The 122744-nt window shown below is 36.4% G+C and overlaps 7 protein-coding genes, 1 long non-coding RNA gene, 1 other non-coding gene and 1 pseudogene across 9 annotated transcripts; 5 read left to right on the forward strand and 5 right to left on the reverse strand.

The window, feature by feature from the left end:
• Positions 1–11979: 11979 nt before the first annotated feature.
• On the reverse strand, positions 11980–24246 carry LOC123667276 (probable C-mannosyltransferase DPY19L1). Its single transcript, XM_045601233.1, has 10 exons — positions 24150–24246; positions 23629–23879; positions 22327–22535; positions 20528–20711; positions 18574–19430; positions 17455–17561; positions 16002–16158; positions 15010–15135; positions 13881–14042; positions 11980–12406 (listed from the first exon to the last, which is right to left on the reverse strand). The coding sequence occupies exons 1-10, from the start codon at positions 24244–24246 to the stop codon at positions 12379–12381; spliced, it is 2178 nt and encodes a 725-aa protein (XP_045457189.1). The 3' UTR covers positions 11980–12378.
• A 5344-nt stretch (positions 24247–29590) lies between these two features.
• Positions 29591–45469, forward strand: LOC123667277 (modular serine protease-like). The gene is made up of 17 exons (XM_045601234.1): positions 29591–29648; positions 30091–30321; positions 32054–32263; positions 33055–33219; positions 33882–34003; positions 35279–35455; positions 36615–36774; positions 37457–37648; positions 38173–38299; positions 39090–39206; positions 39372–39388; positions 39685–39879; positions 40739–40900; positions 41609–41727; positions 42913–43089; positions 43773–43932; positions 45017–45469. The coding sequence occupies exons 1-17, from the start codon at positions 29591–29593 to the stop codon at positions 45208–45210; spliced, it is 2583 nt and encodes an 860-aa protein (XP_045457190.1). The 3' UTR covers positions 45211–45469.
• A 3360-nt stretch (positions 45470–48829) lies between these two features.
• LOC123667155 (BRCA1-associated RING domain protein 1-like) lies at positions 48830–50930 on the forward strand. The gene has a single exon (XM_045601125.1). The coding sequence runs from the start codon at positions 48830–48832 to the stop codon at positions 50435–50437; it is 1608 nt and encodes a 535-aa protein (XP_045457081.1). The 3' UTR covers positions 50438–50930.
• A 3323-nt stretch (positions 50931–54253) lies between these two features.
• On the reverse strand, positions 54254–59233 carry LOC123666851 (adrenodoxin). The gene is made up of 3 exons (XM_045600875.1): positions 58894–59233; positions 55038–55217; positions 54254–54771 (listed from the first exon to the last, which is right to left on the reverse strand). Exons 1-3 carry the CDS (start codon positions 59031–59033, stop codon positions 54615–54617), a joined length of 477 nt encoding a protein of 158 aa, XP_045456831.1. The 5' UTR covers positions 59034–59233; the 3' UTR covers positions 54254–54614.
• A 448-nt stretch (positions 59234–59681) lies between these two features.
• On the forward strand, positions 59682–65356 carry LOC123666750 (tetratricopeptide repeat protein 1). Its single transcript, XM_045600805.1, has 4 exons — positions 59682–59995; positions 62092–62319; positions 64625–64781; positions 64990–65356. Exons 1-4 carry the CDS (start codon positions 59827–59829, stop codon positions 65267–65269), a joined length of 834 nt encoding a protein of 277 aa, XP_045456761.1. The 5' UTR covers positions 59682–59826; the 3' UTR covers positions 65270–65356.
• Positions 62569–63296, reverse strand: LOC123667080 (annotated as a pseudogene).
• Positions 65357–67000: 1644 nt separating the features above from the next.
• LOC123667290 lies at positions 67001–70686 on the forward strand. Its single transcript, XR_006745418.1, has 5 exons — positions 67001–67089; positions 67167–67178; positions 68321–68437; positions 69553–69657; positions 70598–70686. It is a non-coding gene; the product is annotated as an uncharacterized LOC123667290 (long non-coding RNA).
• Positions 70687–80693: 10007 nt separating this feature from the next.
• LOC123666760 (dioxygenase tasH-like) lies at positions 80694–81674 on the reverse strand. Its single transcript, XM_045600814.1, has one exon. It carries the CDS (start codon positions 81645–81647, stop codon positions 80724–80726), a length of 924 nt encoding a protein of 307 aa, XP_045456770.1. The 5' UTR covers positions 81648–81674; the 3' UTR covers positions 80694–80723.
• Positions 81675–81936: 262 nt separating this feature from the next.
• LOC123666759 lies at positions 81937–112440 on the forward strand. Its single transcript, XM_045600813.1, has 17 exons — positions 81937–82774; positions 85241–85359; positions 85762–85764; positions 89860–89975; positions 92462–92578; positions 93330–93449; positions 93848–93963; positions 94116–94190; positions 94230–94331; positions 100696–100830; positions 101256–101393; positions 106264–106376; positions 108774–108894; positions 109582–109682; positions 110697–110772; positions 111433–111501; positions 111952–112440. Exons 1-17 carry the CDS (start codon positions 82343–82345, stop codon positions 112072–112074), a joined length of 2076 nt encoding a protein of 691 aa, XP_045456769.1. The 5' UTR covers positions 81937–82342; the 3' UTR covers positions 112075–112440.
• Positions 112441–118869: 6429 nt separating this feature from the next.
• Positions 118870–118941, reverse strand: Trnae-cuc. The gene has a single exon. It is a non-coding gene; the product is annotated as a tRNA-Glu (tRNA).
• Positions 118942–122744: the final 3803 nt, after the last annotated feature.

Genomic DNA, 122744 nt, shown 5'->3' on the forward strand with positions numbered 1-122744 from the left:
GACACGTGTACACACTTTATTAAAATTCAGAATGTAACGATTACGCTTTGTCGATAACAAATCTTTGATGCCCCTCACTGATAGTTATAAATTTGTCTCCTTAGCGACAGGGGCGGACTTGTGATACTCGAAATTGATATTTAATGAGTAACATATAAACTATTTAATGTACAAGAGGTGGGGTGTAAGGAAGTGAATACGTGACGAGCGAGATATGAAATACATATTATTATACATCTGTTTATGTACAATATATATATTAATATAAACAATACACCCAGCCTCAGAGGGGGAAACAAACTCACAAACATCGAAAAGAGAGGTAATTTTAGTTTCATACAGGAGTAATTGACCTAAGTAAAAAAACGAGTGTGCTTTAGACCACACGACTGAAGTAAAATTTACGAAACGTAACTCTGTCTCTTTCTATCTTCATTACCTTATATCTCCCTCTCAACTTCTGTTCGCCTCGTCCGATCGCACTTTTTTTAACGCTAGTCACGCATTCATCCGCTTAGTTCCCAAATAACGGGTGCAAAAAGGAGTTTTACTTTAAAAATTAATTAATTAAAAAAAATAAAAATTAATTAATAAACTTTAAAAATTAATTAATTTAAAAATTAATTAATAAACTTTAAAAATTAATTAATTTTATAATTAATTAATTTATATTATGCTCTATTTCTCTGACCCCCAGAGTCAAGCCCTGTCTATAAAGAATGTAAAGCATTCAAATTAAAGGGAAAGGGACAGGCAATGGCTTTTGTGTTCGACTTTGTCTCGGAAGTTTGTCGTATCGGGCACACGGCCGTTATTTAATATTGTACCATTAATCTAATGATGCTTGAAGCTAATAAAATTTTGATTTTTTTATGGTGTTTTTCTATATAGAATTAGGAGATTAATATAAACTTTCTGTATGATGTTTTTGGCGTAATTAAAATCTCTATTTTATTCAATTTTTATTAATTTATATTGACAGCTGACTCCACAAACGTTGTTTTGCTATATATGTTATTACCCCTAATCCCCCTATAACTTACGGGTATGAAAATAGATGGTGGCCGATTCTCAGACCTACCCGTTATGCAAGCAAAATTTCATAAAAATCGGTTCAGCCGTTTCGGAGGAGTAGATATTATAATTAACACTATGACAAGAGAGTTTTATATATAAGATTTTTCACTAAATTTTTTGTTCAATCACAATAAAATATAGCCTATATCACTCCTGAATAGTGTAGCTTTCTGTTAGTGAAAGAATTTTCATGATCGGATCATTTTTTTTTTGTGAAGATTACCCCCTACAAACAAACAAAGCTAGAAACTTTACCTCTTTATAATATTAGTATAGATAACAATAAATTTACATTTTGTTAAATAACCTTTCGAATAAAGAAGAATAGAGAAGAATAGTCCGAACTTAGCCCCACGTAGAACGTAGGAACGTTAGTAACCGACAAGGATCTAACGCTTGGTTACATAGCTAGTTAGTTACCTTAGATTAAAACAAAAAAATAGTCCCTTTTTGTTTTAATCTATGCTAGTTACATAACTTTCTTTGATTTTGTATTTAAGACTTTTAGACAAGGTCGGTTTAATGGGCGAAGCTCGGAGTTCGACATACTATTATTTTTATTATTATTTAATATTTATTTATTTATACATGCCCCGCCAGCCAGTACCGCCGCAACCGCTATGTCCCTGAATTTAAATCTGTAATATCTTCGAAAATATTCATTTAAATTGCATGCTGTTAGTGGCAATATTGATCTATATTAAATGCACAATGTGTTACTAATTGGATAAGAACTAATACTATATTGCTTAAAATCTCTTCGTTAATAAGCCATTATTTCTCGTAAAAAGTAAAGAATAAAAAATTGTTATTTCGGGTTATTCCTAAGAGATACACAATTACAAATATTATACTATCGCGGACTTTTTTGTAGAACTTTTTAAGGTGTTCAATAGTGTAGTTCATTATTTTTATCTATCTTCAGCAAGCGTTTGCAGTGTAAACATCAGAAATTAAAATAATCAGTTTTTCTCTACTATATTACGCATATATTATATATAAACCTTCCTCTTAAATCACTCTATCTATTTAAAAAAAACCGCATCAAAATCCGTAAGCATACTTAGGGACAGACAGACAGAGGGAAGCGACTTTGTTTTATACTATGTAGTGATAATACTCTTTATTGTACACCATAAAAAAAAATAAAAAAAAAAATAAAAACGAAGTTCCTTCGGATATTACCTAGATAGAAGCAACAAAATTTGAAAAAAAAAATGTTGAAATTTATATAATATATTTTCTAGTTCTTGATTTTTTTTTAAATTTTGTTGATTGGTTTTTAATTAAGTACATGAAAGTATTTAGGAAATTTAGTATTTTAGAAAATAACAAATACCGTAAAATAAAATCAATCAAAAAAAAAATAATAATAATAATAATAATTCAAACTATCAAGTGAAATAAAAAATATTTCTTTATTTATTTTTGTCGACAGTATAAAATTACATAAAAAATTTAAAAAAAGTTTACTAGTAATATTTTAGTTCTACAAACGTCATATATTATTCAGTCGTGTGACTGATATTACGTCACTTCCGTTATATATTTTTCTTACGGTTTTAGTATTACATTTTTTTCAGTTCGGTCGCCTAGCCAAATGTCAAGCCTGCCGTAAGGAACTTCGTTCCAAAAATCTTTTATTGTCAAGCAACATAGGCTCATAGTTGGTTAGTAGAATATAATTACTTAAGAACTATGTTAGTAAAACAAAATACAAACAAAAAGAAACAACAAAATAATAACATAAAATGAAAGATGTACAAAGGCGGTCTTATCGCTGAAAGAGCGATCTCTTCCAGACAACCTTTGGGTATAGGACACGAAACGGAAACTGCAGTTAGGCAGTGAACAAATAATTAGTGTGCGAATTAGAATATATTGCAATAAACTACATATATACTATTAAACATACTATATACATAATACTTACATATATAAAATACATATATCATACAAAGATAAGTAGATTTGTTTATATTTTTATAATATTTTTTCCACAGTATGTTACTGTAAATCAATAAAATAATAGTAGATAATATATATATCCGAGGCACGGTGGGGAGACCCACAGGGACTAACAATCAGACCGGAAATAAATATTTGTATAAACTCAAATATCCACTCCGAGTGGGAATCGAACCCGCAACCGTCGGTGTTTATGCCGACACAGCACACGCACCGTTACACCAGAGCGGTCGTCAGTCGTGATGTCAGGGACAATATTGTTTAATAATAAATACTTGTGACGAATAATTTATTTACTACTTATTTGAATAAGAGCTTATATCACGTATCAAACCACCTTCGCAAATAGTGCATAACTTTAGAACAAACTTGCTAAGCATAAAAAAGTTTATAATAATGAGTTAACCTTAGAGAAACTTTTTTAGGCGCATAATATGGGGTAATTTTTTACGGATCAAACGAGTCACATACCACGTTGAGTCATCACCGAATCACCGAATAAAGCAACGTCGGGCGCGGTCAGTACTTGGATGGGTGACCGCCTGGGAATACCTCGTGGTGTTGGCTTTTTGTTTTTTTTTTTCAATTGGTTTTTATAATTTTGCTAAACATAAAAAATTATAGATTACATTATGAAACTCAATTTTTATTAGATTAGATAGGTACTTAGAGTACCTAAAGCGTATTAAAGAAATTCAAGATACGAAATGTAGTCAGTCTATAATCTAACATAATTTAACAAAATACATCATGTTCTTGTGGATAATTTATTTTAACATGACATACAAAAGAATGAAACATTAAACGACTTTTTTACAGCTTACAGAAAACGACGTATAAAATTATAATTATAAATTGGTATATATCTAACATACAATGTTTACAGTTTGACAAAACAGAGCCACCTAGCGCGAAGTATAGAAACTACAAAGGTAAAAAACTAGATTAATATCGATAGTATTTCATTGCAAACTAATAACTAGATGGCACTGGAATGGAAATCTAAATCTTTAGATTTTTTCATTTTTTTAATTAGTTTTTTTTTTCAATTACTTTTGTTTTCAATTAGTTTACAAAAGAAGTTTCACTTCTGACATGTGTACTTTGTACGCACGCAATTTTTTTTAGAACTGACAACTTTGATCCTTTTTTGAAACTATGTACCTATGATGGAATTGATGAGCATCACCATCAATTTCGTCATACATAGTTTTGGGTAGGTTTTACCGTTTACGCAGCGTACCCAGCGAAAACTCTCATAAAATAATATTTTCCCCTGTTTTCGTAACATTTCTTATTAATGCTCTGCTCCTAGTGGTCATATTGTGATGTTACATAGCCTATATATTTCTGCGATAAATGGACTATCCTACATAAAAAGATTTTTCCAACCAGTAGTTCCTGACATTAGCGCATTTAAACAAATTAACAGAGTTGAGATTTATATATGAGCTTTATAATATTCGTATAGATTAATTATATTCTCATCATTTACTTTCAAATCTCTAGTTTTAATACGAACTTCCTCTCAGATAATGTAAGTTAACTCTCCCAGACAACCTTTTCAACATATTTCGGTAAAAAGAGTTGAAACAAAACCATCAGTTGTCTTCGAATTGACTTTTTATGAATTAAAGGGAATAATGACAGTTTTAGTCGTAACTATTACTAACCTAACCTAACTAAGTTAGTTAAGTCATTTGGTATAATTATTACGTTTCATGCTATAGTTTATTTAAAATCTTAAGAGTCAAAAAATATATTTTTATTTTTTTCTTTACGCACGCTTGACTTGGGGAGTGAGCTGGTAAATGCGTGACGAGAGCGTTACAAAAAGTGTGATCGCGCGAGCGAACGCAAGTTGAACGTGAGATATAAATTAGTGAAAATAGAAAGAGAGGGTGTTTCTTTTCGTATATTACTGTGAGATTAAAAGAAGTTTTACTTCAGTCGTGTGGTCTAAAGCACTCGTTTTTTATTTTAAATTTTTAGTATTGTAAAGTATTTTTAAATTAATTAAATAATAATAAACTCCACGTAACTGGCATGATTTATTTATTTATTTGCAGAAGAAAAAAATATACAATTTATGTGATACCTAAACAGTGCAGCAAAAACAATGAACAGTTTAACAGTGCACTGTGTTTCTAAAGTAATAATACTAAAGTACATACGATTCTTAAGTCGTATTGGAGAATTCCTCACAACGTATCTGGCGATACTGTTTGTATGTGGATTGTGAACGTATGAGTTCTAATAGAATCGATTATTTTCATTCATCACCCCTAGCCTCTAGTCTCTAACATCTGTATAAAAAATATAGCATATAACAAAGTTAAGTATCAAATGTAATGTATGGTATGGTATGGAGAAAAATTTAACATAGGACATGTTGATTTTTTTTTGTTTTTAAGTTTTGAAAATTAATTTTTAGCCTAATTTCAAAATTAGTATAATTTTCAACATTACTCGACTATTTCCATTAATTAATATACTATTTTTAAGTTACTTATTTATCAGAAGACTCAAATTAATAATAGTTCCAGGGTTTTTACGTCTGGATACTTGCAAAAATTTAACGGATCTAGTAGGATCCGTGCTGCCTAACGATTTCTGAAGATGTATGAGATGTTGTAGTTACGTAAAATTCACAACGTTAGCGCGATTTAACTCCGTACAGCGCCATCTAGTATGCACTCATGAAACACAAGACGCACCATTTTATCAGTAATGCTTTTAAATGAAGTCAGCGCTTGAAGCGCTTTAGGCTTTACTATTGATAAAACGCGCAGTGTTTTTAACCGACTTCAAAGAAAGTAGGAGGCTCTCAATTAGATTGAATTTTTTTATGAGTGTTAACCTCATAACTTTTTACTGGGTAGACCGATTTCGATGATTTTTTTTTAATCGAAAGGTCGAAAAATCGATAATTGTATTTGTATCTATAAGTGTCATATTTCTTTTTCCTGCCGAGCTTAATGTTAATCAAATTGTTGCGCGCCTCCGTTTGAATTACTTGTAACCTGTATTTAAGTTCTAGGGGTTAATTATCATGATTATATAAGGGTTCAATAGTTTTTGTAAGATTACTTGGCAAGCTGCATTTTTTTTCCCAAAAACTAGTTCATACAGCGTAAACTGGGTAGACCAATAACTCCATGTTTCTGGTCTTTGTTCTGTATTGATTCTTAAAAATGAATTTAGACTTTTGTGATTATTGTTCCAATGCGCCAATACTTTTTTGATCATATGCTGTTGGAATTCAATTTAAAAATTGACATACCTCTTTAAAAGTATCCGCCATAAATTCTGTACCTCTGTATTTTGCTATCCCTTTTGGTATATCTAAGAAAATAATATATCTAATAAAATCTGTCACAAATGCTCGGGCGATCTCGTTTGATGATTTTGTCGTGAGAGGCATTGCGCATACATATTTTGACAACTCGCATTGTAATGTGAGAATATACATGTAATTATTGCTATCTCTATCAAGTGGTCCTACTAAATCTAAAAATACTTTTTCGAATGTAGTATTTACAGTAGAAGTAATTGACATTGGTTGTTTTACCGAAATCCCTACTATTTCCTACTAATATTATAAATTTGTATGTAAGTTTGTTTGTTATGCTTTAAAAAAACGAACGACGAAGTTACTTAAAAAACAAACTAGTATGTTGTTATAGCCTATAGCCTTCCATCAGTATATGGAAGAAATTTACACAATAAAAATCTGAACTTTGAATTGAATTTTTAGTTTAAAATATTTATTATTTATTTGTTTATTAGTTGTTTTGTTACTTTATTAAATAATTTTACTTGTTTCATTTGTATATCCAATTATGTATCTACCTAGTTTTTTAAATAAATAAGTAGGTAGGTATATGATTTTCCTAGTATAATACTGGTCGCTCGGTGGTCGAAATTTAACCATAAATCAAAATTTAAATTAAAAAAAATATAATGAAAATAAAGAACCTTTTTTTTTCATTATTTTGAACACATACACACACACACACACACTTCAGCCTATCACAGTCCACTGCTGGACATAGGTCTCCACAAGTTCACGCCAAAAATGGCGTGAACTCTTGTTTTTGCCCATAGTCACCACGCTGGGCAGGCGGGTTGGTGACCGCAGGGCTGGCTTTGTCGCACCGAATACTGCGCCTAAACATCGATGCGGCTGCGGGTTGTATAGATTAATTAATGGTGTACAACTTTCTTCAATATTTGTACGTATTTTAGATGCCTGATGATGGTCCAATAAAGGATCGAAACGTCGCATGAATTTGCAATTAGTGGTTTGATTGGCACCTTATGTCCACTTTCCTGCGAACCGTCAAAGAATACTTATAACAAATGGACACAACGATAAATAATAACTAACTAAATTTCAAATATACAAAGTTTTTATAATAAAAATTTTGTACGCAAAGTTTCATTTGTACACACACGACACACGGCACAGACGGATTCTGGCACGGTCGCCATATCAAGATTGTAATGGGAGATGTAAATAAAACCATGTCGAATGCTCTATTTATTTATTTATTTATTTATTCATAAGTCAACACCAACAAGTAGTACAACAACAAATATAAAATTAATAAAGTAAACATCGGTATCTAGATAATTGCCTACTTTTTTACAGGTGTTCCTAAATTACTAAGAATATCGTCAAAATCGAAATAAGTCATATTAAAAATTGTCCATTTAGTATACAGTAATAAAGAGATTCGAGATTAAATTCAATATAAATATACAAAATAAAATCAACATTAATGTCAGAGAGCAATATTAAAACAAAAAGTCAAAAACATCCAAAGTTTAACATTTAGTGTGAGTGCATATATATAAATTACGTCCTTACAAAATAAATTAATTCAAATTAAGCTAGTAAGCTATAAAATTGTCAAGTTATACTATTGAAAATATTCAGATTTTCTAGTGAGACTACTTTATTAAACTCAATTTATACTTACATATACGCTTATATAATATAATACGCTACGATACATTAAAAGAAAGTAACCATTTAGAAAAAAAGAACCAATAAAGACCGTCACCTATTAGAATACAAGTATTTGTTACAAATACAATTATTTCTTTGTATGAGTTCTAAATATTATTTGTTAATAGAATCGATTATTTCCATCCATCATCCCTAGCCTATAGTGTCTAGTTTCTCATCATCATCATCATCATTACAACCTATACAGTCCACTGCTGGACATAGGCCTCCACAAGCTTACGCCAAAAATAACGTGAACTCATGTGTTTTGCCCATAGTCACTACGCTGGGCAGGCGGGTTGGTGACTCAGGGCTGGCTTTGTCGCACCGAAGACGCTGCTGCCCGTCTTCGGCCTGTGTATTTCAAAGCCAGCAGTTTGATGGTTATCCCGCCATCGGTCGGCTTTTTAAGTTCCAAGGTGGTAGTGGAACTGTGTTCCCTTAGTCGCCTCTTACGACACCCACTCTAGTTTCTAATCTATATAAATAATAAATTATAATTTAAAAAACAAAAAAAAAACGAAAAAAACCACGCTTTTATAGCTAATCGAACTAAAAAGTAGAAAATAATTTTTAATTACAAAGAGTTTATATTACAGTAGTAGAAGATCGAACAATCAATCATAATTAATTACTTCAAAATAAAATTATAATAAAATTAAAGTTATTAAGAGAATAATTCAATTCAGAGTAAAAAACGTGAGGTGCATTTTACTATATTTTCATAACTTTTTACTGTTTTTATAACTCTTAGCACTTAGATAGTTGCAAGTAGAATAATTGTTACATTTAATATATCAAGCACCCCACGCTTTTTACTCTGAATCGAATTATTCTTTTAATACTTTATTTAAATTTTATTATATGTGATAGTTTTTAATTATTTTTACATAAACAATAAAATAACTATTCAACGCGGAGCGAAGCCACGAACTTACGCTACGCGAAGCTGGTGGGAAGCAGCTAGTAAGGAATAAGCAAGGTAAAAATGTAACTAGCCTGAAAAAGTATCTGCCTCCGTAGTGCTCGAGTGTCCGAGCGAAAGAGTAAGTCCGAAACTGCAGGCATGCGCAGATCGCGCGCTAGCTTTGTCTCTCTTACTTCCTTACAGAGGATCCACGAAAGAATTTATTAATCCTGCTACAGCCTGTAATATCCCATTACTGGGCATAGGCCTCTTTCCCCATGTAGGAGAAGGATCAGAGCTTAATCCACCACGCTGCTCTAATGCGGGTTGGCGGATATATTCGCTACTTATGAGTAACGATCGCTATAGGTGTACATGATAACAACCGGGACTGACAGCTTAACGTGCTCTCCGAGGCATGGTGGGGAGACAAAGGACTGCACAAACACCCAGACCATGGCAAACACCTGTATGGCCAATACAAATGTTTGCCCGCACCGCTAGCGCAACAGGTACAATGCTGGCTACAGTTAAATATTACACCCAAACTCAGGCGGGAATCGAGCCCGCAACCCGCTGAACAGAAAGCGGAGCCACTACAAACTGCGCCAACGGGCTAGTCATTTTAGGACTATTTTACTCATTCAGAAAATCTTATTTTATTAATAGTTCCAGGGTTGTTACGTCTGGAGACTTCCAAAAAGTAAACGGAACCCTTATAGGATCCGTCCGTCTGTCAAATTATTTGGATATGTATGAGCAATAGTAGTTACGTAAAACACACATCGTTAGCGCGATTTAATTTCGTACAGCGTCATCTAGTATACACTCGCGAAACATGAGACGCACCATTTTATCAGTAATGATTTTAAACGATGTTAGCGCTTAAAGCGCTTTAGGCTTAATAAAACGCGCAGTACTTTTAACCGATTTCAAAAAAAGGAGATTCTCAATTAGATTGAATTTTTTATGAGTGTTAACCTCATAACTTCTTACTGGGTGAACCGATTTCGATGATTTTTTTGAAATCGAAAGGTGGTGCTTGTAATATGGTGCCATTTAAGTTTAATTGAGATCTGATAAGTATTTTTTGAGCTATCTCTAATAATGTATATTTACCTGACAATTTTTTTATCGATCTACGTTGCATTATACTCCATAAATCGTACGGGGTGCACCGATTTTGATGATTCTTATTTTAATCGAAAAGTGGCGCTTGTCATGTGGTTCAATTTGGGAGAGATCGGATTAGAGATTTTTGATTTACTTGACATTTTTTTTGTCTATTTACGTTATATTACTTGTCGATGTAATTGACGTCGGTCTTTTTATTTTGCGGGCAAGTCGAATCTTGACGATTTTGAATCACTTTAAAAATAGGGGGAGCTTCTCAATTCGACTATTTTATATATCACCACGTAATTTTTGCTGTGTGAACTGAATTTGATGATGCTTTTCAATCGACTACAAATAATAGAGGTTCTAAATTTGACTGTATTTTTTTATTTAAGTGTTACCTCATAGCTAAGCGGACCGATTTCGTTTGTTCTTTTTTTAAATCCAAAGGTGTGTTATCGTAATATGGTCCCATTTCAATTTGATTGAGAACTGACGAGCTTGAGAGACTTGACTATTTTTTCGTGTGTTACTGGTCGATATAATTGAAGTTGGTTTTTTTGTTTGCGAGCAAACACAATTATTTCTTCGAAATTGATACTATATAAATTTAATTGAGATTTGACGCAGATTTTTAATTCTAACGTATTTTTTTATAATTTTGTTTTTAATTACTAGTACTTTTTTTTTTTAAATTTTGATGTACAATAATACTTGCTTCAGTGACAATACTGTTAATACTAATATTGAGTACTTCGTAATGACATACAACATATTAGATAATAACTTAGTAATGAGTAGATAATTATTATGTGTTACGTATATTCTGTATGTACTTAATATAAATACCTAGTTTACCACCTAGTTTTAGTACCATTCCTTGAGGAAATTAATTAAAAAACATTCATAAAAGAATAATATTTATTTAATATATCCTTATATCGATAAAAATACACAAATCACAACATTTTAATACTCAATTCACGACACAGAGGGCGCCACTGCGCATTTTATTTAAGTTTACCTTTTACCAGCTGACCCGACGTACTTCTTACCGTCATAATATATTTTCTGAATGTAAAAGAAGTCGCTTCCCGTTGTCTGTATGCTTAGATCTTTAACGCAACGGATTTCGATGCGGTTTTCTTTAGTAAATAGAGTGATTCCAGAGGGAGGTTTATATGTATAATATATGCATAATATAGTAGAGGAACACTGATAGTTTTTGCGACCGTGCGAAGCCGGGGCGGGTCGCTAGTTATTTAGAAAATTAATTAAAGGGCTGTACGTAAATAAGGATTAATTTATTTCACCGCAAGGAAAATACTTAACTGTGTCAACACTTTCCCTTGCTCTATTTCAATTTTAAGTATTAAGTAAAATAAAAAAAGAAACAATTTTTTTTACAAACTTTAATCATTCACTGCTTTAGATCTGTTTAAACTTTACAATAACGAAATAAGACAACAATATTTTATTTATCTATTAGTATCAGTTAAAAGGGGTGTTTGAGTCCCCAGGCCTCTGAAAGAAAGGGGCCTCGTATTAAAAATGGCGAGCAAAACGGGTTAATTTACCTACAATTAAAATATAGCAATTTCGATAAAAAAGTTTAAAAATTTAATTGTTATGACATAAAAATGTATCTATTTTTTTTTAAATACACCTACAGTTGTATTACACCGGCAAACAAGCGTACGGCTCACCCGATGGTAAGAGATTACCGTAGCTTATAGACGCCTGCAACACCAGAAGTATCGCAAGCCGTTGCCGACCCTACCCCGACCCTGTCCAAGAGCTCTGGTCACCTCACCCACCACAGGAACACAGCACTGCTTGAAAGCAGTATTTAGCTGTGATCTTCTGTAAGGTCGAGGTACTACCCCAGTCAGGCCGCTCCATATTTTGAGCAGGATATATCCCGCTGTATATTAAAAATCACACACGCACCCCCCCCCCCCCCCTCGCTTTGCTCGCCTCAATTATATAATCCTACCTAATATATATATGTACACAATATACCCTTTTTATTCTATTTAGTTGAACCTTTATATATTTAAGGTATTATACGTTCCACATAATCAAGTATTTATAGTGTACCTTGAAACTTATATATATATATTATAAAATAAAACAATTAATTTCTAGAATGCAAGACCTTAGGCCCCAGGCCCCCTTGACAAGGGGGCCTTTGATATTTCATACAAATTTAATAGTGATTTTAATTAATTTTTTTTTTCTAAATATTTTAATCGTTTTCAGTCTCTGCGTTGTTAAGTTAAACTTCATCGAAATGTCAGGTGTCAAAAGTTCGCGGCATGTATCTGAAATAAAATAAAATATATATAATTTAGTCGGTTATTAATATCCTATGCTGCTGTGTGGCTACGGCACTAAAGAATTTAGACACCCCTCTCTTCCCGTGGGTGTCGTAAGAGGCGACTAAGGGATAACAAGGTTCCACTACCACCTTGGAACTTAAGAAGCGAGATAACCATCCAACTGCTGGCTTTGAAATACACAGGCCGAAGACGGGCAGCAGCGTCTTCCAACCCTGCGGTCACCAACCCGCCAGCCCAGTATGGTTACTATGGGCAACACACATGGGTTCACGTTATTTTTGGCGTAAACTTGTGGAGGCCTATGTCCAGCTGTGGACTGTATAGGCTGTAATGATAATATCCTATATACTTATTTCTTGACAACTTTTTTTTTAAAAAAAGTTATACATCTTTTTGCGCGTTATGGGAAAGTGATTGGAGTAAATTTTTAAGATGCGCGCTCACACCGTTATAAAAAAAAAAAACGAACACCCTAAAGTTAGCTAGCCAACGAAGAAGAAGTTAGCAACGTGAAGTTAGCTAGCCAATGAAGTATAACTTCTTACGTGCGTACATAAGTACACACACTTTTTTTTCAAATATGTCGATTTTAAAGTTATATAGTAATGAGCTGTAAATGCAAAATTGTTGAACTAAAACTTTTTTACACGCTTGAATTGGGTACTAAGCTGGTGAATGCGTGACGAGAGCGTTACGAAAAGTGTGATCGGGCTAGGCGAACGAAAGTTGAGAGGGAGATATTAGTGAAGATAGAAAGAGAGAAAGTTACGTTTCGTAAGTTTTACTTCAGTCGTGTGGTCTAAGGCTAATTTTATAGCATTTTTGGTTCCAATGGAATCGTGTCAACATACAATAAATATACTTATATTTAAAAATATATATTTTAAAAAAATAATTTTTATCCCTTACTGTATTCTGAAATTGGGCAGCCGAGTAGTGCAAGAGCTATTATATGAAAAGTTAACCGGCTTTAAAACAGGTAGACATTCTCAATTCGACCGTTTCTTGTAATGTGTGTTTACCTCATAACTTTTTACAGTGTTAAGATTTTGATGAATTTTCTAAACTGTGTAATTAAAAACTTACCTTTTAAGCCTGTAATATCCCACTACTGGGCATAGACCTCTTTCCCCGTGTAGGGGAAGGATCAGAGCTTAGTCCACCACGCTGCTCCAATGCGGGTTGGCGGATACATTCCCTACTATGAGTAACGATCGCTATCAGGTGTACATGATAACAACCGGGACCGACAGCTTAACGTGCTTTCCGAGGCACGGTGGGGAGACCCACAAGAAGTGCACAAACACCCAGACCACGGCAAACACCTGTATGGCCAGTACAAATGTTTGTCATGTGCGGGGATCGAACCCGCAATCGCCAGCGCAACAGGTACAATCCATGGCTGTAACCGCTGCGCCAACGCGGCGTCTTAAAAACGAGTGAATTAAAAACTTACTGGATACTAAAGTCGTGCAAACGGAAGACTGCATAGTGATCGTTTCGAAAAACTGGATAAAAATGATCCACTGGCTCAGTGAGGAGTGTGTGACACAGTTTTGGGTTCGATTTCAGCGCTGGCTCTTCTATGTCCCATATGCTTTCGAAGGAACAACCTTTTCTGTAAAAATAAAAACAAAATTAGTGAGTAAGTCAGTAAGTAAGAGTCCGCCCGTGACCACTAAAGTATCCGAAACGTCGGGCATCTAAAAAATTTAATACACCGCGATAAAATACGAAAAAATTGTTTCATTATAATGATTGAAATTCGCGTAAACATTAGTAAGTAATAACTAATAAGTAATAGTTATTAAATATATATAACACAAAACACTTGTAAAAGAAAATCAAATTCAAAAAAAGTAATGTGTCAACTTCGACACGTGACAACAGTGAACAACGTAAGGCCCTTATTATTGAATATGGGGTGTGAAATCGTGTGAAACAGTAACGCTGACCTAATCTGAATGACGTTTTACCGTATAACGTCTCTTGCAAAAAAAAAATAATAATAATAATACAAATCCAGCCTGTAATATCTCACTGCTGGGCATATGCCTCTTTCTTTATATAGTTCGGTATTATCGGTGGTAGTTTTACTTTTAATGATAATTAATGTTTTAATTTGTAAAACGACGATTCGAATGTGCCTTATCGCTCCGAAATTCGTTCATCTATCGCATGTCGCATGTCGCGAGTGTAACGCGGTATTTGTTTGTTTTGATCTGTGTATAATGTATTATAAATGTTTTTATTCACTAAAGTTTCGCTTGCATCTTCCAAAAAAGGAGGAGGTTCTCAATTCGACTGTATTTTTTTTTATGTATGTTACTTCAGAACTTTTGACTGGGTGGAGCGATTTCGACAAATTTTCTTTTAATCGAAAGGTGGTGTGTGTCAATTGGTCCCATTTAAATTTATTTGAGATCTAACAACTACTTTTCGAGTTATATCTAATAATGCGTTTTTACTTGATGCTTTTTTCGACTTACGTTGTATTACTTGTCGATGTAATTGAAGTCGATTTTTTTTTCGTTTGCGAGCAAACACAATTATTATTACACACTGTTTTAATATAAATCACTCACTTGCTTTTCCCGTAGCAATATTTCGTCTCAACTATGAGATACGTCGCTCTCAATTGATTTATTTCTTCATAGAAATCGTTCAACGAGAACTTTCCATACATTTTGTACACTGAATAGGCGCGTTTTCTGAAAAATAAAATATACTTATGATTAATTCAGTCTGTGGTAAAGCATTAGATTAGTGAAAACCGAATTTCGGGACCGTGGGGGGAAGGGAGGGAGGAGGGTGGGGAACGCTACCCCTGGTACCACTGTCACACATCAGAACCCCATGGTTATGGAGATATCCATGGTTAAAGTTTTGAGGTCACACCTCAAAACCCCATGGGTTTTGAGGTGTGACAGTGTTACCTTGTATAGATTCCCCTACACCCTCCGCTCTCCACACCCAAAAACCCCATAATTCGGTTTTTCCTAGTCTAGATCTTAGCCCAGTCTGTATTATCTCACAGCTGGGCATAGGCCTGTTTCCCCGTGTAGAAGTTTTGTAGTTTAATCCACCACGCTGCTCCATGCGGGTTGGCGGATATATTCCCTACTATGAGTAACGATCGCTATCAGGTGTACATGATAACAACCGGGACCGACGGCTTGACGTGCTCTCCGAGGTACAGTGGGGAGACCCATTCAGACCGGTATCAAATATTTTTACATAATATACAAATATTTGTAATAGACAGAAATGGAACCCATCACTGCCGTTAAGGCAAAAAAGTCGAGTACGATAAACAACATCAGGAACTTATCAGCAAACGCAGTAATTCGTCCGTATATATCCTCTGCACTTTTATAGCCGTAGGCGTTATTTAGTCTTAAGCTTAATGTAGCCTTACCCACTTATGTAGCCATAGGCTTTACATAGTTTTAGCTCTTGGTAATATTAACAATCTCTCTGATCTTAAATCGATTACTCGATGACACATCAGTTTTAGAATGAAGTGGCTAACTTTGCCCAACAGTGGGAACATAGTTAAATCAGAAGAGATACATACCTAGCTTCTAAATGCTCATAGTGGGGATGAGCTACAATAGGCCTCCTCGTAGATAACATGATAGTGGCCGAGATGGGCATCGAACCCGCGAACGCTCCGTTCGCCTCCTTGGATATCCATAACAACAACTGCTCCTGGGGGTAGTCGTTGAATTCACCTGAAAATAGATTTGCTTATTACTATCTGACTTACTCTTTTATGGAGGTAGGGTACAGCAAGACATATCCTGCTCAAAATCTGCAGCAGCGCGACCGGGGAAGTACCTCGATCTTACAGAAGATCACAGCTAAATAATACTGCTTTCAAGCCGTGTTGTGTTCCTGTGGTGAGTGAGGTGACCAGAGCTCCTGGAGGAATCGGAGATTGTGTTACAGGCGTCTATAAGTCACGGTAGCCGCTTACCATAAGGTGAGCCGTACGCTTGTTTGTCAGCTTAGTTGTATGAAAAATACCGACTTCAATTTAACATAAAAGAAAAGTAATAAAATGAGCACATCACCAATGTCAAAAAAATGTTAATTAAATAGATATTTTTAGGAATAACTCAAAAAATATTTATTTATTTTATACTTTATTGTACACCACAAATATATTACAAACAAAGTATAAAGATAGTTACAGAACAGTGAAGTACAATGAGCGGACTTATGGCAAAATTAGCCATAGCTACTAGCAGCCAAAAACCACTGGTTATAACTCATTTAAAATTAAACGGAACCGCACGACAATCACTCATCACATCATCATCATCATCACAGCAGCCTTTCGCAGTTCTGCTGGACACAGGCCTCCACAAGTTCACGCCAAAAACGGCGTGAACTCATGTGTGTTGCCCATAGTCACCACGCTGGGCAGGCGGGTTGGTGACCGCAGGGCTGGCTTTGTCGCACCGAAGACGCTGCTGTCAGTCTTCAGCCTGTGTATTTCAAAGCCAGCGGTTAGATGGCTATCCCGCCATCGGTCGGCTTTATAAGTTCCAAGGTGGTAGTGGAACTGTGTTATCCCTTAGTCGCCTCTTACGACACCCACGAAGAGAGGGGGTGGCTATATTCTTTGATGACGTAACTACACAGCACTCGCTATCGAATAAAAAAAAGTGTATGTGTAAAAGTGTGTATGTACATGCATAAGAAGTTACACTTCAAAGGCTAGCTAACTTCTTCGTTGAATAGCTAACTTCAGGGTGTCTGTTATTTTATGTGACTTCTTTCGTACTCTCATCATTTTTATGTAACCCGCCAAAAGAAGTATTACTTCAAAAATCTTCAAAATCGTCACACCCAGGCAAAAGTTATGAATTAACAAACAGAAAAAAATAGTCAACTTGAGAAACAGAAGTTTTTCCTACTTTTTAAGTTTTTTATAATGAATCATAACTGATATAGGCTATAGAACATCACATTAGGACGCAGAATAATAATAACAATAATAATAATAACAGGAATATTCATACCTATATGAGACATTTCCTTGTTGATATTTTTAGAGAGTTCGCTAAGTACCGGCACGATGGCGATCGCCCAGAGAATTGGTACGTACTTATTAAAGGATTTTGGTAACCTGAAATAAAATAATACGTTTAAATAAGTTGAGACCTACGTATATTTGCCTCAGGATTGTGGAGTCCATTCCCGACCCACCTTAATCTATACTAATATTATAAAGAGGTAAAGTTTCTAACTTTGTTTGTATGTAGGGCGTAATCTTCGCAAATACTGATCCGATCATGAAAATTCTTTCACTAACAGAAAGCTACACTATTCAGGAGTGACATAGACTATATTTTGTTGTAATTGAACAAAAAATTCAGTAAATAAGAAAAAGATTAAAATATAATATCAAAATGGTAAATAAACTAGCGCCATCTATCGCTATTAGAAAACAATTCATTAGTCTTTGGACGTTATTAATTTAGTCTTATTTTAGTCTATCGACGACGTTTTCTCGATTTTTGATAGATTACGTTGGAGCAACATATTATTTATTTAAGTGCTATAAAATTTGTTCTTTAAACTATGTTATTTGGTTAATATAATAATAATTAACGCCCAACGAAGTGGGACGGGTCGGCTAGTTTTTTTAATATATTTTTGAAGTGAAATTTCTTTAGAACCGTTGCGATTTGAAATTCGATGAAAAATTGGGTAGAGATAAAAAGGCAAACACAAATTTATATGAGATATTTAGAATACATTACTGCTCAAAACGCGTAATATAAAAGACTAGCTTCTGCCTGCGACTTCGTCCGCGTGGAATAGGAACAATTATGTCATACATGATTTTTTGCAAAACTTTTACTGTTTACACAGCGCACGCCGTGGAACTCTCAAAAACAAAACAAAAAAACCGGATTTTAAAACATTCTTCATTGGTGCTCCGCTCCTATTGGTCTTAGCGTTATGATATATAGCCTATAGCCTTCTTCGATAAATGGGCTATCTAACACTGAAAGAATTGTTCAAATCGGACCAGTAGTTGCTGAGATTAGCGCGTTTAAACAAACAAACTCCTCATCTTTATAATATTAGTATAGATTAGGTTCATTACAAACTCATGCAAATTTAATACTTACAAATAATATTTCTTGTTAACAATCAAAGACGACACAAGACACATCTGAGTCGAGAACAGAAGTTTCAACCTCATAACGAGCGCCGCCATAACTCCATACACGACCATTTGCGATATACTATAGAAAACGGCCGATTCAATTCTCAAATTCTTCAAATACAGAAGAATCGTATCACGTTTCTTCTCTTCTGGAACGGTCACGGAGTTGTCCGTACCATTCTCATCATTCTCTTTCTCCGTACTCCTTGAAACTCTAACTTTACATCTATTCAAGCTATCTCTATGCCAGTGGCAGACCACATTAACACAACTTATCAGAACGAACGGTATCAAGAGGCTCCTCGTCATATTTATGACCGACGATATCTTCAAAAAGTCAAACACCTCCGAGCAAGTGTATATCAATGTATGGAATGTCTTATAATTTGTGAACTTTGAGTACAATATGTCCCAGACGTGGCTATCCTCTTCGATTTCAAGATATTCACTCAATAATTTCTTGAGATACCACGATAGAGATACGGCTAGCAATATACGGAGGATAATAAGCCAAGATTCAACGAAGAGATCGAATTTATTTCGAATTTTTATCCTCAGATAACTTAAAAACAAGCAATAAATCGATACTGTTATCAGAAACGTCGTATACAGGGAGCATTTTAGCATATCGTTCCCTTGTAAAAATAGAACAGCTGTGTGTAAGCTGCAGAAGTGCGAATAGAGGAACACTGAAAATGTTTTGATGTCTATAATTTTCAATTGTTCCATTATAAAAAATATGGCTAGCTGCGTCAGGAATATAAACTGAGTGAACTGCCAGAACAGTAGGCACAGTATGTTGACGAAGAACGATACTACCTGTAACAAAAATATAATTCATTAGGTTCGATACCCAAAGGAGTAGAAACTACCCTACAATTAGGGGCAGTTTCAACGGTTGTGGATATAGTTTATCCAGCACATAGGCTTAAGCAGCAGGAGGTAGAATAGGCCATTAGGGTCTGTTTTACGTCAGTTAAGAAACTACAAATTTTAGATTCACAATTGCGTATAGTTGCGAAATATGCCATAAATATAGTAGTAGTCTGGTGTGTGGTTACGGCAATAAGGGATATACGAGTAGCCATCCCCTCTTTTCCCGTTGGTATCGTAAGAAGCGACTAAGGGATAAGAGTTCCACTACCACCTTGGCACTTATAAAGCCGACCGATGGCGGGATAACCATCCAACTGCTGGCTTTGAAATACACATGCCGAAGACGGGCAGCAGCGTCTTCGGTGCGACAAAGCCAGCCCTGCGGTCACCAACACGCCTGCCCAGCGTGGTTACTATGGGCAACACACATGAGTTCACGCCATTTTTTGGCGCAAACTTGTGGAGGTCTATGTCCAGCAGTGGACTACGATAGGCTAAAGTGATGTGTGTTTAGCTATATAATATATCAGTCGGCTGCTACCTATAACACAAGCATTAATTTGCTTAAAAAATTAAATTTTCTAATAACCCTCCAGTACAGTATTGATTTGCCCGTTGACGCAGTGATCCTGGTCTCAACTCTGGGAGTTGAGGGTTTGATGCCCGACTACGGATGCTCGATACGATCTATACAGATGTTTTTAAAACCTACTCGAATTAAGTAAGTTTTGATTGCGCTTATCTATACGAACGGCTCACCTGATGGTAAGCGATCACCGTAACTTATAGACGTCTGCTACACCAGAAGCATCGCAATTACATCGCCTACCTTACCCCCAAACCTCACCAGGACCTCTCTACCTTACTCAGCACAGGAACACAACACTGCTTGAAAGCAGTATTATTTAGCTGTGATCTTCTGTAAGGTCGAGGTACTTCCCCAGTCGGGCTGCTCCAGATTTCGAGCAGGATATCCTGCTGTGCCCTAATTCAACAAATGTAAATAGATTAACACGCTCAAATTAAAATGTATTACTTACTTCGATTTTCAGGAGCTTGTTCTTGCTGGTCTCCGTTAGCCTCAGGGTTATGAGCCAAGACTGTAGCAGTAGCAGAGGCATGGCCAAATTCTCCCTCTCATTTGGCGCCCACTGTACCCTTGTACACTCGGCGTGATTCGCAAAATACTGTATAACCGCTAGAATACCGCCTAAAATACTCTGACTGGAATGGAAGAGAGAAAATGATTGTGGTTATTCTCGCATTCAGCCTGTAACGTGCCACTGCTGGGCATAGGGCTCTTTCTCCGTGTAGGAGAAGGATGGGGTTTAATCCACCACGCTGTTCCATTGCGGGTTGGCGGTAGGTATTTATGATAACAAACGGGACGGACGGTTTGACGTGCTCTCCGAAGCACGGTGGGAAGACCAACAAGGACAGACATCCAAGCCGGAAGTAAATATATGTAGTCGTAAATTAAGGTCGGGTTTTTTTTTTGTTGGATGATAAAATACCCACTACTAAGCTCAATGCATTGAATGCAAGAGTTGTTCCTGATTGATACAAAGTCCAACTATGCTCCGCTTACAACCAGTACAGGTTCCAATAGTATAAAATAAGGCCAAAGCTAAACTGATGTATGAATTTAATTTAAGTTTTTAGTAATTATTAATTTTGTATTAGCTTAGCTTTAATTTTGTATTGCTTTTAAATATTTATTGGAATAAATGTTTTTTTTTTCGTATTTAACATGTGCAGTTTCTTTTTAACCGACTTAAATGAGGAGGTTCTCAATTCGACTGTATTTTTTTTTAAGTATGTTACATCAGAACTTTTGACTGGGTGGACCGATTTCGACAAATTTTTTTTTAATCGAAAGGTGGTGGGGTGTCAATTGGTCCCATTTAAATTTATTTGAGATCTAACAACTAGTTTTCGAGTTATGTCTAATAATGCGTTTTTACTTGACGCTTTTTTCGTCGACCTACGTTATTTTATACCGCATAACTTTCTACTGGATCTACCGATTTTGATAATTCTTTTTTTGTTGGAAAGGGGATATCCCTAGTTTGATACCATAATAAGAAAACCAGGACCTGATGATGGGATCCCAGAGAAATCGAGGGAAACTCTCGAAAATCCGCAATAACCTTTTTACTGGGTGTACCGATTTTGGTAATTTTTAATTTAATCGAAAGCTGTTGTTTATCATGTGGTCACATTTAAATTTTATCGAGATCTGATAACTCCTTTTTGAGTAATCTTTGATAACGCGTAGTTACTTGACTATTTTTTCGTCGATCTACGTTGTATTACTCGTCAATGTAATTGAAGTCGGTTATTTTTTGTTTGCGAGCTAACACAATTATTATAGTCTGTTCTGGGATATGGGAGACAAAGATCGTTTTTAAATATTACAATAGTTGTTATTAAGAACTGAACTGCAGCCGCGTTGCCGAGCTGTCAAAGATAATTTTTTTCTATTTTGAATTTGGAACTTTTTACAGATATGCTGAAAATGTCAGTCCCAAAAGGGACTAGCCGTTGGCGCAGTTTGTAGTGACCCTGCTTTCTGCTCCAAGGGTTGTGGGTTCGATTCCCACCCCGAGTCTGGGTGTAATGTATATATTTATATATGTAACATTTATAAGTATGTCTATAAAAAAATAAAAAAAATTATATGTAGCTATATCAGTCGGCTGTTACCTATAACAAAAGCATTAAGTTGCTTACTATAGGAACAGACGACCGTGTGTGTATTGTGTAGATATTTATTATTCTTATTATTATTATAATACCCTATATCAAGCACACTTTTATATACATTTTTTTTTCTTACCTAAGTACTGTTGCGTGTAGGAACAAAGCTGCCACTGTGAGACCTGAAAGCCACCATATCGCTTCCAAGTAGAAGAACACCGGCTTTCCTATACCTATACAACTCTCCACAGGACTGTGTCCCGGTCCCCGCTCGACCATATGACACTCCTTGTATTGAGTATTGTTCAACCACGGCTCCAAATATCTGTACACCGAACCTATAATTATCTGAAACACATTAATTTCTTGTTTATTTATTTATTTATTTATTCATTATCATCATTACAGCCTATACAGTCCACTGCTGGACATAGGCCTCCACAAGTTTACGCCAAAAATAACGTGAACTCATGTGTTTTGCCCGTAGTCACCACGCTGGGCAGGCGGGTTGGTGACCGCAGGGCTGGCTTTATCGCACTGAAGACGCTGCTGCCCGTCTTCGGCCTGTGTATTTCAAAGCCAGCAGTTGGATGGTTATCCCGCCACCGGTCGGCTTTTAAGTTCCAAGGTGGTAGCAAAACTGTTATCCCTTAGTCGCCTCTTACGACACCCACGGGAAGAGAAGGGGTGGCTATATTGTTTAGTACCGTAGCCACACAGTACTACCGTAGTCACACAGTACTACCGTAGCCACACAGTTATTATTTGTTTATTTATTTATAATAATGCGTCAAGAAGGTAGACACTAACAAAGTCACTCTAATCATCAGCACAGGGTACAAACAATTGAGTCTTACCTCAATTATAGGCACATACAGCTTACATGAGAGTATCTCATTACAATAACATAGAGAATTAAATCAATAAAAATTAAATTATAACAATAAATTTAAGAATAAAATAAGTCCAATTTAAATTAATTAACAAAATTAATAATAATACGATATAAGATTGTTTTATATATATTTATTATCGTCTAATATCTATTGTTGCTTAGACCGAATATAAAATCATCATATCAAAAATTTCGATTTAGCGGGTACATCAAAATTTTTTAGAATTCCTTATGTGTGGGTAGCACAAAAATAAAATCGTACAAATTAAAAATAGCATGGTGTCATCTCCTGTTAAAGATTTTCATTGTAATATGAAACTTTGAATAGTTACGGGTTTCTGTAAATAACTGACTATAGACGGGACCACGGTTCGCTTAAACCAAATATAAAATCATCATATCAAAAATTTAGATCTAGCGGGTACATCGTTCCATAGCTTAATTGGCTAGAGCACCGACACGGTCAGCCAGAGATGCAAGTTCGATCCCCGCCGGAAAGGTGGATTTTTGAAATGATGTTCAAAAATGTTTAGAAGTCACACTTACCTCAGGAATAATATTAAACCTATTAAAAGCATTTACATCTTTAGGATATTCGACTAATCTATCAAATATAATCTTATATATTCCCGCAAGGAATGGTCTCTCTTCAACAACCACTTTGTAGTATGAATAATAGAAACCCATTTCTGTACGAAATGACATCTCTCGCTCCAAATCTGATAGAAACAGGAAGTTCCTGTCGTTTTCGAAGAGATGAGAGACATATTTGTAGTGAATATAGCCTAATAAGTATGCTGAAATAGAAAAGTTCAAAGTTTTAGTTCAAAATTTACAAAAATAAAACTATAAATATTAATAATAATATTGTTTTGTAACGTTTTTATTTAAGTTTCGTGAGTGAAACTTTTATTAAAACTTTTTTAATTATATAATTATCGAAATTAAAATCATTTTTATAGTACTTTTCGTTTTTTTAACATTAAGAAAATTTGTTAAATTCTTCATTTTCATTACGAATACAGGATCGCTAGTTTTAATGTTACTTTTATTAAATTACAGCTCACCGAGGCCAAATATGATCATAAAAATTAAAACTTTTTTTCCGAAAGATTTTTGAACTTGCACATTGCCGTCTGGTTCATTCTCCGGACTCTTCTCCATTTTGAATGCTTACATTATTTCTTTATTAAGTTTTTAAACAGTGGAAATGCTTTTAATTATTATTTTTATCAATTTATTACTGGATTACTAATTAACATAAACAGTCCCTTAATAAGTCAACTTTGACAGTTAACATCAGTCATGAGATTTTTTTTAACTACGGTTCATTTTACGTAATAAATGAGTTTTGCTATTTAATTCTAAATATGTGTGTACTATCAATTATAAATCTTAATTTTTTTAAACTTAAGATTGGTCGATAAAATCAAAAACTGGACTTTGGAATTAATAATAATAAATATATTATTTCTAGTTTAATAATAAAGGTGAGGATAAAAGTAAGATTATAGGAAATACTATTCATTAAATGTAATGAATAAAATGTAAAGCTTCTATTCAAAATCCTAAATTAAAATTTTTGATACTGCAAACTAAATGACACTTCTTGAGATCATTTCTTGTAGTCGGTAGATGGCGCAGGTAACAAATTAATTTTTTCATTTTACTATTATTGTCGTAAATCGTAATTTTGCACATTACAGAGATAAAGAATAAAAACTAAGTGGCAAACTTAAAAACAAGCTATATTTTACTATTATAATAATAAATACTAACTGAAGTAGGGTACAGCAGGAAATTTCATGCTAAAAATAATTATGGAGCAACCCGACTGGGGTAGACTCGACCTCGTCATTACAGAAGATCTATATATCCTCTATTCATAGCTTAATAATACTGCTTTCAAGAAGTTTTGTGTACCTGTTGGTGAGAAAGGAGACCAGAGCTCCTGGGGGAAAATGGGGATATGGTCGGCAACGCGCTTGCGGATGTGGCGACATCTATCACGTGAAATACGAACGACTACGAAACTACGTAATTAGAGAAAAACTGACGTATGCTACAGCGCGATCAGAGTTTTCAAAGTAATTAAGTATATAGACAAGAAAATTTAATATGTATAACCGACTTCAAAAAAGGAGGGAGTTCTCCATTCGACTATATTTTTTAATTACTTTATTCATTTTAAAATCGATAGCTTGCGTTTGTCATAGAATCCCATTTAAATTTGAACGACAAGTACTTTTTGAGTACTATTAATAATGCGTATTATTACGTTTTATTACTTGTTGATGTAAATTGAAGCCGATTTTTATTTATTCCAAGCAAGCAATTATTATAATTAAATTGTAGTTATGTCCACGATAGGCAAATTATTGCGTCAATATAATGTCAGGCGTTGTCACGGACTCTTATTAAAAACTGTAATGCCAAATTTTTTTAAATTGTGCAACAAAAATATCACGTTGATTAGTGGAAATAAACTGTAGCCTATTTTTTAAATTGGACAGATTTACATAACTCCGCAAAATTTCATTGAATTCGGTTCAGTCGTTTCGGAAATTAGCCCGGACACATGACCGGAAAACAAAACCGCAACCATAGCAGTCCGAGTACACGACGGAAGCACTAAACCTGGCTGAAACCTGACGGAAACATTGAAAGGGATGTTATATCCCCGAAACTGTTTACCACTGCACTGAAAGACATGTTTAAGCTGATGGAATAGGAAGAGCTAAGTATAAACATCCATGGCAAACACCTCACACACCTTCGATTTGCCGATGATATAGTGGTCTTGACGGAGTGCAATAGAGTGACACCAGTGGAGCGTGTGATGTACATAAAAAAGTGCACTAACATGTAGGTAAGTTAACATTGAGATGATTTTCATCATCATTACAGCCTACTCAGTCCACTGCTGGACATAGGCCTCCACAAGTTTACACCAAAAATAACGTGAACTCATGTGTGCGTACTGTGTGGCTACGGTACTAAAGAATATAGCCACCCCCTCTCTTCTCGTGGGTGTCGTAAGAAGCGACTAAGGGATAACACAGTTCCGCTACCACCTTAGAACTTAAAAAGCGGACCGGTGGCGTGATAACCATCCAACTGCTGGCTTTGAAATACACAGGCCGAAGACGGGCAGCAGCGTCTTCGGTGTGACAAAGCCAGTATAGCTTTGCTAAGCAGTCACAGGACTGTTAATTTGTAGTTCGAATTCGTTATGTAGTTCGATTTATTAATCGCTAGTGCTAGTTATAATGCATGATGTTCAACAAAAGGCATGGAAATTTTAGAGCCCGTGGATATTAATTAAAAAAAAAAACAAATAGAAGACGAGCTGTCTGACCACAAAATTCTCACTATGAACCTATTTAACCAGTTGTGAAATAAAGCAAATTGACAGATGACGAATCAAATAGACTTTAACGGCAGAATGTGAAATAGGCCACTAGGACCTGTTTCTCCTCAATCATTAAACTGTAAATTTAAGTTTGCAAGTTGCTGTTTTACTGGCTGTTGCGGGTTTGTTCTCAGCACATTGCATAGATACATTAGTATTGGTCATACAGATGTTTGCAGTGGTTTAGGCGATTGTGATTGTATTTGTGTGTTTCTGAACCCTCGACACATGAATAAATCCCAGTGGGGGGCCCTTGAGTGTGAGCGCTTCAGCCTGTAATATCCCACTACTGGGCATAGGCCTTTTTCCCCGTGTAGGAGAAGGATCAGAGCTTAATCCACCACGCTGCTCCAGTGCGGGTTGGCGGATATATTCCCTACTATGAGTAACGTTCGCTATCAGGTGTACCTGATAACAACCGGGACCGACGGCTTAACGTGCTCTCCGAGGCACGGTGGGGAGACCCACAAGGACTGCACAAACACCCAGACCACGGCAAACACCTGCATGGCCAATACAAATGTTTGTCATGTGCGGAGATCGAACCCGCAACCGCCAGTGCAACAGGTACAATCCATGGCTGTAACCGCTGCGCCAACGCGGCGTCGTTGAGTGTGAGGCGTTTATTTATTTATTTAGTATTCTTACATCCATATCTTGCGGAATTCCTAAGTCGTATTGGGGAATTCCAAACGACGTATCTGGCAATACCGTTTACGTTTGGTCGTATTATATCTTAATATAACAATACCTATTATTAAGAACACAGAGTATAGTAATACTTTGATTAAGAACAAAATGTTGTGATTGATGCACGCATGTTTATAACACTTGTCAAATTTAGTGTTAATAAATTAGAACAATTTTTGGTAATAAAGTGATTTATATTTTGTTGGTATGTTTTATTTTTGGTTATTTCTTGTAATAACAGGTATGTACATATGTTTATTCTTTATTTATAATTGTAAGTAATTGTTATTTTCTTTATATCGCAAATAAACGTAGATTAAAAAAAATGTCTACTTTAACCACTAAAACAGTTTTTTTTTTTTTTAATTTATAATCACGAATTATTTATTACGAAGTGATTTTAAAAAAATGCTAGGTTCTATTTATAAACACGAAAGAGTAAATATTGTTAACGATAATAATCAATATGTGTAAAGCTTAAACTAAAGAAAATTTATTCTGGACATTATTTTTAAAACACAAATTCACCTTTGACTTAACTGAATCCACGAGTGCTGATTACAGGCAAGATGTTTTATTTGACGCGTAACAGGAAAAACGAAATATTGTAATAACAAGGAAAAATATTTGAATAAGACCAAAACGAACTGATAACGGTAAACTTTAAAACCGGACTTGAAATTAACAAGACATAACTCGTTATTCTTTATTTATTGAAACAAAGCTCCTTGCTTAAATGGGGTGTTGCGGAGGGATACCCTAGTCGGCAAAAACAACAATGAATGAACAATGCGTACAAAGTGTAAGATGCGTTGTACAGCATTTGTTTCTATCAGCAATATATCACGATATGGCACCCCTTAAAATTGCTACCGGTGGCAGATACCCGGTTGCTCCCTTGTAACCGGGGCTACCTTGTTACGCTTCTGACTCATTATATTTTTCTAGTTTCATCACTGGTGTCGTCTTCCAATGTTAGCAGCGACGAAGTATACCCGTAAGTACATATAAATAAAGCCTTAAATGATCTTTAAACACACTGTAAACACATGTATCTACACTAGCGACTCTGATAGAATCATGTTACAATTGTAAATCAGTGATCGACCACATACTTTGCAACTAGATTCAAAGACAAAATACTTTGATTCGTAAATTGTAATGATGTCTTAATAGCGTTATAACCGTTTCCATAGAAATACCAATTGACTTAAGAATTATCGTGAAAAGTTTGTAAAACAAACGATTACTAGTCGACCATTGAAACGCAATTGAATAAGTAGAATTATGCATTTGCTGTGTGGCTACGGCAATAAAGTATATAGCCTTCCCTTATCGTCCCGTGGGTGTCGTAAGAGGCGACTAGGGGATAACAAATTTCCACTAACATCTTCAAACTTAAAAAGCCTACCGATGGCGGGATAGCCATCTAACTGCTGGCTTTGAAATACACAGCCCGAATACGGGCAGCAGCGTTTCCGGTGCGACAAAGCCAGCCCTGCGGTCACCAAACCGCCTGCACAGCGTGCTGACTATGGGCAAAACACATGAGTTCAGGCCATTTTTCGAACTTGTGGAGGCCTATGTCCATTAGTGATTTGCGATAGGCTGAAATGATGAAATGATGATGCAAGAATGGCAATTATATTTACGCCACTGATAACGTGGGAAAAATAATATAAGTAATCGTTAAATAATTTGCTCAAAAAAAAAAAAAAAAAATTGTACTATTCTCAAAGTTATTGATCGGAGGCTTGTGGTAGGACAAAATTTAAACGGCCGATAGTCGGGGGACTTCGGCCGGCCGGACGACACGACCCCATACGTCTGGGAGTAGCCTTGTTGTGAGCGAGGCCACCCAACCATCATGCCGGAGCCCGGAAGCTTTGTCCGGGCCTACCGCTGAGGCGAGGTGGCGAATGCTAGCGCGACCCCTCTCGCCCCACCCAGGCGGATGACTGCGTGGAACACGTGGTGGTTTTTAGTCAGTAGGAGTCTGACATAACGCTCTGGCGCTCCCGCGCTGGAGGGTATCCATGATGGATTTTCCCCACGTAAAAAAAAAAAAAAAAAAAAAGGACAAAATGTAAAAGGAGACAGGCGTTTCTGAAAACCGTGAGGTTTGAACTTTCTTATAGCCTTACTGTGAGTTCGGGGGAACAGTATTTCGTAACGAGATATTTACTATTGCCACGCAAAATATGAGACTAAGAACCAAGAACTATCGCCAACTATTTAATCATAGGTCTCTAAGGTCTCAAATATCAAGAACATTTCCCGAACTATACAATAATTAAATGATACACAATATTCAAGTGTGGCTGACCTTCGTACGCTACTGCACGAGTTTATTGCTAAATAAATAAATTTGGTATTTTTGCAATAATGTAGTGTTTATTTACAGAAATGAAGTACGTTTCCTTGATTCCACTATCAGGTCTAAACGCCAGGTTACGTTCACTGGGTAAGTCTATATTATTTCTTGTTAACTAATCTATGTAATAAAAAAAAAAATATGTCGAATATTTAAAAAATGATAATGGGTGAGCTTCACAGCTTAACTTTAGCTTGGTGACTTTATTCAATTTGAACCGAACTGGATTATAACATCCTGTAAATGTCTCACTGCTGGACAAAAGCCATCTCCCCGTATATGAGGAAGCTTGAAGCGTCATTACCGAGCTGTACCTCTGCTAGTTAGCCGATACCTTCCCTAATAAGAGTACTGATCGGTATCAAGTATTCACGACAGCAACCAGGACCAACAGCTATATACGTGTTGTCCGAGTCACATTGGGGAGTCATATAAAGATTAGAATTCAGACTAGAATAAGATTCGACATTAATAGAGCTTTCACACTGTCATACGAAATGGACTAATCGATAATGTTGTATTATTGTGATAGACATTTTACTTAATTTACCTTTTAGTGTGATATTACATGGAGGTAAATGTGTGTTACCACCTCATCCCGATAATGGTGCTTACACAGTCAGTGGTAACGGCAGCGCTGTGCCAGGAGAGGTGTACCTCTATGTGTATCTATACGTTACTTGCGATCCCGGCTTCATCCCCGAGAAGGAGTCTGTCTACTGCTTCGAAGGTTTTTGGTCAGATCCGATGCCTCAGTGCGTGCGTAAGTGGTAATTTTTATAATATCTCAAAATAGATAATATATCTATATTGAGGTAGTGCACAGCAGAAAGTATCCTGCTTAAAATTCAGGGCAGTCCAACTGGATAAGTACCTCAACTTTACAGAATATCACATCTAAATAACACTATTCTCAAGTAGTGTTCAGTTACTGTGGTGAGTGAGATGGCCAAAGCTCCTGGGGAGGGTCAGGGATACGGTCAGAAACGTGTTTGTAAGACTCCTGGTGTTGCAAGCGTCCACAGACTATGGTATCTGCATACCATCAGGCGATCGTACGCCTGTTTGTCATCTTTCTAGTTTTTATTTAATAAAAAACCTTCTTCTTCTGATTAAAATGGCTTTCAAATGAGCACATGATTTCGCCAATGTTACGTTGAAAAAAAACCTCCACATCAAGAAAGTAAAGTCATCTTAATATATTAAAAACGTGGTTTCGGTCTAACCTACTATTATTATACAGCAAAAAAAAAATACCTAATTTCGCACTTTTGAAAATTGACGATTTTGAAATAAACAGAGTTACTAGTGAAATATATCTAGGGCTAATTTTGGGTAATCAACCGACTTGGAAATTACAATTGAAATAATTGTGATCTCAAATAAATTTAAATGGGACCAATTGGCACACACCACCTTTCGATTAAAACAAAATTTGTCGAAATCGGTCTACCCGGTCAAAAGTTCTGATGTAACATACATTAAAAAAAAATAAAATAAAAAATACAGTCGAATTGAGAACCTCCTCCTTTTTTGGAAGTCGGTTAAAAAGAACATTACAATTATCAAAATAAAATTCATACTCTGCAAAGAAAAATGAAAAAAAACCGTCAATTTAATATCATTTATATACATATATTTAAAAGATTCTCACTTAAAATAATAAATCAAAGTAATAACGTTAAAATAACTAGGAAATGGGTTTCAAAATCTCAATAATAATTAAAGTAATAATAAATAATAACCTTAATTATATAATTTTAGGATTACATACATAAATATTGATTCTTATTTAGAATTTCGTCTGGTAACATCTAGTTAAACATTTTAAGGTCTATGTATTTGTGTTTCGTCGCTTTTCGTTTAGTTACTTTTTTTGCATAGTGACCGGTCTTACATGGGTCTTACCATCGATGTAGTGCGTTTCTACCCTCATTTTTTTGCTTTTTGTGATGATATCGTATAATGAACTATTGTATATTACGGACACGCTCGGAGGGCATTATTGTAAACTTATAGCTATATAAAAATGTATTATTTCTAATGTATTTATCATATAAGTGAATTGTTAATTCTTATGAGAATAAATATCTTTGACCTAACGTTGAAGTAGTACCCTAATTTAAATTCAGACATCTATAAAGATAGATGTCTGTGTATGTCATAGTTAATTGTTTGAAATAGCTTAGAAAATAGCCTTTCGATTGGAAGCGTCATATTAAACAGCACTATTCAACCAAACGGTTGAATATAAGCGTGGTTCGACTAAACTAAACAAGTCTGTCAATATTCTATAGTTTTGTAAATAAATTAATAAGCCTGTAAATATTCTATAGTTTGGGTGTTTAACTTCAAGTATTAGCGGGTGATTTTAGAGGTCTATATTGCAACCATTTTTCTAATGTGAAAAATAAGTTTTTACCATGCAGTATATTCAAATCCTTATAATATTAATTATCTCGCGTCGAGGTAAAATTTAAAAAAAAACGTTCCAGGTTTCTGCCACCTAAAGAAACACCCCAGCATTCAATACCAATGCCTGACGCCTGGTACCGGGCAGGGTTCGAGAGTTTGTGGCTCTATAGAACCCAATGGAACGATAGTGAAACCAGTATGTAGGTCCCCCGACTATTACTACCCGGGGATTCTTGACTATATGACATGCGATGGTATCAAATGGAATTACGTCGCTAAGTGTACACTAGGTAAGAATGGAGTACAATTAACGGTATAGACTTACGAAGTTAAATTAATTTTACTGGAAATCTGTAACAATCTTTGGAGGTAAGTAGAAAAAATCTTAACATTTGGAGCAGCTTGACTGGTAAGTAGTGACAAGTAGTGCTCCTGTGGTATGTACGAGTAAGGTAGCCAGTCGTGGAGTTAACGAGGCAGGACTTAACGCGTCTGCATTGCTCCACGTGTTGTAGACATCTCTACGCTACGATGACCGTTGTTAATCAGGTGGAATGTACGCTTGTACTCTTACTGGTATAAAATTGGTGTTCCATGCTTTACTTAGGCATTGTATAGAACAACTGAAATCAGTAGGTAGCCTGTAAAATAATAAGTTTTATCGATGAATGTTCTCGAATGGTGTGTAATCAAAAGGAGCAATATTTGTAGCACTAATTTTTAACTTATTACTGTCATACCAAAGAAAATAGTAGTCATTTGCTTTAAGCACAAATGACATATTTTTATTTATACGAAAGAGATGATATAGGGAAATATCATACATACTTGATTTAATACTTGCCATAAGTTCCAGCAAAGAATCATGAATGTCACCAGAGTACCAAGACATGTATTTAGCTATTTAATTAGTAGAATACGATGTCTGTCCAAGCAAATACTGTGAGGCAGCAGTCTACTTTTGTTTGGGGAGTGTAGTTGTAGCAAATGTGAAATGGTAACCACGATTCATGAATTGTAAAAAGCAGATAATAATCGATTGAAATTCTGTAGCTGTATTATATATCATTGGGTGTCACAGTTACAGAATGCGGCAAAATCACCCCTCCCGATTTACTACTCGTCGTCGGTGGGGACACAGCATATAAAGGGGAGCTGCCGTGGCACGTGGGGATCTACAAGAAGACAAACAGTTACGAACAGATCTGTGGAGGATCGTTGGTCAGCACAACGACTGTCATATCTGGTACCCACGGCTGCTAGTGTATGCCGCAACTATATATAAACATATGCAACCTTTTATTAGAACCTTTAATACATAAATTTAAAAAAAATGTTCAAAGAATCCCTAGAGATTGTCAAATTAAATCTGTGCTAGTGCTGCTAAAATTTGATGTCCTGGGAGAAATTCAGAGATATGCCACATCAATATATTATAATGGACGCGTAGCCAGTTATGCGTCCTACCTTTTTCAATAATGATATTCACTAGCTGTGCAGTATAAGACAGTGTCCATTGTACTGTATCATCATAACATCCTATACAGTCCACTGCTGGACATAGGCCTCCACAAGTTTACGCCAAAAATAACGTGAACTCATGTGTTTTTCCCATAGTACCACGCTGGGCAGGCGGGTTGGTGACCGCAGAGCTGGCTTTGTCGCACCGAAGACGCTGCTGCCCGTCTTCGGCCTGTGTATTTCAAAGCCAGCAGTTGGATGGCTATCCCGCCACCGGTCGGCTTTTTAAGTTACAAGGTGGTAGCGGAACTGTGTTATCCCTTAGTCGCCTCTTACGACACCTAGGGGAAGAGAGGAGGATATTCTTTAGTACCGTAGCCACACAGTACACATGTACACAGTACATTATATTGTATACGTGAAATAAACTTTTCTGTCTTTCTCCAGCGGCGCACTGCTTCTGGAGTGATAGGACCAAGCTGCTGCCGGCGTCACTCTTCGCGGTGGCGGCGGGCAAGATATACCGCCAGTGGAATGACAGCCGCGACTCAGATGCACAGAAGTCTGATGTTAGTTTATACTTCATTACATTTTACATTTACTACACATATTTCTTTCTATAAATTAACAAAGATCCCTGACTACTATAGCCTAATTTACCAAGCGCGACGTTGCTACTGCAAAATTAATATTTTTTAAACTATTTCTAAATCATCAGGTACTACTACTACTGCTGACTAAATATATGCAGTTTTCGTTTTTTTTTTTTTTTATTGTTTATATGCACTTTATAATGTATTGTTCATTCACACAAGCTTGGAATCCTTAAAGTTTTGTTATGGAAATAAATACCTTAATATAACATAATTGTTCACTTGGAGATTATTTTAAAAGTACTGTAAGATAATGATTGCTTCCTATTATTTTTTATAAAATTATACTCTACACCTACACCGTCAATATATCATCTCCTTTGCCCTAAGGTTGCCTGGAAGAGATTGCTCTTAAGCAATAAGGCCGCCTTTTGTACATTTTTTTTTCTACAAATTATTGCTAATGTTGCTTGCTTATTTTATTTGTTTGGTGTACAATAAAGTGTTAAATAAACAAATAATAAATAAGATGTTTATTGTTCTGCACTTTTACTAATTCATTATTTTTTTAAACGCACAAATATTCAAAACTATTTTTAATCAATTTGGATTCCAGAGCAGATGTTTTTCGTATTTCATCAACTACCCTCCCTATATTAAGTAATATGCTTTAGAAATTTCACTCGCGAACTCATGGGGTGTTTATCGAACTTTTCTTTCCACGAATGCTGTGGAGCTGATTTCTTCAGTCAGCTCTGATTTTCAGTACAAAGTGGAATTCCAATTAAGTTTCGAAAGCATAATTGAAGTGTTACAACATTATGACTTTTATTATTAGCTTCCTAATCGTGATTGGAATACTTAACATTTGATAAACATTAAAGTTAGTTTAGTTAGCGTCTTCGGTGCGACAAAGCCAGCCGTGCGGTCACCAACCCGCCTGCCCAGCGTGGTGACTATGGGCAACACACATGAGTTCACGCATTTTTGGCGCGAACTTGTGGAGGCCTATGTCCAGCAGTGGACTACAATAGGCTGGAATGATGAAAGTTAGTTTTCTTGGCGTTCAAAACCAATTTATTTGTCTTAAACCAATCTTGTGTTCACGATAAAGCACGGTACGCTGTTGTATTTTACTTTTTCATATGCTACGATCACATCGATTACTGACCGAATATTAACTATCTCCAACTTTAAAACCGTAGAGATCATTAAACAGTCTTTGTAACCCAAAAGGATTTGCTCTTCCAGGTACTCGATATTAAGGTGTCACCGTACTTCCAAGGCGCAGGGACCAACTACCAGGATGACATTGCCATCGTCGTCGTCGCCACTCCGTTTCAGTTCCGCGCGTCCGTTCGACCAGTTTGCGTCGACTTCGACGAGGTTTTCAACGCTGAGCAATTGAATGGTACTGCATTAGGCAAGGTTTGTAAAATGTTAAAAGATTGCACTCAAAGTTTGAGACTCAAAATGACTACTATGAGCATCCCGAAGAGTATTCTCATAGGAATTCTTTAAGACGGAGTCCTACGAGTACTAATATTAATTAACTGAAACGGACCTACTGAAATTAACTGAAACGGACTCTAAGCTAGTTCGTGAATCAGAAAATCAACTGGCATATATAGAACACACGTATGTCATGAAATAGTAATTTACTATTTCATATATCTTTTATAGTAGTAATTAATATTCAGATACCATATTTTGAATCCACTGCGTTAGATTTTGGCTAATATTCATTTACTATGAGAAATATCGTGACGGTTTGTTGCCTACAAATGGCAAAAAAAAAAAAATCTTAAAATCGATTCAGAAGAGAGAACTGCAGAACACTGTTGTTTTACAAACAATTTTTTTATCTTAATAATATAAGTCTTACGGTTTATTTTTGTGTTACCCACACATTAGGGAATTCTGTACAATTTTTAATATCATATCAAAAATCGATCGTTCCAGCGGGGATCGAACCTGCATCTCCGACTAACCGTTTTGGTGCTTTAGTCAATTAAGCTATGGAACGATATGTACCCATTAGATCGAAATTTTTCATATCATGATTTTATATACGCTTTTAAGCGATCGCGGCACCGTCTATAGTGTGTTCTTAATAGAACTCGTAACTATTCAAAGTACTAAATGAAAATCTTTTGACAGGAGACGACACCATGCTATTTTTAATTCCTGTGATTTATTTTTGTGTTACCCACACATTAAGGAATTATAAACAAGTTTACTTATCATATCAAAAATCGACTGAACGGAACCGAATGAAACGGTCGACTTTTGATATGATATTGTAATATGAAACTTTGAATAGTTATGAGTTCTGTAAAAAACATACTATAGACGGCGCCGCGGTCGCTTAAAACCGAATAGAAATTCATATCAAAAATTTTGATCTAACGGGTACGTCGTTCCATAGCTTAATTTTCTAGAGCACCGACACGGTCAGTCAGAGATGCAGGTTCGATCCCCGCTGGAACGGTCGATTTTTGATATTGATATTTAAAAAAGTTGTTTAAAATAAGTCTTATACAAAATTGTAGCTTAAGAGACATATTGAAAGTTGTGGTGTAACTAGGTCGGCGGCTGGGGCCTCGTTGGAAAGAATGGCCAGCCGTCTGAAGTGCTGAAGGCGGTAGATCTTCCGTACGTCAGTGTGGACGAGTGTTTCCGATTAACCCCGCGAAGTTTCGAGGAGTACATCACCAGCGACAAGATGTGCGCTGGCTACACCAACGGTACGTCCCTGAGCTTTTTTTTTACGCAGAGGAAATCTTCAAAAAGATGCTCAGCTCTTGGAGTAGAAACGGGTTATGTGGGATTCTTATCCACTAAACCCCTGTGATGGTCGTCTTCGACACGAAGTTGGTGGAGCTACGGGATCGCTTGCGCATGCGCATTCGCTGCTCCACCCGTACTTCACTCCACCCTTACCTCACCTCCACCTTATTGGAGCCCGTCATAAAGGGCAAGCATTATAATACTCTCGCCAAACTGCTCGTTTGAGCTAGCAACAGCACTAGGCCATCCCGGCTGCAGAGGCCATTCGAGCGCACCAGCAAGACTTTCCCCGCTTTGTTGGAGGATAAGACTCCGGTCATAGACCCTCTTATCCATTTCCGCCAAAATATCTAACGGCGGAAAGCGTGCCAGTAAAGTTGCAGCCTCAAACGATATCGTGCGATATCCCCGGACTATACGGATAGCCACTCTCCGTTGCAAGCTTTGTAATTTACCTCTACAGCGGTGGACGCTCGAAAATCGGTGAGACCAAATAGATGCCCCCATAGAGGGCCATCGATCGTACGACACCGGCGTAAAGACAGCGAACCTCCTCGCTTGGTACCCCGCGATTGAGTAGCAGTCTCGTCCCTGAGCTGTCGCAAGCGCACCCGAGCCAACACCACGCCCGCCCCGCAGGCACGGCGCTGTGCCAGGGCGACAGCGGCGGCGGGCTCGCGTTCCCCGCCACGCGGCGCGGCGTGCGGCGCTACTACCTGCGCGGCGTGGTCTCCACCGCGCCCAAGAACGCCGACCTCTGCTCCGTGAACTCGCTCACCGCCTTCACTGCGGTCATCAAGCACGAGACCTTCGTCAGGAAGTACATAAACGGTTCGTCTCTTTTATGTCCAAGATATAAAGTTGAGAATTTAAACCCGACTACGATTAAAAAAAATTAGTACGTTACTTTATATCCTATGAAGATCGCCGCATTCAATATAATGTAACAAAATCATATAGCCCACGTCCAGCAGACAATTAAGACTCGTCTAATGATCTTCATTTTTGTTAACATGACAAGTAGTTTAGGAGATATGAGGAAATGAATATGTGAATATACATACATACATAGAAAGCTAAACTTATAACCCTCCTTTGGCTTTGTCTTAATCGGCTTAACATTTTACTGCGACTATTGTACAAAAATTAAATTGCTATTTAACTAATGTCTAGTTTTTTAAGTACGTTTTATACTTATTTTTTTCCGGTTCATCTCCAGCGTCTACGGTACGAAGTAATGAGACGTGCTCGTAAGTATATTGGAACTATTTTTAGAATCATTTTAAGACATAGACAAAGACTCAGGATAATTTTCAACCACTCCGTTTCATTTAACGTGCAACTATTTGATACAGGTAACATTGCCAAATCTCCAACAAAATTTAAAACAAATTTCCTAGAATTGACAATAAGTAATCATGCTGTAGGATTCCTTGTACCTTTGAGGCTACGTGAATTCTCAAAAGCAGTAGCCACGCTACTGTTTTCTACAGGCACAACCACGCTTTCTATCAAAAAGCATTAATAAAGTTGATCCTAGTATAGTACCTTGTGGTACGCTATATGTACTCTATGACATATTACTAAGGTGTTTTTCCACTTTAACTCTCTGTCTCCTGTGTGTCAAGTAATTCAAAAGAACAGTTGAGTGAAACTCTATTGTTAGGTATCCTTCCACACGTGCCAAAAACATCGAGATATATATTGTATTGAATGCCTTCTGTAGGTCTAGGCCTAAACATTTCTGCCCTTTATCAAAATACTGAAAAATTTTGGAGTTAAGTAAAGAACAGCATCCTCGGTGGATTTATTGCGTCTAAATCCAAATTGTAATTCAGATAAAAGATTGTTTTTCTCAATATATTATGTAAACGTTTTATTACCTACCTTCTCTGTTATTTTATTGAATGATGTAATCAGTGAGATAGACCTACAATTAGAGGGATATGTTTTCATATTCCTGCCATGTATTTTTTGATTTTTGGTAATGCGTAATTGTATTCGATCTTCTTAGGTTTAGTTTAGGGTCTTAAGGCAAAGTTTCTGATTTCGGAAGAATTCTTAGTCTGACCCTAAACAAAACTTATCTGATGACCCAAGCAGATAAGGAAAATCTTGAGCGTATACAAAAATTCCTCGGCAAAATAAAATTATAGACGAACGCTGTTTTCATGAAAGCTACGTCTGAAGTATCTTTGTAATTTCTCACAACAAATGACAGCGACCATCGTAGTGGTTAGACATCACTAATTCCTACTTTGTTCCATTTCAGTGCAAACGAATGGAAATGTTGGGATGGCACATGTATATCTATGGCTCGCAAGTGCGACAGTATCATCGACTGCCATGACGGTAGCGATGAGACAGACCCCGAATGCAGCGACGACCAGTGAGTGCCAACAATATACATCGACTTTCAAAACATTACTAGTAGTAGTACAAAAGTTTTAAACATAAAACATGTAAACAAGAATCACATAGTTATTAAAGAAACTTTAAAATTTCGTAGTTATTAATCATTTTGTCAAAACTGATTAATATTCTTTATTTCTAGATCGAAACTTCAGAAAGGTGAGTCTGGGTTTGTACAAGAACAGTTAATTACATAAAAAACAGATTACCATTCTGGCAAAACGGTTGTTGCACTACCAAGATACCCAAGAGTGTTAGTAAGTGTCGTCAATTTAATACAACTCTTTCTTTCTCATTACTTGTAATACATATGTCAGTAAAAAATAATTAACTAAGACAGCGGTGTTTAAAAAACATTTAACATTTCAGAAAGGTCAAAGAAAAAAAAAATTGTCAATATCGTGCCTTCACTATATCTCAAATATGAAATGATTCTTTAAAACAAAAATACACAGGTTTTTGCAGTCTAAAGGAAGATGAAAGTGTTGAATACAAATGCAAGAGTGGAACAGTGAAGTGTGGTCCTAAAGTAGCATCAGGTACTATTGTGACACCGGAGTGTAGGAGACCTAACTATTATTCCCCAAGCACCTTAAAAAACATGCTTTGTGTTGATGGTAGTTGGGACTACATCGCCAAATGCGCACCAGGTAAACACACTAACGATATCTTCTAGATATGCCAATAGTATTAAACAATTAAAGATAACAATCGTGGCATTCGTCAATATTTTTAATGTAAGTGACATTACTGTAAATTCATATAGACGCCGCGACGCGCGCAAAGGTTACAGCACTGGTTTGTGGCTATTGTGCTGGCGGTTGCGGGTACGATCGCTGCACATAACAAATATTAGTATTGGCCATACAGATTTTTGCCGTGGTCTGGGTGTTTGTGCAGTCCTTGTGGGTCTACCTACCGTGCCTCAGAGAGCACATTATCATGTACAGCTGATAGCGATCGTTACTCACAGTAGTGAATATATCCGCCAACCCGCATTGGAGCAGCGTATTGGATTAAGCTCTGATCCTTCTCCTACATGGGTAAAAGAGGCTTACGCCTGGCAGTGGAATATTACAGGCTGAAGCGTAATTGAATACTAAAATTATTTGATAATGTAATCCTAATGACAATAAATTCTGTCGATTCTTTTACCAACGACAGAGAAATAGGTTTTTTTTTAGTTTATTCAAAACCATCCAGTCAAATATTACTATAATGTAATACAACCTAATCTATTGTTTTTATATTTTTATACGACTAAGTCGGCAAACAAACATACGGTCCACCTTATGGTAAGCGGTCACCGTAACCTATAGGTGTCTGCAACACCAGAAGTATTGCAAGCGCGTTACCGACCTTACACCCGACCCTCCCCAGAAGCCACCTGCCTCTGGCCACCGTACTAACCACAGGAACGCAAAACTACTTGAGATAATTATTCTAATTCCATTCTATTTATTATATTTCCTGCTGTTCCCTTCTTTATAACTAAAATAAAACTTTCAGAATGTGGGAAAATTACTCCTCAAGGTGTGGCACTTGTGGCGGATGGGAGATATGCAAAGAGAGGAGAGTTGCCATGGCACGCCGCGATTTACACGAAGACTACAAGACCGTACATGCAGATCTGCGGAGGATCGCTAGTTTCTAAAAATACTGTTATTTCTGGTAAGATTGCTATACGTTCCTGTGATTCCCTTCAGATGATTACAATAGCTAAACTCTACGCCAGTTGTGCAATAAAGCATAACATTTCCCTTCAAAGTTACTTACTGGTCTGTGAGCTGATAATAAATGATTCATACATAAGATACAAACACGAGATGCAATCGTCCACAATACTTTATTCTAAAGCTTACACTGATCTGCTCAGCATAGTAGACATGATTATGAAGTCTAAATATCTTTAACTTGCAATGAGTCTCTCAAATAATTTTGTAAACTATTATTCTTCTATCATTTCATCATCAGCATCATTTCAGTCTATCATAGTTCACTGCTGGTCATAGGTCTCCACAAGCTCACGCCATTTTTCGGCCTGTATATTTATTATATTATAGTTATCCCGCCATCGGTCGGCCTTTTAAGTTCCAAGGTGGTAGTGGAGTTCTTCTAAGTCCATCCTAAGTCCAAGGTCATCACAAGTCTTTGGGGTAGTGCGAGGAACTAGGTGTAAGGTTCCTCATCCACCACTGAAAAGGAAGGATCCTCCGACCAGACGGGCGTTGAGTCTGGTGGGCTACTGCCCCCACTGTTGTTGTCGATTTCTTGTATATACGAGTATGTTCAATAGATCTGATAACTTTAATCTATACTGTTCCGTATTCGCCAGTTAATATTTCATCTAATGCAACTAACCTGTCATACTTGTCTTAGCGGCGCATTGTTTCTGGAGCGGCACAGAAATATCGAGTCCTTCAGATTACGCCGTAGCGGTTGGCAAGATTTATCGTCCGTGGGACAACGCCCTTGATTTAGACGCGCAGAAGTCCGATGTAAGGTTTGAACCTAATTTTCATAACCTATTAATGCTTTTTTTAAACATATTTTGATGGTAATGAAGTCACTTATAATGGTCACATCAAACCCGGAACTAGAGAAAACGGCCAAACACTAATGGTATATATACAAATAGATCTCTACTTGTCCACACACACACACACAAAGCCATTTCTTACTAAGGTCCTAACTGAAAGAAGGTTCTAGCTGAGGTAGAGCATAGCAGGAAATTTCCTGCTCAAAATATAGAGCAGCCCGACTGGGGTAGTACCTCGACCTTACAGAAGATCACAGCTAAATAATACTGTTTTCGCGTGATGGTAATCAGATATCATAGCCTATAGACGCTTGCATCATCAAGGCCATTGTTAATGTGTTACTGACCTTAGCCCCGACCCTGCTCCGGAGCTCTGGCTACTTAACTCACCACAAGAACACCACAATACTTAATGTTATTCACAGTTAAACTCTTACTTTTAAACTCCGCTTAATACACTTCAACCTATCATGATTATATATCTAAATAACTATAAATTAATACGTGAAGCAAAATTTTACGAAATTGCGCAGACGGAGGAGTATGAAATTTTGTACAAATATAGTTTACACAGAGGAGTGCAGAATGCTAATATTTTTTTTAAACTATGTATTAATTTTATTACATTAAATCAATAAAAAAAAACATTATACACACTATTACGACACACACACCGGACGCATCCTTCGTGCTATCAGGTAAGTCTCATTTGTTTAAAATCTTTGTTCTGTAGCTCATGTCGCAAACTTTGCGGCTGCTGTATGAAATTTCAATCGATATAGATTTATTTTCGAATAGTTGTCTAAAATCACAGAACTGCTCAGAGGGCAATTGAATATATTCCCCTTATGTAATGTTAAAATATTGAAATATTGTTGATGAAAGAAATTAATACTTTGTTTTAAATATTATAAAAAAAGAATAGTCGGATATAAAGATATTTATGAAATTCTTTATTGAAGTAAATTTGAAACCAAACAATGAATTAAAGTCTCACACTTGAGTGTGACGTAATCCTGCTTCGAGTACCCAAACCACCACAAACACGTACAGATATACATCTGCCTATATCCAAGCAATTGCTGCGACCTCTGCACTGACCTGTCGTATAGATATTAAACTTTATTCTATCCCTTATTTTCAGGTCACGGCAATAAAGTTTCCTGATCACTTCCTAGGAATTGACACACATTTTCAATCAGATATCGCTGTCATTACTGTCGCAACACCGTTTATATACAAACCGTTCGTGCGACCGATCTGCCTTGACTTTGAATACAATTTCCACAAGAGCCAGTTAAAAGAAAATAACTTGGGAAAGGTATAATACAACACATTAAAACCTTGATCAGTAGTTTGATAACTAATGTATGTATGTAAGTATAGTGAGTTATAATGTGGTGCAGGACAGCTGCCTATATATTGAAGAAATCCATTAAGTATTTGTTGTTTTCCTTAATATTTGATGGCTGCACATCCTTGCGTGACATATAACTGGATAGTTGTTAAAGAATAAAATATATTGTGTCCACTAAAACTTAAATCATAAGAAATCATCAGAATAATCTGTGAATGATTCTTTTTTCGAAATCGACCTGTTCTCCTGTTGTTTCTTTCCTCCTAAGGTAGGGATGGGATAAAAATAAATCCACCATGTTAATCCACAGCGGATTTTCGAACAACAACTCTACAAAGAGAAGGCATTGCTTGCGATAACTACCGGGGTCGAGCACTACTTTATTTCTGTGACATTATGTCCTCCTATTGGGGTAAACAGTGCAAGTAGAAACATCAACTTGTAGTCATTTTTGAATCAGCAGCCTTCGTCCCTTGTGTAACTTCACTCACTTCTACACCGAAACAGTCGTTACAGTAAACTACAACAAATACAAGTCTTAAAAAATTAAAGCTATGGAACGTTTGAATGGATACGATTGTTTTTCTAACCCACTCTGATATTTATTAATATGTAAAATTCACGTATTTAATGTTAATATCAATCAGATTTCCGGCTGGGGTGTCACTGACAAGAATGGCAAGATTTCAACCATTCTAAAAGTGGTAGAAGTGCCGATTGTTGATACAATAAGTTGCATCGTCAAACTACCTCAAAGTTTCAGACAGTATATCACTAATGATAAGTTCTGCGCTGGATACGAAAATGGTATGTTAAATCCTTATGTGTTTCACGAGTCGAAATTGAAGTCGAGTGCGTGTTACTAACGGATAGTGTCGATACTACGAATAGTGTCCGTTTTACTAATCGATAGTGACCTCCCTATGGAAAAAAATCTCACAAACCTCACCAAAACATGGACAAATGCAGACCAAATTCTCATAGATCTTATAGTCTCTCATAACTCGGTATGAGAATTTGGTCTGAATTTGTTCATGTTTTTATGATGTTTATGAGATATTTTCCATGGGGGCTTGTCTTCTACTGGACGGCAATTCGGTACAGGCATGAGATAACTCGGTTTAGCATGGTCTGGCCATTTGTGTTTGTCTTGTGTGTGTGACACTTATATGGTTAGAAGGAACTTTCTTTTTAAGACCGATCTCGTTCAGCCTTCTGATAATGATGAGAGGTCATGTTTTAGCCGGGTACAGTAGTGTAAGTGAATAAAAAAAGAATAATTAATAGGATGCTGAGGTCGCGGTCTGTAGTGACGAATGTATATTTCCACAATTGTTCCGGAGATTCGAACCGCGATGTTCCGGACAACGTTCGCGTATTTTATTTACTAAAATCTCGACTCAAATAACTAACATGAATTCATGACAAGTCATTTTGCATATGACGGGGGTGGCAAACGAGTCTACCTGTTGGGTTTTGTTGAGGTACAGTATGTCAGGCTGACCGATTACCGGTGAGCGTCCCTTATGTGGGATGGGCAGCTGCTGACTGGCGACCGACCGACTAGGGACCTTCGGGTGGCTTGAGACCCCACACGTGGTGGTTTCTGGCATAGCCTCTTCGGTGCCCGGAAGGTATCTATGAGGATTTTCCCCACGTAAAATAGTGTATGGCGGGCTATATCTTTTTTCTATACGACTGGGTCGGCAAACAAGCTTAGCTCACCTTATGGTAAGCGGAAGCCTAGAATACCAGAGGCATTGTAAGCCCGTTGACGACCCTAACCCAGTAAGGGACACAGGGACCCAACAATACTTGAGAGCAATATTATTTAGCTTTGATTTTCTGTAAGGTGTGTGCTCTATATCTATAAACGCCTACTTGTCTCCAGGCACGGCTGTGTGTAGGGGCGACAGTGGTGCCGGGCTCGCCTTTCCCGCCTTAGATCGCGGCGAGACGCGCTACTACCTGCGTGGCGTGCTCTCCGTCGCCCCTAGGGACGAGAACGACTGCAACGTGAACACAGTGGCCTTATACACAGATATCATTCTGCACGAATTTTTTATCAAGCCGAATCTTAACTGATTCTGTTTTTCAGATCGTCTTCCGCGATTTTATAGTAAAATTTATTATAAAACTATTATACGAGTATATAATACCATTATATATACATATGTAAATACATATATCATACAAATATGATATAGGCGATCATGGCGTGTTTAGTGACAAATAGTGTAGTTTAAGGTATTTTATGAACTTTCTCGTATTTGTATGATATATGTATTTACATATGTATGTATTTTATATATGTAAGTATTATGTATGTTTATTATTATATATTATCTATATGTACTTTATTAAAATATTCTTATTCGCACACCAATTATTTGTTTACTTCCTAACTGCAATTCTGTTTCGTGTCCTATACCCAAAGGTTGTCAGGAAGAGATCGCTCTTTCAGCGATAAGGCCGCCTCTGTACATCTTTTATTTTATGTTATTTTTTTTTGTTGATGTTTCTTTTAATGGTAATGGTATAATAAAGAGTATTGTAATTAATAACTTTTTTTTAAATTTTATATCGTCTTAAATACTTGGCCGAAATTCGTCACAGATTGCATATCCTCTCCGACATCATCAAACTCATGTAGAAACAGGAAAACCTCTATATGCGGGCAACGATTTTCATATATGTATATTTTTTTTAATTTTAATTTATGTGATGAGGTAAATACAAAAGTTATCATTTTTTAAGTTTTAGCAATACGTTTGGCCTGAAATAAAAAATTGTAACTTCAAATTACATCGACAAATATAGTACAATACACAATACAAAGGGTAACTCAAAAATTACCCGCTATATATCTCTGAATTTCAAATGGATTCATACAGCAGCTTTTGAATAATAATAAAAAAACCAGCCAGGTGCGATTCGGACTCGGGCATATAAGTAAAAATTATGGTATTTTTATTGCTAAATGAAATTTATGCTTTTCGGAATTTACTTTACCTGTGCTATAATACGTTACTATGTACTAAATTTCAAAATTTTGAGTTTATGATGTCGAAAATTTGCAGCATAAAACACACAAAAAAGTAAAAAGTTATGAGTCAGATGATCCGTGCTAGTGCTAGTGCAAAATCTCACAAACCGTCAACCTTTTTTCGCCCAGCGCCATAACTTGTTATTTCTAATCTTCCCGTATCTCTCAAATTTTGAGCCCGAATAATATATTATGTACTTTATATGGCAAAGCGTGGAATTACGCATTGTCGACCCCTCCCTGATCTTTCCCGGGAGCTCTGGCCACCCTACTCACCACAGGAACACAACAGTACTTGAGGGTAATATTATTTTTCTGTGATCTTGATGTAATAAGGTAAAGGTTTCTTGATGTAATATAATAATGATAAACACACGCGACTCGATTGTCAGAGCTGCTAAGTGCAAACTAAAATTAAATGTTTTTAAATTTGGATCAACGTAAAAATACCGATCTGGGGGCACGGTAGTGCCCCCGCCAAGACGAGACAAAAAAAAATTAATTTTTCAAAATTTTTTTTGTAACAAGTAAAAATCAATGTACGAATGAAAATCTAACTTCCGAAGGACTATTGTAGGGTTGAACAATTCTTGCAGGGAATGGGAACGTCGAAGAGGTATAGGTTATAGAGGTATTAACGGTATCCAAGGTATCGGAAAAATTTATGTTATTTACCGGTATTTTAAACTGGTAATTACGTTAACATTAGGGGACATCCATTAATTACGTGAGCTCAGAATGGGGGGGAGGGGGGTCCAATGAAATCTCACAAAATCTTTATACGATTTTTTGAATTGAATTTGATATGATATTAAAAATTGTTTAAAAATTGCTTATCAAATCCAATTTAAACTGAGGAGGGGAAAATCGAAAATTTCGTATTAGCTTAAAAAAATATAAAATATTAAAAAATATATTTTAGTGTTCATTTTGCCCACTAAAATAAATCTCATGGCTATTAAAATCATTAAGGTTTTTAACCGATTTCAAAAAAGGAGGAGGTTACTCAATTCGACCAATTATATATATTATGTATGTTCGGTGATAACTTCGTCGTTTATGAACCGATTTTGATACTTTTTTTTGGTTGGAAAGGAGATATCTCTGGCGTGGTACCATGATAAGAAAACCAGGATCTGATGATAGGATCCCAGATAAATCGCGGGGAACTCGAAAATCCTCATAACCTTTCACGGGTGTACCAATTTTGATAATTTATGTTGTCACGTTTAAATTTCATCGTTATCTGATTACAACTTTTGGAGTAATTTTAATACGTATTTACTTGACAAATTTTTCGTCTACCTACGTTGTATTACTTGTCGATATAATTGAAGTCGTTTTTTTTTGGTTTGTCTGCAAACACAATTATTGCTTTGAATGTTACTTAATTTAAATAAATTAACTATAGTATACTTGAACAGTTTGTTATTTCCCGTTATTCTCTGTTATATTCAGCGCCAATCTCATTTAAAGGGAGGGAGTGTCTAAACTGATTGAAAAATAGCTCACGAAAGTAATGGATGCCCCCTTACCAAGCCCTTAAGAGATATTCTTCAGGTATAATAGCAAATAATGAGATAAATAACTTTTCGCCTCCACAGTCCACCGGCGACAAGAGGGTTGCTGCATTTTAACCCCAGAGAATCGGTATAGCGATTTAACGGGGAAATGCTGCCAGTATTCTTGGCACAATTTTACGCGGACATGATTTGTCCCATAACTATCTGTAAATATTTAGTTTTTAATTTGTGAATTGAAAATATGTATAATCCTACATCACACCACATGGTACATCGTTCCATAACTTAATTGGCTAGAGCACCGATACGGTCAGTCGGAGACGCAGGTTCGATCCCCGCTGGAACGGTCAATTTTTGATATGATATTCAAAAATGTTTAGAATTCCTAATGTGTGGGTAACACAAAAATAAAATCGTACATATAAAAAAAAATTGCATGATGTTGTCTCCTGTCAAAGATTTTCATTGTAATATGAAACTTTGAATAGTTACGGGTTTCTGTAAAGAACTCACTATAGACGGCGCCACGGTTCGCTTAAACCGAAAATAAAATCATCATATCAAAAATTTCGGTCTAACGGGTACATCGTTCCATAGCATAATTGGCTAGAGCGCCGACACGGTCCGTCAGAGACGCAGGTTCGATCCCCGGTGGAACGGTGAATTTTTGATATGATATTCAAAAATTTATAATTCTACTAATATTATAAACGTGAAAGTTTGTATTTTGTGTTTGTATGGATTTTAAGGAATGTTTACAATAATATAGCTTATACATTATAATAACACATAGGCTATAATTTTTAAAGATAGTGTGTGATTTGTCCAAAGTATAACGATAATTGTCAAGTACGTCAGAAAAAAAAAATCTGCCATCTGCGAGCTATTCTGGCGTGGGCTGCAAAAAATGTATAACAGAAACATTTATCTTAGAGTAAGCCAAGTTCCAAAGATTTTTTTAAAGACCGTGTTTTTTTTTAATATAAATGACTTTGACATTAGTCACAAAGCGTTCTTTGACTCTAAAATAATGTCAATTGTCAAATCAAGTTTTCGCGGCAGAAAGTAAAAAGTTTTGTAAATCCAAGAATTGAATTCATAATTTATAAGTTTTCAACAACATTAATATATTAAAATGTCTACGGAAAAGTTAAATAAATTTTTAAAGGCGTTAGACGCGGTCAAAAAAGACTACACGTGTGGTTACTGTTCAGAATTATGCAAAAATCCGGTTACATTAAGTTCATGTTACCACTTAATTTGTTCAGACCATTTCGATAGCATACGAAACTGCCCCACTTGTAATATACCGCTGGCCGGCTGCAAAACCTTTGCTGACGATCGCCTGGAAACCTGTATCAACTCAGCTAAGGAACTCGACAACTTATTCGAAGTATTTCGAAATAAGAACATCTTAAGAGAATCGAAAGGAGAAAGTTCAAACGGGACTAGTAAAAAACGCGGCAACAAGGAACTCCAGAGTAGCGATGTCGATAAGGAAAACAAAAAGACGGACAAATCTAACGTTAATTCTGAAAAATCACGTAAAGTTAAAAAAACAGAAAGTAAAACGGAAAATTTGAATTCTACATTACAATCAACAGCTAGTTCTAAAATAAACAAAGGTATAGAGAAGAGAAACAATAAAGGAGAAACGGGCCTTCATGTGGCGTCTCGTCTAGGCAAAGTTGACACTGTCATTGATTTATTGAAACAAGGGGCAAACACTAATACTAAGGACAACGCAGGGTGGACTCCTTTGCATGAAGCTGTACAAAATGGCCGCTTAGATTTAGTTAAACTTCTATTACAGTACAACGCGCTTATTGACGTCCCTGGTCAAGGTAATGAAACGCCACTCCACGAAGCAGTAAGATATAATTACCCAGAAATAGCTGAGGAGTTAGTTAAAAATGGAGCAAATATTAAAGCAAGAAATTGTAAAGGCGAAACTCCGCTAGAGTTGGCATCTGAAGATATGAAAATAGTACTTGAAGAAGCTGCAGAGAATGTTATACAAACACAGGGTGTGAACATAACTTTAATATCAGAACTACATATGGAGCTGGATTCTGATGATATAAGTATCTACTGTGTGACACAATCCCGTACCATACAAAATAAATTAAAACTATTGACTAAACATCACTCAAACTTGCATATCGAGGCAAAATTTACTAAAAAAGTAACACATTTAGTAGTTGACACAGAAGATGGTATATGTACATCTAGCTTGGATGTTCTACAAGGAATCGTCAGTGGTATATGGATCATATCGTCCGACTGGATAAACAATTCAACGGAAACAAATTTAGAACCATTCGTGAACTATGAAGTCAAAGGCGTCGGTAACAGCTCGTACTTAGGTCCTAAGAACGCTAGATATAATAAATACAAGCAACTTCCAGGCATATTTAACGGCTGTCACTTTTACTTACACAATATCAATACAAAATATGAAATTTCAAAATCGATAGTCGTAACAAAGACAATATTAACAAAGCTAATAACTGATGCTGGTGGTGTGGTTTTGAGACGTGTACCGAACCCAGAATCGATACCAGATGCTGAGAAATTAGTTCCCTATCATGCAAAAAAGGATGGAAAACTTGTCAATTGTTCTCATTATATAATATTTAAAGATGTTTATGAACCTATGTATAATATGTCGCATTTCAAAGCTTTACCAATCGGCTGGTTGATTGAATGTATAGAAAAGTATGAGCTTTGTGAGCCTTGGTAACGATTAATATTTATTAACAATGTCCTCTCTATAGTTTTCCATTGCATTGTCAAAAAAAGGTACTTCCCCAGTTAGGCTCCTCCAAATTTTGAGCAGGATATTTTCTGCCGTGTCCTACCTCACTATACATAAATCAGTCAAATATAAGTAGTAATTTATCCAGAAGATAGGTTTACAGCAGAACTTAAACTTGGCTTCTATTTGACTGATATCTTGTATGTAGCTTAGAAATGCTATGTAAAATATGTTATTTCATTTAATGGCTCTTGCATATATAGAGTGTAATTGAAGGCAAAGTTGATCATGTTTAATAAAAATAAACGTTGAATATGATTTAAGATTATTTGATAAAATGTTGAATATGATTTAAGTTAATAATCTTGATATGATAATTGGATGTTATCTAAACCTATGTAACTAAACCCTTGTATAAAATCAATCAGGTAAATTCTTTATTTGTATAAAAATAAACTTCATATTATGTTCACAAAAATTATATTTAATTATAGTTATGTCTATGTTTATATGAAAGAAATAAAAAGATTTATAATATAAAATTGTATTAACTAAAGGCTAGAACAAGTAATTTTAAGTTATTTTCTGTTTTCTTGGAACTTGTTCCACCACCACCAAGTGCTTGCACCGAGCTGCCCAACTGCAGTTTGGTAGATATATTTTCTACTATGAGTAACAATCACTGTCGGGTATCTAACATAACAACCGACCTAACAGGTTAACGTGCTCTCCCGAGGCACGATGGAGAGACCAAAAAAGTCAAACATTCAACCGGAATTATTAAATATTTGTATAAATACAAATATTCAATCTTATCTGCGACCGTCGATTAAGGTGCCCTCCATGTCACGTACCATTACACACACAGTACCATACACCACAGACGCAAGCTTATAAACTGTATGTAAATGTTGGGGTGTGTGTAATTAAGTATGTATTTATGCAAAAATGTGTGTTGCTCTAAATATGTTTTTGTTTTATGCGACTAGATCGGTGAACAAGAGTACTGCCCACATGATGGTAAGCTATTACTGTAGCTTAAAGAAGCTTGCAACACCAGAAGCATCACAAGCGGAAATTTCCTGCTTAAAATATGGAGTAACCCGACTGGGGTAGTACCTCGACCATAGTTATACAAAAAAAAAAGCGCTACCCCCGTCCCTGTCCAGAAGTTCTCTAACCTTACTGAGAGCAGTATTACATAGCTGTGATGTAAGGTCGAGGTACTTCCTCTGACGGGCTGCTTCTGCTGATTTTGAGCAGGATATATCCTTCTGTGTCTTACCTCGATAGAGATCGAGGTTTGATAGTAAAATTATATTTGTGAATAAAAAATAAAAACTATTATAATTCATAACATTTTATTCTAACTTGATCTATGTCTAAAACACTATCATCAAAAGAATTCTTAACTAAAAACAAAAAAAGGTTTTATTAGAAAGCTAAAACTATTAAGTGTAGAAGAAAGGAGCACTGCCTTTGCGTATCAGTGTCTGTGCAAAGTCATTAACAAAAATGTATTGTGCCCCGGGCGCTAGTTAAGTTCGCTATGTCACTGACGGAGAGATAGATATATTTATCATATAAGTAATGAAATATTTTCGCTTTTAAAATTTTTATCACAATTTATTGACTTTCATAATTATCTCACAGTACAGCGTACTCCACGTTCTTTGTAATTGCCCACTTCATATCATACTTTTTGTGATATTACCGCCATTTCGATTGAATTTTGAACTATAGTTTGACGTTTATTATAGCGGACTTTTTCAACTGAATCCTGGTGGAAGTGGTGCTTCTTCTACACTCCATAGCTAAAACTAAAATTGTTAATTGTAACAAATAAAATAAAATTTATACAAATACGATTTATTTCGCTAGATAACTGGGCTGAGGTAATATAATGGGTAATAATATGACTTAAGCTTTTGAGCTTCTAGGCCTGTTTCACCTGTTACTGATAAATATATCTGACGTATTTTCACCTACAAACTCAAATTTTTCTATTCGCAACTTCTGATTCTCTCACCAATAAAACCTATCAAGAAATTATTTGAGAGATAAACTTTATCAGAAAATTACATAATAAATCAATAACATTAGCTGCGCTAATAAATAAATCTTAAACAATTCATATATACATATATATACTTATTTTTGAAATAAATTCTTTAACTATATTTGATTGTTAAATATATAAACCTATGCCTCCTAGGCATAAAGTCATAACTTAGTATTTATAATTAATTTTATTATTTTCAATTGAAGATTACTTCCGTTGAGCACGAATGGTTAACTACAATGCACGTCTTATGCATATTCATTTATTTTTATTTGCGTGACTTTTTTAATATCAATGTATGAGAGAAATGATTTTTAAAATGCTAATAAAATAAAAATTTAGATTTTTTTAATTTTATAATTTGGTCGGCTTGGTCGGCAAACAAGCGTATGGCTCACCTAGTGGTAAGCGATTACCGTAGCTTATAGATAGACGTCTGCAACACCAGAAGCATCGCCAGCGCGTTGCCGACCCTATCCCCAATTACCCCATTGACCCTACCCCCAGGAGCTCTGGTGACCTTACCCATCAACAGGAACACAACACTGCTAAAGGTAAGGTCGAGGCACTACCCAAGTCGGACTGCTCCATATTTTGAGCAGGAAATTACCTGCTGTGCCCTACCTCAGTTAATAAAAAGGCCCAGCTTTTCTCGAGTTTACCGTTTAGCACCACATTTATATATACATAATTAATATATTATTATAATTAATAAAAAAAAAAAATCGGTTGGTAATCCTAATAAATAAATATCTGATTTGGATTTTTGTACCTATTCAAGAGTCCGTGTGGTTTTATGATACCGCATTTTGTAAAAAAAAAAGGAGGATATTCTCGATTCGACAATTTATTTATCGGTAAATAGACCTATTTTTGAACAAAAAATCCAGTCAATGAAGAAATCATTCATCTGATGTTAACCTATATGACTACAGCCCATAAAATTCAGCAGTATTAGTGTCGCTAAGCTTGAAGGATGAGCTAAAAAATTAAGGACACCCAAAATGCAAAAGGGGATCTATCCCACATACCAGGGTTTTTCCTGGGTGTATCGACTATGATGATTCTTTTTGTATTCGAAAGCTTGTGCTTGTCAGAGTCAAATTTAAATTTAAACGAGATCTGTCGAATAGATTTAGAGGAAATTGAAGTAGATTTTTTTTCTTGTTTGACTTGAAATACAATTATACAAAAAACTAAGTTCTAACTTTATGCCAAGGATATCGAAAAATTCAACGACGTAATATGAATCATCAAAAATATTCTTTATAATCATCAACAGTTTTAAAAGTCATTTCGGCTGAATCATCAGACGCACGCAACTTTTAACTGCCAGTAAATCTCGTGTTTATTTTATACTCTATTCACGTTAAGAAAATCGTCATTAAAAGTAAGCAATTTAGACGTATTGCACTTTATTACTTAATTGCTGAAGGGGCGTGGCTAAACTAAGTGACAGCGATGAGTCACTATTTCCTTAACGCGACTAGACTATGAGAAACGTCAGTAAATACACCACTCATTATTTATTTATTTTTTTTTGCAAATTCGTGTATAGGTATTAACTATTATAATAGTAATTTATGTCTTATTGTGAAATTTTTCAGTTTTGACGTTACAAGCATGCCAGAATAAAAAAAAAATCGAAAATCGAATCGAAAATAATTAAAAAAAAAGATTGTATGAAACTTACATATATGTATTTACATTTAGACAAAGTGCGTAGTAATTGATTGAAATTTCTGTGTATACTTTTATAATATTTGTTACATTGGATATTATTTGCACATTTTGACTTACAAACGAATCCAAAAAATCGTTAAAGCGTTACACGACCATATTGAGTTAAACTCGAAGTTTTTAGCTATCCGTTAACAAAAAAAAAAAACAATCTTTTATAATTTTAACAATCGTGACACAAATTCGAAGATTATAATTGCTTTCTTTTAAAAAAAGATTTTTTTTAAGTTTTAGCAATCATGATATTAACAGTCTGTATTAAAAAAAAGTTTTTTAACTAATGATATAAACCACCCTAAAAATTTCCTAGTGTCGGATAACAAGCTCGTGCGACAGATTAAGGTCTATTTCTGGTTGTCATCAGCTCCTAGCGTCGTTGACGCTCTCTGGGACTTGCACCTCGAGGCCATCCAACTCCTTGGTCAAGATCACTTGGCAGCCAAGTCTCGACGTGTCCGTCAAACCGTACGCTAGGTCCAACATGTCGCGTTCTTCATCTGCGGCCTCTTCTGGCAATCTAGTACAGAAAGAATGGTTTTTTTTTTATATTTTAATATCTCAACATAGCAAACGATAGTTTTTTTATTTAATAACGGATTTTCACTTTGGATTATATCCATTTATAATAAATTATTTACAGCTAATATGAAGCTACCACAAATTCGGAATATAAATTCTGCGGACTCGGCAAGAAACTCCGCAGTTACTTTTTTAAAAGAAACGAAATCTTCTGTGCCATACCTAAATAAAATTGAACACATTATTAATTTAATTAATTTTTACCTGTCGTAGTCTTCCTTTTTCAGAACAACGTGGCAGGTTGAACAGGTAACCGTACCTTCACATGCTCCATACCCTTCTATATCAAGGTCGTTGTTAACGACCACGTCTAGAAGAGAGTCGCCGACCTTGCCCTCCGCTTCTAACTTCCTCCCATCGACCAGGTTGAAGATCACTTTCACCCTGAAACGTCATTTTTTGTCCTTTTGAGCAGTTACATTGTTGCGTCTTGGAACAAAACTTGCTACGGTTTCATGATCACTGATTTATATGCAAAACGGGATAAAATCATTCAGTTCGGGCACAGCAGGAAATATTCTGCCTATAATCTGGAGAAGACCGTCTTGGTAAGTACCCCAGCCTCACAGATCACAGCTAAATCACACTGCTCTTAAGTAGTGCGGTGATCATGGGCCGTATGCTAGTTTGCCTTTGACATAAAAAAAGACCAAGTACAGAACATTGTAAATATCCCATTTTACAAGTAGTTTCATCTTGGAAATTTCACCTGTGATAAATTTCAAGACTTTGTTAGATTATTTTAGTAACGTTTTTTTTTTGTGTGACTGAAAGACGTAGTAACAAATAGTAACAGCCGCCTAATGTTTTCTTTTAGTGATTAATTAAAATTTATATACAGCATAATAAATATTTTTACAATAGAGTGCCATATTCCTACTAACTACAACTGCTTGAGCCGCCCAACGGCCCGTACGGGTTGCAACCGGTATTGAGAATTTTCAGAGAAAATTTGGAAGCCTCATCGAACCGAACCTTCTCATAAAATTTGAGGTTGCTGTTAAACACCGAAAAAAAAAAAAAAAAATCAACATATGCTGGACTGTAAATATCGGCAAAAAAAATCCGTTTTTTTTCTATCAATTCGCTTCGGTTCAGTGTTTCGCAGTCTACTATTGGTGTCTGGTGAGGAAATTTGCCGGCAGTACCCGTCCAGCCCCCACCGGTAATCTTACGTAGATCATCGACCCAGGAGGCCGAAGGACGTCCCATACTATATTTGCAAATACGCGATCTTCACTCCAGGACACGTCTGCTCCAGCAGATAGACCATTGCCACTTCAAGTAGCTTATTCTACAGATTATGTCGGTTCTAACATTTTTTGTAATAAATTACATTGTTTAAAAGTTTTTAACTGATAACTATTTTTTTTTTTGTTATCATGGCAGGTCATTATACTATTATCATCTGTATTTTTAAATAATTACCTAACCCCATTTTTTTTTGTTGTTTGCATACAATTTAACAATTATGTATTATTAAATAAATATTAATATATATATATATTAAAATGTCATTAATAGTCTGAGCAAGCTTAATGATTATGAAGAGTTTTTGAAACCTACTGGAAACAAAAATTTAATGTCTAAAATAATATTATGAGGTTTAATTGCTTGTTTTATGGCTGATATAATGATGATATCATCATTATTATTGGATGTCTACTGCCGAATAATGATAAATGAGAAGCCCAGGGATGTCCAGATTGACCTTTAATTTATTTTCGCAAAACTGTTGGTAAATTAAGGAAACGTAAACTTTGGAGGTCAAACTACAATTTTACTTTTTATTCATCAAGAATGACCAAACACATTACGCTTTGTGAATTCTCGACTCAATGTATGCATAGTGGCAGGTACAATATCTATCATTTAGTAACTTTTCTAATAATGTCCGAGTTTGATTTGTTCAATGTACCTCACCTACGTTGTTGTGACTTTTAATCTACAAGGTACTTTACACCCACTTATAAATATTGTCAATATGAGTATTGTATAGGTGAAAATCAAATCAAGAATGACTTTATTGAAGTTGGTTTTTAAAAGAATTTTCGATCATCATTATCATCATCATCATCATCATCATTATTAACCTTCCTCTGGAATCACTTTATTTACTAAAGAGAACCGCATCAAAATCCATTGCGTGGTTTTAAAGATCTAAACATTCAGACAACGGCAAGCGACTCTGTTTAATACTATGCAGTGATAAACATCATATTTATAACATTATTTATCATTGTTAAGAGTTTAATCTAATATAACTTTAACAATTATATAAATATTGATAAGTAACAATACTATGGTAGAGTATTATTTGTTTATTGGAAATGTAGAGCAAATATGCATTAAACTGTCTTCAGAAGGATGTTTTCAATTTGACTGTATGTTTTTATAAGTTACGTCATAACTTTATTTAGCATGACACTGACACATACATACGCTATGTGGCTACGGCAGTAAGAATATAGCCACCGCCTCTCTTCCTGTGGGTATCGTAAGAGGAGACTAAGGGATAACACAGTTCCACTACTACCTTGGAACTTAAAAAGCCAACCAATAGCGGGATAGCCATCCAACAGCTGGCTTTGAAATACACAGGCCAAAGACAGGCAGCAGCGTCTTTGATGCGACGGGAGTGTGTCGCGCCGCGCCGCCGCCGCTCATTAGGCTTTACGTAATTAATTAATTACATAGCTTGTTTGGCGCCAACTCAAAATTACTTAGCTATACTTACATTAGTTTAAGAACTTAGTTATTAAGGTTAATTAAAAACTCAACTATTTACAAAAATATATACTTAGATATAGTTTCATTACTTTAAGAAGTTAGTTATTAAGGTTAAATAAAAAAGGTTTATTATTTTTTGCTTTTCAGCTGTTTCGGTGGTTTAATTTTTTGTTAAATTTTATTAAAGTAAAGCTGCCACCGAGTAGTTTCTGCATAGAATAATTGGCAAGAAACTCCACAGTTTTTGTCACTGTGTTTTTGGAACAAAGTTCCTTACGGCAGGCAGGCTTGACACTTGGCTGGGCAACCGAACTGAAAAAAATGTGTGCTAAAACCGTAAGAAAAATATATAACGGAAGTGACGTAATATCAGTCACACAACTGTATAATATGACGTTTGTAAAACTAAAATATTACTAGTAAACTTTTTTTTAAATTATTTATGTAATTTTATACTATCAACAAAAATAAATAGACATATGTTTCTTTATTTCACTTAATAGTTTAAATTACTATTATTATTATTATTATTTTGTTTGATTTATTTTATTTTAGGGTTTTTGTTATTTTCTAAAATACTAAATTTCCTAAATAATTTTATGTACTTAATTGAAAACCAATAAACAAAATTAAAAAACACCACGAACTAGAAAATATATATAAAATTCAACTTTTTTTTTCAAATTGTGTTGCTTCTATATTATCCGAAGGAACTTCGTTCCTATCTAGTGTCCCATGACACCACATTATTTTGTATAAAGTTGGTAATAGGTATCTTGCTTATTTCTGATTAACTTAAACCTTGTTATTGTTTAAAAAGAACTTATTTAGTTATTTTAGTCTTTAAATTTTTTTTTTAGATATTGTATTGTATGTGGCCAGTGTTTTTGTATACTTTCAAGAAAAAAAAAAAACAAGATTTATGAAAAATACTTACAAATTAGTTGCTATAGTTTACTTAAATTATATTGAAATCGAAAATTTTGTAAAAAAAACTTGGAAACAAGCTGTATCAAATAAGATTTTTGTCAATAAGTTTTGTACTGTTGATAATTTTTTCACATTATTACATAACATTAATAATACAGATTGTGAATGGTTTATTATAATTTTATTAATATTGATAATAGGAGAACATGTAACAGTGACTATGATAAGATTTATCAGATTTTGTTTTTGAGAATAAAACTCAATTAAAATATTAAGTGCTGTTAAGAACTTCTTTTAATTTATATGATTTTTTAAACTAAACATGGAACATGATTATTAGAAAATTAATTTCATAATTGATGTTCGAATTTTTTTAAATTCCAATACGTAAGGCACTTACTTTTCATCTTTCAACGCGAGCCTGGTTGTTGATAATGGTATAACACTTCTGTAATTACCGAAAATCGTGAAAACATCATTATATGTCCGTAAAGATGATCTTGATTTTAAGAAAGTTAATAAAATGTTTCTGTAAAACATCTTTTAGATGACGTTAGAAGCGTAACTTTATAATCACTATAACGGGAGATTTGTTTGAATTATTCACAAACGTCCACGATGGCCAAAAATTATGATAATACATCTACGATAGCTTTGATCACAGATTACTTTATATGTAGCTAGCTAGCTTGCTTTGAAGTTTGATATCAATTTGATATATTTTATAACCTAACTGAAAACGCAACAATTAGTTTTGGTTTCGTTCTACGTTAAAGTTCTATCAACAGATTGTAATATTAAAACGATGTCGTGATCGTGTGTTATTATGCCTTATTTTTACTAAAAATATGTCGTTAAATTATAATGTTCTTTAGTACTAAGTATTTTTACTTAATAATTCTATAAAATTTATAAAAATAATGTTTCCAATAATTATAATACGTAAAATGGAGTAACACTTAGAAACATTTGTCATCAATTGATGTACGTTTGTATTCACGCTTTTAAGATTTAAAGCTTTGAACATTTATTTCATAGCCTTATCAACTACTATCAGATACAGGAATATTGGTCCTTATATAAAAAATGATCATCTTTATTTTTTTACAAGGAAAACATAACCAATATTTTAAAACGTCTTTAAACGATTGTTTGTTTTAATAGTATGACAAAAAACGGAACGCCTTAACTTTAGTTGTCAAACGAAAAGAATGTGGAGTAGTTGCAAAAATTATTATAAAACTGTTTATTCATTAAGTGTTATAATCTAAAATATACTGTTACACTATTTAATAAGCACAATATACTCATACAATATTAATATTACGTAAAAATGTCTGAGCGATTGAAAGTTACAAACAACATTTCAAATGAAGAAGTTATTGATGATTTAACAAAAGATCTAGAGTTTTCTTTACGTTCTGACGACGATGCTGGTGTTAATGCTAGTTATGAAGCGAGTTCTGCTGCTTCGGGAGACTCTGCGAAGGCCAGTCCCTCAGGTATGACTCATTAATACATATATCAAAACAATGTTGTTTGAAACTATACATATCAATATGGAAAACGTATCTATAGAATCTCAAACAATCATTATATTTACGTATAGTTTGTTTATATTGTAATAAAATAACTATATCACGAAATTTTAACCCTAAATTAAAATATATATATGGCATGTTATTTTTTGTTATACATATGGTAATTTCTCTGCTTAGGCATTTGAATCTTGTGTTTTAAGTAACGGTCGACTGATATACATATGTACATAAGTTTATTTTTATAAACGTATTTACGTTTTCACGTGTTCACATTTATGTGTTAAACAATATTTTTTGAATAATGTAATAGTGATTTATGTGTTAGCATTATCCAGTTTTGTTTTTTAAGCACTTTGAAAGATGTTTATTTTCGGCTAAGCTTTAGACTAGGAAAAACCGAATTATGGGGTTTTTGGGGGTGGAGGGTGGAGGGTGTAGGGGAAGTGATACAAGGTAACACTGCCACACTTCGAAACCCCATGCTCATGGAGATATCCATGGTTAAAGTTATGAGATTAGAGGAAGAATTTAAAGCTATTATAATATCTTTGAGCTCCGCGTGTGACTTCACCTTAGCTCCGACGCTGCGGGCAGTGCAATCCATGCACTGTTTCGTAACTTTATGAGTTATTTTCGAACAGGAGTATGTAAAAACGACCTCGACTCCAAGATCAACAAACGATACAACTTGCAATAACCATGCTTAGTTCCGTAGCTTTCACATGTTATATTCATATTTCGCACTTGATATTAACATTTCAGACATTAAGTTATTGTTTTCACACGGTTTTTTAACAAACGATACAACTGATGTTTAATGACTGAGTAATAGATGCTTTAAAAAAAATGGCGCACCACTTATCTTTTCGCTCTAAAGCAATGTAAGCATAAATTAATTGTTTTTGTTTAAACAGCTGTAAAGGCAAAGGTCTAAGACCATACAGCCTTGTTTCATGTTATATTTTTTAATTAAATATATTTTATTTTTATTTATTTACTGTTATAAAATTACGTCGATAAACGGTGTAATTTTTAAATTGATAGGTTAGGGCTATTTTTTTTTTGTAACAAAACTATGTCGATAAACGGTGTAATTTTTAAATTAGATAGGTTAGGGTTATTTTTCTTTTTTTTTTGTAACAAAACTACGTCGATAAACAGTGTAATTTTTAAATTAGGTTAGGGCTATTGTTTTTGTAACAAAACTATGTCTATAAATGGTGTAATTTTTAAATTAGATAGGTTAGGGTTTTTTTTTGTAATGGAATTATGCCTATAAACGGCCCCTTTCTGAAGTCAGATAGATTAGGGTAATTTTTTTATTCGTCATGTTTTTCACTTCACTATATATTTTTTTTTATTATTTATTTATTGTCTAATAAAATGGAACTAAAATATTGAGTATTTTTCGTATATAACACTAAATAAATAAAAATAAAAGTATCATAAGAACACATAATTATACACATATAAATATATACATACATATACACACACGTAGGTACTACTATTATACTAATAATATTAAGAAATAAGGAAAAATGTGATTACATATAGTTTTCAGTAAAATTTTATCTTTTATATATATAAAGTTATGTCCACAGGCTTATAGAGCCCGTTCTTTTGTTATTCCGATTTTTAGTTTTATTACTGATCGTTTACTTGTTACACTACTGCAGCTTACATTAAGAGAACTAATTATTCTATCTTAGTATCCCTAATGCAGACGTGAGTCCACCGACCAAAATTATGCTAAACTTTATTGATATCTTAGATGCAAAAAGACATAGAATTATATTATTATTATTATTATTATTATCTATGTTTATATATACACTTACTTGCTATCTATAATATATGTACACTTATTGTCTAGTTAGTAAAATTTTATCTTGAAGTACATAAGTGATAAAGCTTATATGTTAATTTCGTTTAACCTATTTAATATGATTTTTTTATATGGGGAGGAGGAGATAATAAGATAGATCAATATACTTTAAATTGTGTTACTATGTATTTAAATAATAAGTCTCTCAAATTTTATTCAATATTTCCAGCTGACATTCCATTTAAAGACCACGATTTAGATGATAAGTATGAGGAGAGCGATAAAGATGAGGACGACACCGATTCTATTGATGAACTGTCATTAAAAGACGCAGAGGTTGGTCTATCTGACGATGAGAAGGCTGAACGGCAGTCGGTAGCTTCTAAACTTAAGGATGAGGGAAACGAGGCTTTCAAAAATGGTGATTTTGAGAAGAGCATCAAGATATACACTGAAGGTAAATACTGTTTTTTGAATTTGAAAATAATAAATATATATAAATATAAATATTTTATTTTATAAAACTAGATCAGCAAACAAGTGAACGACTAATCTGACGATAAGTTGTTACTGTTGCCTATAGACGCCTGCAACACCAAAAGCCCCATAAGCGTTGTTGTTTGTTGACGCTACCCCTAATTCCTCCAAGTACTATAGTCACCTTACTCACCACAAGAATAAAACACAGCTTGAAAACTGTATTATTTCATTGTGACTTACTGTAAAGTCGACGTATTTCCCCAGCCGGACTGCTACAGATTTTGATCATAATATTAATCTCAACCATTTTGTCGATTGCTTCTTTACGGTCTTCATGCATACCATGTATAATAACATTTGGTCCACCATAAAATGCGTCGCCATACTTTTGCTTTTGTTTGTCATACTGTTCAGTATCTATTCTAGGCATAATTTTACGAGTCTATTGTATTGTCGTACGGTTGCCTGTTTGTAAGTAGAAAAGCCTTGATCTGGATTCTTTTTCTTCTTTTTACGTTCGATACGCTCGGCTTCAACTGCAGATATGTTTAAAAGTTTTACACGATCGTAGTCTTTACCCTGTTTAGTGCCTTCTTCGCGTTTGTTCTGACCTTCCAACAGCCACTCTGCTTGTCGCTTCTTGGCCTCGTAATTCGCTGGCAATTTATTTCTAGCCTCCTCTGCAACAACTTCTTGATGATTGTTCGTCCTGGCTTCATTTCTCGCTGAATGCAATGAACGCAAACGCTTCATCCTCTCAGCTTGTTTTTCTGCAAATGTCATCTCCTTGGCTTCTGACGAAGGAGCACATTCACTATTCATATTGAACACTGATTATTAATTTTAGTAGTAGAATATTTAAAAAAAAAGACGTGGCCGATAATACGCAATAGGTAATGCAATACTTAGTTGTTATTTAGAAGTCTGACAAGTTCAAAACTCAAAAGTGAAAATAGGAAGATCGCTAAACGAGCGAAATACTCTCGGTGGCGTACACACAATGACGACGCAGATATTGACTACATCAACGAAAGGAATGCCAAGTTCAACAAGAAACTTAAAAGGTTTTACGGAGAGCACACGGCTGAGATCAAACAAAATCTCGAGAGGGGCACAGCAATATAGGATTTTTTTATATGCATACACACACAGTGTACAGTGTGCTGTGTGGCTACGGCACCAAAGAATATAGCCACCCCTCTCTTCCCGTGGGTGTCGTAAGAGGCGACTAAGGGATAACAAGGTTCCACTACCACCTTAGAACTTAAGAAGCCAACCGATGGCGGAATAACCATCCAACTGCTGGCTTTCAAACACACATGTCGAACACGGGTAGCAGTGTCTTTGGTGCAAGAAAGCCAGCCCTGCGGTCACCAACCCACCTGCCCAGTGTGGTGACTATGGGCAAAACACATGAGTTCGCGCATTTTAGGCGCGAACTTGTGGAGGCCTATGTCCAGCAGTGGACTGCAATAAGCTGGAATGATGATGATGATGATTAATCTCAATAACTTACAAAAATTACCGTGCTTACAATGATTTGACAAATTTTGCTTGAAAGTAAGTTTATTGACATAGGGCACAGCAGGTTTTATATTGTTTGAAATTTCGGAGCAGCCTAACTGGGCACCTCAACCTTAGAAAAGATCACAGAGAAATAATAGTTCTCACAGGTTTTCTTGTGCTTAGTATGGTAGCCTAAGATCCTAAGGAGAGTCTGTATAATCTACACTAACTACCATCAGGTGGACCTTAATGCCATTATAAGCTTCCTTGGCACCTTGGATCCTACTTTATTTAAGGGCATAAATATATCCTGGGGCAGGAGGGTCGAAAGTAGAGAGAGGGGTTTGGAAAAAATCACGATATATCACAAGGAGGATGGGGGCTGTAATAAGATATCACATGTAATTATTTTTCCTTAAAATCACAAATTCGTATCACAATGCTCTGCTTCTGCTTCAGCCTGTAATATCCCACTACTGGGCATAGGCCTCTTTCCCTATGTAGGAGAAGGATCACAATGCTCAATTTTCCAAAATTTAATCAGATCATTCCTATATCTAAAAATTTTAATACATTTAATACAAAAAAATACACGTGACTTTTGGGTATGAAGGGAGACGTAATCTAAAGCCTTACTTTATCACCGAGGTGGTGGGCTAGGGGATTAAAAAGTGCCTAATAACATTATGAGATTACTGGACAACTCCTTGCATTCTATGATCTATTAACATTTTACCACATATAAATCTAATATACAAATTATTTGCATATTTCAGCATTAAGAATCTGTCCACTGCTATATTCTCAACAGCGAGCAATTCTCTACTGCAACCGAAGTGCCTCCAGGTTGAAGCTTGAACAGTACAAAAAGGCGATAACGGACAGCACTAAAGCTATAGAGTTAGACGACAAATACGTTAAAGCTTATTACAGGTAATTAATAATTATTATTAGCTAGTGGACTTGGCAGACGTTGTCCTGACTGGAATGGCAGCTACCAAATTAGATTGCTTACATACCGACAGCAGCGTCACCTGTCAGGTCCAATAAAATTAACACTAAGGAAATTGCATAAAAATCTGAAAAATTTCCGAAAATATAACGATAATAATAATTTACTTAATCAATTTTATTTCAACAGGAGAGCGCAAGCCTACGAAGCGACGGAGAAACTAGATGAAAGTCTGGAAGACTGCAAGAAAATTTTGGAAATAGACCCAACGCACAAAGAAGCGCAAAGCGCTATCGTTCGTTTACCGCCATTGATCGAAGAGAGGAATGAAAAACTAAAAACTGAAATGTTGGGAAAACTCAAAGATCTCGGTAACATGATTCTGAAGCCCTTTGGTCTGTCAACGAATAATTTCCAACTCGATCAAGATCCAGAGACAAAGGGCTACAAGATTAACTTCAAGCAATAGGCAAATATTTATTTATATATTTTTTTAACTCTAAATATTAAGTTATCGCTTGTGATATTGTTGTAATATAATATTTAGCTTGACAAATTTTTTGTTTTATTTTTTTGAATGATTAAAATGGGTAATAGGTAACGACAGGCATTAAATTAAACTACATCTACTACATTACCATTTCTAGGCTAATATATTTTTAAAATATTTTATTTAACTTGGAATCTATATTTGTAAGTATGTATGTTTGTTACAGTGGAGTCTTTTACAACTCAATAAGCATTAACCAATTGAGCTGTGTATACAGGTTTAGGTTGGATGACAATGTATGTTTAGCTATCTGACGTTCCAAATCCAACAATATGGTGTCCACATCCAAGATTGCGGAGTAGTTATTTTCAATGCACTCTTAATATGGGTATTAAATAAAATGGCTTGCCGAGAATAGCTCGAAACATGAAGTTACGTCACTCGAAATCCAATATGGGGGATTTTTAAGAATGGCGTTTTTAATTTTAATTTATTTATATGATTAGGTCGTCGAACAAGTGTACGGCACACCTGATGATAAGCATTTACCGTATCATATAGACGCCTGCAACGCCAGAAGCACCGCAAGCGCGTTGCCAACCCTACCCCCGACCCTGAAAGAAATCAGTATTATTTAGATGTGATCTTCTGTAAGCTTAAGGTACCTTCTCAATCGCGCTGTACCAAATTTCGATCAAGATATTTCTTCTTGTGCTCACAATTAATTAAATTATTAAATACTTTTTATGCAATAAAAAAAGAGGTTTAATAGCATAGAAGAATTGGCAGCTGTTTAAAAAACAGAATGGTACTATGACACTTTTTTTTATTCGAAAAATTATCAGCGGATTTTTGAGTAATTTTTTTGAAATATATATTTTTTTAAATTTACTAATGTGAAAATTTAATAACAAATGTTTATATTTATACATTTATAAGGAAGCAGAATCAAGAGGAATTTTAAAGGTAAGTCTTTAATAATTTTTTAACCAACAAAATATGTGTAGGGATTTACAATAACACCGAGAAACGAAGTGACCACATGATAAACATCAGCTTTCGATTAAATTAAAAATTATCAAAATCGATACACCCAGTAAAAAGTTATTGCGGATTTTCGAGAGTTTCCCTCGATTTCTCTGGGATTTCATCATCAGATCCTGGTTTCCTTATCACGGTACTAAACTAGGGATATCCCCTTTCTAACAAAAGAAGAATTATCAAAATCGGTACATCCAGTAGAAAGTTATGCGGTATAATACAACGTAGGTCGACGAAAAAAGCGTCAAGTAAAAACGCATTATTAGATATAACTCGAAAACTAGTTGTTAGATCTCAAATAAATTGAAATGGGACCAATTGACACACACCACCTTTCGATTAAAAAAAAAATGTCGAAATCGCTCCACCCGGTCAAAAGTTCTGATGTAACATACATTAAAAAAAAATAAAAAAAATACAGTCGAATTGAGAACCTCCTCCTTTTTTGGAAGTCGGTTAAAAAGAATGCCTTTATAACTGAAAAAGTCAAAAATTCTCTGATTTTTCTGTTTTTATTTTGGAGTCTGAAAAATTGTCCGATATTTCATATAGACTTAATATATTAAGTCTCATGCACAGTAGACTTTATGTTTTTTTTTTAAACAAATATTTCCACCAGGGCTTCTTCTTTTAATAATTTAAACAATTTTAGTACAATTTAATCGCGTTTAGTATAATTTGATTTTGAATTATAAAAATATAAATAAAACGTTTTTCCTTTTTAGACACAGTATGGCGAAATGTCGCAGAAAACGGAAGTATGTTCATATTTTATTCGAAGGTTTATTTTTTTTAAACGATAAAAATACTTAAATAGTTTTATTTTCTTTTTCAGAATGTGCAAAACGTAAGTTTTTTTTTTTTTCGACATGGCTACGGTTAGTACACTACCTATCGTTATTTAAAGGTGTCTCCTTTCTGGTTCATGGTATTCGCATGTAGGTATAATAAAATCCCACAAACGATTTTACGAAAACGATTCTGAAAATAATATTTAAAGTTTGTATTAAAAATAAATTAATAGCTTAAGCTTATGATTCGGCGTAGGCTTAAGTAGTCAAGTGACGCTGGATTTCATGCAAGCTATTGCCAATATTAAAACGGTTATTCTTTTAAACCTAGTTTATTTCGTTTTAGAAGTACTTAACTGCGACGTTTCTTGCCAATTCTTCTCTGCAAAATCTATATTCTGATCCGGTTCTACCTTCAGTTTTAACAATACCTTAAATTTTAATTTTTAAGATGACGGTTCAAAGATGCTATTGAAAGCTATTTTGATCATCATCATCATCATCATCATCATCATCATCATCATCATCATCACAGCCTATTACAGTCCACTGTTGGACATGGCCTCCACAACATCGTGTCAAAAATGACACGAACTTATTGTGTAAAAGATATTTAAATTTTGTTACTTATTTAGTATCAACTTTTTCACACTAAGGCGAATGATTTAATGCCTTTATTGTCGCTGCGGTCACATCATTGTTTTATGGCTGTTGCGCTGGCGGTTGCGGGTTCGATCCCCGCACATGACAAACATTTGTATTGGCCATACAGATGTTTGCCGTGGTCTGGGTGTTTGTGCAGTTCTTGTGGGTCTAACCACCGTGCCTTGGAGAGCACGTTAAGAAGTAATTCCATGCGATATTTTCTATGGATGGTCCGTTAATCTTATATCTACAAATTCTAAAAAAAAACTACTTAAATAAAATTAGTTAACAGGTTTTAATTTTTTATTTTTTTTTATTTATACTAAGTCAAATAACAAGCGTGCACTCACTTGATCATGAAGCACCGCAAGCCCCTCAGGAGCTCTACCTTACTCACCACAGGAACATAACACTGCTTGAATGCATTATTATTTTTGATGTGATCTTCTGTGAGGTCAAGTTACTTCCTCCTGTTGGGCTGCTCCAGATTTTGAGCAGGATATTGCCGTGCCCCACATAAGTAAAGGCTGTTAGCTATTTTGTGTATTTCCAGACGTTGTCGCACCAAACAGGGCAGGTTTAAGCGATGCAGATCTGGCGACCGTCACTATCGCATAAAGGGAAGCTGCAAACGAAGGCGTTGTCGATCCCGTTCCAGACGAAGATCACGGTAAGGCTGACACATCTTACCAACATTATTAAAAGCCTTTATTAAGCTTTTTTCTACTGTGTTTTTCATTTTTGTGACCTTAAAATTTGAAGTTTAAATAAGAAGTTTGGAATATAAGTTTTTAAGTGACTGTATCATATTTGGCGCCATAACACTTTGCTTTTATAGTAGTGGTGTTTCGCTTTTAGGAAAAATCGACTCATCGCTGTTGCTTGCATTAACTTAGCCACGCCTATTAACTAATGAAATCCTAGTAACCTTAAAATATCCTGTACAAAATCAACGGAGAAGCGTTGGCTATTAAGATTTTTAAGCTTTCTTCCATATATGAGAAGGGCACTTTAGCTCAGTAGTAGGACGCTCACGACCTGTTTCAGTCCAGTACATAGTACGTAGATTTAGAACAGGGCTGGATTCCGTCCAGAAGCTTTAACGCGACAAAGGGGTGAACACCACCCTATGGAAAAAATCTCAAAACATGTACAAATGCAGACCAAATTCTCATACCGAGTTATGAGAGTCTACGAGACCTCTTATGCTCTCATAAGTCGGTATGAGAATTTGATCTGCATGTGTCCATGTTTTATGAAATTTTTTCCATAGGGCACCACAAATTCGCTAGAAATTTTTTCAGTCTTTTTTTTTAATAAATAAAATAAAATAAATAATATATTATTTATCGTTGTGTCCATTTGTTATAAGTATGTATTTTTTGACGGTTCGCAGGAAAGTTCTAAGTCTCCTTTATTGGATATTGCCTGATGATGATCCAATAAAGGATCGAAACGTCGCATGAATTTGCAATTAGTGGTTTGATAGGCACCTTATGTCCACTTTCCTGCGAACCGTCAAAGAATAAATAATATATTTTTTGAGATAATATAAGATATTTTTTGAATTTGGGGCTTCTCCCTTATGTTGCCTCTGGAATGTAGTTCGATTTTCCCTTAATCCGCCTGAGGTATATATGGGCTTCCCTATGCAAAAAAATCTCATAAGCCCCATAAAAACATGGACAAATGCAGGCCAACAGGACAATGCTTTTTTTTCATAAAGTTGTTTAGTCGGTTTAGCTACAGAAGATATTACGTACTTATTATGTTGTATTTCAACAGCTACCAATGGCGTTGCCGCTCAAGATCTGGTTCATTTAAGCGGTGCCGTCGCTGCGACAGGCGGTACCGACTTAGGCGCAGGTCGCGGTCATAGCCGATAATATTGTGAGTTGGCTTATATAAATATTTTGTTGTTTGTGTTAGTTATAAATTTCTATAACAACGTTACATTTGTTACTATATGATGTACAGTTTATGTGGTAGGTACCTGTACGTATATAATTTTATTAAAAATAAGTACCTATATAAGAGTCTACAATCTCAAATAATAAAAAAAGATATACGAAAAAAGTTTTTTTATCGGTGCTCTCTACGTTCAGTCCAAGTCTCGATTTGGTAATACAGATACCTATATATATATATATATATATATATATATATATATATATATATATATATATATATATATATATTATATATATATATACATTAAATCAATAAAAAACATTATACACACTACCGTGTATTTAACACACACACACACACACACACACACGCACGCATATATGCTCTTTTGATTATTATAATTATGATCGAAGTTCGACCACTAGGCGACCACTAGCTCCTAATAATAAGTAGGTACTACGTTGATAATGTTATCATTTTGTTACTAGTCGATGTCAATAGAAGTTACCCGCGTACATTACCTAATCTTAAAGACTCATTTTTATTTATATAGGACTTGCTGTGTCCGCGACTTCGTCCGCGTGAAATTAAAAAAAAAATATATTTTCAGTTGGCAGAGTTACAAAATAAATAAATTTCTTTAAAGTAGCCTAAGTTACTCGCTAACTACATCAGCTATCTGCGAGTAAAAGTCCCGTCGAAATCGGTCTAGCCGTTTCGGAGATTACAGAGCAGAACAAGCAGACAGACAGATTGTAAAAAATGTTATTTTGGTATATGTACCGTGGATACATCCATATTCATTCAGTAAAAAGCGGGTATTGTGATATTACAAACAGACATTCCAATTTTATTTATTTGTATAGATATTTAGGTATCTCATCTTACTGTATTTTTATTAAATGTTTTTGTGTTTCAGCTTGTGCGTCGTCGGTGCTGTTGTCAATAATTTTTTTTTCGAAATTGTTTGTGCTGTATATGATTTATTATTAAAACATTTTATTTTTATCCTTGTTTTTATTATTGAACTAGCTTTCCGCCACGGCTTCGCACGGGTATTTAACAAAAATTTTCAATCCCTAATTTTTTTAAATAACTTATTTCCTTTTCGTTTCGAAATCGCTTATTTCGCTGTTCAAATCGACCTAACTCTGGCGGGCGACACTGGGCTCTTATATATTGAGAGCTAGGCTCTAGGATATTCGAGAAAGTTTGAAAATATCTTCTTTCTCACACCTTCTAGAATGTTCTCGACATTATCGTCCGCTGTAACAATAGGTTCTGCAGCTGTAGCATACGTGGTAAACGCGCGAAATTTAAAAATTTAAATTTTAATCTGTTTTCAGAACTCATTTGAATAACTAAAATTATGTCGCTTTAAGTCCAAAATATAAGTTAGCTACTTCTGTAATAACTTAATTATAGAAACAAATGTAATTTAAGACTTTTGAAATTGGAATTTTAAATTTCGCGCCATTACTACACATGCTGCAATTGCTCGCAGCGCCTTTCGAAATGCGACCCAAATAATCGTTGTTCTGAATGAAGTTTAAATACTCGACAACAGGTGGCGCCACTAACTACACTTAATTTCCAAGTTGAAGGGTTGGAAAAGCCCTTATATCCTTAAAAACACGCGCTTTAGTTTAAAACGGGAACTTTCTTGTTCAAGGGGGGATAAAGAGTTATCACACTATATAAGTCCCTTTATCGTGCCGGGACTCCTTTTAAGTTTTATCGGCACGCACATTTTATCAACTTAGTTTTATTATATAACTAGCTGTGCCCGCGGCTTCGCCCGCGTTAAAATTAGTGTGTCACAAAGTTTTGCCGGCAAACTTCCAGTGAAATTCTCATCAAAATCGGCTTAGCCGTTCCGTAAACCTTCCTCTTGCCAATGGTGGAGCCCTCTACAATGGTGAAAACGCATGAAAATCCATTCAGTAAGTTTTGAGCGAATCGATCACATACACTTTTGGGGACTTTGTTTATAATACACTAACTGTTGCCCGCGATTACGTCCTCGTGGTTATGAAGATATGTATTACTATTAAGATGTTTAACGCAAATTATTTTTTTATTTCAGTCACTTGAAATGCTTATCAACTGAGTAACTTTTTAAAAGGCACAATTTAGTATAATTTAATAGTTATTTTTATAAAACCTCTCTATACACCACATTTTTAGTTTTATTTTCAGGCTGCAGGATAAATAACCTATCAGGCGAACTTATAGCTGCTGTATATGTTTCATACAAACTATCAACCCCAATTAAACCACCTTAGCGATGGAATATCGTAAAATCCGTTCTTAGCGGACGTCTGCTATATATATATATATATATATATATATATATATATATATATATATATATATATATATATATATATATATATATATATATATATATATATATATATATAGATTACGATGCATTATTTGGACACCTCCTCACCATCTATAGAGCATATATTTTAAATTTCAAGTCTCTTACTTCAAAAACATAAAACTTTCATACAAACTTCCGACCCCCGTTTTATCCCCTTAGGCGACTCCTAAAGGCGTTTTCGTAAAATCAGTTCTTAGCGGATGTTTACGCCCCATAAGGAACCTACCTGCCAAATTTCAAGTTTGTAGCTGTTATAGTTTCGGAGGTTTCGTGATGGGTGTGTCAACCTAACATCCCCCGTTTTAACTCCAAAAGAAAGTTGATTTCTAAAGATACATTATTTGGTCACCTTTCTACCATCTATAGAGCATACATTTTAAATTTCAAGTCTCTTACTTCAAAAACATAGGACTTTCATACAAACTTCCAACCCCCGTTTTATCCCTTTAAGGGTCGAGTTTCATAAAATCAGCTCTTAGCGGATGTTTAAGGTCTATAAGGAACCGACCTGCCAAATTTCAAGTTTTTAGCTGTTATAGTTTCGGAGATTTCGTAATGAGGGAGTCAACCTACCATTCCCCGTTTTAACCCCAAAAAGGAGTTGACTTCTAAAGATACATTATTTGGACACCTTCTCACTATCTAAAGAGCGAACATTTTAAATTTCAAGTCTCTTACTTCAAAAACATAGGACTTTCATACAAACTTCCAACCCCCTTTTTACCCCCTTAGGGGTCGAATTTCGTAAAACCCATTCTTAGCGAATGTTTACTCCCTAAAAGGAGCCTATTTGCCAAATTTCAAGTTTGTAGGTGATATAGTTTCGGAGATTTCGTGATGAGTGAGTAAACCCGTTTGAACCCCAAAAGGGAGTTGATTTCTAAAGACACATTATTTGGATACCTTCTCATCATCTATAAGGCATACATTTTAAATTTCAAGTCTCTTATTTCAAAAACATAGGACTTTCATACAAACTTCCAACCCCCGTTTTACCCCTTTAGGGGTCGAGTTTCGTAAAATCCGTTCTTAGCGGATGCCTACGTCTTATAAGGAACCTACCTGCCAAATTTTAAGTTTGTAGGTGTTATAGTTTCGGAGATTTCGTGATGAGTGAGTGACCTTTCGCTTTTATATATATTATAGATTATAGATGATAATGATAATTATTTATTTACAAAAAGTTTAGCATTTATTTTATGCATGTAGAGTGCTAAATAAGCATACGGCCTACCTGATGATAAGCGGTTACCGTAGCCTTACTACCGTACTTTTACAACGCCAAGAATGGAGTACCATAAACGCACTGCCGCGGTGCCGCCTACTCTTTCTCTTAACGCAGTGCATCCTCAGGTCTGACTATCTGAATAAATACTATTACTTGTGTGCGATTTTCTGTAAGTATTTTAGGAGTAGAATAGCAAACAAGGGTGGGCCCATCTAATGGTAAGCGGTTACCGTAGCCTCTAGACTCCTGACTCCAGGAGCATCACAAACGCGTTGCCAAGGCCAACCCAACCCTTGATCCTCTCCAGGAGCTCTCGTCACATTACTGGCCACAGGAACACGATACTACTTGAAAGCAGTATTAGCTGCGATCTTCGATACGGTTGAGGTGAATTTTTCAGTCGGGCTGCTCCTTAAAAAATATATTTCCTGTTGTGGCATACCTCAAAAACTGATCCAAATAAATCTATTTTCACTTCATGGCATGTCGGGTGTTAAAAAATAATAGAATTCATAAACGGTATTTTTTTTATTTTTAAAATTAAATAACAATATAATCGGCTAATATAAACATTGTAATAGCAAACATTTTAATGGTCCCAGTTTATACGAAAAAATATTTTAAGTAAGTAGGCATATTACAATTAACTTAGGTACGATTATATATATAATGAATGTTTGTCTGTATGTCCTTTATAGGATCGTAAACTATGCATTTGATCATGTCATAATCTTCAGCAGTGTTAATTTTGCATGATCTCACAAAGGTTTCTGAGTTGGTACGAACAAAAAGAAGTGTAGCAACGCGCGCAGGGTACATACAATTAGTATCTTATATTGTTGTCGCGTTTGCACATTCGTTATAAGATACTGTAGCTACTGTTTCCGTGGTCTAAGTAATGGTCTCTAACTTTCAAAAGTAGAAGTTACAAAGTCACATTAAGTATATTTTTCTAGTCTGAAAAAGTGTTTTGTCTAAAGGCAAGTTAATTGTTTAAGGCACTTCTCAAGTACAGCCACTTGATCTGTGACGTACCGAGCTTAACTCGCGCACGGGGCACAATAACTTTTTAGCACCCCCCTATTCGAAAACCATAATTATAGTATTATATCCAGCAATTTTTTGTTTTGCGTACCGTTTGGCGCGCCTTTGTGAGCAGTGCCCCTTGCGGCGCCCATTTTTGGCGCGAACTTGTGTAGGCCTATGTCCAGATGTGGACTACGATAGGCTGATGTGTGTTGGTACTATAATATATGCTCAGTAGTTAATCAAACAAATGAAATCTACATAAAAAAAAACTAAATGCATATGGATGTATACACGGTACATATACCAAAATAACATTTTTTACGATTTTTGTCTGTCTGTTTGTTCCGGCTAATCTTTGAAACGACTAGACCGATTTTGACAGGGCTTTCACTGGCACATTGCTGATGCAACAAGGAGTAACTTAGCCTGCTTTTATTTTAAAAATTTATTAATTTTGTAACTCTGCGAGCTGAATTTTTTTTTAATTCCACGCGGACGAAGTCGCGGGCACAGCTAGTCCTATATAAATAAAAATGAGTCTGTAAAATTTATGTACGCGGGTAACTGCTGAACGAGTGTAGCAAATTGTGTTGAAACTTTTTTTTGTTTTTGTATTTCAGGAAAGAGGTTAGTATAAAAATAACATATTCATAAAAAAAATCACCGAATCAATCTGGTTTGCAAAAATATTTTTAGTTATAAAGTAAATAAAACACGTGAGACTTAGTTTTACTTTTTTATAACATTAAGTATTATCTTTTAATTGCGAATTTGTTTATTTTAAGATAATTATAAACATTAAATATACCTACTTTATTCATATCACTGAGAACAAAAACAAAAAAAAAACTGAGAAAACATGTTAATATTTAGTTTAAATAGAAAAATAGTTATGTAAAAAGGTAGTCTTATCGCTGAGTAGCGACCCCGTGAACAGTTGAAGTTGGACAATCAGACAAGTTTTAATTTACTACGACTTCATTGGTCAAAGAGCGTGGATTTGCTAAGTGATAGCGATGACGATGATTTTGTTAACACGAAGAGACTATTGACCTTAATGTCCACGAAATTTATTACATATTCTTTTAGCTTTTAAACGTATTTATAATTAGTTTTTAATTAGTTAAATCACGTGTTCTATTATTCAAATTGGTATTTCCGTCATAGGAATTAAAACCTTACGACGTTTTCGCAACGGTCACCTCACTGGCTTGTGGCTGTTGTGTTGGCGGTTACTGATTCGATCCCCGCACATGACAAACATTTGTATTGGCCATACAGATGTTTGCCGTGGTCTGGGTCCTATCTATTGGTCCGGGAGCCAGTGACAGATTTTCATTACCAAGTCTCTCCCAATCGAAAATTCGTAAAATGCATTAGGGATTTATATTATGAATATTCGCGACTGACAGCTGTGACTCCGTGGGTGGACTGTGGGCAGTGGCAGCCTCCCAAGCATGGAGTAAAAAGTTTTTTTTTTGTGATTTTTCTCGCATTTTAAAATTTGTCTGTTGGATACTGTGATCCATTAAATAGCGTTATCCACAACTGGTTGAAATGCGATTAATATATATAAATATATTTTAATTTCTAAAAGAAAGCTAATAACATTAAATAAATAATTATAACTAACATTTTTTATTAAGATGATGTAATCAGAATCATGACTTAACATTTTAAATTGAATTTTTATTTGACCTTTAAAAAAAACACGGTTGACAGCTGTTGTTTTTTTTTTTTTTTTATATTTTGTGAGAATCGACTGAGCGGTTTTCTATTGTTTCGTTTTTAGGAATCCGTACCAAATGGGTACAAAACAGCGGTTCGGGTTTAATAAATAAATAAAATAAAAAATAAAATAAAAAATAAAAAAGCCTTTATTTGACCATGCTATAGTACAAAAGAAACTATTTTTAATATATTATTATAAAGTTTTACTAGTTGCTTATAATTATTTACTTTTACTTATACTAAATTACTTAAGTTAAACAAGGTCCCCAGGTTGGGTAAAGGCCTCCTCCAATGATGCCCACTTCTCTCTGTCCTGTGCTATTAGCCACCACTTTGGGCCAGCAACTTTTTTTATTTCATCCTCCCATCGGGTAGAGGGTCTTCCTCTCTTTCTTTTTCCTTGTGGTCCTCTCCATATGGTGGTATTGTAGGTCCATCTTTTATCTCTCTGCCGCGATATGTGGCCGGCCCATTTCCACTTTAACCTTTGTGCGTAGTTCAAAGCATTAGTGGCTTTTGTTATTTTACTTATCTTGATATGTCTAATCTTATCTATTCTTTTTATATTGAGCATGCTTCTTTCCATTGCGCGCTGGCAACACGTTATTTTGTGCTTTGCTTTTGTTGTAAATTTCCATGTTTGACACCCATATGTCAAACATGGTAAGAGGCTAGAGTTCATTGTCCTTGTTTTCAGTTCCATTGGCATGTTACTTTTGAAAATTTCTTTCAGACTCCAGTATTTATTCCATGTTCGCTGCACTCTTCTTTCAATTTCTAGTTCGTTATTTTCTACATCAAAGCTAATTGTTTTTCCTAGGTAAATATATTTATCTGTATACTCTAGTGGATATCCCTTGACTTTTATTTGTTGTTTGTGGCTGTTAGTCCGAAAGAGAGACCGGCTTGCTCTATAGTATGTCATCGGCGAAACGCAAGTGACTCAGAAAGGTTCCCTGTATGTAGATTCCTCGTTTGCTCCAGTCAAGTTTGTTTATGATACCTTCGAGTACAGCTATAAATATTTTTGGTGACAAAGGGTCCCCTTGTCTTACACCCCTATTTATGGGGAAGCTTGGGCCCAGTGTGTCTAGTTTTATTCTACCAATGCTGTTATCATATATGTTCTGTAACACATTTATATACACTTCGTGTACTCCCTGGTCTTCCAAGCTTTGCCAAACACTATCGTGAGCAACCGAGTCGAAGGCCTTTTGGTAATCAATAAATCCGAGATAGAGTGGTCTCTGTTGTTCTCGATACTTCTCTATAATCAACTCTAAGGTATGTATATGGTCTATCGTTGAGAAACCCTTCCGGAAACCGGCTTGCTCTATAGGCTGTCTTGCTTCGATTACTGGACTAATTCTCGAGTTTAAAATCGCGGAAAAGAGCTTATACAGAGTCGGTAGTAAGCTTATTGGTCTATAGTTGCCTATATCTTTTGGGTCTCCTTTCTTATATATTAAAATGATGTTACATTCGGACCATTGTGCAGGCGTTTTGGACTTTTGTAATATCAAATTGAATAGTTCAGCGAGCGGTGTTGCCAGTATATGGTAAGCTGTCTTTAAAGCTTCATTTGTTATGCTATCTGATCCAGGGGATTTTTCTCGTTTTAGCCTCTTTATTGCTTCTATAATTTCCTTTTCGTTAATTGCTTTTATGTTATCATCTTTTTCATGTTTAGTGTAGCCTTCTTTTATGTCTGTAGCTTTAATAGTGTTTTTATTTTGGAGTGTAGTTATTTTCTTTTTATTGCTATATAGGTTTTTGTAAAAACTAGTTGCTGTGTTGATGATGTCTTTTCGATTGTTTAGGTCTTTGCCAGACTCATTCAGTCCTTCTATCCAGGTTTTGCATGTTTTGAGTTCTCTGTGAGCCTTTTTCGTGCTACCTGTAAGGTTTAGATACTTTTCGATTGTATTTTGTCTATAATTTGCATAGTCACTTCTTATATGTTTATTGACTAGCTTGTAGAGAGCGGAGAGTTCATTTTTCATAGATCTCGATTTGTTTTTGGTTTTTATAAGTTCTTTCCGTCTTTGTAAGAGAGATAATGTTCGTTCTGATAGCACCTTATGTCGATTGTCTTCTTTTCTCGTTGTTTGGGCTGATTTTAAGCTAGTGGTAATTGCATTTGTAATGATATCGTAAAGGGTTTGTACTGAGGTGTTTCCGTGGTAAACGTATTGACTAGATACCATTTCTGATAAGCATTCCCTGAATTTCGATATTTCTTCTTCAAATTTTAGTTGGTTTGTATGTTTATTCATGTAATTAGCTCTACTTTTCTTTAGTTTAGTTAGTTTTACTTTTGCTCTAATTATTCTATGATCTGACGGGTAGTTTAAGTTCATAGTACCAATATCATGGAATATTCTCGGTTGGTTTGATAATATATAATCTATTTCAATAAAAGTTTTTCCGTCCGGAGATCTCCATGTCCATCTTTTGTTTAATTTCTTCTTAAAGCATGTGTTTATTATTGTTAGTTTATGCTCTAATGCAAAATCGATTAGTCGTTGACCTCTTTCGTTTCTTACTCCGCCCCCAAACTGTTTTGTTACTAAATGTTCTTCTTTCTTAGGAAGTCCGATTTTTGCATTGAAGTCTCCCATAAGTATGACATTATCGTGTGCAGTGTCCAGAGCTTCGTCAATCGTTTTGTAGAATTCTTCTACTTCTTCTTCTTTTGCCACTTCCGTCGGTGGGTACACCTGTATAATAGATATTAAGAAGCCTTGTATGTTCATGTTTAATACCGCGATTCGTTCCGTCCTGCCAGTAAAGCTTTCTATATTGTTTTTATGTACTTTGTTTATTATAAAGCCTACTCCATATAGGCCGGGCGTATGACCCACGTGGCAAAATATAAAGTTTTCATGCTCTTCTATATTGGTACCTAGCCGTCTTGTTTCAGATAATCCTATGACGTCGTATTTTATTTCTTGTATTGCTTCCTCTAATTCTAATAAGCGTTCGTATGACGATAAAGTTCTAACGTTGTATGTTGCTATATGTAGTTGTGTTTTTTCTTTGTTTCTGTCTTTTGTTTGTGTGATATTTGTTTTTGGAGGGTTATGGTCGTACTCTTCCACGGTGACCAGCCGGGTTGGAAGATCATTTTGTTTGTTATTTGTAATTGTTTGTGTGTTTGTTAGTTTTGTGTCGAAGGAGGAGGAGGCGCCAAGATGCTATGCTTGTTTGTTTTGATTATAATTTTTATTGTGGACTACGTAGTTAAGTATTCCCTGCTTTATGATTCCCTCTGAGAAGCTGCTAGACCTCTTGACCGATGCATCAATTTGTTGTATTTTGTTCTTTTTATTTATTTGTGTATTTTTCTCTACATTGGTTTCAGTGGCATTCTCGGGTGATACAGGCATCTTCCGTTTACTGTTATTTTTTGAAATTATTAGTTTATCATAATTTATTCTAGCTATATTTCCCTTTTCCCTTTCTACTTTTATTTTTTTATTTTTATTTTATTTATTTATTTTGTGAGAATCGACTGAGCGGTTTTCTATTGTTTCGTTTTTAGGAATCCGTACCAAATGGGTACAAAACAGCGGTTCGGGTTTATTACTGCTAAAATATTGCCTATATCACTCAATGATAACTAACTTAACTGTGGTAGGGCACAGCACGAAATTTCCTACTCAAAAAATGGACCAGCCAGTCTGAGGTAGTACCTCGACCTTACAGAAGATCATAGCTAAATAATACGGCTTTCAGGCAGTGTTGTGATCCTGTTGGTAAGTAATGTGACCAGAACTTCTGGGGGGGGGGGGGAATTTGGGGATAGGGTGCGACGCGGCAATGTGCTTGCGTTGGGTGCTTCTAGTATTGCAGACATCTATAAGCACAACAATAAGCCATACGCTTGTTTGACCTAGTTATAAAAAAAACAGCATTCTCATTGTGAAAGAATTTAAAATAAGCTCCGTAGTTTTTGAGTTTATCCATTACAAATATTTAAAACTTACAAATTTTTTCTTTTATAAATATTATTATAGAGAAAAGATACCTTTGACCCATCATAATATAGTACAAAATAAGGATAAATTTTCTCTTCGTCAAAAAAAAAAAAAAAAACCCTTAAAAGGTAATCTAAAATTATGTAATGTGCTGTATGACCAATACTTCAATATAAAATTAACTAAAATGCTTTTTATATGTAAGAAATATATATTAATTACACTCATAACAATTACTTAAATAATTAGTTGTAACAAGTTTATATTAAATATACATTATGTACATTTATTTTTATAACAAGAAGTTCAAACCATCATGAACTTACACAATTCCTTTTTTTTTTTAAACAGGATCTATAAAAGCTAAAATATTAAAAAAGAGTCCAGCTGTGCAGACATAAGTGTATATTAAAATAATCATTTCAAATGTCTGGTGCAATTTTCCTGTAAAGTATTTACATTTGAAATTGTTTTTCATTACAACCCATAGTAAAAACATTTTTCTAGTATACCAACTCATAATACAGAAAAAAAAAATCCATTTCTTAAAACCTTTTTTAGTTCAAAAAAAGTATATAATATAACCATAAACTATAAATAATAACATAACATGTTAACCACTTAAGGAAAAATATTAATTAATAAAAATAAATATGTGTTAACTGTGTCAAATGGTCATATATATATATTATTCCCCTTTCCATATAAACCCACTAAGTCTAAAAGTACCACTCATATCCCAATTAAATATCCTCTCCCCTGGACCCTGACCACCAGCTCCAGCAATCACGATCAATGGCATCAAATGCTCAGCAGCCCGTGGAGGATGAGCATCTCTTGCCCCAGGCTGAGAATCCCAAGCAATTAAATCTTGCTTCCTTTTCTCATTGCTAGATGTACAGGCTTTGGTCAAATATTCATCAAATTCTTTGTTTACAACTTGCCCAGCGTTGCGACTGTATCTAAATTCATACATATTGTGATACGACATTCCTGAACCGATGATAGCTACACCTTCTTTACGGAATTGGTACAAAGCTTTTCCAAGGTTATAATGCTGCTCTGGATCTTGATTGGATAGCACAGATAATTGTACTATTGGAATGTCAGCGTTAGGATTAATTAGCATCATTGGTACAAAAACTCCATGGTCCCAACCTCTTTTAGGGTCCAATTTAGAATCTATGCCCGCTTTTTTTAGTTCTGTTTGGATTCTTTCGGCCAGTTCTGGATCTCCTGGTGCGTCGTATCTATATTTGTAAGTTTCTGGCGGGAAACCGTAGTAGTCAAAGTATAAATCGTGATGTTTCCCCGATGATATCGTGACTTTACTTTCCTCCCAATGCGCAGTGACGAGGATGATCGCTTTTACGTCCTTAAAATTAACATGTTTCTTAACTTCGTCCCGGAGAAATATTGTAAGTCCTACATGATCCTTTTCACCCAGTAAAGGCATCGGACCGCCCCCATGGTTGACGAATATTGCAGGCGCGAGCACAGCCATTTTTTTAGCACTGCTAGTAAAGTGCCGAATAATATTCATAGACAACAATGACATAAAAACTATAAAAGCGACTCGAATGAGTATCGTAAACGTATTGAGAACGAGCATGAATGTAACAGCCTTTTAAACTTCACTACAGTACAATGTTATCATTATAAAATTGCGGTTACGCGGCTAGGACCTTGAAAGTACGCTATTTCGTCACGCAACTTACATTTATAATTCGGAATGTAAAATATAATACTGGAGTAAAGAACACTATTGACTATAGTTTTAAATATTTTATTTTAATTGAATTATTCAATTAGTAATTCAGTATAATTATAATTTATATTTTGTTTTTGACACTATAATATTTGTCTGACAATGACAATATTTGTCAATTTCTGTAATGTGTCATAGATACAATTTTACTTTTTTTGGTTTCAATTCTCACTATTTTTAAACGTAAGTGTATCCTAGACAAGGACGTCTATATTTTATGAGCGAGATGGCGATATAAATTTCACGATCAGAAATGGCGTCTCTGTGAGTTGTCCTTTTCGCACAAGATATTTTCATTTTATTACAATCAAAACAATAATTGGTGTTTACAAAAGTTTTAAAATGTTGTTGTGTATTGTGTTATAGCATTAACTAGAAAGTGTAGAATAAATTAGGTTAATTTTAAATTAGTGGGACAATGAAAAATACTGGGCGAGGCGTTGTAATATATTTCGTACAATTGAAAATTCGTACAATTACCTCGTCCAGGCATATTATATGCGCGTTTTAGTGCAACGTAAATAAAGAATATAGTGACAATGGACAAAAAAAATAAGAAGAAAACTGTGATTAAACGGAAAAGTGATGATCCAGCGGAGGGCGAGAAAAAACAGAAGATGGTCAACCGCGGGAAAAACGATGATGAAAAAGACAAAATCGAAGTCCAGGTGAACCAGGTGGTCGAAGTGCCGGTGGAACAGGGTCAGCAGATCGTACACACAGGACAATTAGTTGAGGGAAACTTCGAGCAGCCTGTTTTTGTTAACATGAAAGGCGAACCAGTGCATCTCGGTCCCAACACGGTGATTCTGTATGAACAGAGTGGCACTCCATCTAATTTCGCGTTTGGAGGTATGTGGAGCATGGATTCGTCTGGTCGGATCGTGATGGCTGAGACGATCTACGATGTGAAAGGGGAACCTGAGGAGGAAGGAAGTACATTTGTTCAAAACGCCACAGAAGTTAGTAATGTAAGTAAAATGATCTTGTATTTTAATATTTTATCTCTAATCTAAGGACCTAAAACCTTAAAGCTTTTTGTACATCAACCATTTGCAAATGTAGTCGAGAATAATAAACAAAGAATATTATACTTATGCAAATTGGTGATATGTTATAACTTATTTGTTTATTATAATATAGGAAGGACATTAATCGTCACTTCTCTGTGTACATTTCCCTACCACTTTCACTACGCTGTGTCCTATATGTCCAAAAGTTGTCCTGAAGTGATTGCTTTTGCCTTTGTACACTCTTCCTTATTTGTAATATGTTATTGTGTTGAATGTTGTTGTGTACAATTGAGAGTATTATTATTATTATTATCATTACCCACCCATGGTTGCTGTAAAGTATCTGAAACATCGGACATTAAAAAAGCTTGACCAGCTTACTTCTTGGAGTTGTTTGGACATAAATGCTCACATAAAAATTAAAAACAATATTTTGATACGTTTTGAATTACTATGACAGTATGACATAGGTCTAAAGCTAGTTTTTTTGGAATAGATCTGACAAAGGGTTATCGTTAAATAAATTATTATAAATATAAAATTTAACATGCAGTCACTTGTGGGATGGCTTAGCTAAATATCAACTCACCACACTGGACTCAGTGGAACGCAGAGCCAAGCAGCTAATCGGTAATGCCAGTTTGGTGAAATCTCTTCACACTCTGGCTCACCGCCTGAGCCCTGGAGCTGCACGAGCTCATACCCCCATCTCCTTTCTTCCATCGGACTTTCAGACGCACCGCAGGCTTTCATCCCTACCTGATTAATATACCTTTCATACGTACAAAGCACTTTGAATCATCTTTTTTAATGCGCACAGCCAAGGAATGGAATTCCCTGCCGGCGTCTGTATTTCCGAGTTCTTACAACCCGAACATGTTTAAAGTGCGAGTGAACAGGCTTCTTCTGGGCGAACTCGCTCCGTCTTCAACCTCGTCTGTGCTCTAGAGCTAGACTGAGGTCAAGAGTAAGCCCATAACATAATAAAAAAAAAAAAGTGTGAATTCTTGAAAATTATTATCGTTATATTTATTTCATCACTTCAGCCTATCGCAGTACACTGCTGGACATAGGGCTCCCCAAGTTCGCGCCACACATTCCGGTCTTCCGCAATCCTCATCCAGCCTACACCGGCAATCTTATGTAGATCGTCGGTCCAATGGGCCGGAGGACGTCCCACAGTGCGTTTGCCAAGACATGGCCTCCACTCTAGGACCCGTCTGCTCCAACGGCCATCGGTCCTGCGACACAGATGACCAGCCCACTGCCACTTCAACTTGCTAATTCTGTGGGCTATGTCGGTTACTTTCGTTCTCTCGCGGATAGTCTCATTTCTAATCCTGTCTTTGAGAGAGACCCCAAGCATAGCCCGTTCCATTGCACGTTGAGCGACTTTAAACTTGTGGACCAGTCCCTCCGTCAGTGTCCACGTCTCGGCTCCGTATGTTAACACAGGCAGGACGCATTGCTCGAAAACTTTTGTCTTCAAGCATTGCGGAATCTTCGAAGTGAAGACTCATCGGAGCCTGCCAAATGCCGCCCAGCCCAACCGAATCTTCCTATCGGCCTCCTTCTCGAAGTTGTGCGGCCTAGTTGGATAGTATGGCCTAGGTAAATATAATCCTGAACAACTTCGAGAAGGGTACCATCGACCGATACCGGTATCGGTATGACTTGGTTGTTAAACATAACTTTCGTCTTATCCAAGTTCATACAGAGACCGACACGTCGGGAGGACTCGTTTAGGCCGGCCAGCATTTGGTCTAACTCATCCAGCGTCTCCGCAAAGATGACAATATCGTCGGCGAAACGAAGGTGAGAGATGAATTCACCGTTGACGTTGATGCCTCGTTCCCCCCAATCTAAGGTCTTAAAAACATCCTCTAGCGCAGTGGTAAACAGTTTCGGTGATATTACATCTTACCCCACGCCGGAGGGAAATAGGTCTTGTTCTTTGGTCATTGACATGAACGGTCATCGTCGCCGCGTCGTACATAGATATTTATTTATATAAGAATTTTTTTAATACACTAATTAATACAATACAGAGGTTTGTCATGTGCGGGGATCGAACCCGCAACCGCCAGCGCAACACGCACAAATCAGTGCTACGCCGTTGCGCCAACGCGTCGTCATATATGTAGTGAAATGTTATAATTTTGTGTACTTCTTTAATAAATGTTTCATTTAACTTGTAACATACCACTCCTGGGCATAGGACTATTTGGCCAAGTATCTTCACTAACTTATATCTCCCTTTCCATTTTCGTTCATCTCGCCCGATCACACTTCGTAACGCTCGTCACACATTCACCAGCTTATTAAATAATAATAATAACCCGCTCCTGGCGGCGTTTTTTAGTGGAATTGTCTCACTAACTCTCACATTATTATTAATAAATATTTATTTTTTATTTTCTCCAGCAACCAGTTGAGGAAACAAGCAACACATATCAGCAGTTCGAACTGAGTAACAACACTCAAGTCGAAGGTCAGGAGTACGAGGTTGCGATTATAGAGAATCCGGGCGATTCTACAGATAGGTACGTATAACATTTTTTTCTTAATGTGCTTTAAATGTAATCTCCTCTGCCCCTAGGTTGCCTGGAAGATATTGCTGTTCAGTGATAAGGCCGCCCTTTGTACCTTATGATACTTTGTTAAAATCAATCTGATATGTATTATTTCTGTTTTGATGTACATTGAAAAAATAAATCAAGATGTAAACGATATAAAGAAACAGATTAGCGATATCAAAGTAACTACCGATAATCTTACAACCGAACTAAATAATATGAAATCGGATATTTCGGATATTGTTGGAAAGAATTTGGCTGCAGAGTGTAGGATGAATAGTCTAGAATCTGAGATACAACAACTTAAAACAAACCAAAAGCAGGTTTTAACGGAACTTAATTACGAGGATATTTTAAACGGAATTAAAGAACGTGAAACAAGAAGCAAAAATATTATAATTAATGGGATCCGAGAAGCAGAATCAAGTGATAAAGACCAAAGGAAAAATTTGGACACTAAAGAAGCAGTAAAAATAATTAAAAAAATCAGTGAAGATTTTCCTAGTCCTCAAAAAATATTTCGTTTAGGAAAATATCAATCTGATAAAAACCGTCCGTTAAAGGTTTGTTTTGATTCTCATGAAACAGTCAAGTCAATTTTGCGTGCCAAAAATAAAGTAAGTACGGAATCTATTACGATTTATTCTGATCAAACACATCAACAACGAAAATACATATATCATCTTAAGTAAGAACTTAAAAAACAAATTGATAACGGCAAAAAAAATCTAACGATTAAATTTATTAAAAATGTGCCTAGGATTGTTGAGATGTCCCCAAAAAACTAAAATATGCGAATGAAAAAGTTTCTAGTAAGCAAATTGTAAACCCAGATAATAATGATACTACTTATGAACATGTCAATGATTACGAAAAACTAACTAAGTCAAAAAAATCACTGAAATTTTTCTATGCAAATATACGAAGTATTGTTAAACGTGGAAAATTTGACGAATTGAAATGTATAGTGAATGGCTTTGATTTTGATTTTATCGTTCTAACCGAAACTTGGTTGAAGTCTGAAGATGAAGCAGCCCGTTTTCAAATAACTGGATATACACACTATTACAATTTCAGAAGAGCTACAAAAGGGGGTGTATCGATTTTCGCTCACAATAAACTTAAACACAGCCAAATGAAAGAAGTGTGTTTGAACGACAACCACTACCTATGGATTTATATTGAAAATTATTCCTTGAACGTTGGTGTTATTTACAGAAAACCTGAATCTACTAATCTTAATTCCTTTTTGGATAACTACTCTCAGCAACTACACAAAAGACGAAGGACTATAGTTTTTGGGGATTTCAACATTAACCTACTGAGATCAGATCGTCAAGTCGTTTTGTACAAACAAATGCTACAAGAAGCTGGTTACAGGTTTCTAAACAGTATAACTGAAAATTTCTGTACTCGAGAAACTTCTAAAGTGAAAACCATCATAGATCACGTATGTTCTAATTTGAAAGAAATGCAATTCCATTTTTCTCTTATAGATTCGTCCATGTCCGATCACAAACAAATTTATGTAGAAATTAAAAAATATTTGTCACCTAAGCCGCAGAAAATAAATTACAAAGCTATTGATTATACGAGGTTATATAAAAACATCGCTGATAGCAGTATCAGCAACGAATCAAACTTATTGTACATCTCATTTGAAAAAAAGCTGATGAGTTGTATTCGTGACAGTATAGTAAATAAAAGCAAAAAATTAAATCCACCAAGACAAGATTGGATAAACCAAACAATTATCGAGGATATCCGTATGAGAAATAACCTTTGGACACAACATAAAAATAACCCCAGTGATATTACTAAAAAAGAATTTAACAAAAAAAGAAATGAGGTATCTGAAAATATACAAAAATTAAAAAGTGCATACTATTTGAAATCCTTTACGGCCTGTGTGAAAAAACCAAAAAAGATGTGGGACCTAATAAACAACTTGTCAGTCAACAAAGTAAAAATTCACTCGTCGACGAATACACTTTTAACTGAAAATGGACTTATAACAGACTCTAAACAGATTTGTGACTATTTTAACAACTTTTTTTGTAATATTGGATCTAATTTAGCAAAACAAATTCCATTAAAATATCATAACGAAAATGTTTACGTAACGGATATACGCGCAACTGGATCGAACGAACAAACACTAAACAATTTTGAATATGCAGATACTAAAGAAGTTGCGAATATCATTAGTAGCTTAAAAAATAACGTAGGTGCAGGTATTGACTGTGTCAATATAAAATCCATAAAATGTATAAAATCTTTAGATGTACTTACTATCTGTATAAACAAATGCTTAGATGAAGGAATTTTCCCCGATACTCTAAAAATAGCTAAAGTTACTCCTATCTATAAATCAGGCAACAAGTCAGATCCAGGTAATTATCGTCCCATATCAGTACTTCCTGTTTTGTCCAAAGTTTTTGAAAAAATAATATATATGCGACTAGAATCTATTCTAAATTCACAAAATTTCTTTTATGATAAACAGTACGGGTTTCGACCAAGACGTAACACTTTATCAGCAACTATAGACGTTGTAACAAAGATTAAACTGCATATCGATAGGAAGCAGGTAGCATTGGGAATATTTATTGACCTGAAAAAGGCGTTCGATACTGTGAGCCACGAAATTCTTTTGAAAAAGCTACAATCTATTGGCATCGCGGGATCAGTGCTTAAAATGATAAAATCCTATCTTACAAATAGATATCAGGTAGTTAAGATGGGAGAGACACAGAGTGATCCACGAGTCATTACTTGCGGCGTTCCCCAAGGCTCGATTTTGGGTCCTTTGCTCTTTCTTATATATATAAACAATATCCATACTTTAAATCTTCGCGGCGATATCTCGTTATATGCAGATGATACTAGCTTATTTTACTATGGAAATAACTTAGAAACTATTGTAAAGGATGCTCAGGACGATTTGGATATCTTGAATATTTGGTTCCAATCTAACTTGCTTACAGTAAACATCTCAAAAACTAAATATATCGTATTTGCTCCAAAAAATAAAAAAATATCTCAAAAGGTATCGTTAACAATAAATAATCAAGAAATAACAAAAGTTGACCAGGAAAAATATTTAGGATTAATATTGGATAGTAAATTGACATGGAAACCACATATCCATAAAATAAAATCTAAATTAACTTCTTTAATGGGAGCTATAAAAAGCATCGTCCGATGTTTGCCACATGATGTACGTTACATTATATATAATTCTCTTATTAAGCCACACATAGATTATTTGGTTGAAATCTGGGGCTCCGCGGCAAAAACAAATTTAGAGCCTTTACAAGTAGCACAAAATAAATTAATAAAAATTTTATTTAAATATAATTTCTTCACCTCCAACCAAAAAATTTACAAGGAAACTGGTCTTATGAATGTTCATCAAACTTATGTTTATTATAATTGCTTATTGATACGTAAAATATTAAACAAGGATTTACACTCTAAAATAACTTTTACAAAAAAACAAGAAATACAAAAAATGAAACTAAGATCTGCCAATGATATTATACTCTACAAACCACGCACTAACTATGGGAAGAGATGTGTAATGTTCGAAGGTAACTGTACAATAAACTGCCAAACGACGTTAAGGGAGCTAAATCGCTTTTTACTTTCAAAAAATTACTCAAAAGTTATGTAAAAAATCGAATAGTATAGTCAGGATCAACTAAGCACTAATATTTCAATTTCATAACAATTAAACTACATGAATGTCATTAAATTAAAACTAAACTACGGGTAATGGAATTTAGCAAGAAAAAAAAAACATAATAATAATAGCATTTTTTTTTTTGTTACTTATAATAAAAAAAAATACTAAAATTATATACATATAATAAAGAAAAAAAAATCATACGTTTTCACTTTAAAAAAATGAATAAATAAATTAACAAATAAATAAAAATAAATACGTGTACTAATTTTTACTATAATATAATGAAACATAAAATAACACCTTAACAATGACACTTCCAGTTGCGCATATTTCTGTTAACTTGTGTATATATGTTTTAAGCCTACCCTACATACTGTTAATTTCTTGTCTCGACTATAAATTGTTAATATATTGTGTTGCGATGTACCCAACATGTAATATTTTTGTTAAATTTTAGTGTTTGTAATTTCTCATGTAAGTGAATTGTATTCTTTTGAGAAATAAACGATCTTTAACCTTATAAAGCATATTGTTATGTTATGTAATACTACAATTTATGTATTGAAATGTATGCTAGAGCTCATGGGGAAATTCCAGACCTTAGGTAGGGTGGACGACGTGCTTGCGATGCTTCTGCAGGTGTCCATAGGCTACAGTAATCGCTTACTATCAGGTGGACGTTCCCTTATTTGCCGATCTAGTCGTATATAAAAAAAGAATTAAGCTGTGACATCTATATACCAGTTATAATTCTAGTCATATATAACCTTTTTCAGGACTGAAGGCCAAATAATAACGACGGAGGCACAATTAGTAGCGACCGGCGCTGGTGCCGTTCGCTGGCTGAACCAAAAATACGATTTCGTCGTGAGGAAACTTCAGCTTAATTATGGTAATAATAGTTGTATTAGTAGACTAATATGTGAAATTATTTATATGTGTATACTAGCGGTCGCCCGCGGTTCTGCTCGCGTAGAAATTAATTATATTTACAAAGTGTGTTAGGTTAGTGCCTATTAGTATATTACAAATAATTTATTATCTCATTGTTATACCACATTTATGATTCGACGAGCTCGTTTTCCATCCGGCTTTAAAGAAAATTCTTGCGAACAGTTTGTACTTAAGTCAACTTAAGCAATTTTTTTAAATGAAAAAGGAAAGACAATGTCGCAGGTGGAAAGAAGATTTTAAAAGTATTGCAGGATCTGTTTGGAGACAAACAGCACATAACCGTACACTATGGAAAACTCTAGGGGAGGTCTATGTTAGAAAGCAAGACAATCTTAATGTACTTATTAATAATCTATATAGTAATAGTAGTAATCTATATAGTAACTAGCTGACCCCGCAAACGTTGTTTTGCCATATATGTTATTAACCCGCTTAAGGGGGGGCCCTTATAATTTGGGGTATGAAAAATAGATGTTGGCCGATTCTCAGACCTACCCGATATGCCCACAAAATTTTATTAAAATCGGTCGAGCCGTTTCGGAGGAGTTCAATGTTTTATTAGATATATACAATTATATATTAGAAAGTAGTAAACTATATAGTAATAGTACTTATTAGTAATCTTATTTTACCATCCAGAATTTTCACAAACTTTACAATACTAGTGTAGTGTAGTAGTAATTGCGTAGGGTGGCCGCCCTGTCGGTTTTTTATCGGATACACTTCGAAGAGTGTGCGCAGGAACTCCACGACCTGATTCCTCCCTGACCCTTCCACCTTCGAACAACCAGACGAACTGTGTTACGCCATCCTTACACGGTTGACATACCCACTATACGCACGAAGCGATTCGCTCGTACATTCTTGATGCGTACGACTAAAGAATGGAACTCTCTACCAGCGTCTGTGTTTCCAGATAGCTAGGATCTGGGGATATTTAAGTCGCGAGTGAATAGGCTACTTCTTGGTAAGCGTGCTCCATCCTAGACCACATTCTCACTAAACATCAAGTGAAATAGTGGTCAAATGCAAGCCTATCTAAAAAAAAAAAATACTAAATTAGACTCTTAGACCTCCTTAATTCATCCATCTATTTAATATATCCCTACAAAGTTCCAAGTTCATAGCACAAAACACGATGGAATTTAATTAAAAAATTTCGATAGCCGTTAGACCTCTTTAATGCGGACTAGTAGAGGATCCATTTTCGGTGGATGTCTAATAACTATTAACTATCTTCTTATCCAGGTTTAAGTTTGCAGGACAAAGAGTTGAGTTTTTTAATATAAACTTTCGGGAGCCATTAGATCTCCGTAATAGGTCTAATCTTTTCTAGTTTCCATCTGCTATATGTTAACTGTCTTCCTGTCAAGCTTCAAATTAGTAGTACAAAAAAGAGCTTTAATAAAATCTTTCGAGAGGCCTTACACCTCCTTAATACTTCCCTGTCGCATGTCGTTCTGAGTGGACGTCTACTAACGAAAAACTATCTACTTGCTAAATTTCATCTATACATCTAGTGGTTTTCGAGATTTCGTGATGAGTGAATGACCTAACGATTTTATGTATTAAGATTAAAATATATAATGGCGTGTGGTGTCGGCCGAGTAGAATAGCACCACCCCCTTTCTTCCCGTGGGGGTCGTAAAAGGCGACCGAGGGATAAACCTCGCCCAAAATCAGGGTCAGGAAAACTTCATTTAAAACCCGGAATGGGGTCTCCGTCAAGCATTCGTGACATAGCTCTAAAATGCGAAAGGCTCCTGCAGCCGAACTGGCTCCACACGTATCGACTCGTCGTTCCTGTGGGCCAAGCCAGTGAGGTCGAGAGGGTGGCGTAGAGCTTAGGCAACTGCGTTTTCCTGAAGAGTGGCCTAGGCGACACAGTGTCTGTCTGACACTGTGTAAATCGTCTGCAATAGGCGGACTAAGGCCAATGAGATATATAATAAATAATATGTACTCATTTCATTTGACTTATAACACAAGCATTAAGTTGCCTACCTTAGGAATAGACAACAAAATTTGTATGTTTTTTTTTCTCTATATTTGGTTAAACAGGTACAATAGGTAATATGTTAATAATACAAATAAATTAATAATCAGTATACAAACAAAAAGTACTTTAAACATGAAGAAATTAGTCGATTATAGTTACAAGACACATAGCCATAATTACAAGGTAAATTACAAGGACAAGTTTTTTTATAAATGCAGGGACTCGTTGCAGCCACATCTAGTACGTCAAACAGATTGTTATAAAAAATAAGCTTTCTATGCAGTGCAGGAAGTAGTGCAGTGCTTTTACCAGCATTTGTATGGCAGCGAAAAGTGGCAAACATATTACAAATACCCCAAAATAATTTCTATTTGAATGGGTGGGTTCTATTGAATGAGTATTAACAGTATAATAAATAATTACAGATGCAGGTGTCAAACTCCTACACTCACAGTCCGGTTGCATACAGTGCGTTTACCTCACAACGCCTAGCATGCAGTTGGCTTTCAATGCCGTTCCACAGTTCCTGTGCATCGAAACAGGTGAGTTTTCAAATGACTCCAAAAGAAGGGAGGTTCTCAAATTGTCTGATTTTTTTTTATCATATCTCATAATTTTTTACTGGGTGTACTGATTTTGATGATCCTTTTTTATTTCAAAGCCGGTACTTGCAGTAGTAGATCTGATGTGAAGTTTTTTAATCATCCCTAACAATATTTATTTACAAGACTTCGACAATATTGATCATGTTCTCATTTTATTATTTGTCGATGTAATTTGAAATCCGTTTTTTTTATTTGTTTGTGAGCAAACACTTGTTATATGAGAGAGGGCATGGGGAATTATGAGGAAATCTGCACGTGCATATCAGAATAAAATTTGAAAAACGAATGGTTAATTTAAACATGGTGTTCTAATTTCCTACGATTTAATTGGTCTAGGGGCGTGGATAAGTGACAGCGATGACAAACTATTTTTTTAATGTGAATAAATTATACATAGATTATATAAATAGTGTCGCTGTCATTTATGCAGGAAATATGACAGATTATGTTTCAGTAATGTATGGATAGCTTTAAAGTGTAACTGTTGAGTTTCTACATTCCGACTAATAAAGTAAGGTGAGGTAAGAGAGCTCCTGGGGTATGGTCGGGAACGTACTTGTGATGCTTCTGGTGTTGCAGGCGTCTATAGGCTACTGTAAACGCCTACCATTAGATGGGTCGTACACTTGTATGCCACACTGGTCCTATAAAAAAAAGAAGTAAATTCCAATGTTTCTTATACTTTCAGGTATAGAGTTTAACAGTGCGATCCCAACAGTGGGCGGTACGTCAAGTCCCAGCGTCAAGCACAATGTCACACTATTTTTGGCAGAAGATGGTAATGGAAAGTCAGTTATCGTCAGTGCAGGTATAGTATATATGCTTATGTTTAGTTATTACAAACTATTAGAATATTTAAATGAAAATATACTCTTGTTGGTGCAATTTACAGTGACGCTGCTTTCTGATCTTGGGGTTGTGGGTTCGATTTCAGCTGCTAGTCTGGGTTTATACATATATATATATATATATATATATATATATATATATATATGTATATATATATATATATATATATATGTATATATATACAATTTTTATGTACGTTTGAAAAAAATGAGCTATATTAGTCGGCTTTTACCTATAAAAAGCATTATGTCAGTTATCTTAGGAATGGATATGTTGAATATGTATAAAAAATTATTACTGACACGAATAATTGCGTCTACTTGTTGCTGATAATTAAATTAATTTTTAACATTACAGGTATATCGACGTTAATAGGAGAGGACTTGACGTGGCTATTGGAGACGTTCAAATCATGTAATCCCGCATGGAGACAAGTGCGGTGTGTCGTATGCGACCCTAATAAGAGTCAGCAGGTAAATATTTTAACACTCTCTCTCACACCCGCCCCCTTTCCTTCCACTTTTGCTCTTTCTCGTGTTCTCCCTTTTTTCTTCATTTACCTCGTCCCCCTCCCCTCCCCCGTTCGTCCGTACCGCTAATGTTGTTCCACCGTCCGCGGCCGCAGGAGGTGTCGCGCGCGTTCCCGGCGGCGCACGTGTCGTGCAGCGTGTGGCAGGCGGCGCGCGCGGCGGCGGCGGCCGTGCGCGCGGCGGCGGACGCGGCGCGGCGCGACGACGAGCCCGCGCCCGCGCCCGCGCTCGCCGCCGACGACGTGGCGGCGCGCTGCAAGACCTACGCGCTGGCGCTGCTGCGCGCCGACCACACGCCCGCGCAGCTGCAGGTGAGGGCGATACCGACGTACTAGTGTGTCGCGCGCTGCAAGACCTACGCGCTGGCGCTGCTGCGCGCCGACCACACGCCCGCGCAGCTGCAGGTGAGGGCGATACCGACGTACTAGTGTGTCGCGCGCTGCAAGACCTACGCGCTGGCGCTGCTGCGCGCCGACCACACGCCCGCGCAGCTGCAGGTGAGGGCGATACCGACGTACTAGTGTGTCGCGCGCTGCAAGACCTACGCGCTGGCGCTGCTGCGCGCCGACCACACGCCCGCGCAGCTGCAGGTGAGGGCGATACCGACGTACTAGTGTGTCGCGCGCTGCAAGACCTACGCGCTGGCGCTGCTGCGCGCCGACCACACGCCCGCGCAGCTGCAGGTGAGGGCGATACCGACGTACTAGTGTGTCGCGCGCTGCAAGACCTACGCGCTGGCGCTGCTGCGCGCCGACCACACGCCCGCGCAGCTGCAGGTGAGGGCGATACCGACGTACTAGTGTGTCGCGCGCTGCAAGACCTACGCGCTGGCGCTGCTGCGCGCCGACCACACGCCCGCGCAGCTGCAGGTGAGGGCGATACCGACGTACTAGTGTGTCGCGCGCTGCAAGACCTACGCGCTGGCGCTGCTGCGCGCCGACCACACGCCCGCGCAGCTGCAGGTGAGGGCGATACCGACGTACTAGTGTGTCGCGCGCTGCAAGACCTACGCGCTGGCGCTGCTGCGCGCCGACCACACGCCCGCGCAGCTGCAGGTGAGGGCGATACCGACGTACTAGTGTGTCGCGCGCTGCAAGACCTACGCGCTGGCGCTGCTGCGCGCCGACCACACGCCCGCGCAGCTGCAGGTGAGGGCGATACCGACGTACTAGTGTGTCGCGCGCTGCAAGACCTACGCGCTGGCGCTGCTGCGCGCCGACCACACGCCCGCGCAGCTGCAGGTGAGGGCGATACCGACGTACTAGTGTGTCGCGCGCTGCAAGACCTACGCGCTGGCGCTGCTGCGCGCCGACCACACGCCCGCGCAGCTGCAGGTGAGGGCGATACCGACGTACTAGTGTGTCGCGCGCTGCAAGACCTACGCGCTGGCGCTGCTGCGCGCCGACCACACGCCCGCGCAGCTGCAGGTGAGGGCGATACCGACGTACTAGTGTGTCGCGCGCTGCAAGACCTACGCGCTGGCGCTGCTGCGCGCCGACCACACGCCCGCGCAGCTGCAGGTGAGGGCGATACCGACGTACTAGTGTGTCGCGCGCTGCAAGACCTACGCGCTGGCGCTGCTGCGCGCCGACCACACGCCCGCGCAGCTGCAGGTGAGGGCGATACCGACGTACTAGTGTGTCGCGCGCTGCAAGACCTACGCGCTGGCGCTGCTGCGCGCCGACCACACGCCCGCGCAGCTGCAGGTGAGGGCGATACCGACGTACTAGTGTGTCGCGCGCTGCAAGACCTACGCGCTGGCGCTGCTGCGCGCCGACCACACGCCCGCGCAGCTGCAGGTGAGGGCGATACCGACGTACTAGTGTGTCGCGCGCTGCAAGACCTACGCGCTGGCGCTGCTGCGCGCCGACCACACGCCCGCGCAGCTGCAGGTGAGGGCGATACCGACGTACTAGTGTGTCGCGCGCTGCAAGACCTACGCGCTGGCGCTGCTGCGCGCCGACCACACGCCCGCGCAGCTGCAGGTGAGGGCGATACCGACGTACTAGTGTGTCGCGCGCTGCAAGACCTACGCGCTGGCGCTGCTGCGCGCCGACCACACGCCCGCGCAGCTGCAGGTGAGGGCGATACCGACGTACTAGTGTGTCGCGCGCTGCAAGACCTACGCGCTGGCGCTGCTGCGCGCCGACCACACGCCCGCGCAGCTGCAGGTGAGGGCGATACCGACGTACTAGTGTGTCGCGCGCTGCAAGACCTACGCGCTGGCGCTGCTGCGCGCCGACCACACGCCCGCGCAGCTGCAGGTGAGGGCGATACCGACGTACTAGTGTGTCGCGCGCTGCAAGACCTACGCGCTGGCGCTGCTGCGCGCCGACCACACGCCCGCGCAGCTGCAGGTGAGGGCGATACCGACGTACTAGTGTGTCGCGCGCTGCAAGACCTACGCGCTGGCGCTGCTGCGCGCCGACCACACGCCCGCGCAGCTGCAGGTGAGGGCGATACCGACGTACTAGTGTGTCGCGCGCTGCAAGACCTACGCGCTGGCGCTGCTGCGCGCCGACCACACGCCCGCGCAGCTGCAGGTGAGGGCGATACCGACGTACTAGTGTGTCGCGCGCTGCAAGACCTACGCGCTGGCGCTGCTGCGCGCCGACCACACGCCCGCGCAGCTGCAGGTGAGGGCGATACCGACGTACTAGTGTGTCGCGCGCTGCAAGACCTACGCGCTGGCGCTGCTGCGCGCCGACCACACGCCCGCGCAGCTGCAGGTGAGGGCGATACCGACGTACTAGTGTGTCGCGCGCGGCGGCGGACGCGGCGCGCCCGCGCTCAACGACAAACGATTTTTAAAAATATTTATATATATCTCCTATAAACCTTTATTTCTTTATATTACATTGCATTCTTTCTTTCACTACATTCTTTCTTTTCTACTATGCCTATACAATAGTCTATTATTATATATTACGTACATTTTAAATTAAGTTGTAACGAGTGGAATGCCAGTGATTGCATTCCTATGAAACGAAGATTAGTACGATTCCTAGCACTGTATTCAACGAGTGCGAAAGAGACAGACCGATGCGTGAAACAAAAGATTGCATATGAGAAATTAGTTTAATCTGCAGCACCGCTCACGGGGATAACTTGCCTATGCGCTGTTGCCTTTATATGTATACAAACAAACTTGTCGGCTTTTCATCAGTTATTTTACAGTTTTTCTTTCCTGTTTTTTAAATTTAAGTTAGTCGACAACCAAGCGTACAGCTCACCTGATATGGTAAGCGATTACAGTAACTTATAGACGTCTGCAACACCAGAAGCATTGCAAGCGCGTTGTCAACCCTATCCCTAATCCCCTAGGGGCTCTGGTCACCTTACTCACTAACAGGAACACAATACTGCAAACAGTATTATTTTGCTGTGATCTTCTGTAAGGTCGAGGTACTACCCCAGTCGGGCTGCTCGATATTTTGAGCAGGAAATTTCCTGCTGTGGCCTACTTCAGTTAATTTCTTTTAAATAAGTGTTAAAAAATTGTTATTGTGCGACATTTTGTGTTAAAAATGAAACAATACAGTGTATCTTTTTAATATACAGCGTGAAAAGACCTTCGAAATGCGCCTCGAACTGAAATTGTATTTATTTCTTACTCAAAAATGTAGTAAAAAAAATAAATCTTTTACACTTGTTTTTAAATCTGAACAATATTTCAAAACCCTTTGTAGACCAGTGCATCTTTTTACCATGATATGGATGAAACCCATTGGAAAAGGAAGAAGATACAACGAAAACGAAAGAAAAAATAAATTACGGGCAATCTGAGTTAGTTAAGTGGTCTGCTTAAGAGCCATTTCACAATTTTACGCTCTGCAAGTTTAGGTAAATTTGGTCGCATCGCGCGAGTCGTACGAGCCGCGCGATCTTTGTGCTAGTACGTATAGTGTGACAACCAAAAGACCATCGTGATCATTTTCTGATGTATAATAAAAATTATAACTATGGTATAAAATGTTTTTTACATAATTAATTTGTTAAAAATTTCAAATATGTTATATAACAACAGTCAATAAATTTAAAATAAAATTAAAAAAATCAATTTTATGAAACAATTTTTTTAAATTGATTTAGTTTTTTCAGTTTACGAATGAATCTAATATTTACGATATGAATAAAAAAGCATTTAATGACATCGACACCGACAAACATATTAATTAACAAATAACAAGACAAACAGATTGAAATGCCTATTTGTATTGATAGTGTGAGAAAAGAAAATTAAATTATACATTTGTTTACAGAAATTATCATTATATTATTTTACAGTCATTTTCGTAATATGTTTATTTTATTTATATTTTATTATGAAAGTATCAAATGCGTTTTATCCGCTATAACAACAGGCGCTTGGCGCGTGTGAGCGAAAGAGACGGCTGCGCAGAATTTGGCGTGGACCTTACCTCTAAGAGCGCTAGCGCTCGACTGATTTACCGGGCTTGATGCGTGGCAATATATACTATCTTTTTATTATTTAATATAAAATGTATTAAAAATAATTACATCTTTTAATTATTTTTTTTGTATTCCTTAATGATGTAAGTTTACTTTGATAAGGATAGTTCGTTAAAATTTCTTAGTTTTCTAAGAGAAATATCGCTTTTAAAATTGTACTTATTTGGAAAATATTCGTAACTTTAAATTTTTTTTTATCGTTTAATAGAGATACAAATGGAATAAAAATCTATGATAGTGGACAACAAAATTATATTCCACATATTATGATATTTTTTTAAAATGGTTTCAACGTAGAGGTTATTGAAAAGTAGGACTTCAAAGTATACATTGCGACCGTTTACCCAGGGAGGAGGCTGATGAAAAGGTTAATAATTTTATACACATAATATAAATCAAAATTCTGATCTGACTATGGACTACAAAAAAGGTTGCTCTATTATATTTCAAGAATATAAATTACATTATTGCATCCAACACTGAGATTAACGACGTCAAAATATTACAATTTCGCGGATTGTTACCGATTTTTGTGAAATGGCTCTTAAGGGTTAAAAAACCGGTTTATCTCGATTTCCGTCTAAACTACAAGTTTTATGGAAAAAAATTAAATGGAAAAGTTGTAGGTAATAGAAGTAGGTATAGTTGTAGGTAGTTGATGATCTACAATTTTCGTATTTACACTTTATTCACATAACGTCAAAATTCATGTGAAAAATTCAAAAAACCAAGTTTTTGGTTTCTTTATTTCTTTTACATTTTTTTAAAGAAATTTGGTGATAACTTAACTTTTTATGTCCAAAACACACACAGTATTTTTTTATGATTTAAAATATTTATTTTTTCACCTTAACTTGACCTCGAATGTCGAAAATTCACCCTAATTTTTAATCGAAAATACTCACGTCAATATATCTTTTTAAAATATACATTTCTGAGGTAAATGTTTTCAGAAAATGCAAAAAAAATAACAGGTAGTAAGGCTCAGAGAGAAGTGGGGAAGGGGCTAGGAGCGTTTCTAGTCCCTTCCCCATTTCTCTATGTAATTATCTTTTGATGGGCTACAATTTTCCAAAGTACACTCAGGTATATACGTTATCTTAAAATAGTAATCAATAAGCATCTACGCATATAATTTAAAGAGGATTCTACAACTTTCTCAAAATATTGTAGATGTCATATTAAATATTCTTTTCATTTTCTGAGTATTTCTGAACTTTTTTTCTTCGATCCATAATTTATTTTTCCTTTCATTTTCGTTCTATTCTCTTCCTTTTCCAATGGGTTTAATCCCACTATATATATTTTTTTGGTTTCAAAAATTATCGACGCTGGTCTATTGGTTGTGTGGATGTGAAGAAAGCCATAAATTATTTTGTTTTCTGTGTCTGGTGTTTGGAGCTGGCGCCTGCAGTGGTGGTGAATGTACGTGGACGGAATGGATTTTCTATACAAATATATGAATGGTAAGCTCTAGTTTTTCGTTTATTTTATTTTTTATTATTTTATTTATTTATTTTTTTTTTTTTGTGAACCACCATTGATAATGACATGAGCCGTGTCTGCCTACAATTTTTTTAGTAACTAGCTGCTCGGGCAGACTTCGTTCGGTTAATACTTAATAGTAAAAATTAAATTTGTCCTCGCAATTTTTGTTTTTATTTTTTTTTAATTTTTTTTTAAATTTTATTTTTTTTAAATTTAATTTTTTTTAATTTTATTTTTTTTAATTTTTTTTTTGTATTAAAATCTTCCATGGGCCAAAAACAAAAAAATAAATTAGCCAAATTGGTCGAGTAATTCTCGAGTTATGCGCTTAGCAACATTCATTTCTATTTATATAGATTACTAGCTGACCTGGCGAACTTCGTATCACCTTATTTTTTCCTGAAATATAATAATAACATAATATATCAAAATAAAATATAGCCTATCTTTTAAGTTGGATCAAACTGCACACGGTGTGCAAATTTGACTAAAATCGGTTAAGTAGTTTAGGAGTCCATTGAGGACAAACATTGTGACACGAGATTTATATATATTAAGATGGTCGAATTTCGAACACTGGGCGATCACTAGTAAAAATAAATTTACCAACCATCAAAACATAAAAACATTGATTTGTTTATGTATCTGTGCACCCCGATGGTATAATTAATTAAAATAGTTGTAATTGTTTTACTATAAATGATGATATGACAGTTTCTAAAGCGCGCCATCATCGGCACGGCAGCGGGGACCCTACGGCTTTGGGAGGTGCTAACGAGGCCGGGCGGGGCAGTCGCGCGGCTCGACACCTGGCTGGAGCCCGACAACTACACCAACATTCTGCACAAGGTGAGTGGACAGTGCATACCCTGCACAAACAGAGTGCTCAGCGTGTAAAGTGTAGTGCACACTGCACAAACAGAGTGCTCAGCGTGTAAATATCTCTCCATATATTTACATCTCCATATATTTACATCCTTCATAAGGCGAAGGCTCAGAATACTTTGTACATCCAGCACAAGGCAAGCGCTAAGTAAACATAAAAAACATGGTAAATATCCCGTTTTAAATAATTTTAGTAATGAAAATAACCATGTTCATTTAAAATTTTAGTGTTATATAATTTGTTTAATAGTTAGTTTTTTGGATTAGTTTTTTTATATATTTTTATAACATCTGTTAATGATATCGGTCTTTTTCATCTCGTGGGTACTGTATTTTCATGTACAGTTTGTTATATAATGCTAAACTATATATCAAATTTTAATCACCAGGGTCTAGAGCGTCTGGTAACCAAGTTCCAGAGTCTAATCCGCAGTCAGATGCAACCCGACGAGTTCGTGTCGCTGTTCTTCAACGTGGCGAACCAGCTCGAAGACGAACGACGAAGCTTTGCACTTGGCAGGCTACGGGTATGTATCTACCACTATTATATATTAATACACTAAGGTGGAGATGTTTGCCTCCCTTTTTAGAAAAAAAAACCTTACTCCATAAATTATATATCATTTTATAGACAATGCTTGCTCTCGGCATCCACAACTAAAAAGGGATATTATTGCTTTTGTTTTTGTAAATTAATTAATTATTAAAATTATATATATAGATATACATTGAGACACAATACAGCAATGCTGCCATCTGGCGACTTTAATTTTGAAACAACGTCAACATGATTGACGGCCGATCCACACTTTGAATATTGTTTATAAAGAAGTTTTGCAATAAAAAAAAATAAAAAAATTGTAATTTTATAAAGTGATAATTATTATACCAATTTGTGCTGTGTGGCTACGGCACTAAAGAATTTAGCCACCCCCTCTCTTCCCGTGGGTGTCGTAAGAGGCGACTAAGGGATAACACAGTTCCGCTACTTGGAATCTATCTTGGAACTTGAAAAGCCGACCGATGGCGGGATAACCATCCAACTGCTGGCTTCTCAAATGCACAGACCGAGGACGGGCAGCAGCGTCTTCGGTGCGACAAAGTTAGCCCTGCGGTCACCAACCCGCCTGCCCAGCGTGGTGACTATGGGCAAAAACCCCCATGAGTTCGAACTTAAAAATAAGGCCCTCAGTTCCCGGCAGCCCCACTATTCCCGGCTACGGCAGCGGCCGTGGTAACGGTGGGGTAGAGGGTGCCAAGAATCACCGGGGTACGGGAGGCTGCCATAGAAAAATGTTCCTGGCTACGTATAATGGACGCACGCTACGGTTGGACCATCACCTCACCGAAATTGAGGTAGAACTTAGTCACATTAAGTGGAGCATACTGGGGTTGTCTGAAGTCCGAAGAGAGGTAGAGGACACGATGATCCTGGACTCCGGGCACTTGTTCTACTTCCGTGAAGGTGATGGGCTTTCCCAAGGTGGCGTCGGTTTTTTGGTCCACAAGACTCTCACTAACAACGTTGTGGAAGTCAGTAGTGTGTCGACCCGGGTAGCGTACCTTGTACTTAAGCTCACCGACAGGTACTCCCTGAAAGTGATACAGGTATATGCGCCGACCTCGGCACACTCTGACGATGAAGTCGAAGCCTTGTATGAAGATATTACAAGGGCCATACATGGCACTACTTCGACCTTCTACAGCGTTGTTATGGAAGACTTCAACGCTAAAGTGGGAGTACAAGGCCGCGACGGATCGAGCATCGGACCACACGGATTGGGGCACAGGAATCACAGGGGGCAGACGCTTGTCAACTTCCTCGAATCGGAGGGGCTCTTCTTGATGAACTCATTTTTTGAGAAGATGCCCCAAAGGAGGTGGACATGGCGAAGCCCCGATACTGTGACGAGGAACGAGATAGATTTCATCATAGCGGATAAAAGGCATATATTCAGAGATGTCTCAGTGGTTAACAGGTTTAACACCGGCAGCGACCACCGGCTAGTACGGGGCACTCTGAATATATGTCTCCGAAAGGAGCGGACCCGCTTGATGAAATCTACTCTCCGACCTACGCTGCCCCAAATACTATGTGGCTCCGAGCAGTTTCAGTTGGAACTCCAAAACCGATTCGATTCGCTGGAAACTACTAGCGACGTGGACGAGATAACCGACAACGTGGTGAAGACGGTGTGTACACTGGGTTGCAAGCACTTTCCACCAACAAAACCAATGAAGCAGAACAAACTTTCTCCCGAAGCCTTGGATCTGATGCGGCAGAGGTGCGAGTTGCCGGCTGCTTCGCCAGAACAGAGGGCTCTTTCCAAAAGGATACGGAAGCTTGTACGCCGAGACCTCCGCTGCTCAAATACGAGAGAGATTGCTACTCTGATTGAGCAGAATAGGGGGTCCAAAGTTTTCCAAACACCATTGGGGAGAAGCCTTCTTGCGAAGCTAAAAACAGCGGATGGCAGAACCGTCTGCTCTCGCCCTCAGATCCGAGGAGAGGTTGAGAAATTTTATGGACAGCTGTACTCATTGAGCGCACGCAAGCCTGCGACTTGGGACACCGAAGATCCACGGGCACCATTGTTGCGCCATTATTCAGCAGCAGTGCAGCGCTCGGGCAGCTTAAAAACGGCAGGGCCCCGGGGGATGACGGAGTTACCACTGAACTCCTTAAAGCCGCAGGGCGACCAGTCCTGAAAGCCTTGGCAAGACTATTTAACGCCGTCATCCACCGAGGTACCACGCCGGAGGCGTGGTCCAGGAGTGTGGTGGTGCTGTTCTTTAACGGCCGAACCCAATATTCAATCTAAAGATAGAGATAGGTAGTTATCATCGACTGCTAATAACTAGCTATCTATCCTTTGTAGTTGTCCCAATAATTCGCATAGGGGACTACTATCTCCAGTTAGCTGTAGACAGACCGGCTACCTGAGCTCTTCCTTACATTCCAGTATACGCAGCGTCACAGACGGCCTTAGTTATGTTACACAGATGTTTTGTAGTATTTAAATTTGTCATACAAATTTTATTCATATTAAAGTAATCTTGTTTTATAAAAATATGGACAAATTAATTTTTACACAGACTTTTTAATTTATAATAAATGATATTATTTTATTATGGAATGCATGGTAAATCTAGTAACGGAACGTTTTAACACGACACGAAAAGACGCTACGACGCCATTACGCTTTATTGAATCGTTGTTTCGTTTGAATTTGTATAATTTTTTTACAAATCAAAATTCAAATTATACAAATCATTGCAAATTATAGGTACAATCATTCACCAAATTGTTTGTTTTATTCACAAGATGAGTAAAGTAAGTATTATTTCACAAGAAACATATTATTTTTATTCAATTAATTGTTGCAAAAGAGCAATATCACTTGAACTGCTACTTGAACTTGAGTCTGCCATTATTTTTCACTCGAAATTAATTTTATTTTAAACAAAGAAAATACTTTTTGAATTAATAAATCTTACTTATCCCCCAAAAACTATAGATCGGATATTGTTGTTACTAAAGATAACCAACGTTACTGACAGATAGAACTCTATTATTATTGGGACGCTTACACTGTCATTTTCATACGAACTGCTAACTCTAGTAAGCTATCCTCCCTCTCGTCGATAGACAGCTTTGAAGGATAAGATTGCCTATCGTCGACAAGTTTATTGGGTTAGTAAAATGAATGATAGATAGATATTTCTGTCTCTAGTAGGACATAACCAGAGATAGATTGAATATTGGGTTCGGGCGTAAGAGAGGCGATAAGTCTCTGTTAAAGAATTACAGACCGATCTCACTTCTGAGCCACGTCTATAAGCTGTTTTCGAGGGTTGTTACGAATCGTCTCGCTAGAAGATTCGACGAATTCCAACCACCGGAGCAGGCTGGGTTTCGAAATGGCTACAGCACCGTGGACCACATCCATACTGTTCGGCAGATTATTCAAAAGACGGAAGAATATAATCAACCGCTGTGTATGGCATTTGTGGACTACGAGAAAGCCTTCGACTCTGTCAAGACCTGGGCTGTCCTGGACTCTCTGCAGAGATGTCATATCGACTGGCGATATATCGATGTACTGAAATCTATGTACGACGCGGCGACGATGACCGTTCATGTCAATGACCAAAGAACAAGACCTATTTCCCTCCGGCGCGGGGTAAGACAGGGGGATGTAATATCACCGAAACTGTTTACCACTGCGCTAGAGGATGTTTTTAAGACCTTAGATTGGGGGGAACGAGGCATCAACGTCAACGGTGAATTCATCTCTCACCTTCGTTTCGCCGACGATATTGTCATCTTTGCGGAGACTCTGGATGAGCTAGGCCAAATGCTGGCCGGCCTAAACGAGTCCTCCCGACGTGTCGGTCTCTGTATGAACTTGGATAATACGAAAGTCATGTTTAACAACCAAGTCATACCGATACCGGTATCGGTCGATGGTACCCTTCTCGAAGTTGTTCAGGATTATATTTACCTAGGCCATACTATCCAACTGGGCCGCAACAACTTCGAGAGGGAGGCCGATAGGAGGATTCGGTTGGGCTGGGCGGCGTTTGGCAGGCTTCGTCGAGTCTTCACTTCGAAGATTCCGCAATGTTTGAAAACAAAAGTCTTCGAACAATGCGTCCTGCCTGTGTTAACATACGCAGCCGAGACGTGGACACTGAAGGGACTGGTCCACAAGTTTAGGGTCGCTCAACGTGCAATGGAACGGGCTATGCTTGGGGTTTCTCTTAAAGATAGGATTAGAAATGAGACTGTCCGCGAGAGAACGAAAGTAACCGACGTAGCCTACAGAATTAGCAAGTTGAAGTGGCAGTGGGCTGGTCATCTGTGTCGCAGGACCGATGGCCGTTGGAGTAGACGGGTCCTAGAGTGGAGACCGCGTCTTGGCAAACGCAGTGTGGGACGTCCTCCGGCCCGTTGGACCGACGATATACGTAAGATTGCCGGTGTCGGCTGGATGAGGATTGCGGAAGACCGGGATGTTTGGCGCGAACTTGGGGAGGCCTATGTCCAGCAGTGGACTGCGATAGGCTGAAGTGATTATACCAATTTAGTCCGAATTATTCGCACGGGTATTGTTATTATACTAATATTATAGAGCTGAATTGGTTGTTTAACCGCGCTTATCTCAGGAACTACTAGTTCCTATATGGATGTCCCATTGTGGAGGCCCACTACATTCATTTATAGCGAAGCCCTGCATGTGGTTTACATAAATTTCACCAAATTTTGTCACTATGCGGCAATAAAAATTGAATATACTAATGAGGGTTGTTGTAGAAATTAGTTAATTGCTGCCACTTTCGCTATATATAGGACATTAATTTTTTAAATTCAACGTCTATTACTCTTTATTCCAGGATACGGAAACGTTAAAGCAGTCGCCCACGGATACAATAACGCAGTACGCGTACAATCTGATGAGCCACCAAACGAAATTGGCACAAAAATGCCTCGACGACAGAGCGGGAAGGTAAGAAATACGTTTCGATTGCTGTAGAGGCATTAAATTAAACCACACATACTATTTCAACTGAGGTAGGGCACAGCAGGAATTTCCTGCTCAAAATATGGAGCAGCCCGACTGGGGTAGTACCTCGACCTTACAGAAGACCACAGCTAAATAATACTGTTTTCAAGCAGTATTGTGTTCCTGTTGGCGAGTAAGGTGACCAGAGCTCCTGGGGGGATTGGGGATTGGGTCGGCAACGCGCTTGCGATGCTTCTGGTGTTGTAGGCGTCTATAAGCTACGGTAATCGCTTACCATCAGGTGAGCCGTACGCTTGTTTGCCGACCTAGTGACATAAAAAAAAAGATATTTACTATTTATAAACTAAATATCTGCTGTGTGGTTACGTCAGTAAAGAATATAGTCACACTCACCCTCTCTTCCCGTGGGTGTCGTAAGAGGCGACTAAGGGATAATATAGTTACATTACCGCCTTGAAACTTAAAAAGCCGACCGATGGTGGGATAACCATTCAACTGCTGGCTTTGAAATACATAGGCTTAAACGGGCAGCAGCGTCTTCAGCGTATTTATTTCACGTTGAACACGCTATTTCTAAACCAAAAAAATAACAAACAACAACCTTGATGCCTGTCTGTAAATTTGTATTACAATACTTAATTTTAAAAATTTAATCAGATTATGAAATGTATTTAACGACACATTCTGAGAATTACAAGTTTCTTTGCAGAAAAAAAATACACGTTATTTCTGGATCTTTAGTCTAAAATCTCACCAAGGGGGGTAGGGGTCGAAAAGTTGGTAAGGGCCCGGCTTCATTTCCACGGCGAGGCGCCAGCACAGTATCACGGCACGGCGCCGTCACCGTAAACCGTCTCGGCGCCGGCACCGGCGCCGGCACCGGCACCGGAACCGGAACACGGCACTACTTCGTCGCCATTCGGCACCGTGCCGTTTTACGGTGACGGAATCGTGCCGTGGCATTCCACGGCGTCGTGCCGTAGCACGTTGCTGTGGCCGGTGCACAACTTGACAGTTGATATTTCGCAGTTTGTGTGCTCGGGCGTCCGGGCCTGAATATGGATCGCAAAAAAGTTTTTCCAATATTGTTATTATAGGACGACGAATGAAAAAGAAACAGAAACAGAGGAAGTTTTGGGTAAACCCATATACTTATACAATGAGCCACGGAGGTTACCTATTTCAAAAATAAGGTTAAGGTGCCGGCGCAGTGTCGTTTTACGGCGACGGCGTCGTGCTGTGTTACTGTGTGTACTGTGAGCCAAGCCCTTACGGCATCGGAAGTGTAGATATAATTTTCTGGCCGATGCTTTGTGTAAGATACTACTAGCTGATCCGGCAAACGTTGTCTTGCCGCTATAAACGATATAAAAAATAGGGGTTGGTGTTAGAAGGGTGAAAATTTAGGGTTAATAAATAATCAATAAAAATTTTGTTACAATAATAAAGTTAAAATTTTGCTACAATAATAAAAAAAATATATATTAGACACCTTTATCATTTAGGGGTGTAAAAAAATAGATGTTGGCTGATTCTCAGATCTACCTGATATGCATACAAAATTTCATAAAAATCGGTCCAGCCACTTCGGAGAAGTACGGTAACTAACATTGTGACACGAGAATTTTATATATAAGATTTATTACTTATAATATGTAAATTAACGGTGATGGTGGTCATGTCTAAAACTGAAAGTTAATTTGCCTATTTTAGAAAGAGACAACCGTATCTGTATGTTAAACATTTTATCTACACTAATGTTGTAACATTCTACTTATGTTTCCAATACTTGACTTATAATTACTACTGTTATAGCGCAGACAACAAAACACTAAATTTAAGCAATTTCACATGATGGTATAATATCCACATCGATATCGTAAAATCTCATTATAACATCGCGCGCATGCGCGCAGCTGCGCTCTCATTGGTTAGATTTTAATGGCGGCAAAATCACTGTGACAATACACGTACGCGTGAATTTAATTTAATAAATTAAAAGTTAAAAATGGATAGCGACGATGATATTTGTACGCCTCCGGATATTCTAAAATTGGCAACAAAATTAACTCACAATCTTTTGCCAGAAAAATCTAGAAAATTATATGAAAATTAACATTAACTTTCAGAATTGTACCATCCAAAATTTGAACAATTATTATAAATAAACTATTGTCAGCTTTTACTCTTGTTGTTTGATTAATTGCATTAGTGAAGATAAAGTAGTGTATGCAACTGCATATAACACGACACGACGTTCATTATATGACAGTTGCATAAACTACTTTTATTTATTATTTTATCATATTTAGCATACCATAAATAAATCATCAATACTATACTTCACCAGTACTTACCGACCAGCGTGCTTGTCCCCAGACGCCACAGTAGCGCCGCCATCTGCAAGTACGGCACGTCCACCCAGGAGTGCTCGTGCCTGTTCAGCAAGGTGTTCCGCCTGCCCTGCCGCCACATCCTCATGCTCACCACCGAGCTCAAGGTACACTACTGCTGTACATCTGTACACCTGTACATCTGCAAGTACGGCACGTCCACCCAGGAGTGCTCGTGCCTGTTCAGCAAGGTGTTCCGCCTGCCCTGCCGCCACATCCTCATGCTCACCACCGAGCTCAAGGTACACTACTGCTGTACATCTGTACACCTGTACATCTGCAAGTACGGCACGTCCACCCAGGAGTGCTCGTGCCTGTTCAGCAAGGTGTTCCGCCTGCCCTGCCGCCACATCCTCATGCTCACCACCGAGCTCAAGGTACGCTACTGCTGTACATCTGTACATCTGCTGGGGAGGCTCGGGGGTAAGGTCGGTAATGTGCTTGCAATGCTTCTGGTGTTGCAGACGTCTATAGGCTATGTGTATGTTACACCTGACTTGCTGCTGCTGATTATGGTAGAGAAAAGATGTAAAAATAAATGTTAAAATATAAATATATTTGCTAATATTTAATTGCTATGAATGAGCTCACGAACGCACTGTACGATGATGATATATGAACGTGAACTGATGTATTTAGCTAATGAATCGTGTAACTAACGTAAACAGCTGATGGGGCGATATGTATGTGCGGCTGAATCGTACACTATGGTAATCACTTCCTATCAGGTGGACCGTAAGCTTGTTTGCTATCGTTATAGTATAAAATTGAATTTTTTTATTATTAATTTTCAGGTAAAAACCCACATCCCGTTCGAGCCCCGATGGACTGTTCAACATTGCCTATTTGGTTGCGACGGAACGAATAACGCCACAAGCACCAATACTACTAGTAAGTTGAGATAAAGCTGAAAATATTACGTATCTTATGCACTACTCTTTATTATATATTATACTAACGATCCACCGCGGCTTCGCACGGAGCATGATACTAAATATAAAATATAAAATAAATATTTGCAATGTAAGCGCAATAAATGAGTTTACTTACGACAACACATAAGAAACCTCTAAAACTATCTGTGTTCCTCTACTATATTAAAGATATATTATACATACAAACCTTCCTTTGGAATCACTCTATTGACTAAAGAAAACCGCATCAAAATCCGTTGCGTAGTTTTAAAGATCTAAGCATACAGACACGGGAAGCGACTTTGTTTTATACTATGTAGTGATAACATAGCACCGTCTGTCTTTTCGCGACAAAATCAATAACAGCTAATCTAATTTTGATGCGGTTTTCAAGAAAAGACGTGGATTTAAAAAATAATCGAAGTGCGGACCACATACCACTTACAGGACTTCACTACTGCCCTCCGTGTCGCGTCCTTTGTCCCTAAAAACATTATATCGACTGTCCCTACGTATATAATATCTTCTATATCTAATTGATTAAAAGGCACTACATTTTTTACGCTGAATGATTTGTTAAGTATCGATAATGAGTATAAACTCATGAAAAATGTGTATTTCATAGCATTTTCTCTTTTTTTCTTTGAAAATATACATAAAAAGTAGTTTTTTCGTACGTTCGTGTACGTAGGGACAGTCGATATACTATGGTTATTGGCATGGATATTGAACGGTGACTTTTAAATCAACTTTATGGATATGGTAAATATTTAACTAGTATTACATAATTGTACATTTAATTTATTTAAAAGTATTTAGTATATTTATTAGTAAGATTCATAGAGTGGTTCCTTCTGAAGAGTATTGCCTCAGCGAAGAGGCCAAGCACTCAATATCAGTGATACCTATACCTGCCTGCTACAAAGCCAGTGTGCATTGTTAATTATGTATGTGTATTAAATGATAAATTTTTATTAATTTCCAGCGAGCGGTAGCACGTTCATGGAACAGGTGGTCGTAGAGACGGAGGGACACAGGCAGACTATCCAACAGCCACAACAGATACATCAGGTGAGATAAAATAATTTATTACATACTTTTACATTATGTTTTTACTTTTATCTCTATCTGGGCATAGGTATCTTAACTGAGGTGAGGAAATTTCCTGCTCAAAATTTGGAACAACCCGACTGGGGTAGTACCTCGACCTTACAGAAGATCACAGCTAAATAATACTGTTTTTAAGCAGTGTTGTGTTCCTTGGTAAGTAACGTGACCAGACCTCCTGGAGAGAATTAGGGGTAATGTCAGCAAAGCTTGCGATACGTCTGGTAGTTCAGACGTCTAAAAGCTATGATCATCACTTATTATTCCTTACTATGATAAGATCGCTATCATGTGTGTACGATAACAACAGGGCCGGCAGCTAACAGTGCTCACCGAGGCAAAGAATATTTGTACAAATACAAATATTCATCTATAGCGGGAATCGAACCCGCAATCGTCGGTGTGTGAACGTCTGTCTACACGGTATATGAGCGATGTCCTTTACTTTTTAATCTTGTAATGAACAAAATATTTGCAAGTTCTGCACGATGCGTAATGCGAACCCTGCGAGCGCCTCATCCATCTATGCGATCCCTCTGAGCCGAGCGCTTAATATTCGTGCCGGTAATAGAAGAGATCTTTGGGATTCTAACTTAGGTTTAAATTGTTTTTTGAATTTTTCAGGTGGGTGGAGTCAGACAGCAGCAGTATGTGCTGGCGACGCCAGGCCAGCCCGCCACACCTGTTTCACAAGTTAGTGTCACTTAAAAATAAATTACTATGAATGTAATTTATTAAGATAATACAAGTATAAAAAAGTGTCTAGAAACACAAAATACAAAAAAAAAAAAAAAACGAGACCACGACAAACAATTATCATAATAATCATAATTTTGTGTTTGTGTGTGTGTGTGTGTGTGCGTGCGTGCGTGCGTGCCTGCGTGCGTGCGTGCGTGCGTGCGTGCGTGCGTGCGTGCGTGCGTGCGTGGGTGCGTGCCTGCGTGCGTGCGTGCGTGCGTGCGTGCGTTCGTGCGTGCGTGCGTGCGTGCGTGCGTGCGTGCGTTCGTTCGTGCGTGCGTGCGTGCGTGCGTGCGTGCGTGCGACCGTGTGTGTGTGCGTGTGTGCGTGTGTGTGTGTGTGAAGAAGACTATCATATATGTATATCAGATATGTACCTACATGTCAACCGGTTTTTTGTTTCAGGTGATATTCTGCGGCGGAGGCGTGGGCGGGGTGGGCGCGGTGGGCGGCGCGGCGCCCGTCATCACGTCGGTGCTGCCGCCGGGCGGCGCCGTGCTCACGCCGCACCACGCGCTCCACCACTAGCGGGCCGTGGGCGGGGTGGGCGCGGTGGGCGGCGCGGCGCCCGTCATCACGTCGGTGCTGCCGCCGGGCGGCGCCGTGCTCACGCCGCACCACGCGCTCCACCACTAGCGGGCCGTGCAGTGCGGCGGGGCTGCACAAGATGATCGTGCAGGTGGATACGAGCCGGAGGCAGCGTACTGAAACTAAGGACCGGCCGAAATTTAAAAAATCTGGTTTTGGACTTAGTTTCGGTTTAAATAATGAGTCGAAACTTTTGGCTCTGCGTGCTTCGTTCACTTAGCTGCCGCACCGTCGACCTCGGTCTCAAAAAGCAAATATTATTATTACATTAAAAATGTTGTAAATACAAACTGATATCAAAATTAATGCTGGTTTTTATATGTATGTGCAAATAAATGCTTGAAATAAACTAAACTTCAGTGCAGATTGTTATATTGCCCACAGAGTTTCGTTTTCATCCGAAACAGTCCAAGGCAGAAATTATGGTTTCGGTTTTGGCTTCGGCTTCGGCTAATAAAAATGTTTCTACAATGACTAACTAATACACATATACTATATATGATTTATAAGTTACATAGTTGACCCAGCTTTTTTTCGTGAATATATATTTTTTTCTATTACCTTATACTGACAAAGTGAACATAATAAAAAAAAGGAACTTCCGATTCGGCGCAGTCGTTCAAAAGTATTACATCACTTCAGCCTATCGCAGTCCACTGCTGGACATAGGCCTACACAAGTTCGTGCTAAAAATGGCGTGAACTCACGTGTGTTGCCCATAGTCACCACGCTGGGCAGACGTGTTGGTGACCGCAGGGCTGGCTTTGTCGCACCGAAGACGCTGCTGCCCGTCTTCGGCCTGTGTATTTCAAAGCCAGCAGTTGGATGGTTATCCCGCCATCGGTCGGCTTTTTAAGCTCCAGGGTGTAGTGGAACTGTGTTATCCCTAAGCCGCCTCTTACGACACCCACGGGAAGAGAGGGGTGGCTATATGCCTTATTGCCCTAACCGCACATCATACATACATATATTTCATCGATTTACATAGAAATAAAATTAGTCAAACGGAAACACTAGTTTAACCACAAGATAGGTTTACAACTGAACTTAAACTATTTCTATTTGACTGATTATTTGTATATAATTATCTTAGAAATGATAATTATGTAGTATATGTCGTTGTAATTTAATACCTCTCTTTTATACAACCTAATGTACGTGGCGATTGATATTTAAATAGTAGATGTACATTAGCTGCCACATATGACTGACTAAAATTACTAGTTAGTACTGGTTAAATCCGGCTTACTGCCAGTTATTGCATCACTTTCAGTTACTATAAGTAACTCGAATGTTTATTGGACACTAGTTGACTCTTGCCAATCACAGGATATGACATATTACTGGTTATTACTAGTTTAAACTGGCTAATAATGACAATTATAACTTAAAATTGAATCTATATAAACCAAAGCAAGAGAAAACTCAGAATAAAATAAAATTATCACAATAAGAAAGAATTTCTAAAATATCATAATGTTTACGTGAAAATTTTCCTTATTACAGTATTCGTCGAGACAATATCATATACGACAATATCATGTCACGCTAAATAAAAATGTGACATTGACCAGACGAAATTGTATGTCGGATACGCGATATCACAATTGAAGTTATAACAGCATGTATGTCAAAATTAGCAACCTTTTACGACAGGAAATAAAGTATATTTTTCTACAGACATATTGTTGTTATTGTGCGCCTTGTTTGACAAGTTTTTTTTTTATACAGTTATAAGCTTGCGTTTGACCAATATTTCACTTGATGATAAGTGAAAATGGGGTCTAAGATACCTTACCTTAATACGCTTACCTAGAAGTAACCTATTCAATCGCGACTTAAAGATCCCCGGGTTATAGTTTTCCGGAAACAGAAGCTGGTAGTTTTTATTCATATATGCTTATTTCTGATTGGTTTATCGCGTTTTTTTTTTTTGTATTCTCTAAATTTAAATGCTATCAATGACAATTAGTGTGTCAAAGATAGATTGGTGTTTACACCTTAAAAATGTTTACCGTGACGCTTAAAATATATTTATTTCTTTCTCGGTAGAGACGTTGCCTGGTAAACCCCCTCCCCCTCCCCCGTCTTCTCCCAGGTGTCATTGTCATTGCTAAGAGTTACTGTTGTTTGTTAACACGATTAATTCCCTTGATTGTTTCATATTTTTACCATGGGTCTTTTGTCGTTTCTTAAGGGGCTACACTACCTCAGCTCGAATTCAGATTTCACTCGCACTGACACACATGAGAATTGAGAGCGCTTGGTTGTTCATCGCGCGAATTATATGTATTTTCTCCCCACAAACATTATCAATAGTTATTTTTTTAAAATCGCAACATATAAAATGTTCTTCATACTTATTTCAATTACCATGCTTAATCTCAAGTCCATAACTTCTATATTTACTGAGATATTAAGGTTTTAATACAAAAATAGAGGTACCTTTGCGATTTTTTTGTATCATGAAAATTTTATGGAATCGTCTTCTCGAAACATGAAAGATAGTTTATGTCCTGAACTTTACCATACATAAATTTCAAACTTAAATATTCAGTAGTTTGGAAGATATGGACATCCTGCCGAGTGGAAAATAAGCAATTTGAGGTAGCATACACTCTCAAGGTAATCTACATTAATGAGTTACGTGATGTTATTAACTTCAACAATGTTTAAAATGTGTTTTTCAAAGGGGCGTGCAAATTATAAAAGTACTTAAATTTAAAAAAAAATCTACTTAGGGTGATATTGAAGAAATAAAATGAATTTCCCAAATGGAGGCTGCTATCATGTTTAATGATTCAGCCTGTAATATCCCATTGCTGGGCATTTTCCTCTTTCTCTATATAGGAGAATGATTGAAGCTTAATCCGCCACGCTGCTCCTCTGCAGGTTAGCGGATAACATACATAATCAAAATTTAAAAAAAAAAATTATCACGCAGGCTTCAAAAGAAATTTTGAATTGCTATTCAAATAATTTTAAAATGATTTTATTTAATATGTTAAACTGGTGACCTAATAAATATAATATTAGCGACAGTATGAAGCCCGTAGAAAATGCGAACGTTGACCACCCATTCCAATATCTATCAAATAGGAATTAATATTCTTTAAGTAATTCAGAAGTTAATTTAAAAATAATAATCAGGTTCATTTTACTACAATTCCTGTGGAATATTTGTGTCGAATTTGTCGAAAAGTATATGTGATATTTGTCATTTGTGATAAGCCTATTTGTTTTAAAACAAACTTAAGATTTACGTTACATTAGACTTGGTTTGAGAGAAATTATTTGGTTCCAATCAGGAGAATCGATTAAATTTTTGTTAACAAGGTAAAATTTGTATTTGACATTAAAAATTGATTAATGAATTATAATAGTTAATATGAGCAGCTATCAACGATTCGGAATGTAGATTCTGCAGAGAAGAATGAGAAAGAAAACTCTGATGTTACTCTTTTAAAATATATGTATACATTACTCAAATGTTCACTCATTCCTGTGCTGCTTCAATGTCCTTATAGTATAATCTTGTACCGAATATTATTTTATTACTTTAAATTCTGTATTAATGCAATATTCCATAGTTTGGTTGTTAAGGGACTTATTTTGGAAAGTAATGTTAAACGAAAGTAAGGTAAGGAGTAGGAAAGAAAGGAAAGGAATAAGGAAATGAAGAAAGTAATAAGGATGTTAGGACAGTAAAAAAATAAGGAACCGTGAGAGAAATAAGTGAGGAAAATAATAACGCAAGTAATGACAGGCATAAGGAAGGAATGACAGGCATAAGGAAGTGGTGAAAGGCATAAGGAAGTAAAAAAAATTTTTTTAGTAAATAAATTCACTTGTACAAAATCCACGCTCTTTTGAAAAATATATTATTTATGCTTGATGGTTTAATTCCACAAATATAGGTACACTATAGTGTATCATATTACTATTAGTAGGTTTTGGTTGTTTATATAAAAATGTAAGGTCATACATTAATATGAAAGAGTATTTATTTATATTAGACGAGTAGGCAATTTTCCGTGATTTTTTTCATAAAAGTATAATAATACCATTTCTATATCTGGCGCACCTCAATTGGGGAAGTACCCAAATTTAGTTTACGTGGTTTAATTTAAAAAAAAGTAAAAATAGTAGAACTATATCAGCTTTTAGACTGAATAATTACGAGATAATACTGGTTCAATCCGGTCACTACCAGTTATTACTGGTTCACTCCGGCTTTTACCAGTTATTTCTGGTTAACAAAATATTTTCAACTATACCTAAATATTACTGCATATTAATGTGAGATTTCTATTAAGTTGCGTATTTTGTTATAAAAACACGTAAATGTTAATTTTAGGTATAAAAATGTGTAAATAAGTTATTTTATAATAAAAGTAGTTATTGATTTTGATTGTAATATGTTGTTTTATTTTTAGGTTTTACTCGAATGTATGAATGAAAACTTAGGTTGTCTATGATAGTGGAAAAATACAAGGATGTGTCGTCACAATGGAAATCGATCGTCTGTTTGAGAGAAAAAATGACATAAGTTCATTTTATTAGAACTTTTTGGAATTGGCAATAAAAACTCTATAAATTATAATCTTCAAAAAGTTTAACAGAACTATTGGTTGTGTCAATGTTATTTTTTTTTAAATATTAATTGTACGTCTTTTCGTATTTCAATTTCTATTAAAATAACTACTTTTCTCTAACTAAGCGCCTTTTAAAAACAGGATTCCGAAATTGTATTTAGTGATTTATACTTAAAACAGGTCAAACAAGTGTCATCTAATATTATTACCTAAAATATTCTTGAAATATGAGGAAGACATAGTTATCGCTATGGATATTGAGCGTTAACCTCTTTACTTCTTTATATTGAATAAGTACTAAATATTTTTAAATTTTATTTGTTTTTGTAGTAAAACTTTTTGCAACTTACACGATGCCCTAAATGGTTTATACTCTTTCGTCGATCGCTCAATATCCGTGTCGATATTTGATTGTATATACTTGTAATGAAACTGTGACAGAAACAATTCTGCACATAGCGCTGTACGTGACATTGGCGGGTTCAACCGTGCCCCTGACACAACTGAAAGCCATTAAACCAATCAATCAATCAATAAAGAATTAGAAAAAATATTTTTTTTGAGGGTAGTCTGAAATTGATACTATTTTAGATAGAGGTGGTCTGACCTCTCTTAAAAATGTAACCGCGAACGAAGTCACAGGTCAAACGTTATGACGAAGAATGTTCGGTATCATAAAAAAAGCTTAGTAAATTATTATAGACACGGCTATTTCTAAAAATAACGTTGGTTACACACCTAACTTATTACTTAGATAATAAATAGAATAATGAAGTTTTATAAATATTGTATGAAATAAACTTGTGGAAAGTTGGTATATGTTTTATTTAATCATTTTTTGTTTCCGAACACCAAAAAACCGTTTCAATTTCCATCAATCTATACAAATAAATAAAATTGGAGTGTCTGTTTGTAATATTAAAATAACCGCTTTTTACTAAATGCCTATAAATGTATACACGGTACATATACCAAAATAAAATTTTTAAAATTTTTGTCTGTCTGTTTGTTCCGGCTAATCTCTGAAATGGCTGGACCGATTTTGACGGGACTTTCACTGGCAGATAGCTGATACAATAAGGTGTAACTTAGGCTACTTTTATTTTAGATTTTTTTTTTATAAATCTGCGAACTGAACAATAACTATTTTGTCACAGCTAGTATTAAACATATATTTATAATATCTGATACCTATTTTCCTTGTGCAAGTGGCATGGAATGAAATTACGGCATAATAATCAAGTTTGAATTCCCCTGTGACCTAAATAGGTACGTAATATTCCTTTTTATCGTCACGCAATCCACGTAATTGCCTTGAAATCGATACTTCGTCGCTATTGCAATGTACTACTCAATTATTTAATATTCGTGGAATAGAAAGTCACGAACATTGTTTATTTATTTATGCATAAAAAACTTAAAACTAACATTACAGTGAACCCAATGCGTTAGTCAATTTGATCACAAATTCTACCTCTATCTACAGATGTTTGTATACAAATAACATTAAATTTAACTAATTCAATTAAATCAATACGCATTATTAATGATATTTGTTATGTTTTGTAGTATTTAAGATCTTTTTTATTTTCCTAACATTAAGATCCTCAGCAGAAGTTCGCAGATAGAGTGTGACGAAAAACAATGTCTTTCAGGTGCTAATTTAGTCATGTAAATTTTAATTGTTTTTTCTTAACAAAAAGAAAACACGACCAAGTTACATCTTCAAGTAACAAAAGGATCAATCATCGTCATCGTAGTCGAATTCAGTTAAAACGAACTTATTAGGGACATTTTAAAACTACTCACCAGGTCTTACTCAAACTGAATAGGACCACGTGACAAACAACGGCATTCGAATAAGAAAAAAGAATCACCAAAATCAGTACACAGTAAAATCATTATTTCGAAGTTGGTTAATACAAGAGTATACAAACAAATAAACGTACTTTGTTATACTAGACACTCCAACACTTTTTTTAGAATGTATGCTTAAATAATGCTGTAAGGCAAGTCTACGAATGTTCAATGAATTCATCCAAGTAATAAAAACAAAGAAATTTAATTTCTTTTAAGTGATCATTGAAGCTATAATTAGATGGGGGTGAGTTTTTTTTTTGTTAAAAAGTTAAAAATGGATTTCCGATACCGGGAATCGAACCCGAGCCTCCTGGGTGAGAGCCAGGTATCCTAGCCACTAGACCATATCGGATGTTATAGGTGAAGATAAAAAAGTGGTTTTATGTGAACAAGTAATAAATTAAAATAAATTGTTTTCAATATAGTAATTACTTAATAATAAAAACTGGTAATTTAACATTATTGGATTTCAATAACCTACTCATCTTTAATTTCTTACTTACAGTATTTTTAACCGACTTCCAAAAAAGGAGGAGGTTCTCAATTCGACTGTTTTTTTTTTTTTTTTTTTTATGTATGTTACATCAGAACTTTTGACCGGGTTGACCGATTTCGACAAATTTTGTTTTAATCGAAAGGTGGTGTGTGCCAATTGGTCCCATTTACATTTATTTGAGATCTAACAACTACTTTTCGAGTTAAATCTAATAATGCGTTTTTACTTGACGCTTCTTTCGTCGACCTACGTTGTATTATACCGCATAACTTTCTACTGGATGTACCGATTTTGATAATTCTTTTTTTGTTGGAAAGGAGATATCCCTAGTTTGGTACCGTGATAAGGAAACCAGGATCTGAAGATGGGATCCCAGAGAAATCGAGGGAAACTCTCGAAAATCCGCAATAACATTTTCCTGGGTATACCGATTTTGATAATTTTTAATTTAATCGAAAGCTGATGTTTATCATGTGGTCACATATAAATTTTATCGAGATCTGATAACTACTTTTTGAGTAATCTTTGATAACGCGTAGTTGCTTGACTATTTTTTTGTCGATCTACGTTGTATTACTCGTCGATGTAATTGAAGCCGGTTTTTTTTTCGTTTGCGAGCAAACACAATTATTTAAGACATAAATTCCCTAAAATTTGTGTCAAAAAATAATCGACAAGCCCACATTTTGGGCACCTGACAAGCACCAGTTTTTAAATAAAATAGGTCTCTTCACAATCGGTCCAACCATTAAAAAGCAATGAGGTAAAAGATAAAAATACTGTCGAATTAAAAACCTCCTCTTTTTTTGAAGTTGGTTAAAAACTTAGAAATAGGATGATTATTGTGACAGGCCATAAATAAAACAAAAACTCACCCAAAAGAAAAATATTTATTTCCAATTTGAACACTGGATTAATTTGAATGAATTATAAACATTATAACTTCAATATATGTATAGTGGTGCTAAGCATGTCATCAAAATATATATATATATATATATTAATTCCCACTATAACAAGAGATAATACTTGTAATGTGTTTATTTTAAGTATGCCTATTAATTCTTAAAACTAAGATTCAATTGTTCACACTTTATTGCGCATTACAAAAATACATCATTTTACAATGGCGGCCTTATCAATAACAGCGATATTGAACAGCGAACTTTTTTTGTCGTATCAACTCAGAAACCTTTGTGGGCTCATGCATAGCTTACGATTCCATAAAAGACATACAGACATATATTCATTTATATATATATATATATATATATATATATATATATATATATATATATATATTATAACTATTATTACGTTTTTAAATATATTTATGAAACAGACAAAAAAAAATAACATAACACACTAGTCCTTCAGTGCAAGGTTAATGATGCCCAGGCCGCCGGTAGTTAGGGCTCATAGCCACCTCACATGCGAGCCGTCTCAAGCAAAACTGCCTTTAGAATCTGGTCCTTGATCCAAAACTCAAGCAAGAGCTTCCACTACCTCAGCTCGAATTCAGATTTCACCCATACTAACCACACATGAGAATTGAGAGCGCATGGTTGTTCATCGCGCGAATTATATGTATTTTCTCCCCACAAACATTATCAATAGTTATTTTTTTTAAAACGCAACATATTAAATGTTCTTCACACTTATTTCAATTACCATGCTTCATCTCAAGTCCATAATTTCTATATTTACTGAGATATTAAGGTTTTAATACCAAAATAGAGGTAACTTTGCGATTTTTTTGTATCGAGAAAATTTTATGGAATCGTATTTTCGAAACATATGAAAGATAGTTCATGTCCTGAACTTTACCATACATAAATTTCAAACTTTAATATTCAGTAGTTTGGAAGATATGCACATCCTGCCGAGTGGAAAATATGCAATTTGAGGTAGCATACACTCTTAAGGTGTTGGTCGAAACTCTTCGCTAATAAACCATTGACCGATACAACAATGGGAACAAATATTGTTGAGTCTACATACCACGTGCTGGTAATCTCGTGGGCAAGGTGTATATTATTAATAATATTGATAAATAGCAGCATTCATAATTACTGGTTTGAAATATTAGGTACCTATTATTTTATTCATTTTTATTTATAACTGTGGTGCATAGACTTAGTAAAACACATTCGCATAGTAAAAAAAACATAGAAGTTAAAAAATTCCTTAGTAAGATTCTAAATTTTGAATGCGTATTCTTTTGTAAAAAAAATTTTAAGTAATCAAAATACCGTACAATTTACAACTCTACTCGATTTAGGTCATTATTCTTCATATCAAATTCTTTCTAAAATGTAATTTAATTCTTTGATTTCATTCTCGTACGGATCGCTTCGTTTCTTTGCCTGAAAACATATAGGTAATTACTTTCTGTAATACAATAGGTATAATAGTAAGGGGTCGTCCATTAAAAACGTGAGGCTCGAAGGGAGGGGGGGGGGATGGGGTTATTTTAGCAAAACATCGAGAAATGTCACAAGGAAGGGGGTAGATCGTATAGAGATATTATGTGTATTTATTAAATGCGCGATTTCTATACCAAAAAGAAAACCAACTAACAAACGATCTGCGTCATTGATGCCCGTCTAGAGAATCACGATGATTACTTTTTTAAAATTTAATCACTATTAAAATTTTTGAAAATTTTACTCGGTCTGAAAACACACACAACTACACGTGGGACATTTACATACTATATTTTTGGGTATCAGTCCAAAATCTCACCCAACATTATGTGATTAATGGACGATCACTAAGGAACAATCCCACAATCGGCAAAAAATTTCAAATATGAAGATGGTTTAAAGCTTTGCTTAATCCATCACGCTGTAAGTGTGTGGCGGTGCACAGTACGCGTACAAGAATTGTGTCGGTATAAATATCGGCGTGGATGTGGAGCGTTTGGCTCAGAGGAGGGACCATATTTACGCATCGTGAAGTAGTTCCAAACAGAAAATAGTTTTGTTTAATACATAATTAAAAAGTAAAAACATTTAATACTTATTAAACATCTTTGTCCGTAAAATATTGAAATAAAGGTCAGCGCTCAATGTCCGTGCCGATAAGTATTAATGGCAATACTAGATGTCAAAATGCTATTTCTTTTATTTTTCTAAAGTACAAATTTTAAGTTCAGTTGTTTATTATAACTTACGGGAACTTTTAACGCAGAACTCGAGTCTCTCGATTTAAATCTCAGAAGACACTCCAGTATGAAGTATATGATCTCCACGAAGCTGATGAAGCTCGCTCCAAGAAACAGACCAGCAGCGCCGCCGAAAGACACTACAGTATATATTCATATTTATATATCAATTATATGTACATACTGTACACTACTTACTTCCTGTGGGTGTCGTGAGAGGCAACTAAAGGGATAACACAGTTCCACTATCACCTTGAAACTTAAAAAGCTGACCGATGTTGGGATAACCATCCAACTGCTGGCTTTAAAATACACAGGTCGAAGACGGGCAGCAGCGTCTTCGGCGCGACAAAGCCAGCCCTTCGGTCACCAACCCGCCTGCCCAGCGTGGTGACTATGGGCAAAACACATGAGTTCACTCCATTTTTGGCGCGAGCTTGTGGAGGCCTATGTCCAGCAGTGGACTGTAATAGGCTGAAATGATGATGATGAT

This window comes from Melitaea cinxia, chromosome 27 (assembly GCF_905220565.1).
Source record: "Melitaea cinxia chromosome 27, ilMelCinx1.1, whole genome shotgun sequence".
Classification (NCBI taxonomy): domain Eukaryota; kingdom Metazoa; phylum Arthropoda; class Insecta; order Lepidoptera; family Nymphalidae; genus Melitaea; species Melitaea cinxia.

What these genes read in the sequence shown, in the direction of transcription:
- LOC123667276 (XM_045601233.1), bottom strand. Translation starts at nt 24,246, where the DNA reads ATGGAGAAGAGTCCGGAGAATGAACCAGACGGCAATGTGCAAGTTCAA. An exon ending in ACAAGCTCCTGAAAATCGAA is followed by an intron (nt 19,431 to 20,527) that starts GTAAGTAATACA and finishes TTTTTGTTACAG; the next exon opens with GTAGTATCGTTCTTCGTCAA. An exon ending in TATTGCTACGGGAAAAGCAA is followed by an intron (nt 14,043 to 15,009) that starts GTGAGTGATTTA and finishes TTATTTTTACAG; the next exon opens with AAAAGGTTGTTCCTTCGAAA.
- LOC123667277 (XM_045601234.1), top strand. Translation starts at nt 29,591, where the DNA reads ATGAAGTACGTTTCCTTGATTCCACTATCAGGTCTAAACGCCAGGTTA. An exon ending in CAGATGCACAGAAGTCTGAT is followed by an intron (nt 34,004 to 35,278) that starts GTTAGTTTATAC and finishes TTGCTCTTCCAG; the next exon opens with GTACTCGATATTAAGGTGTC. An exon ending in CGTCAGGAAGTACATAAACG is followed by an intron (nt 37,649 to 38,172) that starts GTTCGTCTCTTT and finishes TATTTGATACAG; the next exon opens with GTAACATTGCCAAATCTCCA.
- LOC123667155 (XM_045601125.1), top strand. Translation starts at nt 48,830, where the DNA reads ATGTCTACGGAAAAGTTAAATAAATTTTTAAAGGCGTTAGACGCGGTC.
- LOC123666851 (XM_045600875.1), bottom strand. Translation starts at nt 59,033, where the DNA reads ATGTTTTACAGAAACATTTTATTAACTTTCTTAAAATCAAGATCATCT. An exon ending in CTCGCGTTGAAAGATGAAAA is followed by an intron (nt 55,218 to 58,893) that starts GTAAGTGCCTTA and finishes ATGACGTTTCAG; the next exon opens with GGTGAAAGTGATCTTCAACC. An exon ending in AAAAAGGAAGACTACGACAG is followed by an intron (nt 54,772 to 55,037) that starts GTAAAAATTAAT and finishes TTTCTGTACTAG; the next exon opens with ATTGCCAGAAGAGGCCGCAG.
- LOC123666750 (XM_045600805.1), top strand. Translation starts at nt 59,827, where the DNA reads ATGTCTGAGCGATTGAAAGTTACAAACAACATTTCAAATGAAGAAGTT. An exon ending in TGCGAAGGCCAGTCCCTCAG is followed by an intron (nt 59,996 to 62,091) that starts GTATGACTCATT and finishes CAATATTTCCAG; the next exon opens with CTGACATTCCATTTAAAGAC. An exon ending in CATCAAGATATACACTGAAG is followed by an intron (nt 62,320 to 64,624) that starts GTAAATACTGTT and finishes TGCATATTTCAG; the next exon opens with CATTAAGAATCTGTCCACTG.
- LOC123666760 (XM_045600814.1), bottom strand. Translation starts at nt 81,647, where the DNA reads ATGCTCGTTCTCAATACGTTTACGATACTCATTCGAGTCGCTTTTATA.
- LOC123666759 (XM_045600813.1), top strand. Translation starts at nt 82,343, where the DNA reads ATGGACAAAAAAAATAAGAAGAAAACTGTGATTAAACGGAAAAGTGAT. An exon ending in GTCAGTTATCGTCAGTGCAG is followed by an intron (nt 93,450 to 93,847) that starts GTATAGTATATA and finishes TTAACATTACAG; the next exon opens with GTATATCGACGTTAATAGGA. An exon ending in TTGCACTTGGCAGGCTACGG is followed by an intron (nt 101,394 to 106,263) that starts GTATGTATCTAC and finishes TCTTTATTCCAG; the next exon opens with GATACGGAAACGTTAAAGCA.